Here is a 140926-nt window from a genome sequence, read left to right as displayed (position 1 = left end):
CTCAAGAGCTAGCTGCTTCCTGACTTCACATTTCACCATCAAAACGAGGGCCAGGGCAGGGCTGGGGGAGCAATCTTTCAGCAACATACCTGGCTGAGCAACAGCGTTCCACCTGGAGAAGCAATTCTGGGATGGCAGCTTTGAACCCCATCAGCCCATCCCAGCAGCTAACAGAGGAGGGAGATTCTGAAATATTTCCCCACCTGTCCCATCCTGTGGGCCGACACAGCCAGTTGTAACAGTGGACAGAAGCCCTAAGAGAACCAAAATGAGACAAAGCCAAAGTATCTGTACAGATGAGGGAAGCAGGGCCCAGAGAGGGTAGCGATATGGCTGTGGTCACACACAAAGTGTCCTCACTCTGCCTTGAGCACTTCACCTCTGCAGCCTGCACTGTTTCAGGCCACTTGATGTACAGATGTTTCTACTCATTTCCCCAAGGTGGGGGCCGAGGGGTCACATCAGGGGCTCAAGCAACCCCAGAACCAGATTGGAACAAGGTGGTGCTCTGCTATGGGCAGATGGGCCTGATGCAGGAGGAGACGCACCTCCACAGAGCAGGGAGGAGGGACAAGGACTGTGGACTCCAGGTCCTTGCCAGAGGTTTTCATGAATAACTACTTGGTCCCTGATAGACAATCCCAGCATGACTGAGAGGCAATCCACAAATGTGATGAGCACACCATGGCTCGAATCCAGCCCAGGGGAACTTGACCAATGGTTCATTCATTCATCGGACAAACTGTATGGCAAAGCTTATGCCAGGCTCTGTGGCTACAACGCTGGAAAAGACATGACATCTACATCTTCATGTTGCTTAGAGTAACATCATGAACACTGAACAGATGCAGTATTCCTACAATGGGATCCAACATAGCAATTAAAAAGTACAGACCAGGCTTCCCTGGTGGTGCAGTGGTTGGGAGTCCGCCTGCCGAGGCAGGGGACACGGGTTCGTGCCCCGGTCCGGGAGGATCCCACATGCCGCGGAGCGGCTGCGCCCGTGAGCCATGGCCGCTGAGCCTGCGCGTCCGGAGCCTGTGCTCCGCGGCGGGAGAGGCCACAGCAGTGAGAGGCCCGCGTACCGCAAAAAAAAAAAAAAAAAAAAAAGCAGGGATGAACTTCACAGGCGTAACGTTGAGTGAAAGAAGCCACACGGCAGAGAGCACATCCTCTGAGATTCCATTTATATGAAGCCCAAGAAGACGCAAAACTGATGGATCATGATGGAGTCAGAAAGGGGCTTAGCTCGTGGTGGGAGGAGGGGAGGTATGGATGGGTAGAGACACTAGGGAGCCTTCTGGGGGGGAGGAAATGTTCTATATCTTGAGGTGTTCTACATCTTGTGGTTCTGTGTGTGCGTGTGTGTGCTGCAACTCAAAAAAAGTTTGTGTGTGTGTTTTTTGAAGTCATTAACACTGTCTATTTATACATGTTTCACAGCCAACCAAGGAAAAGGCTCAAAGACAGTTTTGCCTGAGCCTGAATCCTTCCTGTGAAGTGTGAGACTGGGGACTCTGCAAACCCATTTGTATTTCCTGCTGGTCACCGCGGGCAGCCCTCCCGGCCAGCCTGGGCAACAGTGTCGGCAGAAATGCCCCTTCCCACCGCCCGTGCTTGGAGCCCGCGAAGGAGTTGGCTGCTCCACATTCTGAGCTCGAACGGAGGACCAGCGGGGCGACCAGGGCCTGGGGGGCCCAGATGGTACCCGCTGGGTGCAGGGACACACGAGTCTCGTACGGATGACAGGCCGGAGCCGGCCGTGGAGGCTCCAGGCTCCAGACTGACCTAGTTTCAAGCGAGCTGGGGCTGGCACCACGCTTCCGAAACTCTTTCCTCTGCTCAGTGTGGGATGGAGGGAGCCCAGAATAGCAACCCCCCTCTCACCACCCCCACAGAGACAACAGGTGGCTGGAAAAGGAGGGGTGGGGGAGGGGAATGGCTGACAGGTGGAGGCGGGATGCTCTGGATGGAACCGTCTGGCCCTTCTCTGGGGCACAACCAAGGGGCAGAGAAAGGCAGGGCAGTGACTTCACAGGACTCTGCTGCCACCGCCCACCATCACTCCCACGTCCACAGTGATGACTCCAGTATGTCCCCAGCCTGGACCTCTCTCCTGGGCCCAGACTCACATCTCCCACTGCCCATGGCCCCCTCGGCATCCCCACTGGAATGTTCAATGGCATCTCAAGGGTGATACAGCCAAAAGCAAACAGCTGATTGGCTCCATCTCAGGACAAGGCCCCTCCACCCTTCCAAGTGCTCTGGCCAAAAACCCCGACCCCTCTTTCTTTCACGTCCCACCTGCAATCCATGCCATGCAAACCTTGCTGGTTCCACCTTCAACTTGTAGCCAGACTCTGACCACAAGCACCTCTGGCCACTTCCACCACCTCCATAGCAGCCACGTGGTCTGAGCCACCATCATTTCTCACCTCCTGGCTGGTCTCCCTGCTTTCTGCCCTTGCTCCGTCCAGTGCATTCTCTGCACTGCACACAGAGCGAGAGCCTGTAAAAATGACCTGGAGCCCCTCCAATTTCATGTTACTGCTCTCCCCTGCTTGCACTGCTTCTACCACATTGGTCTTCCCGCCATCAAACACGCTGCACAGCTCCTGCCTCAGGGTCTTTGCACTGCCTGATCCGCTGCCCGGAAAGCCCTTCTCCCAGATATCCACACGGCTCCTTCCTCACCTTAGGTGGAAACCTTACCTGACAATCCTATTTAAAATCGCCATTCCTAAGGACAGGGAACTCTCCTCAATATTCTGTAATAACCTATATGGGTAGAGAATCTGAAAAAGAATGAATATATGTATACGTATAACTGAATCGCTTTGCTGTACACCTGAAACTAACACAACATTGTAAATCAACTCTACTCCAACAAAATTTTTAAAAATAAAAAGACAAAATCGCCATTCCTCATTCCCCTCCTTAGCATTTCTCACCATCTGACACACAATACGCTTTTACTTATTTATTTTGTTTGTTGTCTATCTCCCCAAATTAGAATGTTAGAAGCATGAGGGCAGGGGTGTTTGGCATCTGTTTTGTTCACTGCTGTATCCCCAACACCAAGAACAGTGTCTAGCTCATAGCAGGCATTTAATAAGTTGTTGAGGGCTTCCCTGGTGGCGCAGTGGTTGGGAGTCCGCCTGCCGATGCAGGGGACATGGGTTCGTGCCCCGGTCCGGGAAGATCCCACATGCCGCGGAGTGGCTGGACCTGTGAGCCATGGCCGCTGAGCCTGCGCGTCCGGAGCCTGTGCTCCGCAATGGGAGAGGCCACAGCAGTGAGAGGCCCGCGTACCACAAAAAAAAAAAAAAAAAAAAGTTGTTGAATAAATGAATGAGTCCAGGCCCAGCGACCTCCCTCTGGGGCCACATCCTCGGCAGCAAAGCTCTTCCCCTTCCTCCTGGCCCCTTAGTGCCCACACGCAGGGCAGGTGTGTCTCCAGCAGGTCCCTGTGTCACCTCAGGTGGGGACAAGGAACCCCCTCCTCGGGGCGCATGGCTTTCCCCTCCCCACCCCACCCCCGTTCAACCTCCACGACGCCCTTTGCCTCCTTGTGCCCCCTCATACCTATCCTGCCTTTTACAGTTTACAAAGAGGTTTGCCATCATGGTCTCAGTTTAGCCTTCACGCAAGCCCCAAGCAAGGTTTCAGCATCCTTGTCACCCAGGCTAAGGCCCAACGACACGTGTCAGAGGGAGGAGAACCCCCCCAACCGGACCCCAGTCTTGGCCTATGCTGGGTTTTGCCATGTCTCTACCACCCGATCCCCCCAGAGCAGCACGGGGATGACGTTGACCATGCTGGACAGAGGACGGGCAAACCAACAAGGCTCTTGCCGCAGGGAAAGCGGGTCAACCAGAAACCAGCAGACTGGGGCTGGGAGGAGGATGAAGGGATTAGGGGCTCAAGTGAACCTGGGAAGACACCAGGGAATTTTTTTTCCCCTCAACCTAAAGCCGATACTGATCAAAACACAGGAAGCAACACCCTTGGTCGCTTAAATGTACATCCCTGTGACCACATAATCCCCCGCCTAGAGATTCCTTGCAAGGCAATCACAGAAGGCGTGCCCACGGTGACTGTCCAGAGATGTCCATCCCAGCAGTGCTGGCAAGAGGAGAAAAACGAGTGTCCAGCAGCAGGGGAATGGGATGAATAATCGTGACTTCCTCGAGAACAGTGAATGGGACCTACATCTCCTAACTCGGAGAGACAGCCATGACGCTAAGCACAAAAGCATATGTTGCATGAGCCCATTCTTGTTTTTTTTTAAAGGTGTGTATATTTGCACAGGAAAGTGTCTAGAACGATTCCCATCAGAAACGTCAGCAGTGGTTGTCTCCAGTTAGACAGCCTAGAGGTAAACCCTCTTTTTTATTCTTTTCTGTCTTCTACAAATAATTTGACCATTAGTATATATTGATATTCTTAGTTCATAAAACAGAAGGATTCACCCATTTTAGAAAAATGCATTAAAAACTCCAAAGGCTTCCCCAAGGGCCCAGCCCGCAGGCCCATCTCTGCAGCCAGACCTTGGCACTGTCCGAAGAGAGCCGTCTAAGCTGAGGCCCTGGCCCTCCGGCCCGGCCTCTCCTTTTTAGTGGCATCAGGTGTCTATGTGTGACTGAAGAGGGGGAAACAGAGAAAAGAACCACTTCCTGCAGAGCTGGTAGTGGTGGCTGCTCTGGGGTGGGGAGGAGGGTCGTCCACCCGAAGTGAGAACACTGAATGCAGCTCTGGGGGCCACCCTGATTCATGGGCCAGTGGGGCCCTCCGTGCGGCCCTCTGTGTGGCCTCGGTTGACCACAGGCAGACCAGGCCCTAGGGGAGATACACCCAGCAGCACTCGGGGCCCTGCAGGGAGGCTCAGCCTCCCTCTGCACGGTCTGAATATGGGAGTGTGGTCTGAAGCAAGATTGAGCACAAGGCCACAGGAAATGGAACCCCCTGCTGGTCTCCACAGACACCCGCATGTCAGAGTATGTGATGGGACCCCCGTCCCTCTCCAAGGAACATGTGGGCTCGTCCCCAGCAGCCTGGGGGAAGCTTACCACATCCCCCACTGCCCCCATTCGTGCAGGGAGGATTAGAATCACCGAAGTGACTGCCTTCTATCCATCTCTGTATGCAGGTGCCCAGCACAGGCCCGGTGTTTTGTGCATCCTCAGTCAATGAAGGTATGAATGAATGAATGAACGGTCCATCCGCAAAGATGACTCACACCACTGCTTTGAAAATAAGCATCTCAGTTCATGAGTGTCTCAGGAGCTGGAAGTGTGTCTATGACCTGAAGACAGAAGCTGGTTTTATTTTTATTTATTTATTTATGTATTTATTTATTGGCCGCACTGCGCAGCATACGGGATCTTAGCTCCCAGACCGGGGATCGAACGTGCGCCCCCTGCCTTGGAAGCACGGAGTCTTAACCACAGGATGGCCAGGGAAGTCCCAGAAGCTGTTTTTAAAGAGAGAGAAGAAGGAAACAGCCAGACCTGGAGAGCACGGGCCCAGTTACAGGAACCGGCCAGAGGACCCCACCTACCCGCACACAGTGGGAGGGGGAGTCGGCTTCTGGGAAGACGTGGGGCCTCACCTGGGGCAGTCCCAGAGGAGGGAGGTGATGGTGATGGGGCTAGGCCTCAGTTTCCTGCCTTCAGAGGGTGAGGGCCTGGCCGCATGGGTTCGGGATAATTAGGCCCAAGTCTAATTCTCCTTAGGCGTCCACGTAACAGATGAAGACATGAGTAGGGGCTCCTCTGCTTAGCCTGAGTGACTTGGGGGTGTTCAAGCTGTGGCCTTTGCCTCGGGCAGAAGGGGACATGGACTGACCACTGCTGGGATTGCCCTGCACCGGGAATCAAAGAGGCAGATTCCAGAGGGCTTGGTGCTGGCAGGGAGATGGGCCACTTAGTGAACCAAAGCAGCTTCCCAGTGTGAGCATGAGGCTTCCCCAGCCTGACCTTCCGCCGCCACACGGGGGCCTGATTGGGCCACTGCCCACCGTCACCCCTCAGCACACACACACCCTGACTGTGGTGACACTCAGGCCGGCAGGATGGACACACAAGAGCCATGTACCTGAACTACGGCCGAGATGCTAAGAACACGGACAAGCCAGTTCTGGCGGCTCCAGTCCCAGTGGGGGACTTAGATATCATTTGCTTGGCCCACCCTTTCTTCAGGCCCAGAGGGAGGAGACCTGCTCAAGTCAGAATCCGATCCGGGATCAAAAGCCAGGGCCTCAGACCCCCTGTGTACCGTACCATGGGGAGTTTTCTAGATAAAAGTCAGGGCTTCCCAAGAGGCCTGAATCAGCAGGATGTGGTATCGGCTCGCCCCATGGGGGCAGTCACCACGCCCCACTGCTCCATAGGCCCTCCAACCCAGCCTGGAGCTGGGGTGGGCAGGGTTGCAACTGACACCCCCGAGGAGAGTTTTCCCTCCAGAAACCCGAGGGAAATAGGATAAACCAAAAGGCACCCTCAGAGCCTTCTGAAGTTCTTCTAGCTCCAATTTACTGTGTGACTTCGGGCAAGTTCCTTTCCCTCTCTGGGACTCATTTTCCTGGTCCACACGATAAAGAGTTTGGTCTCTGAGGTTCCATCTGACCCTAAGAGGCTGTGAATGTCTAAGCCTGGACTCATTCTTACTGTGTCAGAGGGAATCAACCTGTCACAAACTAGCTGGTTACTAAAAACAGAAAGGTACTCCAAAGGGTGGCGTGTTGTCTAAAAATTTAGATCCAGGTACCAATGGTCATTTTTTTCACCTGATATTTCACTGAAGAAAGTGAACAGTTGTGCCACCTGCAAAGCATTCCCAAAGATGTTGTTGGCCGGTTGACAGCTGCAGCTCCCTCCATCTATTTATTTTTTTCTTATTCTTTTTTTTTTTTTTCTTTTGCCATGTAGAGCGGCTTGCGGCATCTCAGCTACCCAGCCAGGGATTGAACCAGGCCACGGTAGTGAAAGCCCAGAATCCTAACCACTAGGCCACCAGGGAACTCCCTTTCTTTTTCTCTTTTATCTACTTTTGCCCATGAATCTGAAACACATCAATTGGACGTTTGGCCATAATGTCTTGCACGTGCTGAATCTCCCCTTAGATGAGAAGCTCCTGGCGGATAGGGATTTTGCCTTCTATATTTTTGTGCCCTAGTGCCCAGCGTGGTGCTTTAGGCCCTACAATGACTATTACTGTTGTTGTTGTTGTAATTTTCAATTAGAGAGCCTGATAGGAATTTCACATCAAATCCAACCCCCTCTCTTTACAATTGGGGATACCGAGGCCCAAAGCAAATTTTATTTAGTCTAACACCAGATTGTAATCTTGTTAATTTTACTTCAAATCAATCCATATAAGTCATTGAAATTTAAATCTAATAGGATTTTTCAGGGGTGGGAGATTTGACAAATTTACTTGAAAATGAGTGAGAATAACTAAGAAATGTTTGAGAAAGAAGAATAATGTCCTTCCACTGAAAATGAGTGAGAATAACTAAGAAATGTTTGAGAAAGAATAATGTCCTTCCACATATCGAGAATACAGTTAGGTCTACAGATTTACAGAAATTAAAACTGACTAGATTAACTAAGGGAAAAGAAGAGAGAATCCAGAGAAAGACCCAGATTTTTAACAAAATTCAATAATGTGGTGGTGTTTCTGATCCATGGTGGGGACGTGGAGTTTTCAGATAGTGGTGTTGAAGTAACTGCTCTCCTTTTGGAGAAAAAAGTTAAGAAATAAAAACTGTAAAGAAGATTTTAAATAACTGAAACAAGTCACATCTCACACCAGACTTAAAAACATACAGGTGGGTTAAAGAAGCCTGTTATAAAATAAAACAACAAAAATACTAGAAGAAAGTATAAGGGAAAATTTCTGTAACCTCAATTTGGAAAAGGTCTAAGTATGATGTAAAACTAGTATCCATAAAGAGAAAGAAACAGAATTTTGACTACATAAAAATTTTAAACTTACGAATAGTGAAAGATGCCATAAAAATAAATGGTTGCAAACAAAATGGCAGGCCGAGGCAAAACATTTGCAACGCATGTAATAAACAAAGAATTAATATCCGTGATATATAAAGAGTTTCTATAAGTCAACCAGGAAAAGAAAGACAACCTAAAATAAAAACAGGCAAAAAATATGAATGGATAATTAACCAATGAAGAAATAGAAATATTCACAAAACATATGAAAAAAATGTCAACTTCCATGACAATTAAAGAAATAAAAATTTAAAACACAATTAGATATTTGATACCTATCATATTGGTAAAAGTTAAAACTATTGGTAACATCCAGCTTTGAGGAGGTGGGGGACAATCAAAGCATTCCTACCATGACAGTAATCACGTCCACTGGTTCAACTGTCTTAAAAGAACCACTTTGGCATCAGCAATATCTTTCAAACTTTTAAATGTTCATACACGCAAAGCAACGCTACACCTGGAAAACCATCCTAAAAGACAGTAAACACACATGCCTAAAGACGTGTTTGCTGTGCTGTCCTTACTACAGAGGGAGCAGATTAAACATTGATGAAGAGAAGGATAAATCGTGGCACACACATATTTTAGACAATTGGGCAGACATTAAAGACAATGACATAATCCACATATACTATCATGGAAAGTCACTCACAATTTGTTGGGAGGTGAAAAAAGGGAAGCAATTATATGGTATATATGTATACAAGTATAATATCCCATTTTGTAAATAAATAAGTAAATACAGATTCAGACCAGTTCTGGAGAGGGACATCCAATGGGTGACCCACTGCAAGTCCCAGGATGTCTTCCACCAGAGCAGCTCCAGAATAGCCCAGGTCAGAGGCAGTACCAGTCTCGACACCTAGGTATACGTCCTGGCTCTGCAACCTGATGGCCAACAGACCTTAGTCAAGTCACTAATCTCTCTGTGCCTCGCATTTTGTGACCTGTAAAATACAGGCACTCATAGTACCTATACTTCATATGACTGATACAAGCATTAAGTGAGTTAATACCTATAAATATTTAAAATTGTTCCTGGCACACAGCAAGCCCTCAATAAATGTTACCCTCCCTTAAAAAAAAAAAAAAAAAGATTAAGACCAAACTTTTAGCCATGATTACGTCTGGTGGAGGATGATAGAGATGAAGGAACGTTGCTTTTTAAAAGTTTATGTTGGTGTTCTTTGAATATGTTTCAATGTATAATATTGCACATATATACTGTGTTTGTGTGTGTAATTAACAACAAAACAATGTATCCCCACAGGCCCACACACAAAGTCATTATTATTTTTATTTTAGAGATGAGAAAACTGCCCCAGGTTATATCACTTGAGACAGTCAAATGCTGTGAGCTGAGAAGGAAGTCTAGTCTCAGCTTGCCCGAACCGAAAGGCAGGTAGGACCCTTCCCCACCAGGGCCCACCTGCCCTCAACCCAGAACTTGGCCATGTGAATTGCTGACTTGGCCAATGATGGCTTGGGAAGCTAGAAGTATCAAGTGATCGTGCATTGTTTCTTCAAGTGCTGTATTTAACATTTCTGATCATCAAAGTACTGTAGGCAACTGGGGAAGTATAGAAATGTTAAGAAGCAGGAAAAAAAAAAAAGCCAACCACCCAGAGACAATTACTATTAATATTTTGGAATATTTCTTCCAACATTTTCACTGCATTTTTAAAACATAGTTGATATTACATTGTAGGTATGATTTTGTATCTTTCCTTGAAAATAACATTGTATCGGAGTCCTTTTCTTACGTTATTAAAATCTTTGTAAACATCACAATTTTAAAATATATCAATGTTTTAAGTAGCGGCATTTTATGCTCTATTTAATTTCATCTGACTTACCCACTCTTCCCCACCCACCCAATCTGCAGGCGCCAAAGTGTCTCATCTGAGATAAAATGTATTGAGTACATATTCTACGCCAGGCACAGAGATGACTAAGACATGCTGTACCTCATACCACACAGCAAAATTAATTCTGGGCGGATTAAAGGGCTAAAGAAAAAAAATCACAGAAAGACTTGCATAAAGTTGATAAGCATATTTATCAAACCTTGGTGAGGGGGAAGACTTTCTAAGCCTAAAGCTATGGGAGAAACCACAAAAGTAAAGATTATGAGATCTGGCGACTGAACATTTTGTTGCTCTGTAAACAATGAGAACAAAAAAGTAAAGGTCAAATTGCAACCTGGGGAAAATATCTGCAACAAATATGACAAAAGATTAATAGCCGTAATATATAAAGAGCTCATAGAAATCAATACAAAACACCCACTGAGACTCCAATACATAATCAGGGAAACGCTTAGACTTGTGTTTTCCAATATGGTGGCCACCAGACACGTGTGGCTATTTAAATTTAGATTTGAATGAATTTAGATTTAAAGACAAATAAATACATTCAATCTAAATTTAAATCAAGCCAAAAATTCTGTTTCTCACTCAAACTAGCCACATTTCAAGGGCTCAAGAGCCACATTTGGCTGATTGGAATCCCATTAAACAGTGTAGATACAGACCATTTCTATCATCACAAAAAGTTTGATTGGAGGGCTTCCCTGGTGGCGCAGTGGTTGAGAGTCCGCCTGCCGATGCAGGGGACGCGGGTTCGTGCCCCGGTCCGGGAAGATCCCACGTGCCGCGGAGCGGCTGGGCCCGTGAGCCATGGCCGCTGAGCCTGCGCGTCCGGAGCCTGTGCTCCACAACGGGAGAGGCCACAACGGTGAGAGGCCCGCGTACCGCAAAAAAAAAAAAAAAAAAAGTTTGATTGGAAAGCGCTTAGACCCTCCACCAAAGAAGACATACAAGTGACTAACCAACACATTTTTAAAAATTCAGCTTCATTAGGAATAAAGAGAATGCAGATTAAACCAGGGTAGCGTTTTATATTCATCTAATTAGAAGGAAAGCAGAAGCTGCGCATTGAAGAGTACAGAGTGACTGACCGATTGTAAAATAATTTGGCAACAGGAATTAAGAGCTGTAAAAACCCTTGGCCCAGTAATTCAGTTTTGGGAACAGACCCTAAAGAAATCATCAGAAATACAGAAAGAGCTTTACACAGAAAGTTATCTATCCCTGAGTGATTTATATATTCAGAAAGAGAACCCAGCCTCCGGGAAGTGATTACACCCACTCTAACTGATAAACTATCAATAAAAATTATGTTTTTCCAAAAAGGTCTACTTGGGAAATACCTATAAGATTAGATTTTTTTTTTTAAATCTTTCAAAACTGACCGGTGAGGATGACATCAACTATAAAAATACAGGGCCTATACATGCACAGAGTGCTGTCAAATGTCTGAAATAAATATCACGGGATTCTTCATATTTTTTATGCTGTTCGGCATTTCTGAATATTTAACAATGGTCGTTTGCTGTTTTTATACAGAACTATAGAACTAGAAAAGTGATTAAAATTTCAGAGGAAGAGAGATAACCTAGTGATTAAGAGCACGGACCTTGGAGCCAAAGCGGGGCTATAGCTCTCCGACCGCAGACAAGGTCGTCTCAGTGTCCTCACATGTGAAGTTAACACCAGCCGTGCCTCATAAGGTGGTGAGAAGATTAAGCGAGATGTCACCTGCAAAGAACTGGGCAAAGCCTGAGCACACGCAGACCATACACAAGAGCTACTGCTTTGACTAACATGGGAAATGCCTATTCACACTATCGCGGGGCAGACCACGACCTAGAGTCCTCTGTTTAATATGCTCTCAACTGTGGAAACATATGCTTTCAATATAGGCTCTTTTAGAAGTCCGAACAGATAAAAAGAAGCTATTCCAAACTACAAGTGGTCACCTCGGGGAGATGGGATTACGAGTTTCCTTTCTTTGTTTAAAGAAGCAAGAAAATGACTTTCTGTGCTTTCCAAATTTTCTCCAGGGAGCACGCAGTCTTTACAATAATAAAAATGCTTTAAAAACAAAAAACAAAGCTGAAATAAATAAGCTTAACTGGGCGTGCTAAAGAGGTCAGGTTTAAGCCAGGCGGTCAGGGACACATAAGTGAAGAATTTAGCAGGGTGGCCACAGCCAGGTGGTACCACGGGGATCTCAGGGTGATGAGATTATGTGGTGATTTAAATGTTTTCTATATATTTTAGGTATCTTCCGATTTTTGTACAAAAGGTAGTAAACGACTATTATTTTTTTCTAATCTAAAAGAGGGTAGTTAGGAAAAGAAAACTGAGCTCTCTGACCTTGGGTTGGGGAGGGAAACTGGGTCAGACAGAGACAAATACTAAGGGGTAGGGGCTGAGGGTTAGGTGCCCCAGCGAGGGGCACCGCACTGGGCCTGCGGCTGGGGGCTGGATGAAGAAGGCCTCCTTTCCCCTCACCCACCCGGGGACTCAGGCCAAGCACAGCTGCAAACACACCGGGGTAACAGCAGCAGGTTACCGGGACTGGAAAGCGGTCCCTTTTTGTTTTCTAAGTTTCCCATGAAATGCCTGTGAATTTTTTCACTATCACAGCAAATAGGAGAGGAGCTTGTGTTTCACAGTTCACCTAGCTGATAACCAATCTATCACATTTCTGTCACTTAGAGATTTTTTTCCTCTGAAAACCTGGGAGTGGCCTTCCCCACCCTGTCCCCATGAGTCCCCCCAAAGTGGGGCCTCGTCATTTCAAGAGCTCCCAAACCCACAGGTCCCAGGCCACACACCTGCTGAACGAAAGAGAAACATTTAACATCGAAAAAGGGCCAGGATGTAAGGGGAAACAAACCCCTTCTCCTCACGTGAGGTTGGGCCATTCCTCTCTCCCAGGTCCAGCTCTGTTGTGTCTGATTCCCTCCCCTGATTTCCAAGCTCCCCGAATTCCCCAGGACCTCAGACAAAGCCTGAGAAGGCTCTTTGTCAACCAAAAGCGGGGACCGCTGGGGCTCGGTGTCAGATCTGCTCAGGCCAGCACGTTTCTGAGGCTCTGCGTTTAGAATTTTGCTTGAAATGAGTGGGCTGTCGACTAGAGTGTGAGAAGCCCGTGGTGAGGCAGAGCGAAGCTGTGAAAATGCAGGGGCTCTGGGGTCTGCCAGCTTATCCGCCCCCGGGCAGCAGCCACAGAGCGGGGACAAGATCCTGGGCTTGCCATTTGTGGCAACGGGGATGGACCTCAAGACGATCACACTAAGTAAAGTCAGACGGAGAAGGACCAATATCATATGATATCCCTTATATGTGGAATCTAAAATAGGATACAAGTGAACTTATTTACAACACAGAAGCAGACTCAGACATAGAAAACAAATTTACAGTTACCAAATGGGAAAGTGGGGGGAAGGAACACATTAGGAGTTTGGGATTAGCAGATACACAGTACTATATATAAAATAGATAAACAACAGGGTCCTACTGTATAGCACAGGGAACTATATTCAATATCTCGTAATAAACTATAATGAAAAAGAATATGAAGAACATATATATGTATGTTTGTATAACAGAATCTCTTTGCTGTACACCAGAAACTAACACAACCTTGTAAATTAACTGTACTTCAATTAAAAAAAAAAAAGATCCAGGGCTTGAAGGGTTGCAGAGCAATCGATGAAACGGCTGATGATGCATGGAAAGTACTAGTAAATAGGAACTCCCTCCAGCCCCGGTCTGTCGTTGCCATGGCAACAGGGAAGGCTGCGAGCTAGGGGGATAATGGGATGAAAAGGCCAGGGACCCGGAATGGAAGTCTCAGACGCCTTTCCGCACTGGCCTTGGGCCTGTTCCAGTCACTTGACCTGGGGGCCTCAGCCCACTTTTCTGTACAGTGGGGTCCATGTCACCTCCAGCCCTGGCAGCCAGCGCCATGCCAGAGGCTCCTCATGGAAGGACTCGGGTGCCCTGGGAAATGCAGGCAGGCTGTAATCTCTGGCAGAACAATTGATCACACACAGAACCCAAACAAAAAGCACAAAGCCCGGGTCCCCAGGCAGCGGTTTCCTGGTTTCCTCCGAGGGGAGAAGGTGCATTCTCTGCAGCAAAGCCCAGCAAACCAACAAAACACGAGACCACGTTGCACGGCCTCGTCCTGCATCAGAGGTTCTGGGGCCTTCTGAGGTGCCGGTGAGGCACGGAGACTCAGACTAAAGGTATGTGCCTTCTCCCCCAAAAAATGCACAAACACGCACTCGTGACATCGGGCAGCTCGTGGAACCCTGAAGCAGAAACTGGACCCCAAGTTTGGACTGGGTCCCACCCCAGGCTCAGGGTGCACCTAGACGGCAGCCCTGGCCATGGGCAGCCCCTGGGGAAGTAGAAACCAGGCTGGAGGCCTAGCAGCCCCGGGGATTTGCCAGGCAGGTCCTCAGTTAGGCCCCAAAGGTGCCCCTTTCAGAATCTCTCACGACTGGGGTGTCAGTGGATAACAGGATCCCCCAAAAGCAGCTCTCTGAGCGCTGTGCAGTGTCCTCAGGCTGAAAGATCCCACCTCTGTGGGATGGCTCTGTGTCCTTACCATTGTGGACCTCAAATAGGCAGGGGAAGTCCCTCTGCTCCCTGACATCCCGACCCCAGCATCAGTCTCCAGCCCCAGTACGCAGCCACCCTCTTCAGGGATCCAGGCACTGGAGGGACACCCCGTTGAGCAGAGGACCCCTCATGAGAAATCCTCATTCATGTTTTAAATCTCCTGTGCCCTCTCCAAATCTGTTACCAGGATCTGACCTGGAACCTCTCAGTTCAACCTGTGGCCATGGTAGCCATACCTTTAACAGAGCCTGCAGAGGAACGAGCTCTCAGGATTACCGAAGTTTAGACTTTTAGCTTTTCTGTCCCACCTCCTTGTCAGAGAAGGGAAGTCGGAAGAGAGCTCAGAGGAGAAAAGAAGGTGGAGGGAGATGGGGCAGCTCACACCTCACTGCAGAGTGGAAACCAAGGAGGGCTTCCTGGGGGAGGAAGCCTTGGGCCAGGGCCTGGCTGAGGGTGAGAATGGGGGCAAGACCAGCTCCAGCTTCCTTCTGGTCCCCACACTCCTTCCCAAGCCCCACCCAGCCCTCACCCTGGGTGCATTGCCCCAGCATCACGTGGGCATCTGCCTCCCTAGTGTCTGTCTCATCAAGGGCCGGGGCCAGCCCTGCAGACTGAGCAGACCAACCTCACAGGGACACCAAGGGCAGGCCCTGAGCGCAGTCCCCCTGAGGCAGGACCCGGCCCCCACAGACACACACAGCCCAGGCCAGCTGCTTCCCCACGGCCCCCTCCCTCTACCTGCACAAGTAGGGCATGGCTTACAGTCCTACTTTCCTGCTTGTAAAACCCGGCAGAGCAGCCCGGTCACAGACTCAATGGAACATCGCAGTTTACATGCTGGTTCTGACAGCTGGATCCAGTGTCTCACAAACACCTTCCCTTCTGGAACACTGGGGAGGGGAGTGTGTTGCTTGACCCTTCCCCAGGGCCACAGGCATCCTGTTCCTCCCCTTCATCGGCAGAGCTGGGGGTAGGGGTCCTCCATGCCGGGCACTGTTCTCAGATCTGCCTGCTTTGCCTCATTTAATTCCCAGTCTCATGAGGCAGGAGCTGTTATCATTCCCATTTTACAGAGGTCGCTCAGCTGGTGAGTGGCAGAATGGCCGAGCTTTCCAGATGATAAGAAGGGGCTCTGGAAGCCCCTCTCCCCACCATGTCCCCGCCAGGGAGGCTGCCCTAGAAGCAGTCTGTCTTGAGGTTCTCGGTGACCCTCGTCCCCCAGCCTCCCCACCCAGACCTGTCCTGCAGACAGTGGATGCAGAGGCCATGGGCTCCCACCCGGCCTCACCTTTCTTGCTGTTGTTCCTGGCAAAGCCCCCTAACATCTCTGGGCCTTCATGTTCCTGTGTTTCAGGCCCCAAGGGCCCAGTGCACGCTCTAGGCCTACAGGCAGGCCTCCCCTGGTGGACAGGCCCAGTGTAGCAAGGAGGGGGCTATACTCTTGGGCTGAGAGTCAGGAACCCTGGGTCCCTGTTGGTTCCTTAACCCGCCAAGTGACTATGGGCACGTCACTTCACCTCCCTGAAAGATGGGGCAAATGTCACCTGTGCTGCCTTGCTCCTTGGGGTGGTTATGAGATCGTCTGCAACAATGGATGTAAAAGTTCAACTCTGTGAGGAGTGACAGTCAGAAACCGTTATTGATCATCGCTCGGCGACCACAGTCCTCCCGTGGGGTGGGGCAGGGACCCTCCCCCTGTTTTTCAAATGAAATAAAGTTGAGGCTCAAAGGAAGGCAGTTTCTCACTCCAGAAAGCCAGGGACTTGTTTTGGCTTTAACTCTTTCTCAGAAGGCAGCTGGAATCCCCAGGCTACTGAGGGTCTCCACGGCCTGGCTAGCTTCCTGGATTTACTAGGCAACTGGAAGGAGGTACAGATAGCCAAGGATTTAGTATCAGAAGAGCCGAGTTCAGATCCTGATCCTGTTTCTTTTTCACCCTGTGGTGTTGGAGTCACTTCCCTTAGCATTGGTTTCCTCATTTATAGCATGGGGACAAGCCCCCGGCCACCCAATGGGGCTGTGAGATGCTGCAGGAAAAAGTGCTTTATCAAGTGCAATGCTGCAGGAGAAGCGGTAAGATTGTCCAAACCACTGACCACCAGGCCACCTCAAGGCTGCTCTGCGATTAGGAAAGCACCTGCCTCTGTAACTGTGGGTTTGTGTGTTTCACACCCCTCCTTGGTCTCTAGCTCTTTAGAGAAAGTCCTGTCTACTCTTTTATGTGCAGGTATCTGTGGGTGGCAGCAGAGCTTCAGGGTAAAAAAAAGTGGACTTTGTACATTTTTTCACAGTAGAATGGATGAATAGATTGCGTTACCATCACACGATGGAACCCTATACGGCAACAAAGAACAAACTCCTGCTGTACGTGGCAACATGGATGGATCCCCCAAGCATAATGTTGAGTGAAAAAGGCCAGACACAGAAAAGTACAAACTGTGTGACACCGTTTAGATAACGTTCAAGAACAGACAAAACCAGTCTATGATGACAGCAGTCAGGATGGTGGACGCCTGGGTGGGGAGGGGTGGGTGACAACGGAAGCACAGGAGGGGGCCTTCTGGGTGCTGGTCAGGTTGTGTTTCTTGATCTGGGTGCTGGTGACATGGGTGTGTTCAGTTTGTGAAGTCGCTGAAGCTATGCGTGTATATCTGCACTATTCTAGGCGTGTCCTATATTTAAATAGAACGTTTTGTAAATTAGGCATCTGAGTTCAAGTCCGAGCTCCACCACTTGTGTATCGTGATCTCAGGCTCATGAAACTCTCAGCTTCCGCTCTCTCCACTGAAAAATAGGGATTATAATGGTCTCTGTCTCTAATGGTCCCAAATGTCAACTATTTAAATTCCACCTTCTTGGGACTTCCCTGGTGGTCCAGTGGTTAAGACTCCATGCTTCCACTGCAGGGGGCACAGGTTCGATCCCTAGTTGGGGAACTAAGATCCCGCCTGCCTCATGGTGTGGCCAAAATAATAATAATAATAGATACATTAAATTCCACCTTCCTGATATTTACCTTATCAAAGTGCTAACTATTCATATTTTTCCCTTAAATCAACTCAGCAGTTTAAATAATCTAAAAATAACATTTGACATCAGTCTCATAAGTCATGGGTTTGGTATGCTAATTATTTGCTTCCTAGAATATTAAATTAATATAAATTAAAACAAACACATAGCTATTGAGAGAAAGATGCTCATGGGTAAGCCACCTCAAGTCATCCTCCACATCAGTGATGGTGGCGTACGCAAGTTAAAAAAAAAACAAAATAATGAGTACTCAGAACCCTTAGCACTGTGCAGGCCTTTGGTAAGTGGAAATCATTAACACCATTATCATCACCAACATCATCTTCGTCATCTTCAAACCATCATCATCACCATCACCATTAGCACCACATACAGAGCCAATAAATACCTGCTTCCAGACCATCTCATAGGGTCAAACCAAGATGGCCCTGCCCTCAACAGAGCTTAAAGAATTAAGGACATGGAACACATTCTGAAGTTTGGGGACTTGCTGGGATGCACATCCAGGTGAGGGCTCCATGTGGGTCTGGACCAGGTGGAGGCTCTGGGCTACACCTTCCTACCCTCCACCCCAGGCCAGAGCTGATCTCTCTCCAGATGCCTCTGCTAACCTGCCTCTTCCACCCTTCGGAGGCTAACTGCACCTGGGCCCATCCCCACATCTCTCAGGATTTGTTTCCTCATCTCTAAAACAGGACCAGTGGCCTCAGCTCTTCAGAACCTCCCACCAATGGGTCCAGATCACTAGACAAATGGAAGTCATCATAGGACAGTCCTGGACACTCAGTCAATCATCAAAAAGGGCATCTGCTGTCTTAGGGGCTTCCCTGGTGGCGCAGTGGTTGAGAGTCCGCCTGCCGATACAGGGGACACGGGTGCGTGCCCCGGTCCGGGAAGATCCCACATGCCGCGGAGCGGCTGGGCCCGTGAGCCATGGCCGCTGAGCCTGCACGTCCGGACCCTGTGCTCCACGACGGGAGAGGCCACAACAGTGAGAGGCCCGCGTACCAAAAAAAAAAAAAATGTGTCTTAGTATTATCTCGAATTTGCCCTCCGAGGTGTGCCTGGGCCCCTCCCTCACTGACCCGGAGTGCCCACTCACAGGATAAAAAAAAACCCGATCGTGAAAGTGGTTATAAACCATTTGGGTTGTGTTCCTTTTTAAGTAAATTCAGCCAGTCAGCACTCAGATTTACTAAAACTAGGCTGGGGTGGAGAGAACTAACTCCATGTTCTAAAAGGGCTTTTGGTATTTAGAATGGCCATAACCATTGATTCGAATAATTCTACTTAAAGGAAATAAAGATATGAAAAAAGGTGTGTGTGCAAAAATACTTATCACAGAGTTTTTTTGTTTGTTTTTTGCGGTACGCGGGCCTCTCACTGTTGTGGCCTCTCCCGTTGCAGAGCACAGGCTCCGGACGCGCAGGCTCGGCGGCCATGGCTCACGGGCCCAGCCGCTCCGGGGCATATGGGATCTTCCCGGTCCGGGGCATGAACCCGTGTCCCCTGCATCGGCAGGCGGACTCTCAACCACTGTGCCACCAGGGAAGCCCCAGAGTTATTTTTAATAACAAAAAAAGGAGAGAGAAAGTAAACAACACAAATGTCCACTAATAGGAATGAGTTAAACAAACATCAGGACTTTTAGATATTAGCTATGGCACACAGCCGTTTAAAAACCATGTTATATAAAGTCTATGACCTGGGAAGACACCCAAGATATATTTTAAGAGAAAAAGCAGGTTACAAATATATGTATATATATATATATATATATATTTCTGTGTATATATGTATATGTATATATCTTTATATATCTTATATATAGACATACATATCTTTAACATATATATAAAATATATATCGGGCTTCCCTGGTGGCGCAGTTGTTGAGAGTCCGCCTGCTGATGCAGGGGACGTGGGTTCGTGCCCCGGTCCGGGAAGATCCCACATGCCGCGGAGCGGCTGGGCCCGCGAGCCGTGGCCGCTGAGTCTGCGCGTCCGGAGCCTGCGCGTCCGGAGCCTGTGCTCCGCAACGGGAGAGGCCGCAGTGGTGAGAGGCCCACATACCGTTAAAAAAAAAAAATATATATATATATATATATATATATATATATATATCATATATGATACTAATTTTGAAAGTATAATTATTATAATTATAAATAGAAAATGAAAAATATATGCCCTAATATGTTAATGGTGGTCACGCTCTATGGTAAGATTGTGGGTGGTCTCACTTTTCTTTATACTCTATTAGATTTGATTTTCTCAATAAACATGCTTTTTTTATTATTAAGGAAAGTCATATAATAAAAATATGTCATCTATAATTATACAAATAAATACATGGGACGTTTTTCTTTAAAAGATCTTCTGCAGATCCCTTTTATGCTATTTTTAAATTTATCATAACTTCATAATATACATTCTTTGCAAAAATAAACTAAACAATACAGAGGTGCATAAAAGAAAAACAAAAGCCCAACCCAACCTCACTCTTCCACCTCAACCAAAACTTGTCCCCCATAATTCATCTCTCTTATCATTATTTTGATGAATATTCAGCAAAACCTCCTTCTGTGAATGTAGAAACATTTTATCTGGCTATTCAATTCACTCATATTTTTATTTTATGAAAAAAAGATTGCAAGATACAAACTGTCCTGAAGTGGTGTTTTTCACTAAGCGGAACAGGCATCTCTCCGAGCCTGTGCACCGTGATCTGTATCCTCTCTCTTGACTGTATCATATACCAGAGTAGAGTTGGGGTGAAACTGATCTGCCTTTTGCCCTGTCTTTCCATTTTTCATTATCCCTCAGTGGCCTAACACCCTTACATATATTGACTTGCACCCTGGGGAATATAGGAGAGCTCTCTAAAAGTAACACTGAGTAGGAGCTGTTTTAAAAACAATGTGACTTTTGCCATTTTGTCCTAAACAAGGCTATGTCGATTTTTCAGGTTCTGGTGAATGGTATTCTTTAAGTAAGATCCTAAGCCAGCATGAGGAATCTCAGGGACCATCTCAGTGAGGAGACACTCAACCCCAGGCACAGAGCCAGTAAAGGGCTGAGACAGGACTGACGCCCAGCTCCCCCAACTTCTAGACCCTTCTCACCTATAGTAACATGGTTATTGTGCAAACAGGATCCAGAAGCCTTTGCCCTCAGCCTGGAAAACCAATCCTATCACCAAAGCGGCAAACTCCTACTCATTCTTCAGGTCTCAACCTGTCACCCCCTCCAGGAAGACTTCCTTGACTTTCTCAGGGGTTGGATTGGACACATCTCCTCCTGCAAGCTTAGCCCTTCTTATGCACTGTCCCAGCTGCCTGTCGGATGGGGGGTGCTGGTCAGTCCATTTCATGTGCCCATGCTCAAAGCCTCCCTGTCATTCATTCATTCATTTGTTCAAGAAAGAGCTGTGTGCCGGTGCTGGGAGAGAAGCCTTGGGTTGGAGAACAAATGAAAGAAACAGAAGCACTTCCAACAAGTGCTAGGACTTTAGAAATGCTGAATGTTGTCCTATCGGGCTGCAGACCCTGGCACCAGGAAGCTTACTACGCTGACAACCCACTATGTGCCTTTCCCACAGGGGTACTCGGCCAGCAACATCCCTCCAGAGAGATTCTGTTCTGCCCATTTTACAGAAGGGATCTGAGGCTCTGAGAGAGGAGGCTGCGGCTGAGGACACACAGCTGGGTCTATCCACCTCCTAGGTCCCCATCATCTCTATTATAACACAGCAAAAATCCTCAAAGGGTAGGGGAAGCACCAGCCTGATATAAGAGAGAGAGGCCATGCTGGGAAAGGGTCGCCCACAGGCCAGGAGACCTGGGGGCTCAGTCCAGACCTCACTGTTGGTTAGCTGTGCGTCTTGGGAAATTCACCTAACCTCTCTGATCCTCAGTTACTTCATCTGAAAAATGGGCTCGGTTAACACTTGTTCTACTCTGTCTACTAGGTGGCCCCATTTTCTCAATCAAAACTTATGCCCTGTGGTCGAACAAGTCCAATCTTACTTATAGGAGCAACAGAAGAGAAACTGTGAAGGCTGAGTCCTCGAGATGTGTGATTTGCACACGAGCCACGGGCTGTGGGATATTTCTTGCACACGCACCATGGGGAGGCTGGCAGCAGGCCCGGTGGGGGTGGGAGTGAAAAGGGCAGTTCAGTTCATTCAAGGGCATCTGCTGGGCCTCCAGGCACATGGTCCCCATGAGGAAATATGAATAGGCCCCGGGAGGCTTAAGTGAACGGGGCCTGAGCTAACCAGCCTCACACTTACCCAAGGGAGCAAGTGCACTAGGGTTTACAAGCCCTTCATGTCATTATAATGGAACCTTCCAGAAGCCCTGCGATGCAGGGCTCATTCTCTACCCCTATCTTAGAGAAAGAAGATAATCAGTCTCAGAAAGGGGAAATGACTTGCCCAAGGTCACCCAACTAGTCAGAATGGAAAGTCGGCATCCGGGCCCCCAAACCCTATACTCTCCACCCTGAAATGATCATCATAACAACTCTGGTTCCCAGAGCCCTGACCAGGAGCCAGGACTGTGCTCTGCTCTTTACACAGGTTAACATGCTTCACCTTCAAACCGTCCCATTTCACAGATGAGTTTAGGTAACTTGCTTGAGTCCTTGACTCAAGGTTTCACCACGGGGATGTGAGACCAGTGTCATCAGATAGCAAAACCCGGCTCCTGGGAGGGGCTGGGAAAGGTGGGGGGAGGGTGCCCGGACCTGTCCCTGCAGGCTGTACGGCCACCCGGGGTTCCAGGAAAGTGCACACACTGAGCCACCTTACAGAGCCAGCATGCCCCTACCCAGGGCAACCTCTGATTCTCTGCGCTCGGCCCTTCCCCCAAAGCCCTGGCACTTGACATCTACTCGCTCAAGAGAAAGAGTCAAACCCTCCAGGTCCCAGAACAGACAAATCCCCCACCTCCAACTCAGATGGCGATGGCGCAGCCTCGGAAGGGGGTGTCCTAGAACAAGAGAACTGGTCTTGGGATCATCCAGCCCCATGGTTTGCAGATAAGTCAGCTGAGGCTCTGAGCGGCCATATAGGGCAGAGGTGGGCCCCCTCCACCACATCTGCATGCCCCTTAGCTGCCCACCCAGATCCAGAATCAAATCTTACGCCCCTCCTTTTCCCCCCTCCCGGCCCCCCACTAATGTCTGATTGAGCTGGAGCAAAGCTGGGGGAGGGGTGCACCTCCTGAGGTGGGAGGTAGAAGAGAGCTGCTGCCAAGCCTGCTCCCCACCCACGTGCCCCAACCCCCTCCAGGCTTCCAGGTACAGGTTTGCGAGGATTTAGGTCACTGAGTCATTCAACAAACAAACATGTGCAGGGCTCTTCCCGCCCACTGCAGAGCAGAGACACCTCCTCTGGCCACCGGGCCATCCCGGGTCTTTGGGAACCACCCCACGGATTCATCCATTCATTCAACAAACACTGAGGACCTACTAGGCACCAGTCACATTTCACCGCATCCTTCATCTCCTCCCGCTGCCCCTCCCTCCTTCCCAACCCTCAGCTCCTCCCCCTTCTCCACGTGTCCCCTGTGGCCCCTTTGCCCTGGCAGAGAGGGCAAATCCTGTGGGCGCTGGGGAGTCAGGGAGCCCAGAGGGGCCGAGGCAGCGCTGGACGACTGAGTGGCAGACACACGCAACCCCCGTGGTTACCTGGTGTGGGCCCGGGCAGCGCAGGCAGGCGCCTCTCCCGCGGAGGCCGACGAGGTACTGACACGGCCCTGGGTGGGGTGCTAACCCCCTCCCCACCCCCACCCTTGGCCTCCACCCCGGCCAGGCAGCCTGGAAAACCCAACCCCGGCTCAGCCGACTTCCTCTTGTGTCATGGAAAGTACGGGCGCTGGGGACAGGAAACTCCCGCCAGGGATCTGGGGTCTGAGTGGGAACAGTGGGCCTGGAGGCCTGGGAGGGGTGGAAGGAAGGCTCACCGGTGGTGGTGGTGGGGGCGGCAGGGGGCGGGGCTTGAGGAGGCAGAGGGGGGCGCCAACAGGACAGCGGCTGGGGAGGGAATGGACGCTTTAGGAGTGTCGGGATCCCTTCCACCCGAGGTCCTGAGCTGCTTTCAATTTTCCAAAAACGAACAGAAAAGAGTAAAAACCATCCCCTTGTCTGTAACAAAGACTCTGAGATCAAATAAAAAGCCAAATTTTTTGTTTGCTTTCTTTGCTTTTAGTAAGTGAGGTTGGAGGGTAGTGGCAAGGGTTATGGAGTGAGAGACATGTGGGTTCAAATCTTAGTTTTAACCTCCTGAGGCCAAGTACCTTACTTTCTGAGCCTCAGTTTCCTCGTCTGTGAAATGGAAAACTCCACCCACTTCCCATGGTGGTTGGGAAGAGGCCACGCCCCCCAGCTTGGGTAGGTGCTCAATAAAAACCCCTTCTCCCTTCCCGGCTGCAGTTATGTAAACTGAGTGTGGTAACAGGGTCACGAAGGGCCACTTAATAGACACCACTAGTGTGACCAATAAAAGCTTCCTAAACACAGGGTCTTTTTTTTTTTTTGGCTATGCCACGCGGTGTGTGGGATCTTAGTTCCCTGACCAGGGATCGAACAGTGAAAGCACAGAGTCCTAACCACTGGACGGCCAGGGAATTCCCAACACCGAGTCTTTAAGAGAAAAATTATCCAGAGGGTCCTCGGAGTGTAAGCAGAGTGGGGACCACGTGTCTCCATCTCTGCATCTCTGGTGCTTAGCATGGGGCAAAGATTTGCTGGATGAACAACTGAAGGAAGGAATGAAAAGTCTGGGATTTCCAGTCACAGGATGGGAAGGATGGATGTGAGAGTGGGTGGGTTGGGAGGGTAAGGGGAGTGGGGGGAGTGGGAAGGCGCGGGGCCAGGAAGGGCAGGCTGAAGCCTCCATGTCACCTCTGGGGAGGGGAGGAAGCACCTCCGAATCCTGTATGAGGTGGTGGGTGTGCCTCCCCGATCACACCTATGACAGGGCTTGACCCCAGGCCTTGATCCTTTCCTTAGGGAATGGATTCAAGCACCCCAACACCCTCCCGGCCCCGTATTAGAGGAGACTGGGGAGTGTTGGATGCTGGGAGCTGAGTGGATGCTATTGGGTAGCTGCTGAGACAACTTCACGGGCCCAGGGAGGGAGACCCCCACCCCCCAGCCCTAGAGACCCCCCAGCCCTAGAGACCCCCCACCCCCCAGCCCTAGCTGCTGGCGGAGGGGATGTGGAGATGGGGGGCGTGCAGCTGGGAGGCCTGGCTCAGACCCTTACCCTCCAACTCTTCATATTCGGCTACTGTCATGTCCCTGAGCCACTTGACCCCTGGCATGGCCCGGATTGCGAGAAGCCCCAAGGAGCCTGGGTCTGGGCTCCGTCCACCCTGGAGTGAGGGACCTGAGCCCAGGCCCCAGAGAGGCTGAACCTTTCCCTGGTCAGTCGCTGGCCTACCCCATCTGCTTTGCAAAATGCCCAGCACCCCTCCTCTTCCTCAGCAGCCCGGGGTTTATTTCAGCAACATCGACACAGAGATCACGCCATCCACACTGAGCTCTCACATACACACCCTGATGCAAGCCCAGGGTCCACGGAGGAGCCCTCTCCTGTGTTTGCTCGTAAAATGCCACCTGCGGGGATTCACCTCCAACTCCTACCTCATCCCGGTAGCAGAGATGGAGGGTTTGGTTTGGTTTATCATCACTGAGTCTCTGCTGCAAGGACGGGGGCGGTGCCCACCACCTCCCACCTCTCACTCATCACCCCAGCACAGCTCAGAGACGTGTCCCCCGTCTCTCCCAACCCCCTCCCCCAGGCCTCCCTCCCCTCGGCCCGGCTCAGGGCTCCCCCAGGCCGCAGCCCTGTCCCAGCATGGCGGGGTCAGGGCACTGGCCCAGGCCTAGGCACCCCGGGCAGGAAGCTGGCAGAGATCAGGGCCGCCATTCGAACTGGGGCAGATGGTTTTACCCAGGAGGAAGTTGACAGTTTCAACTTCAAACACGATGACACAGGCCCCACACTGCCTGCTCCCCTGTCCCACCCCTGCATGAGCCTGCCCGCCCCTCCCCCTTCTCCCGGAGAGGCAGACACAGGGCCAGACACCCTCACCTACAGGGGCCGAGCTCGCTGAGGTGGAGGCAGAGGAGGCCGCGCCCATGGGGTCTCGACATCCGCCGCTGGCCGCCCTGTACCTGCTAGGGTTGCTGGGTGAGTACCCCTTCTGGGGTATCTTCTGGGGTACCTGGGCTCAGGGTACAGAGGAGAAGATGCCGGAGTCAGATCCCCTCAGTCTGACTCAGGCCCACATGTCTGGAGCAGCACGGAGGGCTGGGGCCACCAGGATCCCTGTCTTCTCCCCCAGCCCCAGCTCGGCTCTTGGCCCTGCCTGTCCCACCCCCAGGGCCCCACCTCTGCTTCTCTCTTGCACTGTTGGGGACCTTACTGTCCCCTTCGGGGTGGAATCCATGCCAAGATCAGACCCTCAGCCTAGAAATCAAGTTGTCCAGCCCTCATTCAATGCCGGCTTCCCTCTGCTGCTACCCCCCCCACCCCATGAGTGTCCAGCCGTTACTTGGATGCCTCCAGGGACAGGAAACTGCCATCTCCTGGGCAGTTCTGATGATGCTCTGGGCAGAGCGGGCCAGGGCAGGGTGGGGACCGGATCACCGTCGAGCAGATGTCAAAGACGTACACCTTAGTCCCTAGTTACTGGTTTCATCCCAGAGGGGGTCTCAGCCAGGCCTGCCAGCCAGGTGTGGGCCTACTGTCACTCCAGACCCGGAGGAGGGGCTTCTGAACACTTCCCCGGGGGCCACTGTAGAATTGACTTGGGGCCTCTGGAGAAGCTGTCTGGGGATAAGGTTGGGGTGGGTGAGTCTGGGGCCTACTGTTTGCCGGAGGGGAGACGGTGGAAAGGGCAGTCCTCCATCCCTGAGGCCTTGGGACGCTAGTTCAGGACCGGAGCCCTGCTGCTGGGGTGTCACCGACACTGGCCAGTGGGGAGGGTCCTGAGCAAGCGGGAGGGGCGGGGGGTGGGTACTTTGTGACCTGAGCCCTGGGGTCCAAGCCTGGCCGGGTATGACCTCAGATAGGTCCGAGCCTCTCGGGGCCTCCATCTCCTTATTTATAAAATGCAGGGGGGGTGAACTGGGTAAGATCTGACCACTTCTCAAGGGTTTGGAAGGTGTGGCAGGGTGAGAGAGGTGACTGACTCGGGACGGGAACAGGTGAGAACAGGCGGCAGCTTGCAGTTTCCCAGTTTGGAGGGAAAGGACTTGGGGACATTGCCTGCCTAGTGGGGGGCCTCAGTCCCTCCTAGAAAACGGGTGTGTAGGTGTATGTGTGTGTGAGAGGTGTGTGTGTTTTCATGGGTAAAACATGGCCTCCAAATGTAGACTTGCCTTCTCCCAGGCATGTGGCAATGGCACACGTGCACACGTGTTCTCATGGCTACCCTTCCATGGAGCTGCAGGAGGTACAAAGTGCCTTCTGTCCCCAGGGCAGAGGCTGACGGATGGACCCCGCTGCTTACGGGACCCTCCTTGGCCCTGGAGACTCCAAGGACCAGGCCCCTAAGCTCCCCACCGACCCCTCACCTGTGGCCTCTGACCCCAGCAGGGCAGGAGTCTAGCCAAGCCCCCTGGGAGTGGGGGTGGAGTCCTGCTCTGCTGGCCTCCCCCTGAACCCCATCAGGGGCGAGGCTCCTGGTAGGACTAGGCCTAATGGAGCCCAGAGTCAGGAAGCCTTGGAGGCAGTGCCTTCACCAGAGTGTGGGAACCATCTGGAAGCCCAGGAGCACAGGATTCCCAGTGTGTGTGTGTGTGTGTGTGTGTGTGTGTGTGTGTGTGTGTGTGTGTGTGTGTGTGTGTGTGTGTGTGTGTAACTGGTGGATAAAAAACATTCCCATTGTTCAGCGGGTCACAGCTTAAGAAATACTTTTTTTTTTGCGGTACGCGGGCCTCTCACCGTTGTGGCCTCTCCCATTGCGGAGCACAGGCTCCGGACGCGCAGGCTCAGCGGCCATGGCTCACGGGTCCAGCCGCTCCGCGGCATGTGGGATCCTCCCAGACCAGGGCATGAACCCGTGTCCCCTGCATCGGCAGGCAGACTCTCAACCACTGCGCCACCAGGGAAGCCCAAGAAATACTTTTAAAGCCATTTTCTTCTGAAAGCTTCACAACAGCCTAGGAAGCAGGTGGGCCCATTGTCCCCATTTTACAGTGCGGAAAACTGAGGTCCAGGGGGAGCAGCTAGTGAGCTGCAGAGCCCACCCCAGTGCAGTGCTTCTGCTCTCGTGGGGGCTCCTCTGTACCCCTAGCCAAGAGCAAAGGCACACCAAAGCCACTCCCACGAGTAGGAAAATGGCTGCAGGACACAACCGCCACCAGCAGACAGGCAGCCACCGAGGGCTGGGGACACCGAGGGTCAGGGCTGTGGCTGGGGGCAAACAGCACAGGCGCCCTTCAAGACATTCCAAGTAGAGATGCTTCACCGCCAGAGCCCTGGGAACACTGCGGCCTCTTGGCTGGCCATCAAGTTTGTGCCCGTGGCTGGGGGACCTTTGGTACATGAAGATGCTCACAGCCTGCTTCCCTCTGCAGCTGCCCTGAGCTCCAACCTGCCCAGGGCTCACCTGCTGAAGGTGGGGCATGGAGGCAGCCCTGATCACTGCCCAGAGGCTCAGGCCCGGCCACCGGGACTCCGGAAGCTGGCACTAAGGCTTGGGAAAGTCACGGACTTGGTAGTTTGAATTCTGGTCCCCCCTTGCCAGCTGGGTGACCATGGACCCGTTCTGTAAGCTTCAGTTTCCTCTTCTGCAAAATTGGAATAATAATAGGACCTGCCTCATAGCGATTTATAAGGATTAAGTGAATCAATGAATACAGAGCTTTAATAGGAATGTCGGTTTGTGTAAGTGCTCAGTAAGCATTAATAATAATAATAAATTCATTTATTATATAAATTTATTTATTATATAAATTTATTATTATTATTATCAGAGTCAGCAAGAAACAAGGTGTCAGGACCTGGTGGGGAGGCCTCGAGCCTAGCCATCAGTCTTTCTCTCCCCCAGTCCTCCTGCACAGGCTAGTTATTCATTCATTTATTCATCCACATACATTTATTGAGCATCTACTAGGTGTCCAGCTCTGTGTAAAACTCTGGGGATACGGCCGTGATCCACACAGGGGTCCACCCTCATGGAGGGCGCACCCGAAATATTTACAAATTTCTAAATATTGTGATCAGTGCAACGAAGGAAACCGCAATGTTTGAGACTCATTAACCAAGTTCACGTTCGAAGGGGCTCCCAGTCTGAGGGGCTCCTCTCTGAGGAGGTGATGTCTCGTCTGAGACCCGAATGATGGAAGGAAGCAGCCAGGCAGAGAAAAGTGGGAGGAGTGTCCCAGGCAGAGAGGACATCAAGGGTGAAGGCAACGGGCAGGACAGGCCGAGGGGGGCTGGGCATCTACAGTAGAGGAGAGGAGAGGGGACGCCCAGTGTGAGCCCGCCATCCGGCCCGCGGCCCCAGCTGCAGAGCTGAGGCCCTTGCTGGCTCTGGGTGCAAAGAATCAGGCCCCCAGCAACCCCGAGCTCCCCACCCCCAGCGGGTAGCAGAGGGACCTGGGGGCTCAGGGGCTGGCACTGTCCCCTCTGGTCACTCCGACCAGCGCCTGCCTACAGTTCAGAGGGGTTTCCCTGCAGTGACCAGGGGACCAGGGAGGGACTTCAACTCCACCCAACAAAATTGATTGAGCACCTGTTCTGTGTGCATGCATGTGGGTGCCTGTGGGTGCCTGGTGAGCATGTGTGTGTGTGCTGTGTGTGTACCTGCTATATGTGTGCCTGTGTTGCGTGCAGACATGTGTGAAGGCCTGTGGGGCTTTGGAGCAACGCAGATCCGGGTTCGATTTCTGCTTGGCCACTCACAAATGACAAGAACACCCCTCTGAGACTCAGCTTTCTCATCTATAAAATGGGGATAACCACTGTGCCCATCTGAAAGGATAATTGCTATCGTTAAATCTGGTTCATTCATTCAGACAGCAAGTATTTACTGAGCACCTACTGTGTGCCAGGTACTGTTCTAAGTGCTGGGGACACAGCAATGAACAATCAAAATTCCTGTCCAGGTGCATCCAACGTCGTAGTTGGGGTGTGATGGGGAGACAGACAGACAGAAGCTAAATCAATGATCATATGGATGTTAGGAGGTCACGAAGTGACGTGAGGTTGGGGATTGGGAGCTCGGGGGCCATGCTGTATCCCAGGAAGTTGCAGTGGGTCTCACGAGAAGATAATATTTTAGTAAATACATGTAGGAAATGAGCGATTGCACCATGCTATGTGGACCCGGGGACGACGGCTGCAGGCAGACGGGCCGTCACACACAGGCTGGTGGCGCGGCAGCTGTGGAAGCCTCCATGAGCACAGAGCGTTTTCTCCAATGAACTCAAGGCACCCAGGGGCCAAGCAGAGGAGAAAGGGGGCAGAGTGCCCTGGAGAGAAACTGGAACTCTCGCCTCTCCAGGTCCACAAGCCGTTACCTGGAGCCTCCGGCCAGATGCATTTGGGAACCCAGAATTTTCCAGACTGGGCAACATGCCATAATGAAACACATTCCCATTTCTGCAGTGAAACCGAATTCGCACACTGAAGGCACAAATGCCTTCCTGCCAAATGCATCAGAAAAGACTCTTGGTTTTAGACTTTGAATTGCAGATAGGGAATCGTGGCCCTGTATCACTTCCTCTATAACTACTACTGTCACCACCCCTGCCCTCATCATTGGTATGTACCCCTGGGGGGCTTGACCCATACGGCTCCCACAGGGACCCTGATACTCCCTTGTCCCTGGGGCACAGCTGGGAGAGATGTGGTAGAAACAGGATAGGAGATTGGTGGCAACTGGCAGAGGCAGCACGGGTCCCCTGTACTGCCACAGACTCCCCTCCGGAGTGAGCCCCTCCCTCTCCCTGGCCTCAGTTTCCCCCTTCTGTACCATGGGCGAGCGGGCTCTGGGGTCTCCCAGTGGTAGAGTCCCATGGGGCCCTGTCAAGTGATGGTGACGGAGTTTCTTCACCGACCCTACCACCCGCGAGCTGTGTGACCTTGGGCAAGTCACTGAGCCTCTCTGAACCTCGGTTTCTTGATCTGAAAATAGGGGTGAGCTCGGTCCCTTCTTCACAGGGCTGTGCATGGAAAGGACGAGCCCCTGTGCGGGCTTTGGGATATGTGAAGCTCTGAACAGAAAGGAGGCCTTGTCCTTGTGACAGTGGAGTCACATACGGTGGCGTGAAACTCATGCAAATTCAATCAAACACACGAGGCCACCAGGGAGAGCGTGGAATTGCAATTCAGATACGAAGGCCACCGTGCCCACAAGCTGCGCACCGTCGCTCATCGGCGCAGACCCTGGGTGAGCGAGATTAGAGACCTGAATCCGCTGTTCCTTCTGCAGGCTCCAGCCCCCAGGCTCCTCCTGGCATAAGCCCAGTGTGATTTTCTACAAGTGTTGCACATAAAAAGGCTCCTGATCAAAAACCAACCACTTCGTCTGGTGCGCAACCCGACAAACAGAATTTCGGCCCTTTGAGATCTTTGTTTCCCTGAAGCCCTGATACAGACTCAGGTTAACACAGCCCCACTGATGAGAGTCGTTTCAGAAAAGCGGAGTTCCTGGCCTTCCGAGTCAGCCTCTCAGCAGAGGAGGAGGGAAGGAAAATCCGGAATGCCCCCAAAAGGCAGCTGACAAATTGTGTTTGCTGTAAATTGATGAGAATGTTATGGACTATTAAAGGGAATCACTGTTAACGGAAGAAATGGAACATCAGACTTCCAAACCGCACTAAATGAGTCTGTCAGTTTCCTTATCCGGAAAACAGAGTGATGACAGCCCCCCCTGATTGAGGCAGTCAGGAAGAAATGGGGTCTCCTGTGAAAAACCCTTGGGGTCTGCACGGGGTCAGAGGTCGCTGTGACTATTATTATCATCCGTAAAGTCCCAGCTCCTCCCTGGGATCCCGGGGCCCCCTGGACCCTCGGCAGGCCACACCCTTGTCTCCATTTCTCAGTGTGTAGGGCTGCAAGCATAGGTGCTCACGGGTCCAGGCAGGCCCATGAGTGGGTCAGAGGTGGCATCAAGTGTACCAGCTCTGAAGCCAGCAGCCTGGGCCAAGTTCTGGCTCTGCTGTAAAGTGGGACTGATAATACAGGTCCACCAACGTTCATTTGCAATTCCAACCCCACCCCAAATTTGCAAATTTCTGGCAAACGTTTACAGTGCAAATCCTGACCTGAATGAATAGGAGACTATTTATAATCTTGACACATCCCACTTACTGTGAAAATTCATATGTTTCGCTGCAGAAGCCATCATGTGTTTGAAGCTGAGGCTCTCCAGATGCAGGGTGGCAGTAGGGTGCCCCGAGGGTGCTGGCAAACCAGGACAGAACAGGCTGCCCTGGGATGCAGCCCCACGTGGCCCAAGCATATTGCTTTTCAAAAATATCTGGACCTTGGGATTTTTTTACAAAAAAGAAAAGTAAGGGACTTCCCTGGAGGTCCCGTGGTTAAGACTCTGTGCTTCCACTGCAGGGGGCTCAGGTTTGATCCCTGGTCGGGGAACTAAGATCCCGCATGCGGCACGGTACGGCCCAAAAAAGAAAAAGAGAAACAAAACAGAAAGAAACCTTGCAAAACAATGGGCTCCAGAAAAAAAATTATAACACTGTGCTGAGCAAATAAAACTCATCTGTGGCCTGACGTGGCCCAGAGTATTGCTGTACACGGAACCAAAGAGAGAACCATCCAGAATGTGGGGGGATGCAAGAGGAGAGGGGAGGGAGGGGGTGAGCTCGTAAATGTCTAGAGCCTCTTTCAGGAATTCATTTACTCCTCACTGAGACCTCATCAGGGCAGGCAGAGTCAAAATGGTTAAATCTCTGCAAAGGCAGACATGAGAGGGGGGAGGGGAGAGTGGAAAAGCCTTCCTACTGTCTCTCTGGATTTTTGGCCCTGATCGTTCCCTGGCTTGGCCAGTCTAAGCCCTAAATAGTGGGGCCTCCAAGGAAAGGTTGGCAGGGGAGGGAAGGGGCCTGGCCCCAGCTGCTCGGGGTGTGGTGTTGGATGAGAGACTGGGGAATGGCAGGATGCTTCTGTGCCTCCTGTCCCTCTTGGTATCATGGGTCCCCAGGCTTCTGTTTGCAGGTTCTGCAGCAGCAAAGCCCTGGGCCTCGGGCTGCACGCAGGGGCTGGGCTAAGCTGTAGCCAGGGAGGGGGTCAAAGGGACCCCGAGCACAGCCAGCAGGGTTCGGGGGAAGGAGGATGTTGGTCTGATCCCTGTGAGAAGCAGCTGAAAGAATGAAAATAAGTTGTGGACAATCAAAACCTGAACGGATCCCTGGACAGACAGGAAGAAGCAGCACCCAGGAAGGCTCCCAGTCAGTCACACATCTCACCTGCCCACGCCTGCCTGCCTGCCTGCCTGCCGCTGAGCTACATCAGGAGCTGAAGATTATAGATCATGGAAGTTTGAACTGAAAGGAAGGTGAGGGAGGGTGGACTCTAACTTCCTGAGTTTACAGACGAGGAGACCAAGCCCAGAGAGGTTGAGTGACTTGCCAAGATCACACAGCAAGTTCATGGAAAGTCTTCCCACAGTATGTTTCACTGATTGAAGGGAATCACAAGTTCACTCTCTTTCATCAGGTTTGCACGCCGGGAACATGCAGGAATTGGTGAAACACACAGCAGGCCGTGGCAGCCTTCCCTCTGAAGGGAAGGGAGGCAGCTAGGCCCAGCGGTCAAAAGCACAGACTGTGTGCCAGATGGCCTGGCTTGGAGTCCTGGGCCCACTCTTCATCAGTTGCTTAGCAAGTTAGTTAATCTCTCTGTTCCCTCATCTATAAAATGGAGATCAAAATAATAGTGCCAACTCCACAGAGCTGTGGTGAGGTTTGAGAGAGTTAATGTATAAAAGTGTCTAGGAGAAAGTACAACTATAAAAGTGTTGAGGGCTTCCCTGGTGGCGCAGTGGTTGAGAGTCCGCCTGCTGATGCAGGGGACACGGGTTCGTGCCCCGGTCCGGGAGGATCCCACATGCCACGGAGCGGCTGGGCCCGTGAGCCATGGCCGCTGAGCCTGTGCGTCCGGAGGCTGTGCTCCGCAACGGGAGAGGCCACAACGGTGAGAAGCCCGCATACTGCAAAAAAAAACAGTGTTGAGGATGGTGGTGGTGATGGTGATGATGGTGATGGTGACAGTGATGGCGATCGTGACAGTGATGGTGACGGTACCGGTGTTGGTGATGGTGTTGATGATGGTGACGGTGACTGTGTTGATGATGGTGGTGGTGACGGTGACTGTGTTGATGGTGATGATGATGTGACAGTGATGGTGATGGTGATGATGGTGGTAGTGGTGATGGTGACGGTGACTGTGTTGATGGTTGTGATGGTGATGGTGGTGATGGCGATGGTGGTGGTGACAGTGACGGTGATGGAGGGACAAGACAAGAAATGCTGCTCACCTGAGGCCAGTCAGGCTCCCAGAAGGAGGCGAAGCCCTGGAATGCATGGATGCCTTTTCTCCACAGAGCATTTTCTTTTTTAGAATTTTTCTTGGTTCTCAGGTTGTTCAGTCTTTCCTGAGAATGTTCTCTGGCTGTTCTGTGTGAGATCCGCAGGGATGGTCAGGCCCAGTCCCTGTCCCCAGGGGCTTCAGTGTCTGGGGACTCCAGCACCAGGGTCAGGGTCAAGGTCATGTTCATTTCTGCTCATTTGTTCATTCTCTGAACTTGACACTTTGGAGGCCCAGCTGGATGGCAGAAGGCAGAGAGATGGGTTTGGAAGGCATACTCGTGGTTCAAATCCAGGCCCTGCCTGTTGCTGGCGGTGTTACCCGGGACAGGGCACTTGCCTCTCCCGACAGCTGTATTGTGAACATATTCAACTCATATTGTGGGGCCGTGTGGAAGATGAACGATACCCGTAAGGACCCCTCGCCCAGGGCTGAGTATACAGTAGGTGTTCAATAATTGGTAGCTGCTGTTAACGGACGTTGACTGTGGTGACTTTGGGACTGTGAAGGCCCCAGGTGGGAAAGGGAGGTGGCGAGCCCTGGGATCTGGCTCTCCAAGCGTCCAGACAAGGACCCCTGCCCCTGGGAAAACTCCCCAGCAGGCCTGCAGTCCCACCCACCCCTGCCCCGGGCCCAGCCAGCTCCACAACCAGCAACACCAGCTCTGGTGTTGAACTGAACGCCAGCCAGGAAGGCACGGGCTGTCTTTTGCATAGATTATTTCATCTCATCCTCACAACATTGCTATGAAGCTGGTCCCTTTCTTGCTCCCATACTGAGCCTCAGACCATGAAACTGAGGCTCACAGGGGCTAAGGAAGTGGCAGAGCTGGTACTCAGACCCAGAGAAAGGCATCAGTGCCAGAAAACCTATCCTGCAACATTCAGCACCAAAGAATGGATCTTTGGGTCCCCTATCCCCATAAGTGCCCTCAGGGTTTAGCCAAAGAAATGAATCCCTAAAGGTGTACAGCCCCATTCATGGTGGGAACTGGGATGGAGGGAGGTAGGAGTGGAAGGTCAGGGGTGAGAGGTGAGGGCTGGACAAAGGCCCCCTGCCTCCTCTCTCATCAAGCTAGCTGGGCATCTCCGCCATGTCCTCCTGAGGCTGCCCTGCCCATTGCTATAGATCAGATGATGGACAGCTGGCCAGCCCCCTCCCAACCCAGGCCAGAGCTCTGGCCTCTGCTCTGGACCCGACATGCCCTCTGTGTGAGAAATACCTTCCCCTTCCAAGGCCCAGGACTCCCGGGGCAACCATGGCGGGCTCTTGCCAAGATGGAAGAAACTTACCATAGGCCACAACTTAGTTACAAGGAGTCTTGGTTGGAGGGAGAGGGCAGGCTGGTGGGGCATGACTCCCCTTAAAATTCTACCACCAGCTTCAGAACACTCAGGCAAAAACGGGACTTTTTACACCCAGCAACAATTTCTCAAAAGAAACTTAAACACAGCCCTTTACTATATAAAGTACTCACCCTGACCGATGCCGTGCCCAGCTCCCAAGTGAGAAGCAAGCCTGGGGCAGATGGAAACCAAACACTTGCTCCACGACTGATAAAGCCGGGCAGCCCACGTGGAGGGTGGGCTCTGAGGCCATACAGGCGTGCCACCCGACCCGTCCCCACCCAGATCAAACCTCCGCCCCAGCCACACGTGAGCCGGACACATGGCCACGGACAACGAGCCACTTTGACACCCCTGCTCCACAGTCAGACGAGGCTCGAGGAGGAGGGACTGCCCAATGGCCCACATTCCTATTGAAGGGGCCCAGGCAGGAGCCAGGACAGAGGGGAGGCCAGTTCCCCCCAGACCCAAGTCCACTGGGCTCCTTCACCAACTGACCATGTGATCTTGGGCAAGCCCCTTTGCCTCTCTGAGCTCTGATTTCCTCCTCTAGAACTGGGAGCTGTTAAAGAGGAATTGCTATCATGCTTATCCTGCCTTGGGAATTCTAGAAAGTAACAAATGTCCTGGGTTCCCATTCCGGCTCAGTTCTCAGCTCTCTAGAACTATGACATTCAAACATTTTTTGACGGAAAGCAACACTCAGGATGTTTTTATATTGCCACCCAACACACACAAAGTGAGCCGTATCCTCACAAAACACGATGCGTTCTGACATTTCTATTCTAGTCCGTTTCAGTTTTTTAAAAATCGATGGTTGTGTTACTACACGATTTTTTAAAAATTGATGGTAGCAATGCTGCATATTACTACAGAGAGACAGCATGAGGAGATTTTGGGGGGTGATGGGACTGTTGTATGGCCTTGATGGTTACAGTGATTATGCAGATCTGTGTATGTGTTCATATTCATAGAATTGTGCACTAAAAGAAATGGAATTTACTGCATGTTCTTTTAAAAAGTAAAGTTTTGGGCTTCCCTGGTGGTGCAGTGGTTGAGAGTCCGCCTGCCGATGCAGGGGACAGGGGTTCGTGCCCCGGTCCGGGAAGATCCCACATGCCGCAGAGCAGCTGGACCCGTGAGCCATGGCCGCTGAGCCTGCGCGTCCGGAGCCTGTGCTCCACAACGGGAGAGGCCACAGCAGTGAGAGGCCCACGTACCACAAAAAAAATTTTTTTAATTAAAAAATAATAATAAAAAATAAAGTTTTAAAACAAGAAGGAAAATTGATGGTTGCAACCCACTAAACTGGTTTCATGACCCACCTAAGGGTTGCCATCTGTAGTATGAAAATCCCTGCCCCTGAAGCCCACGACAGTGGCTGGAGGCAAAAATGCCATTGATCAGGCTGTGACTAGAGGTGAGGCGAAGCAGGAGAGAGACTTCCCTTCCTGACCCTCTTCTCTCCTTTCTGCAGTCACTTCCTGCCTCAGAGGCCTCAGAGGGCTCAACTTAGAGGACCAAGGTAAGGAAGAGCCACGTGGAGAGGGGGGCGTGGAACGATCCCACCAGGCTGTAGGCGGACCTGCCATCCCTCCATCGGAGCGAATCGCACTTTACAGAGAGAGAGAGAGAGAGAGAGAGAGAGAGTGCAGCCCACACCCCCTACACACGCACACATGCGTGCACGCACACTTGAGGCCCATTTGCAGATAGATGCCCTGGATGGCTGTAAAGCACCCCACAAATGCTGGGTGTCGTGCTAATTATTATTATGACCCACTCACCAGGCACAGAAAAGATACTGGCCATAACTGCACCTTGCAAAGTCCTTTTCCTGCCCAGTCCTGCCAGATGCTCCCTGGCCAGAGACATTCGCCGCTGGGGCTGCAGAGAGAGGCTGCACCAGATTGTAAACTGTGTGAAGTGTCTTGCCTTAGAGGTTGGACTTTAAGCCTAGAGGCTAGTGTTTCCCAAACAGGGTTCCACAGAACTCGTTGGACGAAGGGTAGGCAACACTACATCACCCACTGCAGACTCCCGACAGGGGACACTGGCCTAGTAAAGGCTCCGAGAAGTCCTGCAATGAGGAACTCAGTTAAGCATTTTCAGATTCAGCAGTTCCCAGACTCACTTCACCACAGACCTCTCTTTTTCACATTTCCTGAGATAACATCATGCTGAATGTATTTGGTGACAAATGTGGCGAGAGGATCTCATGAAGCTACCCGGCAACCAAAAGGGGCCACAGAGGGCTTGGTAGGCCCTGGGCCGGGACCTGGAAGCCTGCAATGGCATCCTAGCTCCAAACTCGAGCAAGATGGTTCCTGCTGTACAGTCCCACTTATATAACGTTTGAGAACAGGCAGAGCTCATCTCTAGTGACAGAAGGCAGATCACTGGCTGCCTGAGGCTGGATTCAGGGCAATCGACTGTGAAGAGGCATGAGGCAGCTTCCAGGTGATGGGCGTGTTCTCTTCTAGAGCACGGCGGGGGCTATAGGTGTGCATGCATTTGTCAAATTCCATTGAACAAGCGTCCTTAAAATGAGTGCATGTCCCTGTATGTAAATTGTACCTCGATAAAACTGATTTTAAAAGTTAGAGACAAGGGGCAAAGGGGGAGGGAGAGGGATGGACTGGGAGTTTAGGGTTGGTAGATGCAAACTGTTACATTTAGAATGAATAAAGAACAAGGTCCTACTGTATAGCACAGGGAACTGTATCCAATCTCCTGGGATAAACCATCATGGAAAAGAATATTAAATAAAGAATGTCTGTATGTGTATAGCTGAGTCACTTTGCTGTACAGCTGAGATTGGCACAGCAATGGTAAGTCAACTAGACTTCAATTAAAAAAATGAACAGAAAAAAAATAGAATAAAAGTTAGAGAGAGAGAAAAAGATCAGGCTCCGGGCCCTATCTGGGGTCTATTGAAACAGAATTTCCAGGAAGGGGCGATTCTGCAGGACGGTGGGCGCTGAGAGCCCCTCGTTCACTGCCCCGAGTTCCCTGGGCTCTGAGGTCTCAAGCCCCGTCCTCCTGGCCTAGTTTCAAGGGGCTGCCCAGATCAGGGGCAGCATCAGCCTGAGTTTCTGGAAAGTCCCTGCAAGGTCCCAGAGGACGACGCTCACAGGAGGAGCAAAGCAGGCAGCCCGTGGGCAACGGGAGCCTTGCTAGGGGTGGGGTCCAGATGGGGAAGGTGCAGGGAGGGGCCCCCACGGAGGGCCCTTTCCAGCCCGACTGCCCCCTCCCACCTCTTTGACCCCTAGGGTTCACAGTGAGACTAAGCGGCTCCGGCTCGCGGTGCCAGGGCCATCTGGAGGTCAACTACAAGGACGAGTGGTACACGGTGCACAGCCAGAGCTGGGGCCTGCGCCCGTTCCACCGGGAGGACCCCGGTCAGGCCTGGAAGCTCTGCCAGAAGCTGCGATGCAGGGAGCCCTTGCTCCTCTCCCACTTCCGTCACTTCAAAGGGAAGCGACCCCAGAGCCAGATCACCTGCCGCGGACAACTGGGGTCCTTCTCCAACTGCAGCGACAGCAAGGCAAATCAGGGGGACCCTCTGGCCCTGATCTGCTTAGGTGGGTAACTAGCTGGCCCCGTGGGTTCCCTGGGCCTGGGCACCAGCCCCGAGGAGGCTGCCCACGCCTGTGATCTGGGGCTTGAGCAGGCAGGTGGAAGGGGTCCCCGATTTACAACTACCCTCTCAGAAACATACACTGCTGGGGAACTGGAGGAGGAGTACTGAGGGCGTGCTGGCACCTGTCTGGGGAAGGAAAAGGTCGAGAGCTGGTTCTGCCAACAGTTAACTTCATTGTCTCCTCTTAACCTCTGTTTTCCCAACTGTAAAACGGGCCGGTACTGCCTGCCTCGCAGGAGGCCTAGACACAACGTGTGGGTCAAGTGGACTTAATGGGGCCCGTGGTACTTACATCATGAGTTCCAGGTCTTTCTCAACATGGCCAGTTGTTGACCCCAACTCTCCCCACACCCCCTACTCTTCCCTCCTCCCTCCCAGGGTCCCGGCCCCCTCCCTAACCAGAGCATCTCTTTTCAGAGCCACTGAGGACAACACCTCTTCCCACGAGCCCCCCGCCCATAACCACTCCGGAGCCCACAGGTAAAAGGATTCTGAGGGCCCTGGGGGTAGGGTGTCGGATTTAGCAAACAAGAACACAGGATATTCAGTTACATTTAAATTTCAGATAAGCATGAAAAGTTGTAGCGCATGTTCCATGCAATATTTGGGACCTCACCACCTCCCGGGGCCGTCGGCCAGTCATTCACCCGTCTGTGTGTTAGAACCACAGAGCAAGAGAGGCCCTGCTGCTGGTCGTCAGCACTCAGGTCCCTCCCCACCTCCCAGCTCCTCCCAGGCTGCAGCTGGTGGCACGACCCGGGGGCCTGCGGTGTGCAGGCCTGGTGGAGTTCTACAGCGGCAGCCTGGGTGGCACCGTCGGCATCGAGTCCCAGGACGGGATCCAGGACCTGGGGAACCTCATCTGTGCAGCCCTCCAGTGTGGCTCTTTCCTGAGGCCTCTGCCAGAGACCGAGGCAGCCAGGAAACTAGAGCCAGGAGAGAGCGGTCCCTTGCCAATCCGGTGGAGGATCCAGAACAGGAGATGTGCCACCCTGGAGCAGTGCTTCAGAAAAGTTCAGCCCCAGGCGGGAGGCCAAGCTCTTGGCCTCATCTGTTCTGGTGAGTGGGACCGGGCCAAGACTCACGGGCGCCCCCATGTGGTCAGTCACCACACGTTCCTGAAAGCCCTCCGTGCAGCACAGGGCACTAGCGCTACGGAGAACACAAGGGACATGGAGGGCTGATCGTTGGCCTCTAAGAGGTAGGGCGGCCGTGGGGTGGGGAGGCCACACTCACACCCAACGCCCCGGGCATCTCTGCAAAGTAACGCAGAACAAGCCCAAATGTACCGCTGGCTCGGCTGCCACACGGGGAAGTGGCAGGACTTACAGGAGGAGGCACGGTCCGCTGGTGAGTTTGGTGGACTGTGGCTTGTGTCAAGGGCCCAAGCAGGATGGAGCGCTTGGAGGGGACCAGGCTTGCAGGAGGGGAGTTTATAAATCCCGGGAACAGATGATGTTGGAGCGATGGTGAGACCTAGGAGGTCCCTGAGGCACAGTAGGTAGAGAAAAACCAGAGCAGGGCCCCAGGGGACTTCCTGCAGAGGCTCCCGAGTCACAGGCCACCAACCAGAAGAGACTGGCGATGCCGGTGTGGTCGAGGCCAGGAGCCCAGAGGCCGGTCTGGGGGATCCCAAAACGAGGATCAATGGGGAAACTGCGGGGAAAGGGACCACAGGTCAAAATAAGGATAATCACAGCATGCCTCGGGACGTAGTGGGCTCCTATCACCAGATGGTCTAGTGAAGCCCAGACTTTAAGAAGTCATACTTCCTGAGTGCTTACATCACGTTGGGGACTAGTCAGGGCATTCCTTCATTTTCACAACAAGCTTAGAAGGCGGGTGCTATTATTATCCCCACCTTGCAGATGAGGAAGCTGAGGCTCAGAGGGGTTAAATTTCTTCCTCAGTATCATGGAGCACTAGCTGGGGTTTCCCCTCAAGCAGCATCACTCCAGAGCCTGTTGTGTAAGCCTTGGCTACTCCAGGTGTGGTCCCAGACCAGCAGCATTGGCTTCACCTGGCTGGTTAGAACTACAGAGTCCCAGGCCCCACCCTCCACCTACCAATCAGGATCTGCCTTTCAGCAAAGTCTCAGGGACCCATGTGCACCCATCTGGGAAGCATCTGCTCTGGACCACTGGGCTATCCTGCAGGCAGGGATGCCCCCAAACCGCTGGACACATGGTGTGAATTAGTAAGATGCTGCCCCCTCCAGGCAGAAGCAGCCCCCAAGGATCTCTTGGCCTGATGCAAAAACCTGGCTGGCTCTCAGGCCCACCCACCCCTCTGCTAGGAGCCCTCCTGTAGGCTACAACTTGCAAAACCATACCCAGAAGGCTTGCCTTTGGATTTTTTTTTTCTAAATAGAAGATTTACTAGAGCTTTGAAGATGGATGTTGCTATAGAAACTGGCCAAAGCTGCTGCGATCACAACTCGCTCTAACTCGAGCACATGTGGGCCTCCAGGCCCAACCCTGATAAGCAGAAATGAATCCGTTTCTGCTGGACCAGGCCCTGTTATGAAAGCTGGTCCCTCCAGGCTTGAGGCCTGGGCAGCAGGATTCCTGGATTCCATCCCACCTGCGAATCTCCAGTTCTCAGAGCAGGAGGTATTTCCCATCCCTGGGCCTCGGTTTCCCCTCTCTGAAAAGCCCTCCCAGCTCTCAAGGAGCAGCAAGAGAATGAGAGGACGTTTCAAAGAGGGAAGCGGACCCAGGTGGGGCCTATTTCCCCACTTCTCTTACTGCCACCTGGGTGGGGGACGACTCCCCGCTGGTGGCTGCTGACGGGCACTGCCAGCCTCTTCACCGAACGTGCCTGAGCTGCTGCAGCTGCCCAGAGGCGCCAGGGACAGGGCTTGACGGGGAAAATGCCAGAGAGGATGCCAGAAGAAGGGAAAGGCAGAAAGGAAGGCAGTCCCACGTGGTACCCAGACCCCCGAGCGCCGGGCCCTGCCAGGGCCCCCACTCTGCCAGTGTCACGGGGTCCCAGTGACCAGGCATGCAAGCTCGGGGCCCAGGGAGCTCCCGCCGAGCCCGCCACCTCACCTCCCGTTGCTCTTCCCCCAGATTTCCAGCCCAAGGTGCAGAGCCGCCTGGTGGGGGGCAGCGGCACGTGTGAAGGCTCCGTGGAGGTGCGCCAGGGCAAGCAGTGGGACGCCCTGTGCGACAGTTCCTCGGCCAAGGGCATGGCGAGGTGGGAGGACGTGTGCCGGGAGCAGCAGTGCGGCAACGTCAGCTCCTACCAGCTGCTGGACACCGGCGAGAAGACCTCCGGGGGGTTCTTCTGTCCCCCGGGGAAGCTGTCCCAGTGCCACCAGCTTCTGCAGAAAAAATCCCACTGCAAGAGAGTGTTTGTCACCTGTGAGTTGGGCCCAGCCCGTGGTGGGTGGAGGGTAGTTCTGGATTTTCCTTCTAAGACTCAGTCGATGAGCACATTTCTGAAGAACAGGCCCCAGGAACTAAAGAGAGAGCCCTGGGGAAGGATGGAGGGATGACAAACGAGGGGAGAGGGGACAAGAGTGCTCAGGCAGCAGTGAGCACGAACCGTCAATAGGAGACTGGCCGCCATTGTCAGGCAGCTAATGAATGATAGAACTCTCCTTCCGTCTTCTGCTCTTCCAGATGGAAAGCAGAAAAGCAAGGGAGGGGGGTACATATTTGCTGCACTAATGGTAATTGACTCACACAGAAAAGAGAGCGATGAATGGCTGGCTGGCTATTTGTATGTGATGGCAAGGTGATCACTCATAGTAACTGGAAAAGGGTGGAAACTTAAAAGAGTTGATCACAGGAGGGGCAAATGATAGCCGATGATCAACTGTTACATAGTAAATGGTGGATAAATGAACGGGTAGCAGAGAATTTCAGAGACGGGTGGAGAGACAGCAGATAGAAAACTGCCTTCCGCACATGCTGGTGAGTTACTGGGGGAAGCCAGCCAGCCAGCCAGGAGCTTCCCTCTGAACGGTCAGTTTTGATGCCTCCCAGGCTGGGGCTGACCTAACTCTGCCTCCTGCAGGCCAGAACACACGCCCAGCGGGCCTGGGTGCAGGCACAGTGGCAAGCGTCATCCTGGCCCTCGTGCTTGCGGTAATGCTGCTGGTGGTGTGTGGCCCTCTCGCCTACAAGAAGCTGGTGAAGAAATGTAGGTGTAGGTGCCCCGAACCTCCTCCCTTTCAAGCCCCTGCGTGGGGAGACTGGACGGGTTGCCCACGAGCCCCACAGAGGAGGGTTCCCGCCTCCAGAAAGCCGGCCGGGAGCACCTCCGCTTCACCACCCAGCCCTGCCCCTCTCCTGCCCACCGGCCTTTCTCCGCACCAAGTAACAAACAGAAAGTCAGGAAAATCACTGATTCGCCCACATCCAGGGGCCCAGCTGGGACCCACTCCAGCCCAAAGGGAGGGTATGGGCGTTCTTTAGACTGTGGTGGGTCCAGACGGTCTGACCCCAGAAGACACGTGCCCCAGGCCGGCCACCACTTAGCAGCTAATCGAACCACTTCCTCCCTGAGCTCTGGTTTCCTCATACCACAAATGGGCGACCCCAGACCTTGTGAAGGTAGCGGGTATCACCCTGGCCTTGCAGAACTCGGGAGGAAATCATTCGGAGACAAGGGTGTGAGATTAGAGAGGCTGCCCACTGCCAGAGGTGGGCAGTGATGGCTGGGTCCCTGCTGCCCTCCCAGGTCTTAATGCTGGTTCTAAGCACCCCGCGGTGGTTTCTCCTGGAGAACTGGCCCCTCAGCATGCACCTGCCGCCTCCTCCCTCCTTCCCTGGCTCCCGCCCCCCTTGCCTACGCCTGTCTCAACCCCCCTCCCCCCCACCATGTGCCTTTCCTGTCTGTCACCCAGTCCGGCAGAAGAAGCAGCGCCAGTGGATTGGCCCGACGGGATTGAACCAGAACAGTAAGTAGCCCCGGAGGCAGGATCCTCCCTCGGCCCAGGTCAGTAGCCACGAGACACAGGAAGGAGGCCGTGAAGCAGGGTCACGGGTCACTGCCGACCATGGACAGAGCCAGTGGCTCCTTGAGGCCTCTGAGCTCCACTGTGCTCATCTAAGGTGTGACTGTAGCCACAGGTGTTAATGGGTGGTACTCAGAGAAGAGGGCCCCGTGATCAAAGAGACTCGGAAATCAGTGAGTTAAGCAAAGCCAGACACGGTTCTTTACTTCAGGACTTGTCAGAACCTTCATGGGCATTTTTGCGTGGTTCATCTCCAAAGCGGACATATGTTAAGAAGGGTTGTCCAAGCTAGATTTATCATGGAACGTCTTTATCGTGGAACAACGTTACAAGGCCAGTTTTAAGACGTTTGGATGCAGCCGGCCCTGTCCCCACCCCTGGTCTCCATCCTCTCTCCTTCTGGCCACAGCCAGAGCCCCCTTTGTGGGTAGAACCACAGCCCTCCTCCTGCCTCTACTCCACCTTCTCCCCCACTTTGTGTGTCAAGGGCCAGTTCCTTCAAGAAGGCGCTGTGTTGTCAAGTCTTTCTTACAATATAAAGCCCCCCCGTTCCAGGAGGGCAGGGACCATATCTGCCCTATCACTTGTGCTCCAATTCCAGGCTTGATAAATGTTTGATGACTGACTGACTGTCTGACTGATGGCCTCCCTGCCCGTCAGCTTGCCAGCCGACCCAAAGCTGCTCTAAAAGCCCGAGCGCTGCTAGAATGAGCCTCCCGGGGAAGAAAGGGAAAAAGGGTTGCACTGAAGGAGCTCAGGGGGCCCTTGCACCACCACCCCCACGTTACACAGTGGGAATAGGAAATTCGAGTTGGGGCCCTGTTGGAGAGGAGGACAGAGCATCACGTCTAATGTTACTATCTCCCACATCCGCTCAGTGTCTTTCCATCGCAACCACACGGTGACTGTCCGGTCCCAGGCTGAGAACCCCACGGCCTCCCACCTGGAGAACGAATACAGTCAGCCTCCCAGGAACTCCCAAATCTCAGCTTTTCCAGGTAAGCACCAGCTGGCGCTCCTAGGAATGACGGCAGGGCCGAGCAGAGGGTCACATGATCGCCTGGAGAAAGAAGGGAGGCCGAGCAGGGGGCAGAAGGATCAAACGGCCCCCCTCTGACAGCCGGTCACGGCAGGGTATGGAAGGGATACAGCTAGAGAGAATGTGCCGGGATGTCATTAACCCCAGCACCGCTGTGGCCTGAAGGACCTGTTTCTCAATAAATGAGGCCCCTCGGATCCCTTGGAGGCAGAACAGAGCATCCGTCAGTGGCCCGCAGAGCCCTGTATCGAGGGCTCCCTGACTGGCTCTGACAATTAAGCCGCAGGGAGCCTGGCGTTCAGCATCGTTAGAGGACACCAGCTGATTTGATCACAACAAGTTTCAGGGCCGTTGAGCCACCAGCTCAGAAAGTCTCTGTGATCTTCCAGCCCCCGCAGGGCTCTTGGCTCTGAAGGGCTCTCTCTGTGTAGCCTGGAGGGATAACCCTGCTCAAAGGGCCTCCTTTCTTTCCACAGCTCTGGAAGGGGCCCTGCGTCGTGTCTCCACCCAGCCCGATAACTCATCTGACAGTGACTATGATCTGCACGGGGCTCAGAGGCTGTAAAAGGTGAGCCTGGCCCCCGGCAGAGCCCTGGGGATAAATAAGCACCAGCCACCTGGTTCCTCACCTCTGCTCACCCTGCCCGGCCACGACCTGGGTGGGGGGCTGGGGGACGAGCACCTGGACTCCTATAAAGGAAAAGAGTAAGCGTCAGCAATTTAGGTGACGGGAGCCGCTCTGGCCATTTGAGCAGAGGGGTCATGGACCTTAAACTCCATCTCAGGGCTTCCCTGGTGGCGCCGTGGTTGAGAGTCCGCCTGCCGATGCGGGGGACGCGGGTTCGTGCCCGGGTCCGGGAGGATCCCACATGCCGCGGAGCGGCTGGGCCCGTGAGCCATGGCCGCTGGGCCTGCGCGTCCGGAGCCCATGCTCCGCAACGGGAGAGGCCACAGCGGTGAGAGGCCCGCGTACCACAAAAAAAAAAAAAAAAAAAAACCCTCCATCTCAGAAGACTACATAAAAGAGCCTCTAAGGGTAGGGGAAGTTTAAGAGGTACAAACTACTATGTATAAAAGAAATAAGCTAGGAGGATGTATTGTACAGCACAGGGAAGATAGCCAGTATTTTATAATAACTATAAATGGAGTATAATCTATAAACATTTTGAATCACTATGTTGTACACCTGAAACTAACATAATATTGTAAATCAACTATACCTCGACTTTTTTTAAGAAACCACCCCTGAGAGTATCCTGATGGACTTACACCAGCAGGAAGGAGAAGCTGCTATCCCTGACATTGGGCTGGGGGCTTTGGGCCTGTCCCCCACCTCCCTGAACCATCTCCAGAGTATGAGGCTTCCTCCGCCGACACACTTCCTTCTCACCACACAGAACCGGGACCCAGGAACAAACATCAAGAGAAAGACCTTCTGTCCTGAGAATACTCTGCAGTCACTGCTTGGAAAACAGTGTCCAGGACCTTGCCCGGCAGGACCATGGACGTGACTTTCCAACATGTCCTACTGCCCAGCAGAGGCAGGCCAGCTCAGACATCTCTCCACATCTTCACCAGCCCAGGCGAAGACCCCAACGCAGCTCAGCTGGTCCCCCTCCAGGTGTGGCAGCTGCGAAAGGGCAGAGCCTGGAAGCAGGCATCCCTCCCAAGCAGAGACACACGGGGTCCAGACCCGGGCAGCTCCCTCTCCCGTCTGGGGGACTCAGTTCTCTTCTCCAGCTCTGACCCATGAGGCTCCACAGGGATGCTCACACCTTGCGGGTGGTGGGAGGCAAGGGCTGATTTCTCTCGTGCATTTTTAATACGTTCTTTGTAAATAATGATTTTTCTGCTTCCTGAGAACCAGAGTGCCCGGCCTCCTCAATCCAGGGTCCACCCCTGTGGATCCCTCTGGGGGTGCCAGTGGGAAGGGGCACCTACCAGGGGGCGAGGGCTCTGCAGCCTCATGGTCAGAGGGTGCAACACTGACACAGGACCTAACACAGCACAGCAGCCACCAGCCAGCACATGTGGCTTTCTGACCCAGAGCCTCATCACCGGCCCTCGACCTGTGCCCCCTCCCCTCGCAGCCCCTCACTTGACCGAGAGCAGGGACCACTGGCTGTCAAGTCCAAAGGGCACCAGTGCCACCTCAGGGCCCTGCACAAAGTGGGTACCTAGTAAATCCTAGCCGATTTGGGATTTGGGTTCACACAGCTGTTGAAAGTCCAAAGTTCAAGTCGTTTCAGCCAATCCGTTAACCTTCTAACCTGAGAGTGAGAGACCAGGACTGAACATTCCTGTGGGTTAAGTAATTCCCTTAACTGAAATAGTCCCCTCAACTCCCCGGCAAGCCTAGACACATACCTAGTCCTGCAGTGCCTGGGTTTCCTGAACGACGAGCCAGAGGAGGGCATCTGCCTCGGAACTTAAGGGTCTAGTGAAGGGAGAGGACTGGCCGGGCCTCCCTGGGCCCTGAGAAGACATCTCGGGGCTGGGGCCTTGCTCCACTAGATTTGGCCCCATATCCACCAGGAGATATCAATGGTCCAAGCCACAGAAGCAACTCTGGAAGAGCAAAAGGAAGTTCCTAGAAGGATATGGTGGGGATGAGGGGGGGTGCTCACAGAATCGGGGAGCTGGAGTGGCACAAGCATGCCAGAAGAGCCTGGCCAGCCCTCTGGCCCCACTGACACCCTCCAACCGAACTCTCACCCACCCCCTGCTCAGGACTCTGTCCCGAGAGAGCCCAGGGTGTGGCTCTGCCCCTGACCACGCAGGGAATCTGGAAACAGGGACACCTAGTCACCTGGGTACCAGGAGTCACCTGGCAGAGATTCCTATACTGAAGGGGCTCCTCAAAAGGGAACTGGGAGGCGGCCCTCAGGGAGGGGCAAAGGGCCCGAGGCACCAAATGTCTCTCACCAGTCCCTTTCCGGATAAAAGCTCTTTAATCTCTAGTCTGGCCACCATTCAGTGGCCTCACAGCCACCATGACCTACTTAAAAACACACCACCCCAAAAAAAGAGCTGCGTTGAGCAGAAATTCTCTCTACAAAACTGTTTTGTAAGTGGTGGTGGGCTTGGGTGATGCATTTCCAAAAAGATGTTTGGTTAAGCAACTGAATAGGAACTACCTCAGCCTCGGAAGCACCTCTGCCAAGTTCCAGCCTCGGTGGGCAGACACAGCCCACAGGCCACTGGTCGGCGCCGCTCCTCTGATGAGCAACTGCCCGGTCTCGCTCAGCCGCAGAGGATGCCCTACTGTGACCTGGGCTCACCCCGGGGGCCACGTGCCAGCCTGCGGCCCCCAACCCCTCCACCCCCAGCCCAGAGCAGAGCGGAGGATACACCCTCTACCTCAGCCAGAGAGGGCAGCACTCATCTGCCCGGCCCACTCCCCTAAATCGTTGCCTACCTGACCCTCACGGGCAACCTGATTCTAGCACGTTCTCCGCATGTTAAGGAAACTGGGGACCCCAAAAGGAAAGCTCACTCGCACTACCAAGGACCGGGTCTAGCTTCAAACCTGTCACGCCGCTAGGGTCTGGGAGTACCGAGTGGCATTGAAAGGGCATTTCAAACGGCCTCGCCGCAGCTAAGTGTCCTTCTCACCGCGCTAGGAATCTCTGTGAGGCTCTGAACTTGACACTTAGGGTCTGTCCCCGTGCAGCCCCCACGGCAGCAAGAAGCCCACCGCGGGGGCTTCTCTGGTGGCGCAGTGGTTGATGGTCCGCCTGCCGATGCAGGGGACGCGGGTTCGTGCCCCGGTCCGGGAAGATCCCACATGCCGCGGAGCAGCTGGTCCCGTGAGCCATGGCTGCTGAGCCTGCGCGTCTGGAGCCTGTGCTCCGCGGCGGGAGAGGCCACGGCGGTGAGAGGCCCGCGCACCGCAAAAAAAAAAAAAAAATAGTAGCCCACGGCGATCTGGCAGAGGACGCCCCGTGATTTCATGTGGCGGGTGCAGGGCAGGGAGGAAGGGGTGGGGAGGGCCTGGGGAGAGAGAGGCCAGAGCAGCAGGGGTGGCACGCCCTGAGTGACCAGCTAGAGCAGCTCTCCGCCGAGCTGCTTAGAAAGGGCTGCTTCCTCTCTTCGGCCCCTGGTACCCCCGGCCACCACTCTGGGACCAACGCAAAGCACCGACTTGATTGTGCCCCCTCCCCCAGCCCTGAGATTTTCAGCTTCTTCCTACAAAGCCCAGGGGTCTCCTAGCTGTCCCTGGTGTCCTGCATTCTCAGTCCCTGATACGCTTGCAAGGCAAGGTCAGAGTTCAGGAGGGGGCAGAGGGCAGTAACCCTTTGACCAGAGTCCAGGGGGATTCGCAGCACAGATTACCCAAGCTTTTCTCAGGACTGTGGCCTCCTGAATCCTGACGATTTCTGGTACCACAGTGGCATCTCAGAGGGTCCCCTGCAGCCAGATCACAGCAGGTGCAAGGGTTGTCCCCCCCTCCCCAGGCTGAGTGACCCGCTGAACTACCCACCTGCAGTCTCCTCCCCTTGTTTAAACTTGGGGGTTGAAGGGCTGCTGAGAGGATGCACATCGAAGGTTAATACAAGGTGCAGCCCCGCTGAGTATTCAACGCTGGAGATTCTCAGCATCTCTGGGCATCCTCCACAGGCAGCCTGCCCTCGTCACCTTGCTGGGAAGGAAACAGAAGGGCTGACTCAGGGGTCCATTAGAAACCTGGTCTCCTGACTCCCCTGAAGCTGCCCTTCCTGCTGAAAGAACAAGACGCCCTCCCAGGCCTCACGATGAGCAGCTGAGCTCAGGGGGAGCTGGAGAGGGAGGCAGGCTGGGTAAGGCAGAAAACCGCTTGCACAGCCAGTTTAGCAGCCTGCTGCCCCTCCATCCGCCTTTAGAAACCGGATGCGAAGATTCGAACCCAAGCTAGGGGTCCTTCATGGACAAGCTGACAGTCCCGGTCAGCCCAGCAGGTGGCAAGAATGGGACCCCATCTGTGCTCCGCTGAGGCTCGCATGCCCGCCAGTGGGGCGCTGTGGCCTCGCACCGCCCAAGCTCTCCACCCAGGACAAGGCGAATGTGCAGGCTCCAGCGCGAAAATGCCTCGGATGGAAAAAAAAACGGGGCACAAGTGGAAAGGGAAATGCGGTAAGAGCCACGCCCTGGGGGTGAAGGGGCAGGGGAGGGCAGCAGCTCCGGAAACAATATTCAGAAAGATGGGGCTTTGTGAACATGAACCAAAGAGGTCTGAAGGCTACAGAAGAAATCGCAAAACAAAGAACGCTGCCCACCACCCAGTTCTACGAGGATTAAGTCATTAGCCAGTGCAGTCGCTGAGCGACAGTGCACCCTGAAATGCAGTCAGGATGAAAAAACAAAAAGGCACTTGTGCTTTGGAAAACCAAGCTCCTGAGATAGAGAGACCTCCGGAAAAAGGTTAGTGCACCCAGATTCTTGCACCTTCCCATGCACACGCAGAAAAGCACTAACATCATTAACCGAGATGTCTGACCCTCGCGACTAGCACAGTCACTTTTAACCAAGATGTGTGCCTGACTGCATACACTCCCCAGCCAAAATCATATCTATGCTGGCTTCTCAGAGCTGCTGAGTGGCTGTTTCCTGGGCAATAGTCCATATATAGTAAGGCCCCTCAATAAAACTGAAACCCACAGCTCTTGCACTGTGCGTTTTTCTTTCAGTTGACAGTTTTGGTGACCACAGAGGGACCCAGAGCAGACTTCTCTCCACCTGAACTCTCCAAACCTCTGGAGCCCTGGTACCAACGAAGGCCCCTTGTGCCTTCTGCCTCCTCAGTGAGTCCGGACGACTGGGTGAGTCCCTCCTGAGTCTCAGAGCTCCCATCTTGGTTGGCAATCCTGAGCTCCATTCGGTAGTAGATAAAAAAGGTACCTGGAATAAACCTACCTAAGGAGACAAAAGATCTGTATGCAGAAAATTATAAGACACTGATGAAAGAAATTAAAGATGATACAAATAGATGGAGAGATAGACCATGTTCTTGGATTGGAAGAATCAACATTGTGAAAATGACTCTACTACCGAAAGCAATCTATAGATTCAATGCAATCCCTATCAAACTACCACTGGCATTTTTCACAGAACTAGAACAAAAAATTTTGCAATTTGTATGGAAACACAAAAGACCCCGAATAGCCAAAGCAATCTTGAGAACAAAAGAAGGAACTGGAGGAATCAGGCTCCCAGACTTCAGACTATACTACAAAGCTACAGTTATCAAGACGGTATGGTACTGGCACAAAAACAGAAAGATAGATCAATGGAACAGGATAGAAAGCCCAGAGATAAACCCACGCACATATGGTCACCTTATCTTTGACAAAGGAGGCAGAAATGTACAGTGGAGAAAGGACAGCCTATTCAATAAGTGGTGCTGGGAAAACTGGACAGCTACATGTAAAAGTATGAAATTAGATCACTCCCTAACACCATATACAAAAATAAGCTCAAAATGGATTAAAGACCTAAATGTAAGGCCAGAAACTATCAAACTCTTAGAGGAAAACATAGGCAGAACACTCTATGACATAAATCACAGCAAGGTCCTTTTTGACCCACCTCCTAGAGAAATGGAAATAAAAACAAGAGTAAACAAATGGGACCTAATGAAACTTAAAAGCTTTTGCGCAGCAAAGGAAACCATAAAGAAGACCAAAAGACAACCCTCAGAATGGGAGAAAATATTTGCAAATGAAGCAACTGACAAAGGATTGATCTCCAAAATTTATAAGCAGCTCATGCAGCTTAATAACAAAAAAACAAACAACCCAATCCAAAAATGGGCAGAAGACCTACATAGACATTTCTCCAAAGAAGATATACAGAGTGCCAACAAACACATGAAAGAATGCTCAACATCACTAATCATGAGAGAAATGCAAATCAAAACTACAATGAGATATCATCTCACACCAGTCAGAATGGCCATCATCAAAAAATCTAGAAACAATAAATGCTGGAGAGGGTGTGGAGAAAAGGGAACCCTCTTACACTGTTGGTGGGAATGTAAATGGATACAGCCACTGTGGAGAACAGTATGGAGGTTCCTTAAAAAGCTACAAATAGAACTACCATATGACCCAGCAATCCCACTACTGAGCATATACCCTGAGAAAACCATAATTCAAAAAGAGTCATGTACCAAAATGTTCATTGCAGCTCTATTTACAATAGCCCAGAGATGGAAACAACCTAAGTGTCCATCATCGGATGAATGGATAAAGAAGATGTGGCACATATATACAATGGAATATTACTCAGCCATAAAAAGAGACGAAATTGAGCTATTTGTAATGAGGTGGATAGACCTAGAGTCTGTCATACAGAGTGAAGTAAGTCAGAAAGAGAGAGACAAATACCGTATGCTAACACATATATATGGAATTTAAAAAAAAAATGTCAAGAAAAACCTAGGGGTGAAACAGGAATAAAGACACAGACTTACTAGAGAATGGACTTGAGGCTATGGGGAGGGGGAAGGGTAAACGGTGACAAAGCGATAAAGAGGCATGGACATATATACACTACCAAACGTAAGGTAGATAGCTAGTGGGAAGCAGCCGCATAGCACAGGGAGATCAGCTCGGTGCTTTGTGACCGCCTGGAGGGGTGGGAGGGAGGGAGATGCAAGCGGGAAGAGATATGGGAACATATGTATATATATAACTGATTCATTTTGTTGTGAAGCTGAAACTAACATACCATTGTAAAGCAATTATACTCCAATAAAGATGTTAAAAAAAAAAAAAAAAAAAGGTACCTGACTTCTCAGTTGAAAGATACAGAAGATACAGAGAAAGTGCTCGGTTGAAAGACACTCAGAATAACTATCCGGTTGAAAGACACCGGGAAGGCTCTGACTTGGTGATTAGGTAGGAGGCCAGCCTGACGTCTTTCATCAAATTGGCAATTTAACAGGGTTTGTCAGGACAAAAGCGAAGATACCAGATGAGAGCTTTCGGCTCCAAAAACGGACACGGCTCTTACCGGCCAGTTACGACTTTCTCAGGCAACTGAGAAATTTACGGAAGCGATGAAAGCGAATCCTCATACCGTGCAGCAGTCCCATAGGGAAACCCACTCATTAATTTTAAAAACTAGCTCATCCAGGGACCCACACATAGGGACTGGCCATCCAGGGCTCTCTCTGTGTGCCCACAGTGGTTTTAGACTGCCAGAGGGAGAAACGGGGACACATAGAAGAGCTGAAACGACTCTAGGGTGACACCTAGAGGTGCCGGATTGCACCTATTCCTTAGCCGAAATCATGTATGTACTGGCTTCTCCCCCTAACTCCCTGGAGCAGTTTCTCAGAGCTACCGAGAGGTTGTTCCCCAGGCGGTAGTCTGCAGTAAGGTCTCCAAATAAAACTGAAATCCACGAGTCTTACGTTGTGCATTTTTCTTTCAGTTGACAAAATCAATGCCCCCCACTGGCAGCCACGTCTTCACTTCTCAAATTCACTGGAACCACAACACTTTTAACTCATCAAAGTTTATTATGGCAACTAATTATATAATACAAACATACCAGCGATCGTTCATCCAGTTCAGAAGCACTCGAACCAACAGAGTCCCTTAGTGATTTCTCTGTATAAATAACTTATGAGAAGCAAGCACAGCTGGTCAGGGACCGACAGGGCTAATCGAGCATCTCGTCACACGCACCCACTGATGGCACGCAGGCCGGGGAGGGGGGCAGGCACCAGAAGGTCGAGTTTCCTCGTTGGCCCCCAGCACCCCAGGCCCACCAGATGCTGGGTACTTGAGTAGTGGACAAGTCAAGGCACATATGACTTCCTAACAGATAGCAGCTCCAGAGTCCGCCCTTGAGACCTGGTTCACGTCTGCAGCAACCAAGGTAATGCTTTGCTCATCACACCCCCCTTTGGTCTACTGTCGTTTTTATTACTCAATGCACTGAAAATCCCCAACGTGCTGGGGGCTGCATGTGGCTCAGAGTCACAATCCCTGCCCTATACGTTCTGAAGACGAGGGAGATGCAAAGAAACGACTCTGATGCAGTGATGGAGTTTTACAAAGCACCACGTGGGAAGAAACTGTTAGGGTATCTTTTGATGTCTCTCTCAGGAGGGCTTTTGGGGGTGGGGAAGAGTTACATCAGGCAGCCAAAGGAAGGGGATGAAGTGAGGGCTGCTGTGAACGAGACTCAAGGCACTAAGGGAGCAGACGGACGGGGTGGGCCTCAGAAGTCAACCGGAAGCAGGGGACGCCAGACAAGAGAGGTGGCCGGGGAGGTGACTCGGCCCTCCACTCCTAAATGAGCTCCCGAAGTGGCTGCAGTCTCCTGGGCCTCCTCCAGCCAGACGGTCCGAGGCAGCCCCCGGATCCTCCAACCAGGGAGAGCAAGGGCTGGGGTCCGCCTCCACAATCCCCGGCCCGCTCACTGCACTGGCTCTGCTGCTGTCGTTCAAACCAGCACACAGGACAGGCTCAACTGACATCAGCCTGTCGGAGTTCAATTATGGTTTTGCGTGACTTAGAAATCATTAAGTGTTTTTCCTAACTCTGTTCTCTCTCCCTGATCCAACCCTGCCATGGTGCGTGGGGCAGGCCATCCTTGAATGGACCCAAGACGCACAGAGAGCTGCATCCCTTAGCGTGGGTACCTCGGTCGAACGTGCCAAATCCCAGAGGAGAGGGAGGGGGTGAGCAGCCCACAGAGAGGACCGAACGCCCTGCCTGGTGAGAACCAGGAAAGCCAAAGGCAGCCACCGAAAGCAGGCACGCCCTTCCCCCAGGAGGCCAGCAAGCACTGGGGCCGTCCGGCACAGCCAAGCCAGTCACACTGCCCGGGGCCTTGCCAGGCCTGTGTGCTCCCAGCCAGGTCCCTCCAGGCCCCCACGCATGACACAAGTCCACGGGGAGCCAACTCCACTTCCAGTTGACCCTCGAATCTCGGCGGGGGGCGGCCAAAGGTTGTGGTACAGGTGGAAGTAGGGAAGGGCCAAGGGCCAGGACCGCGCCTAATACCCAGGCCAGGCAGGACCCTGAGGCAGTGGAAACCCATAGGGAGGGGCAGGCCCAGGGGGATAGGGCGACTGAAGGGGGCCTGAGGGCTGGGGCTGCGTGGGGTACGGAGGTTTTCCTCCTGTTGAGAGGTAGGGGGGCTGTTGAGGATAACCAGGACCGGGAACCCGGCCCCCCGCCATGGGGTACCCAGGGCCGGAGGCACAAGTGGGGGCCACGGGATAGGCCGGCCGGGGCGGCGTGCTCCTCTGTGGGGACCAGGAGTAGCCCGCGGCAGCCCTGGGTCCTGGCTGGGCTGATGAGTACGGGGGACCCAAAGGCCCGCTGTAGGAAAAAGAGGGCTGGGACATCACAGGGAACGGGGCCGGCGGGAGCGCCCCTTGGGCGGTGGGGCCCACAGGCAAGCCTGGAGAGGGGCTGTAGGGCAATGGGTAGGGAGGGGCCTCCGGAGCCTGCTGATCTTCGGTGACTGGGGGCGTCGCCTGGGGGCCTGGGAGAGATGGGGGAGGCGGGCGGGGAGGAGGGGCATCCCCAGCCAGCTCCAGGGAGGCCGTGGGCTTCCTCATCACATCCTGGAGCTTCTCCACACGAACCCGGCGCAGATGGGACAGCATCCTCATGGAGGAGAAGTCCTCCAGAAACGTGTCCAAGGGCACCTCGCCCTCCAGGAACTTCTCAGCCATGGCCTGGAAGACATAAGCTCCAGTGGCAACAGGGGTCTGCCGGGATTGAGGCCACCTGAATACCCCCGGGTCAGAGGTCAGCTGCGGCCCTCCCACCCCAGCCAGGCTCAGGAGCTGCCTGTCTTCTCTGGCCCGCCCCCCGCTTTGGGAATTTCTCTCTATGGCCCTTCTCACTGCTGATATATTATACAAGCGTGTGTTTATTTATTCTGTCTCCCTCACCAGGACATCAGCCCCCAGAGGGCGGGGACCACCTGTCATGGCCACCGCCATCCCCACCCCGGCATCGTGCCAGGCTCACAGCAGCTGCTACACGGTGTGTCGACTGGCCACATGGACACTGGCCCCCTGGTCACTAGCACAGCCCAGCCCAGGGGCTGTGGGACCTGGGAGCATCCTCCACCCAGAGCACAGACAGGTGGAGAGAGCCAGTCTGCCCACAGAGAGTGAAGAGAGGCCCAGAGGGAAGCAGAGGAGAGAGACCCGGCAGCCCCAGGAGTGGGGAGGGGCTGGGGGCCTGGCTTCAGCCCTGGAGGGCTCCTACTGCACTGCCCTCCCACCCAGGCCTGCCAGCTGCCCCGCAGCTGTGCTGTCTGTCGCCCATTTCTGCTTCAGCCAGTGATGTTGGGATCCTGTTCTCTGCACCCAAAAGGGCCTCCACTGGGACTCCGGTGGAGGGGCCATGCACCGCTGCCGTGACTAAAGCCCTGGCCCCACGCCCTGCGGACACTGGTGCTCAGGACGAGGGCTCCTGCTGCAGGGGCAACTGTTCAAGGAAGAGGGGGTGTCAACGGCCAGCTCACCTCAGACTCTTCTTCAATCTTCATGCTTTCTACCTGCAGAAGGTCCAGCAAGGCCCCTAGCTGCAGTGCTGAAGAAAATTTCTCTGGAAGGAAGGGCAGAAAGGTTGACATTTCAAAAGTGCCTCTGGATTCCGTGGTGGCGGCCAAGGTTTCTGCAAGGCTCTCTGAGGGTCCTGTGTGCTGGGGGCCCAGCCAACGCCCTGGGGTCCACGGCAGAGCCACTTTCAGTCGGTTCCCTTCCTGAGCAGAGAGGAGCTCAGCTGAGCCCCTCCACGCCAGCCCAGGAAGCAAGAGACCTCAGGCTTTGGAGCCCACCCCCCCCCACCCCCCAATCCTGTTCTTCCTCTCAGGGAGTTACTTCATCTGCCTGAGCGTGAAGTCCCCCACCTTCAGGAACAGGACAGCCCCTCACCTTCACAGACAGCAGGTTGGGACACAGAGAGCCCGGACCAGCTCCACAAATCACCAGAGCGGGGCTGGCTGAGTGGCCAGCAGCAGCCCAGGACGCATGCTCTCTGGATTCAAATCCCAACTCCGCCTCTACGTAGCTGTGGAGCCCTGGCCACGTTCCTGCATCTCCCTGAGCCTCACTCCTCTCATCTGACATGAGAATGATGACAGTACCTACCCTTAGATGGCTGTTAAAGCTCTTAGCCAGGGCTGGGGACATGGTGACCCACCGTAACTGCCGGCCCCTTCCTGTCCTGGGGAGGGAGAGGGAATCTGTCCTGCCACGTGACTCCAGCAGCTCCCCCAGCCCCACCAGGAACGGGGACCCTGAGTGGACAGAGGCGCCCCAGTGCACACCCCCGGGGCCGGTCGCTCACCCAGCTTTGCCCTCTGCTCCTGGCACCGCTCCACCAGCTTCCGGAGCTCCTGGTACTTGTCCGAGAGGTTCGAGCGGCTGATCTCCAGGGGACCCTGGAACTCCAGGTTCTGCTCGGCCAGGCTCCGGTTGGTGGCCAGTGCCATTTCCCGCTCCAGCTGCAGGTCCTGGACCTACAGAGCAGGACACTTGACCGTGAGACCCGCCACACCACCACTCAGCTCGCAGGGGGCTGGACCTGGGGCTTCCGGGACCCGTCACTCACCATGGCGGGGCCGGGCAACACTCCGCCCCCAACTAGAGTCAGACGGACCCAGGTTCCAACTCTGAGCAAAGCACTCCAAACCAGACACCTCACCGAATCCTTAACCCCACAGCCTACGTGGTGGATGCATGCGAAGGGCCACAAGACGAGCGGGAGGAGACTCCCCCGTAGGCTGTGCAGAGCTCCAGGGAGGGGGGCGGAGAAAGTCAGAGCCTTCCTATGAGGGAAGGGACCAAGTCCCAACCACCTGCCCCCGGGATTCAGAGTCAAGAGACCTCCTCTGAGGTGCACTGATGTGGCCCAGACCTGACCACAGGCCAGACACGCAACGAAGCCCCCAAATAAAGTTAGTGTGAGGAGTGAGAACGCCAGGGCCAGCCCGTGACACCGACTCCAGAGGGACCTGTCCCTGCCTCCTCCACAGGTGTGTCCTACAGAGAAGCTGCTCAGATGAGCTAACACAGAGGCCCCCAAGAACCGCAGGGGAGTCCCCAGGACCACCTGAGGACTCCCACCAGCACAGGCGACCCGTGGCCCCCGAGGCTCTGATGCCAACCTTTGCACCTGGATGTGCCCCACTGAAAGCACGCCCCCAAGCTGAGCAGCACTCTCTCCTCGTCCAGGTCTTTGCTGTCACCAGCCGGTGAGGCGGCAGCCTCGGGAACCCTTCCCAGACCTGCTCTCACCTGAAGCCCTGTCCATTTGTCAGGGGGTCCTCCTTACTGACAGGAGGGCAGAGAGTCAGACCCACACCCCTGAGGGAACGGGGACGCCAGCAGCACCAGTGGCACCAGCACCCACAGCAGGGCTCAGGGCACAGCTTGGCAAGACCAGCTTCCACGCGGGAGCCACTGGGCAGCTTCTCCACCACGGTCGGCACATGGCGAGCCAAGCCTGACTGGCTCGTCCCCAGTCAGACGCAGGAAGGCCATGGGCGTCCTGGAGGAGGGGGCTTCCGGGGGCTGCCATCCTGCCGGTCCCCAGCCACAGGGCCTCGAGCGCTGCGCTCTGTGGTGGGCCTGGAGCCTGCTCACCCACTCCAGACTGGAAAGAGAGACGCCACGGCTACCAGAAGTCATGGGGCCTGGCCACGGCCTCTCAGGTCTGCCCTCACTCCTGGGCTGTCTGCCTTGCTGCCACCAATACCCTCTGGAACCACTGAGCGAGCACCCTGACTCAGGGACGCCCGCACTGCGGAGTTCCAGTCTCACTTTCATCAGCCAGGAGAGCTTTTCTTTTCTTATGTGTCTGACACAGAGCGGGGGGCCTGAAGCCCTCTGCTCAGCTGCCCCTTACGGGGCCCCAGATCCTCAGTGGACATGTCCTCTGTATATCTCCACTGCCTTTTCCCTGGATCTTAACCAGTAAATCTATGCCATGTCATCTTCCCCTAAACCTGGTCCTACCCGTTTCTGCCCCCTTTCCCCAGAGCCTCCCCCAAATCTTTCTCCATTAGGGGTTCACTAGGAAGCCCCTGATCGGTCAATAAGACAGTTCAAGCACCCCACCAGAAGACCCCGATATTCACACTCTTCCACATGGAGAGAGGTCCCCTACTCTTTTCTCTGAGCAAAGTCCACACTCCAAACTCAAAGAGCTCCCATCTCCCCTCACAATCCCATGGTGACTCAATTACCATCTTATAGCCCGTGCTAGGAACCTAGTCCAAGGGGTTTTGAAAGTCTAGGGAGCTTGCCCTCCTTCATCTTTCCCTTGTCATCAGCAAAAATGGAAACACATTCCAAAGGCCAACCAACGAGCTTGGCATTATTTGTGTCCGTGCCTCCCAAGCATCGGGGGCGGAGGCGGCAGCGTGCAGAGCCGCGGACAGGCTGGACCGTGGGCACGTCCAGCTCTGTGGCCACATCTGGTCACCCGACCTTTCCGACCTCGCAGGGGAGTCACGGGGTCAAGGCGCCGGAAAAGGCGGGGAGAGCCCTTTATAAAGTGTAAAGCTCTGCACGTTCAGAAGGGTTGTTTTATTCCCGTGAGGACCACGATTAGGAGCTGAGACGGTTTGGTGTCTGTTATGATAGGGAAGGGATTAAACAGGAGATGAGCCTAATCCCAGCCCCAGAACAGCTCCTCCTGCAGACGCAGGGCCAGGCCAGGCGGCTGGGGAAAGGCGGTTACAAAACGGTACCAGTGCTTTTAGAACCACCTCCAAATCCAGGCTGGAGCCACAGTGTGGGGGCTCCTGGGGCATGCGGGTCCCGGAAGGCACCAGGTGCCAGAGTTGGCGCGGGGGCCCTGGACTTCCTGGCACTGCGCCCCCAGAACTCCCAGAGGGCCCAGGAACTAGACTGAGACCCCAGGGGCTCCTCTGCCTGGCCAGGGTGAAGGCCACAGAACAGGCAGATAAACTTGGCCCAAACCCCCAACAAGCCAGTGTCCTTAAGAAGGGCCTCAGGGCTGGGACGAATTGGGACACTGGGACTGACATATACACACCACTATGTATAAAATAGATAACTAGGGGCTTTCCTGGTGGCGCAGTGGTTGAGAGTCCGCCTGCCGATGCAGGGGACACGGGTTCGTGCCCCGGTCCGGGAAGATCCCACATGCCGTGGAGCGGCTGGGCCCGTGAGCCATGGCCGCTGAGCCTGCGCGTCCAGAGCCTGTGCTCCGCAACGGGAGAGGCCACAATGGTGAGAGGCCCGCGTACCGCAAAAAAAAAAAGAAAAAAAAAAAAAGATAACTAATGAGAACCTACTGTATATCTCAGGGAATTCTACTCAATGCTTTGTGGTGACCTAAACGGGAAGGAAATCCAAAAAAGATGGGATATATGTCTATGTATAGCTGATTCACTTTGCTGTATAGCAGAAACTAACACAACATTGTAAAGCATTGTAAAAACTATACTCCAATAAAAATTAATAAAATTAAATTAAAAAAGAAGGGCCTCAGTCCCGTCTGCTATCCTTGGCCCCGTGACAGCCCTCCTCTACCTCAGGGAAGTCTTGGGCCAGCCGCTCGATGGCCGCCGGGTCATTCTGCATCTCCTCCAGCTCCTCCAGGGTCTTGTCTTTCAGGGTATCCATCTTTCCCTGGGAGCACAGAACGACACTGAAGTGAGGAAGGGACTGCTCAGGGGGAAGGGACCCCCAAGCCCATATTCATCGTCTGTCAAAGGACCAACTGGAGTTTCCCAACGATGCCTCCAGTCCACAGGGAGGACCAAGGAGGGTCAGAGTCCGGCCCCCCAACCACCCCCGTCCCCAGGGAGACTGAGAAGCTGCTCCTCCACCCAGACCATGAACAGCAGGCTACACGGAGGCACTGGGCGGTCAGAGGCAAAACTATGATTCCTGGCAGTGCCAGATGAAGCTCCCCAAGGAGCAGACAGGAGAGGCAGGAGGAGGGAGGCTGACAGCCAGGGACAGAGACTAAACTTGGCCCAAGGCCGCCTGTGAGCCCTGAGGCCAACACACACTCTGGGAGGTGTCCACTCCTGCCTGAACCCTAAATACACCCACCCTCCACATGGGGGCTTTGCTGGCTTTAACATCACAGGCTCAGAAGCCTCCCTGCCGGTTATGTTTAGCGTGCACCAACCACCTTGGGTTTCCCTCAAGCATTCTCTGCAACAGCCATCCACTCCACGTGCCACAAAAACAGACTGTCAGAACTTCCCTGTTGGCGCAGTGGTTAAGAATCCGCCTGCCAACGCAGGGGACACGGGTTCGAACCCTGGTCCGGGAAGATCCCACATGCCGCGGAGCAACTAAGCCCGCGCACCACAACTACTGAGCCTGCGCTCCTAGAGCCCGTGCTCCGCGACAAGAGAAGCCACGGCAATGAGAAGCCCGTGCACCACAACAAAGAGTAGCCCCCGCTCGCCACAACTAGAGAAAGGCCCGCGTGCAGCAATGAAGACCCAATGCAGCCAAAAATAAATAAATAAATTTATTTTTAAAAAACCAGACTGTCACATGCGTGCCCTTGTCAGAGAAGGACAAAAAAATCACCACCAAGTTGGCCCTACAGCCACCAGAAGGAAAAGAAATCGACCGACCTGAATGGGACGCCTGCTTTGACAGAAGACCTGGTTTCAGCGGTCCTCTCCCTGTCGCTCTGCCCAGAGGAACATCGATTGATGTCTGTGTGACACAGGGGTCACAAGCAGGCCCCAGCGAGAAGAGGAAGCACCAGGACTCACTTCCCTTCTACTGACAGGATCTTCTCCTTTCATGCTTTTATCTTTTCTAGATGTGTGTCTTATAGTCCTCATTTCTCATCACAGAGGCTCTGTCAATCTTCCGAAGATGCCAACACTACAGAAACCCAGAGCCCCCACCCCTGGCGCCAGGGCTCAGCGGGAGTGACGACTGGGCCGAGGGGCCACCGTGGAATCGAGGCCCAGGGTTATGACTGTGCAGCCAGAGGTGAGCTCCAGGCCTGCTTCCTCGTCTGGACTAGTAAGGGAAGGCATCTCCCAGGGCGGCAGAAAGATAAAGGAGAAACCAATAAACAGAGACCACACGACCCCATTTGTCAGGAAGGTCCGGGTTTACCCCTCATGTCCCGGTGTAGCTATAAAAGGTGCCCCTTTTCACGCTCAAAAGAGTCCCAGGACTTCCCTGGTGGTCCAGTGGTTAAGACTCCTCGCTTCCACTGCTGGGGGTGTGAGTTCAATCTCTGGTTGGGGTACAAAGATCCCACCTACTGCACGGCATGGCCAAAAAAAATAAAAAGTGTCCCGGTTTAGACAACAAATTCCATGGTCACCCTACTGATAAAGAGCTACCCAAACAGGGTCACCCCCACTTTCTTTTACCTACTGAGGGCTGAATGTCGCCCCCCAACCTCCAAGACAAGGAATGCCAAGCTTCGATGGGCACCTAAACCTGGGGGGACACTTGCTGAGAATGCAGGTGCCCCAGCCCCACCCTCAGAGCCCTGTGTCGTAGGCCAGAGTCGGGCCCAGAAATCCAGAAGCTCTCCCAGAGACGCCGATGCAGCTGATCCGGGGCCAGATTCTGAGAAAGACGACAGCTCGTTGCTTGTCGTGTGAAACAGAGGCCACTGGTTACTGAGCATCGCAGCGTGAGTTTTACACGCGCTGTCTCTCCTACTCCTGCGAGGGGGCAGCAACGTCCCACTGGCAGGTGGGGATCAGAAAGGTTACAAATGGCAGAGTCAAAATTCTGCACTCTGTCTACACCTCACTCTGCTGCTCCCAAAACCCTTGGGCTAAAGGTTGGGTCAGAGGCACGGCAGACTGCAGGGGCCTGGGGAAGGAGCAGAAATGGGGAGGCCCACCCTATTACACTGCAAACCCAGTGAGTCCACCACGAGTTGGACACGCAGGAGGAACGGAGAAACATTCTGAAGACCTGGAACATCAGGGGCCTGGACTCGATCAGACTCACCTCATCTGAGTCCTGGGCCCTGCCACTTGCCATTGTGGGGCCCTGCACGGTGGACCCACCCTGAGCCTCAGCCTCCTCATCTGTAAAATGGGTTCGTGCCACAGTCGACACAGGCAAAGCTCTGGCCAGCGTGAGGCCTGGCCTAGAACAATGCTGGCAAAAGGCTCCAACACCACAGAAGTCACTGATTTGTTACTGAGGCCTCCAACACAGCCCAAACTTGCTGGGCCTCAACGGCACCCATCCTGGCTCCACCCAGAGCGGGATCTGCCACAGAAGGGTGTCTGCTCCTTCCCACAGTCAGGGCTGAGCACAGAGACACCCCTGGACTGAGGATGGAAGCTCCACGGCGGGCAGCTGGCTGGCCGCACACAAACGGCACCGTCAGCAGTGCCATCTGCGAGGGCCCCGGGAGGTCCAGACGTGCCCACCACACACCCAGTGGGAGAGCCCCACATAGAGCCGCAGTTCCCCAGGACGGGCCCCAACTCTCCCCAACCATTTACCACATCCACGCTGGATGAGACCACCTTTAAGGCAGCGCAACCTCGAGAGCCAAAGGCACACCTTTTGGTCTCAGGACACCTGTCACTCCTAACATTACGGAGGACCCCAGAGAGTTTTCATTTCTGTGGATTTTAGCTATTGATATATGTATCGAAATTAAAAGTGAGAGATTTTTAAAACACAATATGAAAGCACACACACTAGCCGTCAGAAGGATGTCGTGTTGTGAACCCTCTGAAAACTCCCCTTGTACTCATTTGAGAAAGAGAGTAAAAAGGAAAATAACGTCTTAGGTTGTGGAAACTGTTCTGACCTCATAGGTGGCCAGACAGGGTCTCAGAGATACACCCCCAGGGGTCCCTGGAACACACTTTGAGAACCACTGGCCTAGATGTTAGGAGAATGGACTCTGGAGCCAGACTGCCTGGATTTGAAGCCTGGTTCTGCCACTTACTAGCTGTGTTATTTAATCTGTTTGTGCCTCAGTTTCTCTACCTGTAAAATGGCAGTACCTGGAACGCAGTGAGCACTATGTAGGTCTTTGCCATTACCAGGACCCTCAAACCCACGTTACACAGTGAGTCTCGCTATTATCCAACCTCACAGACGAGGCCCCGAGAGGTGCCCAAGGTCACCAGGCCAGGAATTGGCAGTGCCTTAACTAGTCCAGGAAGCTTCTCACCTTCCTTCCTTTCTTTCCAGTTTTATTGATATAATTGACACACGGCACTGTATGAGTTTAAGGTGTACAGCATAATGATTTGACTTACATACATCATGAAATGACCATCCATCACCTCCTACAGATATAAAATTTTAAAAAGAGGAAAAAAATTTGTGTGTGTGATGAGAACTCTTAGGATTTTCTCTCAACAACTTTCATATATAACATACAGTGCTAATTATACTTATGTTGCCTCTATTATAAATTACATTTTTATAAGTAAAAATCTATAAAATTGTTATAAATTATATTTATCATGATCTATTTATCATCCCTAGTACTTACTTATCTTACAATGGGAAGTCTGTGCTTTGTGTCTGCCTTCATTCAATTCCCCCTCCCCCACCCCCTGCCTCTAGTAACCACGAATCTCTTTTTCTATGAGTTTATTTGTATGTTTGTTTGTTTTTGAATATAACTGACCTACAACACTGTTAGTCCTATTACACAACATAGTAATTCATTTCCGTGCATTTCAAAAAGATCAACAGGGTAAGTGTAGTTACACTCAGTCACCATACAAAGATATTACTTAGTTATTGACTATATTTCCCACACTGTACATTTGATACTCGTTGACTCATTTATTTTGCAACTGCAAGTCTGTACCTCTTAGTCCCTCACCTATTTCTCTCCTCCCCGCAACACACCCCTGCCTCTGGTAACCACCTGTTTGTCCTCCGTATCTATGTCTCTGTTTCTGTTTTGCTATGCCTGTTCATTTGTTTTGTAGATTCCACACATAAGTGAAATCATACAGTACTTGTCTTTCTCTGCCTTATTTCACTCCGCATAATAATTTAACTAATTTAATTTTTAATGAAGTTTTCCTTTTTACTGAGCTACCTGTGTCCAGCTAGCTTAGCATCTGTCGTCCTCTTGCCCCTTCCTCTCTGAGGGCACTCAGGCGGGTGTAGCCTCATCTGACAGAGGAAAAGCAGAGACCCCGGAGAGGAAGGGATTTGTCAACGAGTCCCTGCGAGGCAGGATGAGAATCGGGGGCTCAATCCCCCTGTGCCATTTCTACCAAGTCTCCGCCAGGACCCCACATGCACTACCGTTCAGATGCCTACGGCCTGACATTGAGCGCCACCACGTGAGGCCACCACAGTGTCCAGACTGACCAGCAGAACGTGGGGGCTACGGTCTGGAGAGGACAGCCCAAGCTCTGCCCCCTGCACAGGGAGATCCACACGACGAGCACACCCGCCACGTCAGGCTTCGAGCAGACCAGGAGAGCCGCGCTGCACGCCGGCCGTGGCAGGGAGAGGCCGAGGCAGGGAGAGGCCGAGGGGGCCTACGCTGGGCCTCTCAGCCCAGAAGGCCCAGGGAGCTCATCTGACTGCACAGGAGGTGCTGACGTAGGACCCACCCTGCAGCCCCGAGGGGCCTGGCTTCCCAGACGGGCTTGCCTTCACAAGCCACTTCCCCCCCGCCCCCACAAAAGGGAAATGTTCTGATTAAAGTCACCAAAAAAAAATCTTCATAAAACTTTCAAGTATTTTACAACACACTGAATTGTTGTACTAATGGGGCTGACCAAAGGGTAGTACTGATGCCTCTATGTGTCCCGTGTGCACGTCCATCCCTCTTGAACTTGTAGTGCATGTGGGCGTCCGCAGGTGAGTCTGAGAAGACAAAGCCGCCCAGCCTTCCCCCTGGGCCTGAGAGTCCCAGGTCACACAAAGTCCCTGATGCTGCTGAAACCTGTGTGAGGCTGCTGCTTCCACAAGGACAGGAGCAGAGGCAAGGATGTAACTCATCAAAGTCTGGTACTAAGTCACTGTAGACATTTAGCAAGAAAGGAGACTTCCCTGTGTTCAATAAAGAATGGTGACCAATCAAGAAATAAATAAGCAAGGGAGCACCCCAGGCGATTCCAGGGTGTCCTGAAGTGTGTGACCCCCTGTACCCCTACACACGGCCCCCTGAGATGCCTTCCCCTCCAACCACCGGCCCGAATGATAACATTCCTCTGCCAGCCGAAGCCCCACACCTGGTTCTGTTTGATGGCTTTAAACTTCTCGTGGTGGGACTTCCCTGGTGGTCCAGTGGTTAAGAATCGGTCTTGCAATGCAGGGGATGACAGTTTGATCCCTGGTCCGGAAACTAAGATCCCACATGCTGCGGGGCAACTAAGCCCGTGCACCACAATGAAAGATCTCACAAGCCGCAACGAAGACCAGACACAGCCAAAAAATAAATAAATACATAAATATTTTTTTTTAAAAAAGAAAGAAAAGAAACAAACTGTTGCTTAGAAAAAAATAAACTCCTCGCGGCAAAAATCCCTGAAACATCTATCTACCTGGTGATCTGGACAATCATGTGTCTTTTAGACAGCAAGAACTCACCCCAAAAGGGCAAGGAATGAAACCCACAGCTCCCCTAATTAGACCACGATCTCCCTGGATCAGGCCCCCTGGCCAGGGAAGAGGATTCCATTCTGCTGGTATGCGCCAAAGCCTTGAACCTGGCATTCCTCACCCTTCGGGGATGACTATCTCTGCCATTCCCTGATTGGGAAAGAGCGCTACTCTCAAATACAGAAAGAAGAAAGACCATCTCAGCCCTGTGATCATAAAAAGCCTCTCTCCTGTGTCAATTCCCTTTCATTGCAGACTTCAAAGCAGGCCATGCATGTTTGAAATGCCTCAAGAACTTCAGGTATGAAATACCTTCATTTCATGCAGGTCATTAGAATGAACTCTCGAGGTCAGCCTGCATATTCCGAAGTCCTCGATACTACTGGAAGCGGACCTCTTTCCATATAGCGAGTTTTCAGGTGAAATGTACTCGGCCATAGTGGGCTGTGGGCTGTAGTGCTTTTCTTCTTATTCCACCTTTTCTGGTTTCTAACTCAACATCCCTCTCAATTCTACGATGCCCATTTCACAGTTGGTGAAATTAAGGTAGAGTGGCACGTAACTTGCCTATGGAGACAAGAGAGGGAACACCAGAGCTAGGAGCCCTGACCCGGCCACTGCTCCTTCCACCAGGCTCTGCCCACCCAGCCACCTCCACTCACACCGCTCCACGAGAGGCTGCTGGCATGTGGAAGAGCCACCCGTCCCCATTTCTTCTGGAATAGGTGTGCTCAGGATCCCGCACCCAAATGGGCCCCACTCAATTTTCCTTACTTGTCAAATGGGACCCTGATGGTCCCACAGCTCAAAGCCCTCTTTGCAAACTCTCCCATTAATTTATATAATCAGCCTAGTAAGTAAAGTGAACACAGGGCATAATCACCCCTACTTCAGCGATGAAATGAAAGCCAGAGAGAAACAGTAAGGGTATTGCCCAAGGTCCTATAAACAGCTGTATTGCCCAAGGTCGTACAAACTGCTGGGGTCGAACGACCGGAGGCCAGCGTCCCTTCCCATCTCCGGTATTTTGATTTCACAAACGACACAGGGGAGCGATGAGGGTAGAATTTAGTTATAAGGTCATCCAAGATGCAGAGATTACAAACCCGTGCAAGTCACGGATCGCCTGGGCCCTCCTCGGTGCCTGCCTCCCGGGTGGAGGTGGCTCACATCTGTGCCCGCTGACAACATCTCAGGCCCGAGCAGCGGGCAAGTTCCATCTTACAAGATTTATCTCAGCACTGTCCACCCCTGGACGTTACCGGTGCCTTTCTTTCAGAAGTTCACAGACATCACCTGATCCTGCGTCACCCAAGGATGAGGCCCGAGGCTGAGAGCAACCAGCACTTCTCATAATTTGAAAAACAGGTTGGGGGGCTGGGGGCGGTGAGAACAGGACAATATTCTGCCCAAGGCCCATAAAGGAGGTGCCCCCAAAGTCTGGGCATCTGTTGCCGTCAGTGTTCTGCTTCTGGATCATCCAAGGTGGCAGAAAAAATCCAAACCAGAGCTTCTAAAAGTGGCCACGACCACCAGGGATGCCACCAAGTATAGAGAATTGGGGGGTTACTGCAAAGCTATTTAGGGACGCAGAGTCCAGACACTTTTGTTTCTGGAGGCCTGACAAGTCCAACGACCTCAGCCCTGGGCACTCAGGCCCTGAGCTAGATCCCCTCCCAGTTACCACGGTGCCCAGGAGGATGATGGGTACTTCTCGGGTGGTACCCGAGGTCTGCCCCAGGGGAGAAGAGTTGAAGTGAGGAGAGGCAAGCCCCTTGAAGGCAAGGAGAATTCTCGTTCACCTTTGTATTTCCAGGGCCCGGCAGAGGCCGGCACACAGACAGCGCAGGGTAATGCTTGCAGAAAAACAGCCAGAGGCAGGGAGAGAACGAGGCAGTCAGCTGGTGGGCAAGACACAGGGACTTGAGGACGGGGCTGCTTCTACTGTTTCAGCCTTCATTCATTTCTTCCTGCTTCACTGAATAAACATTTAATGAGCAATTACTATATACCAAGAACAGGACAAGGCCCCAGATAAAGGGAGGAAGGATAAATAGGAGCAGAGGGATGGAAATAAATATTTACTGACTTCTGACTATGTGCCAGACACAGCCTTATGTAAAAACTGATGCTGGCTCTCTAGGAACGCAGTTTGGTTTCAAAAAATGGAACACTTCACAACAAATCATGGTGAATCCAGGTGAGAGCAGAGTGAGAAGTGGGAAGGGGGTCAGCTCGGAGGGCTGGGGGCGTGAGAAGCCCACAGGTCCTCATCGCTGGAGCCATTCGTGCTGGGACAGGAATCAGAAGGTCGGGGGCAGGTGACAGCCGGGCCGTCGTGGGAGCTACTGCAGATGCTCAAGGCCGGAGACGGGGTGAGGATGGCTGAGAAGGGGAGGCAGCTGCACGGCATGCACAGGTATAGCGACGACAGCTCTTTGCGGGGCGACACCACCCACTCTAAGGAGATGAGACCAGGACGAGGTGGGAAACGAGCAGGTGTTAATCTGCGTTCCCTCCACGAAGAAGAGAAAATGCATCACCATTTCCTAACAACCCCTGGGAAAAAAACTTGCTTTTCTTTTTTTTTTATTTATTAATTTTTACTGGCGTATAGTTGCTTTACAATGTTGTTAGTTTCTGCTGTACAGCAAAGCGAATCAGTTATACGTAGACACATATCCCCTCTTTTTGAGATTTCCTTCCCATTTCTTTTTCTTTTCCTTTCCTTCTTTCTTTCCTTCTTTCTCTTCTTCTTTCTTTTTTCCTTCCTTCCTTCCTACCTTTCTTTTGTCTCCTCTGCAGCTTTCACCTCCACAGAGGTCACAAACCCAGATGCCCACACAGGCCAGAGAGGCATGTCAGACACCGTGTCTCCTGAAAGCACGGGCTCCAGCCCAGCTCAGGCACCTCCTGCAGGTAGGAGGGGGCGTCCAGCATTGCCAGACCTGCCGGGTCTCCAAGGGAGGCTAGAAATCCACATCACTGCGACATCGCCCCACCTTTAAATTTCCGTAACCAATTCAAAGTTGTAACAAACACAGGGTGGGCTGTGGTTCCTCACCTGAAATCAACACCATATCCTCCATGAGAGACACATGCGGGGAGGAGAGATTCTACAGGAGCGGTGGGGGAAGGGGAGGGGGGAGGTGACAGACATTTCTCAGGTGTCCTGGAGCCCACCTTCTGTCACAGAGCACTGTGCGGGGCCTGACATAGCTAGAGCAGCGCCAGCCAGAACCAAGGAGGCAGCTTCCAGGTGCAGCCCCTGGGCCTTGGGAAGCCACACGCCGCTGGGAGGGGACGCGAAGTCTCCAGCCACCGGCCCCTGCTGCTTGCGTCTCTTGGCCTCGACTTCTTTCCACTACCCTATCTTGACGAAATCGAGCTCCACATACCTCGGACACGGCGAACACGATCTAGTGGAAGATAGTGAGGCCCAGAGGCGACTACACTACCCCTAGTGGATCCAGGCCAGAGCCGTGCCATTCCTCACCACTCCCCGAGGGGGAGGCTGCAGAATGTCCCGGTGGGGAGAGGATGCTGGCGAGCGCTCACCTCAGGACAGCCCCCCAGATCTGACCTCAACAGGTGGAAAAGACAGCAAGGTACTGACGGCTCTTGCTCAACAGGCATCTATCCCGGGACTGTTCAGCTCAACAACAAATAGTTTCAACTGATATCAGATCCTATGCAAGGATAAACTCAGAAAAAAAAAAAAAAAAAGAAAGTAAAGACTGAAAGCAAAACGCAGCATTTTCTAAGTGTGAGGGTGCTCAGATCAGAGTTAAGGTGTGCCAGTCCTAGAGATGCCTTGCAGCGCCCCTTGTCCCTTGCTTCTGCCTAAACAATTAGTGCCAGCTCTCTCCTGGCTGGGTGCAGAGTAGAAACGCACAGAATTTGAGGACTGACGCCCTGGGTTTGCGTTTTGGCTCCTCAGCTTTTTAGCTGTGTGACCTTGATCAAGTCCCTTAACTTCAGTTTCCTCATCGGGAAAATGGGCACCATGATGATAATCCCACCTTGGGGATCGCATGTGCCTGGGACGAGCAAACGGCCCTGAGAGAGCTTTGCAAGCTCCTGCGCCCTAAACAAGTATTAATTATTCTGCCTCCTGGGGGGGGGGGCAATCCGATGATTAGAGGCGACTCCTGACACCCCCGGGGCTCAATATTGAGTCGAGCAAAATGACCGCTACCTCTGAACCATGACACAGAACTGTGACTGAGCCAGGCGCTTCCATTTTCCTGACTCCACCAGGAGCTAAAGCACTGGCTCCAATTACTCCCTTCCTCTCAGTTACCAGCCAACCTTTCCTTGCCGGCTACTTCAAGCCTGAAATCACACTGCAAGGAGAGTTGCAAAGGCCTTTGGTTTCTTGTAAGTTTCCCACGTCTCCCTATGGTAGCATAAGAAGCTGTTACCATAGCAACCTGCACAGTTCAATCTGCACATGTTATAGGGAACTGGCCCCATCCCACCCCTCTTGTCAGAAACACCTGTGGTTGCCTCAGAAACCTTTCTAAGCCTGCTGCGTAATGAGGAAATACGTGTTGACCTGATCTATTTTTCTTTTCCCAGGATGATTCCAGCCACGCGATCAAGTAACCAGGCCTTCAGTCACCTAACTTCCCACAGGAGTTGATAAAAGCAAACCAACCATCATGCGCTTCTCACCTGGCCCAAAACACCGTCGAATTAACCTGCCCCAACAATCTGAAAAGTTGGTGTGTATGCTCCAGGAGGGAGACTTCTTTAGTTTTCATTCTTTCTAAGGAATTTCTGGGGTTGGGAGTCAGAGCTCCCTCCATAGCCCCCAATGCTGAACAGTTAAGACAGTGTGAAAAGCAGTGGAAAGAGTTCAGGGCTTGAGAGTCCAATATTCTGGATTCAAACCCCAGCTTGACCTTTTACTAGCTACATGACCTTGGGCAAGTTATTCAGCCTCCTAATTCTGCTTCTGATTGGTAGAATGGGACTATCTCTACCAACTTCATGGGCTGGTTATGAGGACTTAACAAGAAATAAACATGAAACCTTCTGGAGGTGCTAGGAAAACCACCAAGCAAGCGCTAGGTGGCATCAATTCATACATTCTCACACCTTTATAAAACTTATTGTTGTAAAATGCTGCCTGACAACCCTGCCAGGCACCCAGTTAGGCTCGTGGGGGAGGACTCTGAAAGAACAGGTCCCAGAGGGAAGCAGAGGGTGTGGCTTTCTGAAACGGGCTCCAGACCCATCTGAACAAAGGTCCACAAATATAAAGGGGGCCCACCTACAGGAGGGATGTACAATCTCTCAGGACAAGGTTTTTGGAAGGAAAGTATCATCTTTACATTGATATTTACATGAGCAAATCCTCCTTGCGTTCACTGAATAACTCCATCTGACACCTCTTTTCCCAGAGGCAGGCCCCCAAGTGAGAAGACCCAGGAATGATGAGCTGTATACTGGGCCAAGGGCAGGGGGCACTCCCATCAAACTAGACTTTTTTCTCCTCAAACTAGACTCCCCTCCCAACCTCCACTTCCATCAGCATCCTCCAGCTTCTCACTCTAACTTCCAACTCTCCAGGCTGTCTTCCTCACCTCTGATGTCCACCACCAGGTTTCATCTAGTCGTTGTTCCAATGTCTTTTAGGTGCCTCCATCCCGGCCCTTCCACAAACTCCAAGTGGGTCTCCCCACCTCTAATATGCCAGGCACCTCTGGAGTCATTTTTTTTAAAACACTGCTTCCACCTCCCTCCAACCTTCCCTGAAGCTAGCCACCTCTTCCCTCCTTCCCTCCCTCCCTCTTCTGCTTACCTCCCCCCACCCTGACCCTCCAGCTGGGAGCCATCCATACACAGCCTGCCATGCTGTCAGGACGTGCCGCCACCATCCTCTTTTCCCACTTGCCTGGTGTGCCCACTCCTGTTGTTTTCCGAAACTTTTTCAAACCCCCAGCGCACGGAACAGATCACAGAGACCATGCCCTGGGCGAAGGGGGAGGGGGAGAGCCCTACTCTCCCAGCTCAGTCTTCCCCTTGACCTCAAGGGGGCCCCCGAGGCACCTTGCCAGAAGGCAGCTGGAAAATCACTGCCCTAACCCCTCACCCCTGCTAATCCCAACACTCCCCGCCCCACACCCTGCCCAAGCCCCCCTCCTCCAGCAGTGATGCCTCACCAGCAGGGCAAAGGGGGAGGGAAGGAGGGCTCTGCGTAGTAAATGCTACGTGTACTCACAGAGCACAGGGCAGGACGAGTCTTTGGGAGACGAAGCAAGAAAGGGCAGAGGCAGCTTACTTAATCTCTCCATACGTCGGTCTCGTCAGTAACAGAGGACTTTTATAAGGATGAAATGAGTTAGTGCCCAGGAAGTCTAATGCCCGGCTCTCAGGCTGGGCTCAATAAAGGGTCATGATTCTCATCACCATGGCTAAGCTCACACACTCAGCCCATTCCTACCTCTGCAACTCAAGCCCCTCCCACGTGGACACTAAGGAGAGAAAACTTAAGATTCCTCCAGAGACCACATCAGTCAACAGAGCGACGGAACTCAGATGGCTGGATGTAACTCTGATCAATAGCATTCAGCTTCAATCAAGACGATGGCCAAGAAACAGGTCATCTAACAAGCAGCCTGTTCCTGAAACTTCCTGACAGTAAAGCACAACCCGGCCACTTAGAGAAGCGTCCTCGTTGTCTGGTCCCTGGCTCTGACTTGAGAAGAAAACCATCCTCAGCTTCTTCTCACTGAACTTCCATCTGTTTCTCCTCCATCCCAACTGTTGAGGTGACTCAGAAGGGATCTCACGCTGCAGCTGTCAGTCCTCCACCCCACCCCACACTTTCTAATCTGCAGATCAAGCTGACCACATAGGTTCAACCATCCTTAAGGAAGGATCAAGATTAAGGTCAAGCCAAAGACACACTCAGGACAAGTAACAGGAGTCTGTACGGGGTCACTCAAGCATGTCTGTTCAAAGTCCGAGATGATGAGACTATTTTCTCGCTGATCTGGGGCCATCCTAGGCTAGTATAAAGTGGGGCAGCTCTGGACCCTACCCCTGCCAGCGATGCCTGACCCTACGAACTTCTGGCTCCAGCAGAGGCAGGCAGGTGTGTTGGGGGCAACAGTGTAGCCACAGAAAAAGAGAAACCAGGCCTGAGCCTCCTCAGATCTACTCTGGACTCAGGCAGGAATCTATACAAAGGCTATCGTCAAACAGGCTAGAGGTGGCAATGCCGTACCAGCGGCCGCACTCAGCTCTGGACTCATTTCCATCCTGGTGCAGAACGTCCACCACAAGCCAGCCTCCCCAGCAGCTGCCTGCCTGGTTCTAGCAGACTCAGCCCTCTCCAGCCCTCTTCCACATCCCCCAGTAACCTCCAGAGAACGCAGTCAATCAGAGCTCTTGCACCCTGCTGAAAACTTTTTTGAAAAAACCCAGTGTTTGGGACTTCACTGGCGGTCCAGTGGTTAAGAATCCACCTTCCAATGCAGGGGACACGGGTCCAATTCCTGGTCGGGGAACTAAGATCCCACATGCCACTGGGCAACCAACCCCACGCACCGCAACTGAGCTCACATGCCTCAACTACAGAGCCTATGTGCTCTGGAGCCCACACACCACAACTAAAGAGGAGCCCGCGCGCCCCAACGAAGAGCCCATGCCGCAACGAAAGATCCCGCGTGCTGCAACTAAGACCTGGTGAAGCCAAAAAACAAAAACAAACAAACAAACAAAAACAAACCAGTGTTTAGGATCATGTTCAAAATCTTGTGCTCCTTGGCTTGGCCCACAAGGCCCTGCACCAGCAGACCCCGAGCCTCTCCTTCCAGCTAGACCTCCCTCCTCTCCCCCACAGGCTGCAGACTTCAACCTGACTCTCTGTTCTACCTATTCCCAGAACGAACAACATGCTTCCAATCACCTGACAAGTATTCCACATCTATAAAGATAAATACAAGGATCCTGCCCTCTGGGAGTTCCCAGCTCTGCTGCCCTGCCTTTGCTCTTACAATTCCCTCTGCCTAAAATTTCTTTCCTACACCTTCCCTAATTTGAAAATGCCTGCTGATCCTTCACCATCAGCTCTCTGGGAAGCATTCCTTGCTCCTTCTCCCAAAGACTTCGTCCTGCCCTCCCATTGTGCCCTGTAAGTACCACACAGCAATTACTACCTAGGAATCAGCATGTTCTCCAGCAAGACTGGGAGCTCCCCAAGGGCCCAGTGCACGTCTCACTCATGTCTGCATCCCAGCACCGAGGTCAATGCCTAGCACACACAAGGTGCTCAGCAAGTGCTGATTGCACAGGAACCTCCACTTTTTGGCAAACTTAGAGGAACAGGGACCAGATTTACTCTCCTGCCTCAAACAACTACAAACGAGAAAAGATAAATGAAACAACAGTTTTCAGACATTGGACATCTGGCAGCAGAGGATGGATTCCTGGGTGGGAGCGGGGGACGGGAGCAGGGAGCAAATGAGGTGAGCTCTACAATTGCCCCAACTTACTGTCTAGAGAGAGTTTTCAGGCCATGGCACAAAGAGGGGGTACCCAAGGCAGAGCCTGACAGTCTCCCCAAGTTGGGAAGAGAGAGTTGGGAATCTAGGGAGGCCAAGGTAGCCAGAGTTCACAGGGTCAAATACCAGAGAGGAGAGAGCTACACCGTGAACTCTGGAAATCTGCAGGGAGTCCCCCTCCAGTTTTCTTCTGAGTGTTTACAGTACTGGTCAGGATTAGAGGGAACAATCCTTGGGCCTCAAACTGAGCCAAGACTAATCTGTGTCCCCACTCACCAGAGTGGAAATACCTCCTAACTCACAGGACATCAGTAGAGCACTGAAAAGGGTAGTGCCTTGGTAGTGGGTAAAATTAACCCTGGTCGAAAGGCTGGTCTGGTCCCAGCTAACAAAGCTTAACAGTGAGGCATCAAAGGATCAAACTGTTTCCAAGTAACTTAACAGTGTCCCAAAACAATGCCAAGAATATTTATAAAAAGGCAAAAAAATATTCAGCACCCAACAGGGTAAAATTCGCAACATCTGACATCCAATCAAAAATTACCAGACATACGATGAAGCAAGAAAATATGATCCATAATGAGGAAAAAAATCAATCAGTAAAACAAACTCAAAAATACAGATAAGAAAATTAGCAGACAAGGACACTAAAATGGTTACTACAACCATATTCCATATATTCAAGATGCTAAAGAAGATTGAGAATGTTAAGTTGAGACATAGAAAATATAAAAAAGACCCAAATCAAACTTCTAGAAATGGAAACTACAAATGTCTGAGATAAAAAGTATACCAGATGGAAATAACCACAGATTAGACACTAAAGAAGAAAAGATCAGTGAACTTAAATACAGAGCAATAGAAACTACGCAAAACAAACCACAAATTAAAAAAAAAAAAAAAAGATGGGGGAAAAAATAAATTGAGAATCAGAGAGCTGTGGAGCAACTTTAAGCATCCTAAAATACATGTAACTGGAGTCCCCAAAGAAGAGAGAGAGAAGAGAAGAGAGAAAATACCTGACAAATTACTAGCTGAAAAGTTTTCAAATTTGATGAAAGTTTTAAACCCACAGATCCAAAAACTCAATTAACCCAAGCACAAGAAATATGAAAACTACACCAGGGCACATCATAATTAAATTGTTTAAAACCAGTAATAAAAGAAAAGTAGCCATAAGGAAAAAAGACACATAAGAATAGAAGAAAAAAAAAATAAGAACAACAGCAGATTACTCATAGAACAATGTAAGACAGAAGACACTGGAACCACATCTTAGAATGCTGAAAGAAAAATAACTTAGAATTCTATATTCAGGAAAAATATCTTTCAAAAACAAAGACAAAATAAAGACTTTCTCAGACATCCAAAAGCTAAAAGAATTCATTACCAACAGACCAGCAGAATAAGAAATGTTTTTTAAAAGTCCTCAATTCAGAAGGAATGTAAAACGAAGTGGAAATCTGGATCTACAGAGAGGAATAAAGAGCACTGGAAATGATAAACTGTAATATATATTAATAAGTAAATATAAAAGAGCTTTTCCTTTCTTTTTAATCTCTTTACAAAATAATTCACTGTTTAAAGCAAAAACAGTAATAATGTATTGCAGGATTTATAACACACATAGAAGTGAAACGTGTGACAACAACAGCATAAAGGCCAGGAGGGAGGAAATGAGAGTATACTATTGTTAGTGTAAAGTGCTGTACAAGATCACTTGATGATAGACTGTGACAGGTTAAAGATGCATACTATGTGGGAGGGAGATGCAAGAGGGAAGAAATATGGGGATATATGTATACATATAGCAGATTCACTTTGTTATACAGCAGAAACTAACACACCATTGTAAAGCAATTATACTCCAATAAAGACATTAAAAGAAAAAGAATTCCTCTCCTGCCTGAAGTGATCAAGAATAGCGGCCGATACTATATAACAAATAGATAATTTTAATTAAAAATGCTTTATTGCTAAAAAAATGCTAACCATCATCTGAGCTTTCAGTGAGTCATAATCTTTTGCAGTAGTAACATCAAAAATCACTGACCACAGATCACCATGACAAATATAATAAAAATGGAAAACTTTGAAATATTGCGAGAACTACCGAAATGTGACACAGAGACATGAAGTGAGTGAGCAAATGCTGTTGGAAAAGTGGTGCCAACAGATTTGTTTGATGTGGGATTGCCACAGACCTCTAATTTATTAAAAAAAAAAAAAAAAACACAGTATCTGCAAAGCGCAATAAAGTGAAGCGCAATAAAGTGAAGGAAAAAAAAGATGTGCACTACAAATCTTAAAGCAACCACTCTTTTTCTTTTTCTTTTCTTTTTATTTATTTATTTTTTTGGCTGCACCACACATCTTGCCAGATCTTAGTTCCCCGTCCAGGGATTGAACCCGAGTCACAGCAGTGAAAGTGCCGAGTCCTAACCACTGGACCGCCAGGGAATTCCCAAGCAACCACTTAAAAAAAAAACAAACAGTTACAGCTAATAAACTAACAAAGGAAATAAAATGGAATCATAAAAACAGCTCAGTCCCAGGGAGGTCAGGAAAAAAGGGACATGGGAAGAAAGAACATGGAACAGATTGAAAACAAGCAGCAAGATGATGAAGTTAAACCCAGCTAGAGTCGTTAACCCTTCAGATGCAAACCTGGGTAGGAGACGTAACCTGGGCCCCGGATGCAAGCAGATCCCCCATACACTGCGCTCTAGAGCAGAGATGGAGCCCACCAGGGCCCAGCACCCAGCATCCCATGTGTCTCAGATTCAAGGCCTGCCCCTCAGGCACTGCACCCCACCGAGGAACCTCTGACAGGATGTCTACCCAACAAGTAGACTCAGAGCACATCTAGGACTCAGAGCACAGCTGTCAGAGGGAATTGCAAAGGAAACAGCCCAAGTGACACGCTCATGTTAAATTAAAACATATTACCTGGAGCAAGACGGTGGAGTAGAAGGACCTTGAGAGTTAAACCCAACTACACTAATAATCACATTAAATGTAAATGGTCTAAACATCCCAATTAAAAGGCAGAATTTTTAAGACTGGATTTCACAAAATGCAAAACTCATCTATATGCTGCCTACAAGAAACCCACTTTAAAAATAAAGACACAAATAGTCCAAAAGTAAATAGATGTAAAGAGATATACCGCACTAATTTTTTTAAATCCCTATCAATTTAATTGTGGTAAAACATACATAAAATTTACCATTTTAAACATTTTAAGTGTACAGTTTTGTGACATTAAATACTTTCACACTGTTGTACATTAATCACCACCATCTACCTCCAGAACTTTTTCATTATCCCAGACTGAAACTTTGTACCCATTGAACATTAACTTCCATTCCTCCCTCCCCCCAGCCTTGGGCAACCATCGCTCTTCCTGTCTCCATAAATTTAACTACTCTAGGAACCTTATATAAGAGGCATCATGCAATATTTATGCTTTTGTGACTGACTTGTTTCACTTAGCATTATTTCTTCAAGTTTCATCCATGTTGTCAAAAATTTCCTTCCTTTTTAAAGCTGAATAATATTCTATTGTATGCATGTATCACATTTTGTTTATCCATTCATCTGTCAGTGGACCCTTGGGTTGCTTCTACCTTTTGGTTATTGTGAATAATGCTGCCAGAAACATTGGTGTACAAATATATGTTTGAGTCTCTGCTTATACTTCTTTAGGGTATATACCCAGAACTGGAATTGCTAGATCATACGGTAATTCTATCTTTAATTTTTTGAGGAATTGCCATACTGTTTTCCACAGCAGCTGCACACTTTACATTCCCACCAGTAATATAAATAAGGGTTCCAATTTCTCCACATCTTTGCCAATACCTCTGGTGTTTTTTGGGTTTTTTTAACAAGAGTTATTCTAATGGCTGTGAAGTGGTATTTCATTGTCATTTTGGCTCACATTTCCCTAATGACTAGTGATGTTGAGTATCTTCATGTGCTTCCTGGCCATCTGTATACCTTCTTTGGAGAAATGTCTATTCAAGTCCTTTGCCCACTTTAATCAGGTTGTTTGTATTTTCACTGTTGTAGGAATTCTTCAAATATTCTGGATATCAATCCATTAGCACTAAATTTTTTTTAAGTTGGATTGGCTATATTAAAACAAGACAAAGTAGATTTCAGAGCAAAGAACACTATCAGGGATTAAAAGGGTCATTTCATGATAAAGGAGGCCAATTCATCAAAAGAACATAACACCCCAAAATGTTTATGTATGGAACAGTAAATTAAAACGGTTCAAAGCATACAAAGTACATCCTCTGTTTACAAAGAAATTAAATTAGAAATCAGTGTTCACTGGACAGAGGAAGAATAAAGTAACAGCATAATGCTGACTTTGCCTCTTTCACTACTTCTAATTCTGCCCAGGAGGGAGCAGATAAATTAGCAGTACTTAACATGTCTTCAAGGCTAGGCATAACTGACCTGGGTTATCCGTTTGACTTCCATGGTTCAGTGTCCCCTCTCCTCCCCTGTCTGGCCCATCCTAAGCCCCAGGGACTCCACTTGTCAGCCCCAGCTAAATCACAATAAACAAAGCTGTTTGGTATTTGCTCAAGCCTTTGACATAAACCAGTGAAGGGGAGAGAAATGCAGTGGAGGAAACACCTGCTAAATAAACATGCCTTTAAAGCTCCCAAAAGCTCACAGACCTTTGCCTTTACAGAGATCTCTCTGTCAAGGGGCAACTATCCAGGAATGAACTGGAACCTTCTGAAAACTCCAGACTCTGAGGAGAAACTAAAAGAATTTCCGAACAGAGATCCAATCGGATTAAAACAAGGTCTTTGCTGATCTGATTAGGTCAGTCTGGAAAAACCCTACTAGGACTGGCCAACAGTGTTCAAGAGATGATTCATACAGCTAGCTACCCCAATGCCCTTTTAACGGCAGATTAGCAAATTACACAGCAATAAGCAAAAAAATAACAAGAAGCCTTAGAAATAATTTCACTTCCAAGCTCAGCAAATCTACAAACTCCTTAAGGCAGTGCTTCCCAAACTTGCCTTACAGTAAGAATCACCCAGTGCAAGTGTTAAAAATACAAACTCTTGGGCTTCCCTGGTGGCGCAATGGTTGGGAGTCCGCCTGCCGATGCAGGGGACGCGGGTTCGTGCCCCGGTCCGGGAGGATCTCACGTGCCGCGGAGCAGCTGGGCCCGTGGGCCATGGCCGCTGGGCCTGTGCGTCCGGAGCCTGTGCTCCGCGGCGGGAGAGGCCACAGTGGTGAGAGGCCCGCGTACCGGAAAAAAAAAAAAAAAAAACACAAACTCCTGGGTCTCTCTCCAGAATCTAAGCAAGAATATCCAGAGGTGAGGCTCTGTATCTCTAACAAGCATCACAGATGATTCTTAACATCCAGCAAATACATTAGCTTGGAAATAAGACTGATGGGTTAAAAATCCCAACTTGGCCATTTACTGGCTGTAGCACCCTACCTAACATCTCTACTATCCACTTACTTCATCTGCAAAATGGGCTCATCACCTACCTTGAGTGTTCCCAGAATCCAGTATGTTCACAAAGCCCCCAGAACACTGCCAATAGCACATGGCAGCCAAGCAAGAAATCAGAGCTTTTGCTACCTTAAAAACAAACAAACAAACAACAACAACAAAACACAGCCATCAGAAGCTGCCCAGATGAAATCTACAAAGAAAAATTTCTACCTAACAGAAACTACAAAGGCACCAAGCCAGATTTCTCAGATAATCTAGGAAAAAAGCTTTTCTGGACATTATGACTGCCAAGAACTCTCACTTCAGGGTCCAGTATTTCACTCCAAGTCCTCACTCCCATCCAGAACCAGAGTTCAGGCCTGTCCAGGGTCGCAGCTTTGGACAAAAGTCTTTCCTTTCCAAATCCCTTGGTCACCACCACTTCCAGCTCTAGGGCTGCCAGTCACAGCCTGACAGTCAGGTGGCAGCATCTTGGGTACAGCAGTAGGAAATGGGACTCCTGGGTAAGAGGCAGGGAGCCAATGAAGAGGGTGGAAAAGGCCTGAGTCAGCAACAGTACTACTGGGATGTTGCTGAAGTGAAGGGAAGTGAGTTTTTGAAGTTTCCAGAGCTAAGAGTGGACATTCCCAAGGGTGAGTGAGCCCAGACATTGTGTGTAACACACACACACACACACACACACACACACACCCCACTGCTCTCTAAATTCAGGAGGAACCAGGCACACACTGGAGATTCACAAACACCAATGACCTTTGTACCCAGCAGGCCCATAAACAGGGAGTGGTCAGTGATGCTGGGCAGCCCAAGTCCGGGTCCGGAATAAAGGATGAGAACAGAATCTAGGCTGAAAAGCCACAACCTCACTGCCCCGGAGAAGGGGCATAGCCCTGAGAGTTAAAAGACCAGAGCGCCCCTCAGACCCCGTTCTGCCGCTGGACTCCCTCTGGCAAGTCAAACCCCATTCTTAGGCTTCTTTTCCCCGCCTATACAATGGGCAAACTGGCTCTAACGTCACCAAATGTGTGACCGGCAGGACGCTCAAGTAGGGGGTGGAGGGTGAAAGGTGGCGGTGAGGGGGTGGGGTGCTGGAGGCGCGACCTGCGCAGGGAGCTCGAGCGATGCCTCCCTCCTTCCCGCCCTCCCACTGCGAGGTGCAGGGGCGCCGGCCCTCCGCTGGAGTCACGCGCCCCTCGCGCCCAATCACCAGCCTCTGCCAAGGTGAGGCGGGCAGGCGGAGGCGCGCCGGGAGCAACTGCCAGCGCCGCCCCCATCCCCGTCCTTGCCCCTCCCCGGGCCCCTCTCACCTACCCCTGCCGCCGCAGTCGCCGCCACAGCCGTCGCGGGTTAAATCGGAGCCGGAGCCCACACTTCCGGGGTCCACGAGGCCCGCCCCCTCCCGCCGGATGTGACCCCCCCTCCAACGTCCGGGCGCTGGGAGCTGGGGCCCACGCCACTCGTCCCGCAGCACGTTGTGCGCGCCGGGGGCCTCTGATTCACCCCGACACCGTCCTCCCGTCCCCGCCACACACACTCTAGCTGCCACCCGGGACCACACCCACGGGAAGGCCCACGAGATCCCTCTAGCGCATGGTGGAGCCCGCCCCCGCAGGCCATTGCCCCGCCCCCAGAAGGGACACCGCCCATTGGGCGGAACCCAAGCCGTCCTGTGCGAGTGCGCCTGCGCAAGCGTCTGCTGATCCTCTGGAAGGCGGGAGCGGGTCACCTTTCTTAACAGAGCTCGGCCTTGTGGGGGTCTGCTCAAAGTGACCCAAAGGAGACCCGAAAGGAAACAAATGGAATCTCAGCACCGAGGGACTCCCTACATGGTCTGAGCTCAGACTGCGGAACCCCCACGCCGGGACTGGAGTGATTACAATCCTAAGTGTCCCCTGGCAAACAGCAGTGGCTGTCAGTCTGGAACTGACTGGCGGGCTCCTCAAAACAACACTTGAGTAGCTTCCCGAAAAGTAAGCCGTTTCCCGAGGCCCTAGGTTACATTTAGTCCATTCTGTATGGGTAGTGCCTTAAAAATAACAGATGGCCTTAAACATCCTCACTTGCGCAGAATCATGAGGGTGGCGCCTTGAAGCAAGGCCCTGATGCTAGCGCTCTCTTCTCTAGGCAGTTTGTACTGGACAACCAGGCCTGGAGATGAAGCCCATTCCCTGTTTGCCTCTCAGCAGCGTCCATAAATTGCAGCTTTGTAAAAATGGGACCCCAGAACGAGAGCTTCTTAGACCAAGGAAACCGTGCCACCCAAATTCAAAACCTTATTTGGATGTTGAATTAAGACCATCGTCTCTAGTAACAGAAACCCAACTCAAACAGCTTCTGCAACATGAAAATTATTGGGTCACATAACAATAAAATCCACGGGTGGTGATAGTGCCAGGAACAGCAATATTCTAGGTCTCATTCATATTTGACTCTGTTCTTTATTCTTTGTGTTAACACTCTTTCAGTAGTCTCAAATTTCTATTTCAAATTCTAGAGAGAGTGGATCTGATTGGCTAAGATAATCACCGTTGCCCCTATTGGGCAGAGTTTACTCTTTCTTGCCTCCTCATAGGCTGCCAGGCCTCCTAAGAATTAACGGCCATTGGGTCAGGTGATCACCCTTCTCCAACGAGAGGTCACCTGTTAGACCACGGAAGGGATCAGTGGGGAAAGCAGTCTCAAGGTACTAACCCTTCTGAGACACCAATAACTCTTTTGAGGGATGCCATGGCTGGTTTTCCAAACATTTCACTTTGAACATAATGTCAGAGTGGCTCCCATTGAGAGCAGCTGCCAGAAAGCTGGGCTGAAACTGTTTCTAGAGGATGGGGAGGTCCAGGGCAGATGACCTTAACCTTTTGTTATAAACCCTTTTGTGCTATATAATTTTTAATCCTGTATTTGTATTACTTTGTGGGTAAAAAATTAGAAGACCCTACTGATGGATTAGCTTGAGTTTATATTCAGCAGTCCTTTCACTTACTGGTACTATGTTGGACCATGGAATGTGGGTGCAATGGCTGGAGCTAGAGTAGTCATCTTGAACCATGAGGCAACCATGAGACGAGAGGCCATACCTGACCACACAACAAAATAGAAGGAGCTTGAGTCCTGACACCATGGAACCCCATGCCCCATGACACTGCTGGATGCCCACCTCTGGATTTGTATAGGAAAGGGAAATAAACCACCTTTGTAAGCCACTGTTGTTTTAGGTTTCCTATCACTCACATCCTTTAGGTCTTAGACTCCACTTTTGGAAAGCCTCTCTTGTACCCCCGAGACTGGGTAAGTGTCCGCCCTTGTATGTTCTTCAAACACCCAAAATTTTTTTCCTTTCTTAGTATTTACTACATTTTTCTGTAATTGAACATTCACTCCCTCTAGATAGCAACTTCTATAAGGACAGGCAAAGACTATTTTATACACCTCTTTATGCAGATCCTAGAAACTCCTAAAACAATGACAATAATAACTTGTGAATGTGATAGACACAGTGATTCCACTGAGGGTGTTGAGAGGAAATGACAAACTGCTCTCTGAATCAACTGGGTCACTGCCAAGTCATCTTAGGGTGGGGCAGGGGGAGGGTGTTGCTGGCCCTTCTGAATAACTAAAGATAGAGAATTAGGGCAAAGGAGGGGGATGGGGGGAATGTGCCAGGAGATTCAAGTCATCTGAGGCAGGTGGCATTAGAAAAAGTTGCTTTTCCTACCTTGTTTCTTCCTATTTTCCACTTCTGGCTCTTTTCAGCTTCCCATGGCTCTAGCCCCACCCCCTTTGATCCTGGTCCCCTATCACTTGCACCTATGTCCCCATATACCATGCCTCGATTATACCCAATGTCATTCATAATTCAGAGTGGCCCTCATACATGCAATAAACGAGAGAGAGAGAAAGAGAAGGCAGCTCCTTACTCTCTTCTCTTGTTCATTCATTCCACATACATTCACTGAATACCTGTACTGCTAAGACCTGTGGATACAAAAGTAAACACACCACCTCCAGCATCAAGGAAGTTACATTCTTGGTTGGGATTTTAGAGGTAACAAGGGATCTCACTATTCCAAGGCATCTCAGTCCTTCAGATGACCTTGATCAGGAACAAAAAATGTTAAAGTAGAAATGGTCATTGTGTTTCTACCCACTTCTAAAAAGTGTTTGTTTAGCTCCACAGTACTGGATTTTGTTATGCTGGTGGACTGGATGGAGAAGTGATGTGAACAAAAGTAAGGATGGCAGACAGGTAGGTCAGAATGTGAGGTAACAAAAACAAGATATTTAAGAAGCTAAAATATTGAGAGAGATTTGGGAACTGAGTTGGAAAAGCAGTTTTCGAAAGAAGTTTGGCCATGTGGTATGTATAACCCCCAATTCAGTCTTCAGGAGATCTCCAGTGAAGACTTTCTTTTTTTTTTTTTTTTTTTGACTCACAAGTCAGATCCATCTGGCTGGCTTCTCACTCCTACTCCTTCCTCCTGGCTCCCATACTATGCCCAGTAGTTTGGCCTGATCAATCCAGAAAGGTTTTGTGTCTCTGAGGCAGAGGCTGGTAGCTGCTTACAGAATTAGCCATTTTTTGGTTTTCCTTAAGAGTCGAATGTATTTTGTTATATAGCAATGTGTCCAGTAGCTTAAAGACTGCACTTCCCAATCTCCTTTGCTGTTAGTCATGACTAGTGACTTTGTGATATTAGCAGATGTATAAGAGGGATTTCTTGGAAGTCTGCTTTAAAGGAGCTGATTCAGCTGGGAGATGAGTCTCTTTGACTTCCCCGCCTTCTTCTTAAACAGCTGTCTGGATTTCAGATGCGATGGCTGGAACCCCTGCAGTTGTGTTGGACCATGAAGTGACCTTGGAGGTGGAAACCAGTCAAGTTCTGGATGGCCCACCTCCAGATTTGTTTAAGTGGGAGAAAAAAAAAATCAAGTTTTATCTTGTTAAAGTTATGGTTCTTTTAGGTTTTTTGTAACGTGCATCCAAACTTAAACCTGATACTACTATGTGGTTACTCTGGTACAGTTTTATTATGATTATTTTGTTGGGTTTGATAAATGAATTTATATTTTAAATTTTTCTTTCCTTTATTATTTTATTAAATTTATGCATAAACCACACATACACCTAATCTTGTATAAATGGAGAATTGTGATTACAAACATGCTTTCTTATAGTTTTTGGACTTTTTTCTTTCTTTCTTTCTTGGCTTGGTTTTCCCACTAATTAACAGCCTAGTATATGTCCTCTCATATAATCTCATCCAAATCCATATCTACAGACCAAAAGAGGCTGAGGAGCAGGGTGGGGAGAAGCAAAGAAGAACAAAATATAGGCACAAGAATGAAGGGTGGTGGCCATTGTTACTTATCATAAATATCCTGATCACACTGCCCCTGCCCTTCTATGTACCCACCACCCCCAGCTTTACCATGACCATGGAATTTACTTTGGCCAATGGAATGTGAGTAGAGGTGATATGTCACTTCCAAGTGGAAGCCTTTAAGAACCAGAGTCCAATTTGCCACACACTCCCTTCCCCTGCATCCAGAGGGAGCCTCCTTCTGCTTTCCTCCCCAAGAGACTGCGATGAGCAGGGTTCTCTGCCCACCCACCCGAGATGTGAGTGAGAAACAAACCTTAGTTATGTTGAGCCATTGAGATTTGGGGTTTTATGTCTTCATAGTGTAACTCAGCTTATCTTCACTGAAACGGGAGGGTATAACAGGCACTCCTAATTGTCTCCTTCTTCATTTGGTAATTAAACCCCTAGTCTAGGGCCACCCAGCTAAAAAGTCCATTTACTAGCCTCTCTTTCACCTAAAAGTGCCACTGTGACTTCATTGTAGCCAATGACAAATGAGCGGAAGTAATTTTATAACCTCTGGTTATGCCGTTTAAGGAAAGGGGCACATCCTGCTTCCCCTTCTCTGTCCTGCTAGCTGGAATGCAGATGTAATGACAGGAGTCGGAGCAGCCATATTAGACCAGAGGTGAACATCACATGTTGAAGATGGCAAAGCAACAGGAAAGAACCGGGTCGCCATCACTGTGGAGCTACCTGTACTATTATTGCATGAAGGAGAAATGAAATTATATTTAAGACAGTGTTATTTAGACTTTGATTACAGCAGTTGAACCTGTAACCTAACACCCATAACCTAATAACTAACCTGTGTGTTAGCCTTGTTTTGACAATTGGAGTCTGGTGGATAGAGACAAGATCTACTTACATGGACTTACAAGTGAGTCAAGTGAGATTCCTGCCCTCTGAAACACGTGGTCCAGTGTGGGTTTCAGAAAATCAAGCAAGGGCAAAGCCACATGGTAGGGACAGCTTCACGATGCTCTAGGAACAGTTGGGCGGGGAACCTATATCAGTCGGGGTCTCAGTGGGTTGCCTGAAGAAGGGACCATCTTAGGTCAGCCTCCCCAGAAGTAGCACAGGATATGAGGTTTCATGTACAAGTGATTTATTTCAAAGTTGCTCCCAGAGAAACCAGTGAGGGCACAGAGGAGGCAAGAATAGGAAAAGGGATGAAACCAAGCCTGGATATGATTTCATGCAAGTCTTGGAGAGGGAAGCTCCAGCCTGCTCCCCCAGCAAACTCTAGAATGTAAGCTGTGCCTTCAAAATGCCCTAACCCAAGGCTCTCCCACTCCCACAAGCCTCTACCTCTCAGCCTTCAACTAATGGCCACGCAGTGTCTAGCGGCCCTTGTATTAGATCCTCCAAAGACAAGTCAAAGGGGCCACTAGAAGCAAAAGCACACCAAAGCTGGGGAAAACGCAATCTCAGATAATGTCAAGGTGCTCTGCACCCGCTCTGCCCTCTCCAGCATCACATCAGGAATCCCTCGAGGGGAAAGAGCCCCTTCTGGTCGCTAGAGGAAATCTTTACTTTTTTATTTTTTTTAATTAATTAATTAATTTTATTTATTTTTGGCTGCGTTGGGTCTTCGTTGCTGCACACAGGCTTTCTCTAGTTGCAGTGAGCGGGGACTACTCTTTGTTGCAGTGCGTGGGCTTCTCATTGCGGTGGCTTCTCTTGTTGTAGAGCACGGGCTCTAGGGCGCGCGGGCTGCAGTAGTTGTGGCATGTGGGCTCAGTAGTTGTGGCTCGTGGGCTCCAGAGCGCAGGCTCAGTAGTTGTGGCGCACGGGGTTAGTTGCTCCGCGGCATGTGGGATCTTCCCGGACCAGGGCTTGAACCCATGTCCCCTGCATTGGCAGGCGGATTCTTAACCACTGCGCCACCAGGGAAGCCTTTTCTTTTTCTTAAATTGAATTTTTATTTTATATTGGAGTATAGTTGAGTTACAATATTGTGTTAGTTTCAGATGTACAGCAAAGTGATTCAGTTATACATATACATGTACCCATTCTTTTTTAGATTCTTTTCCTGTATAGGTTATTACAGAATATTGAGTAGAGTTCCCTGTGCTATACAGTAGGTCATTGTTGATTATCTATTTTATATATAGTCGTGTGTATATGTTAATCCCAAACTCTCAATTTATCCCCCCCCCCCCCCCCGCCACCACCTTTCCTCTTTGGTAACCATAAATTTGTTTTCGAAGACTGTGAATCTGTTTCTGTTTCGAGGAAACCATTTCTGATGAACCAGCGTGAGCCACCAGCTGGAGCAGTGGTGCATTTCACCCCAGTGGAGAGCATCTCACCATGGCATTTAAATCCCTGCCCGCCCCACCCCATCCCAACACACACACGCGCACAAGGTTTTTAAGAGCGAGATGCAGGAACTGGTGTGATCGTTGATAAAGCGCTGAGTCAAGACAGGCCAGGCTCCATCTCTAGTTTGGGTCCCCTTTCGTGCCACACCACAGCTGCCCCCCGCTTTCATCCCCACTGACCTTGGCATCAGCTGTGATAAGCCTCCAGGAGGACAGACAAAGCTCCCCAACCCCTCAGGCCAGCTAGACGTCAGAAGGAAAAAACGGCCTTTCCTCCAAGCAGCCTCCAGACCAGATGGAGGTCAGACAGCCTCCGCCGGCTCCCACTCAGGCCTGGAGGCCCACAGAGCAGCCCATTCATCCCATAGCTGGACAGCCCCGCACAGCGATCCCACAGCCGGCAAGAGGCTGACTCACGACTCCAACTTGCCTGAGTTCCAGTCCCTGTTTTGTCACTACATTCCTTGGCCCAGAGTGACTTTGGCCAAGTTCCTTCTGCTCTCTAGGCCTTGATTCCTCATCTGCAAAGCCAGAGATGGAACCAGATGTTCCAAATCATTACATGAAATCATTACATGACACTGAGGCAGCTGCTAACTCCCGGACAAGCTCCCCACATAAAGCAGGTGTAACAGGTACGAATTTGAGTCCAAAATACATGCTTACCTTTGCCAACTAAAGACTGTCACTCGCCATCTGGCACTACAAGGATGGCGTCACTAGCCACTGAAGTCGCTGACCTTCAACACACCCTGAAAGGAGTTCAGGGTGGAGCTCAGGAATGAGGCACTCTGTGCTCTGGGAAAATTGACAGAACAAGCCTTCAGATAAATATTTTTCGGGAAAGATTTTATGAGCCCTATTTCTTGCATCTTCTCATGTCTAGAAAAGCACTAAAATCATTCACGGAGACACCTGCTCCTCGTGACAAGCAGCAAGTCTCTGCCAAAATGTGTGCTTGACTGCACGTACCCCCTTCACCAAAATCACGTATATGTTGACCTCCTCCCCCCACACGCCTCTTCGGCAAAATTCCTCAGAGCTCTCTGAGAGGCTGTCTCCCAGGCTGTAGCCCTCACTTCGCCCCCAATAAAACTTAACTCACAGCTCTCACATCGTGCTTTTCTTCAGTCGACAACTTTATATAAAACTCATATAGCACTTACCATGAACCGAAGCACCCTACACATATTAACTCATTTGGTTCTGTTATTATCCCCTATTTAAATATGGAGAAAGTAAGGCACAGACAGAGTAAGTAACTTGTCAAGGTCACACAGCTAGTAGATGGCCAAGATGGGGCTTAAACCCAGGCCATCGGGCTCCAGCGCTGCATTCTTAAGTGCTATGTTCTGCTCATTTTCATTTTGTAAGCCATGTCATATACCTTTATCTTTAACTCAAGTTCAATTTTCTCTCCCCTCCAGGCCAGAGAGAACTTATATCCCACTCTTTTCACTCCTCCATAGAATCCTTTGAGATTTCCAGACTATTGTGGTGTCAGAAGAAAAAATGAAGGGGGGGTGTGTTTGTGCAGGCACTGTGGTGTCACCATCAGATCCCCCAGCCGCAAGATGACACACCAGTGCCCTCTGTCTCTGGGCAGGTCACAGAGGTGCCCCTCCCAAGGCCTGGGCCGGAGCAAGGACCAGTCCTAGGGGATCACACCAGCTCCTCTGAAGGCCACATGCTCAGTGATCAGACTACAGTATCCACCGACCTCTGGTCAGAAGTTCTGCCCCATCCTGCAGACGTGACAGGAGGAGAACGAGCCTCAGGGTGGACCACCCCTCTTTCCCCACAGAGAGCTTCCTCCTCCCTTCCACCCTGCTACTTACTCTTTCTGCCTATCTCCCCTTTTAACTTCATTTAACTTCGCCTTCCAAACACCAGCAGGGGTGGGAGCTTCCTTCAGTGTAGTTCTAGAACACCACAAAGCTTTTAACCAGCACCCTCCTCCTGGCCTAGAGTATTACCTTTCCATTCCTTCTTTCCTGCCCTGTGAGAACAGGAAGGAAATTAACATTTCCAAACCACACACACACACACACACACACACACACACACACACACACACACACACACACACACACACGCCTATCTCTGCAAGGTGCTTGGCAAACCGTTGGAATAACAATGGTAACTTAAAGACAGAAGTTGTTATCAAATTAAAGTTAAATCTGCCTTCTTCCCATTTAACCTTTGTCCTTGTTCTACTCTGAAAGTTCACCATAGAGTGAGTCTAGTCCTTTGTTTTCATGAAAAACTAAAGAGTCTTGAGGTGGTTCCTTATGCCCCCACCAAAGTCTTGACTCTCCAGCGCAAACAACCCTCCAAAATATCTGTCTGCGCCCCTTCTTCCCACCAAAATGGAGGGTTGGAAGCTAGCAGCCATGACCTTCACTCAGTGTCCAAATGCTCCCCCACCCCATTTCTACAGCTTCTGGGGTTTTTTTTAAATGTACTTTCTTCCTCTTACCATCTTTCATCTCTTGTATCCTTCTGATGTTTTAGCCTCTCTTTCCTTTTTTCTCCTCCATTCTCCGCAGTCTAATGTTTCACCCACCTACTCAAAGATCCCCGTCGTCCACAGGATAAATCCCATGCTCTCGACAATGGTATTCAAGCCCCCACCCGACCCTGGGACCGGCTCTTTGTTCTCCTTTTCTGGGCATTATTAGTGCATTACTAGTGCCGTTGTCCAGATTTTCAAGTCTTTGTCCTAAACTCATGCTGGATTACACTTCCATCCTCCCTCAAAATTCAGTGTGGCCATGTGGCTTGTTCACACCGGTGAAATGTAGGTAGCAGTGACACAGGTCACTCCTGGCAAATGCTTTGCTTATGTCAACTGAAAAAAAAAAATGCACAGCCTAAAAGTTGAGAATTCTGTTTTATTTGGCAGACTTTCTGAGGACTTCACACCCAGGAGGCAGCCTCTCAGATGGCTCAGGGGGACCACTCTGGAGAGGTACAGGAGGAGCCAGGACATACAGGAGTTTTTGCAACAAAAGCCAGGTAGTTGGAACATCAAAGGATTACTGTTAATGAAAGGAAGCCAAACATCTCAAGTTAAGGAATTTTGTGCTTTTTGATGTCCGGGAAGATGCAAGAGTCTGGACTCATTGAATTCATTCCTTTGATCTGCATCTTAGCTATCTAGGGCAAGTATGCTGTTTTTTCACCTCCTGAGTCCCCTCTAGGTGCACCACTGGGGGCTGGCTGCAGTAGCTGAGGGCTCTATGGTGGCAACCTATTTCCATCCTGAGTTCCCTCAAGACTCACCACTGGGGGCAGCTGGAATGTGATGGCTGGATGGCTGCAGCATCCTTTGTTTACTGATATGGCAGGCAACACTTTTCATTCGTGATAGTCAGCACATGAATTGGCACACGCCCTTCCTCCTGCCACAGCAAACAGTGACCTGGCAGACGGTGACGTCTCCATCGGTCTGCATCCCCGAGAGAAGATGTCTCCAATCAGAGCCCCAGACAACTTATGATGGACAGACAGAGAGAGTAAGAGAAGAAAGTTATTATTTTTAAACTGGGCATTGCTTGTTACTGCCCATATTGCCCAGACTAATATAATGTATCCCATAGGGCTAAGCTTGCCAGGTGACTGACAATCCCTGGAGTCCAGTACAATGCCAGTGCCGCCCTCTTTGATGGGCATTCCCTCCTCCCCACACTCACTCAGCAAAGTCCTTTTATCCATCGAGACACAGCTCAGTTGCCACCTCCACCAGGAAGCCTTCCTAACTTTCCACCCAAGGCAACATTAGGCATCTGCTTCCCAGGACGCCAGGAGCATGTCTCCGTTACAGCCTGGTCACATTTCTTTTCTGAAGTTTTGTTTCCTAAACCACAAGGCCCCTGCGAGCCCATTCAGAAAAAGCTGGCCCTCCAGATGGACAAGCTCCCAAGGGGACTGGCTCGTGGCAAAAGATCACGAACTAGGCTTCAGGCTACCTTCCCCCTGGGCCCAGCATCTGTGCTCTCGGCACAGTCCACACGCTGTCCCTGCCCTCCAGGCTCCACCTACGCAGCGAGGATTTTCTGGATTTGGCTCAGAGCACTGTGAAGAAGGGTTCACTGAAAGAATGAATATTTCCCAGTAGATGAGATCCTTTCCCAGTTACCCCCTCCATCCCCAACACTCTCGTCTCCTCTGCATCGCTTCCTGGTCCCCCAAGCCCAGGACTAAAGAGCGGCTGGAATTTGCAGTCAGACAGACCTGGATTCAAATGTTGGCTCTACCACTCACAGGCCCTGTGTGCCCCAGGGAGATGCTTAACCGCTCTCAACCTCAGTTTCCTCATCTGTAAATTGGGGACACTATCAAGCTCTCAGGTGCCCACGTAAAGCACACGGGAAATGCAGTCAGTGTCTATGGGCTCCTTGAACGGATCAGGCTCTGTGCCTGGGAGAATGGAGTGGCCAGGGAAGGCCTCTCTGCGGGAGGGGGTGGTGGGGGGACATATGAAATGACACTAGATGTTGAGAAGGAGCCAGCCATGAAAAGAGCTGGGAGAAGAACATTCCAGATGGGGGAAATAGTCACTGCAAAGGCCCAAGGTAACCAAGCTTAATTAATGGTTACTTTTCCACCTTCAATCTTCCTTCACGGTTGGACCTAGGCCACAGGTCACCAACCATGACCTCATCACACACTTCACTTGTGAGTTACCAGCAGCAAGCCTTCTCTCTCCTCTCCAGAAGGGGAACCCTAGAGCTGTCGTGGGGCTGAGTCGGCTCTGGGACCGGGGGCTGTGTAGACGAGACGGTTATCACCAGGGGCATCAGGTGCCAGGGGTACCAGCAGTGACTCTGACCCCCTCCGTTTGCTCATCCTCCTTGGTGGAATCCCCAGGGCACTGAGAGAGCCAAGAGGCAAGTAAACGCTCTTGTCTAGGCTTCCCCTGTGTGATCACGGTGTCCCCAGACCACACTGCTCTCTGGGCAAAATCTGTTTCCTCCATTCCTTCTCGAGAGGTGGCCACGGGGAGCAGAATCAGCACCTGACCCTGAAGCCTGGTGGCTGGAACTCAACTCACAGTCAGTTGGTACCCAGGGATGCCTAGCCTTGCCCCGTGCATCTGTCCTTTTTCTCCAACCAGATCCATATAGCAAAGTCCGCATAGAACAGGAGCGGTTTCATCCCCTGTCAAGGCCTTCGAAGCTCCAAGGTCTTCCTGAGCATCAAAGAGGGAACAAATCCCTTGAATCCGAGCTTGCCTGAGCACGCCCAGCCTTGCTCAGCCAGGTGTTCCCTGAAGAAAGAGTAAGACATGGCATCTAAGTTGCCAAAGGGCTGAGCAGAAAATGCTCCTCGCTGTGAACGCAGTTCAATATTATCCAGTCTCACAAGGGTCTGTGTTGTGTGAACGAGAAGCGGGAGCCCTAGGGCCGCTGAGCTGGGCGTGAGTTGGGCGTTATTTGTACGACTGCCTGCCGGTGCCACTCCAGCTGGGAGCGCCCCCACTCTGCCCGGCACCCAGCAGAGCCAGCTCCCAGCATTGCTTTCCTCCTGCTGCCATGGCAGGTCTGGTGATAGAAGTGGAGCCAGACTTGAGGAAGCAGGGGAAAGGGCTTCCTCTCTGGCACCTGCAGACTTCTGAGAGCTTCCCAGCAGTGGATTGCAGCTGAGCTGTCTCTGATCTTTCCCTGCTCGGAGCTCTCCCAGCCTGAGAACCAGAGGCCCTGGGTCCCAGCAATTCACTAACTTGCCTGCAGCCTTTGGGTAAGTCATACACCCCTGGCTTCAGTTTCCTCATCTCTGGGATTGGGGAGACTAGACTTGCTCTAGAGCAGCTGTCCCAGACTGAAGGTCAATGCCAAGTAGTGGACGAGTGACTGAGAGGTGCCCATTGCCGAGGATGCTGAGGCCACAGCTGGTAGTCAGGGTGCCGCGATTGCCTGACGATGTCCGGCAATGCTGGACTCAGAACGGGGAGTGGCAGACCAGTTGGCACACAGCTGCTGTGAGCCAGAGGACCTTAGGGGCCGTGCCCACTGGAACATTCTGCCACTCAGGTTCTGTGGGATGAGAAGGTTGTAGACTTCAGTAGAAACCCAAGTTAGGCTGATGAATCGCCTCTCCTAAAGGAACTCTGGATACAAGACATGCCAGGAAGGTTAGATAAATTAGACATTATTTTAAATGCTTTGCATGAGCTTCCGTTTTGCTGTCCAGCCAACAGCTAGAGTGTAATCAAAGGGCCCCTGGGTGTGGCTGTCCCTCTTCCCGGGGCTCACCAGCAGGGAGTATGGCTCTATCACCTCCATGTCCACAGCAGGAATTCCAGCAGGAAGATCGTGACCTCCAACAAGTTTTACCGGAAGACCCAGGTGGATCTGGACCTCTGCTAGGTACCATTCTTTTCTCAGTGCTTCTTCCTTCCTGGGTCCTAAGCAAGCTGTCTTCCTCTTGGTTACTTGGTTGTGAATCCCTCCTTCCTTCCCTTCCAAATAACCCCACAGCCTCGCTCCTTGCCTCCCTCCTTACCTAAGCCCTATCCTTCACCTGCAGATGGCAGCCCCCGCCCCGGGGAGGGAGATGACCAGTCCATTTTTTCTAAAAATGTCTTCATTCCTTCTACCTCCAGGTCCTGACCTGGCTCATCAAAGTGTCCAGCTGGATGACCAAGCAGCCCAGAGCGTGGGGCGGGGGGCTGGCGATGGTCAGATCACACGAGAAGAGCTAGAGTAATGAGCAGGTGGGACTCCCACCACTCAGCCAGTGGGGGCCTGTCCAAGTCTGCTTTTCTTGGGCCCCTCAGGGTATCACTAAAGACAGAAACTTCCAAATGGAAGTTTTTTAAACTTATTACAAAAAGATTTCAAACATAAAAATAAAAAAGAATAGTATCATGAACCCTGTGTTTCATCACCGGCATCAAGAATTACATTACTGTCTTAGTAGGCCCAGGCTGTCATGGACTGGAGGCTAGAAGTCCAGATCAAGGTGCCAGCCAATTGGGTTCCTGGTGACGACCCTCTTCTTGGCTAGCAGACAGCTCTCTTCTTGCTGTGTCCTCACATGTGGTAGGGGAGGGGGAGGAAGAATGAGAGAGAGAAAGAGAGAGAGGAAGCTCTCTGGTGTCTCTTCTTTTTTTTTTTACATCTTTATTGGGGTATAATTGCTTTCCAATGGTGTGTTAGTTTCTGCTTTATAACAAAGTGAATCTGTTATACATATACATATGTTCCCATATCTCTTCCCTCTTGCGTCTCCCCCCCTCCCACCCTCCCTATCCCACCCCTCCAGGCGGTCACAAAGCACCCAGCTGATCTCCCTGTGCTATGTGGCTGCTTCCCACTAGCTATCTACCTAATGTTCTTCTTATAAAGGCGCTAATCCCATCATGAGGGCTGAACTCTCAAGACCCCATCTCAACCTAAGTACCTCCCAAAGGCCCTACCTTCTAATTCCATCACATTGGGAGTTAGGGATTCAACTTATGAATTTGGGGGTGGACACAATTCAATCCATAGCAACTACACAAATCTTTTTTTTTTTTTTATCTAAACCTTCACTTTAACATTTTTTTTTTACTATTTATTCATTTTTGCTGAAGTATTTTAAGGAAGAGATTACCGTGTCACAAAATATATATAACCACAATGCTATTTTGTTCCAAACAAAAGTAAAGTCTAATAATCAGTCCATATTAAAATTTCCCCGATCCTCTCAAAAAAATGCCTTTTAACAGTTTATTTATCAAATCAGGATCTAGAGAATGTACACACATGTTGCATTTGGTTGTTGTCTTTTAATAAATAACAGTCTCTCCCCCCCATTTTTATGCCATTTATTTGTTTAAAAAGCAGGAGGAAGTGGGGTTGTTTGTCCTATAGAACTCCCAAGTATTGGGTTTAGAGCATTGCTTCTCTGTTCCTTTATCTATGTATTTCCCTGAAAACTGGTAGTTAAATCTAGACTTGAGTTCAAAACTTTTTATTCGAATATTTCATATGTAATTCCATATATTTCTTATGGCATCACATCAAGAGGCTCATAATTTCTAGTTGCCCCACTTTGATAGACGTTGAGATTGATCAGTGGGTCCTGATGTTGCCAAACTCATCTGTTATAAACTTCCCCTTCGACCTTTCACCTTATGGTTTTAGCATCCATTGATGGTCTTTGCCTAGATCCATTTTTTCATTAGGATGTTGCAAAACAGTGGTTTCCCGGTTCTACCATTTCTTCTGAATTTAATTACTGGAATTCTTCGATTAAAATGAATAGTCCTTCATCGACTATTTGTAGTTACATACAAAAATAGCATACATATTGATGATTATTTCCCCCTTTCAGTGTTCAGAATAGTGAGTTGGTGCATTGGCAATCTATCACAGTGACAAATTAGGTGTTGTATATTACCACTTGGAACTCATGGCTATTTTTTTTTTAATCTTTATTATTTATTTATTTGGTGGCACAGGGTCTTAGTTGTGCGAGGCAGGATCCTCAGTTGTGGCATGTGGGCTCCTTAGTTGTGACATGCATGTGGGCTCCAGTTCCCTGATCAGGAATCGAACCCAGGGCCCCTGCATTGGGAGCACGGAGTCTTATCCACTGCGCCACTAGTCATGGCTTTTTATATATTTAATTTGTTTCAATCAATTTGATGTGATGTTAAAATTATCCCACTTTTGGCCTCTTCATATGGATTCCTAAACTTTTGCCCGGGCCCTGGTGGTCTTTGAAGGCCCTCAACTTTCTGGTCCTTCAAGATTCCGAGGCGTACCTTGTGCATTTCTTGGCCCAGTTCTGAAATCAACCAACTCTTTAAGAATCTCTGTATCTTCTGGTGGGAAATGGTGTTCAGAGGCCACAGGCTAGGCCTCAGGATAGTCACTAAGTCACTGTTATCAAGTTGCCATTGCTTCTAGGCTTTTCAGTGGTCAGACCCAGAAAGTAGAGATTTTCTTTAAAAAAAGAAAGGAAAATAATTGGTACAAACTTATACTTCCAATTCAAGTTTTCAGACCGCAGGGTTTTACTTAAGCTTTTTGTTTTATACGTAAACATCTTTTCTCTCTTCCACTGGAAGTCATGCTTCATGACAACATTAGCATTAGTTACTTACTTGCGTTAACCTGTAACATACATAAGATACTCTCAAAATAACAGTAGCAACATCACCAACAATAAGGTGCTGGATATAGTTTCAGATTTCTTTGGTTTTTGGTTTTGGGTTTGGTTTTGGAGGGAGGATGTGTTTGTGTGTTTGTCTTTGTTCTTAGAAGATATCCCACTCTGAATGTAGGTCAAAGTTCTGCATTTTAAAGCCACTTAAGTAATGTTTTGTTGTGTGCGGCTGGGTCACCAACTTGGTAGAATTAGGCTCATTTGTCTTAGTTCTCAATTTCGACAGATGTGTTTATTTATGTATTTTTAAATTCTGGAACACATTTACATGGTTGCAAAGTCAAATTATAAAACAAGAAAAATCTCACTTCCGTCCCTGCCCCGCCCCCATAAATTACAGGTGTTTTTAGTTTTATTGAAAACAGACATATATGTGTATGTAAAAGTAACGAACTACAAGCACATTTGTGGTCCCTCTTTTTTAAAAACTAAACAGTACACCCTGAAGACCTCACGCATTTCACGCCTCTCTCTAGTTGTTCGGATGCCCTGTGCCTTATTGAACACTCCCTCGTGGATGGTCACTACAGGTAAGTTTCTAATCTTTTCATTTTACAAACAGTGTTGCAGTGAATGGCTTGTACATATGTCTTTTTGTATTTTTGCCAGTGTATCTTTTTTTTTTTTTTTTGCGGTTCGCGGGCCTCTCACTGCTGTGGCCTCTCCCATTGTGGAGCACAGGCTCCAGACGTGCAGGCTCAGCGGCCATGGCTCACGGGCCCAGCCGCTCCGCGGCATGTGGGATCTTCCCGGACCGGGGCAGAACCTGTGTCCCCTGCATCAGCAGGTGGACTCTCAACCGCTGCGTGACCAGGGAAGCCCACCAGTGTATCTTTGGGATAGTTCCCTAGAAGTAGAATTGCTGAGCTAAATGGTATAGTGTGTGTCACTTGCTAGTTGCCGTCAGATACCCTGCGTAGGGACTGAAACACCAAAACTGAATTTTAACAACATTCAAAAATGAGTAGGAAGACGCAGCTCCCAATCTATCACCCGCCTGGTGACCAGGCCAGCCTCCCGTTGTTCTACCCAAGGGACAGGCCTGGATAGATCTCACGCAGGAACACCCACGTCCTGGGAAGCCTGGAAGGAACCATAAAACTCCATCATCTTTACTTTGGCTGGAATAACAGTTTAACAGGTAGCCCTGTTCACCTCAGGCTGAGCAGGAGCTCTGAGTGGTCTCTTTTGTCTTCTTTGACTGATAAGACACTTAGAAGTTATTTCTTCGCATGCTTGGTTTGGTAGAGAAAATGTTTCAAGGCATGGACCCTAGTGGGGAATTATACCAGATGCTCAGCAAGTGGACATTATTAAATTCATTGGTTTATATGACCCTGGTAATCTTTCTTTACATAAGGAAGGAAAATTAACATGGTTAAGATGCATTCGGTCTCTTACTCATTCGACCAACATGAATTGAACCCCCTCTCTGTCCCCTCTCTGCTCCCACCTCCAGACCAGAAATAAAAACCTGCACAGCCTGCAGGCTGAATCCAGCACACAGTTAGTTGTTTGAGGTTTGGCTCACACTATGTTTTTTGAAAACAACAAACAAAATTGGTCGCTAACATTTAAAATCAGGGGATTTTACATAAATATCCAGACTTCTAACTTCTCTTGAAAACTTGCCAACCAGCCGCTGGTGGGAGCTGAGGAGCGACTGCCCCCAGTGGTAGGGCATGTGCTGCCCTGTGTCCCTGATGCCCGCCCAGCCCTTCCATTCATTTCTCTTGCCTCCTGGGTCATGAGTTTGTGAGAACTGCCCTAGACTGCTAGCTCCCTGAAGATAAGGACCTCCTGTGTCTTACTTGACTTTGACTTTACAGCATCTACCCTGGACCCTAGCACACAGGGGCCTCCGTGTATGTTTGTTGGACGATATAAAGTATCTAGTGGATGCATGCATCACATTTCTCCCAATAGTGAAGCTGTGTAATTGTAATACTACTCTAGCCCTGACCTTTGATGCATATTGGCATCACAGGTGCCCCTGAACTGTGCCATCTGTCCCACTACGTAAAGCCACTCGCATGTCACTGGGCTGCCCCTAAAGTCTTCACTTTGCCATTTGAACTCTTTTCCTCCGAGCGATCTCCTCTCCAGCTGAGGACAAAAACACACGCTTCATGAGCACGTTAGATCACGAATGTCAAGCATTTCTCTAGTAGTATTTACTTTTATCACGTTGTTAGCAGTGTTTTATCTCCAAGTTGGCAACAGTCTCCCCACTCTTAGTCCATGCGGTTCAGTTTCGTTTTTCAGCCAAGCCCCAAGGAAGAGATTACAGTAGAAATCTCTGTATTCTGAGAATTTTCCAAGTCCACTCCCCACAGACACTGATGGAGGTAAAGATTGTATCGAGAGGTTCGTATTTCTGATCAGATCCATTAATGGCCTAAGGGGGACAATTAGGGCATGTCAGAGCATATATAACTAGGAGCTCTTGGCCAGCACTGCATGCTCAGAACTCACTCTTTCCTGAGTACTTGGACCCAGGAAAGAAGCATGAAGTGGCTTGGGATCCTTGGGATGGTGGCCCTCTCAGAGTGCCTAGTCATGTAAGTGCGGGGACTGTAAGTGGCATCATCTCTCTTTCTGGGGTCTTCCTTGTCCTCTTATTCTTCCACCCATCAGGCTCAGAAGGGAATGTAATCATTCCCTGACAGTCTTAAAGTTCAACTCTCACTTATTGATGAGTACCTTGCCATGGGCAACATGGGGCCCAAGGGTCTTGGGGTAGGCCTGCAGGGCTGCACAACTCTTGGGGTACCGTCACATCATGACCTATGTGAAAATGGCACTCCTTGGGATTGCTCAGTGCACAACCTGTGCAACTGTAAGTGTGGTCCTATGAACAGCATTTCTCCTGTGATTGCTTCTAGGTATTCTCTCTGCTCTCTCTGCATTTCTGTGTATGTGTCTGTGTCTTCATCTCTGTATTTCTCTCCTTTATCTCTCCATCCCCTTTGGATGTCTCTGTGCATGCAGAACTCTCTGAGTTTTCGTTTTTGTTTTCGTTTTGTTTTTCTATTTTGACTCTTCCTTGCTTCTCTAGCTTCTTAATTTCCCTAATTTATTCCCCATCTCCTGGCTTCCTCTCTCACCCCTCTCTTCTGCTGGAGCCCTGGAGAAAGATCTGGAAGGCTACTTCTAGGCTGATTTACCTCTAACAAGCAGTGTGACCACAGCCAAGTCACAAACTCCCTGCATTTCAAATTCCTCCCCTGTAAAAAGAGGGTAATGATCCCCCTTCGGACTCCTTCCCAGAACTTCTTAGAAAAAGATACAGTGGGATGGCAATAGCAATGGGAAGGGCTGTCATTGTGGACACTTCTTACATATCAGGTACATTATATACATCATCTCACTTAATACCCAGAACATTCTATACGGACGATAGGAGTTATATTCTACCTTTTACCTACCGAGGGGGAAACTGAGACTCCAAATGGTCATATGGCTTACCCAAATTAAACAACAGAACCTGTATTCAAACCTAGGCATTTGCCATCGCCTTTTCATGGCATCCTGATATGAGAGGACACTCATAAAAATGCTTGGAATATACACAGTGCCATTACAATGCAAGGTATGACAGTCGTACTATAACACAGACAGCTGGTTGCTGACCCTTCTTTGTTTCCTTTTCCCAATGCTCGGTGAAAGAATCCCTCTAACAAAGATGAAGACCATGCGAGAAACCCTCAGGGAAAAAAACTTGCTGACAAACTTCCTGTTGAAGAACAATGGCAACTGGTCCCAGAGTGTTGGCAACAGGTCCCAGAATGTTGCCTATTACCCGAAAATGACTCTTCATCCCCTGAGGAACTACCTGGATGTGAGTGTGTTGGGTGGATGGCACTCTACAGCGCCCCCTGGTGCTCTGGCCTGGCACTGGGGTTCATCTGGAGGCGCCAGGCGGTGTGGTGGGGCTAGGGCTCCTGCAGGAAGCAGAAACACTGGGGAATACGGACCCCATTCCCAGAGAAGAGGGCACTCTCATCCTCAACTCTTGGTCGGTGGTAACTGGGCTCGGCAATGACCAGGTGGCAGGTAAACACCTATTTCTTGCCAAAGATATGTCATTAGTTTGAGGGAGATTGTTCCTCCTGAACTAAGTGAGCCACTGAGTTACAGATGAAAGGTGAGCCGTGTCTGATCAAAAGATAAAGCCAACTGCAAATCAAGATTGAAACCCCAGGCGGACAAAGTTCAGCCTCCGCAGATCCAAGGACACCAGTAAAAAGTTACTGAGCCCCTATGGCCTGTGACGCCATAAAAATCTAACACTATGGTTATTGTTATTGATTTTAAAAAAGGACTCGTCTCTTCCTCAAGAATGCATAGGACAGCCTGAGCGATAGGCAAAGAGTAAATACATGTCAAATAAAAGGGCCAGCAGCGTGGTGGTGATAGGACATGGTCTGAGTTCAGAGGAGGTGGCCTGGGGTGACCTAGGAGGGCCAACTGGAGAAAGAAACAGGCTGGGCCTTAAAGGGGGGACTGGAGAGCTTCTCAAATGAACGCACCAGGACTCGCCTGCAGGCCAGTGCTTAAGACTCTGCGCTCCCACTGCAGGGGGACCGGGTTTGATTCCTGGTCAGGGAACTAAGAGCCCGCATGGAGCAAAAGAAAAAAAAAATCAAATGAAGGCACCGGTGTGAGCAGAGGCTGTGAGGTGGGGCGGTTGGAAAGTGATCTCAGGAGACACGGGACACCTCGAGGGAAGCAGTACCCTGGGAATCGAGGGCGGCCAGGGCAGCCAGGTCTGACCACACCACCCCTCCCCGGCCCCTGTAGCTAGCCTATGTCGGCAACATCACCATTGGAACGCCCCCTCAGCAGTTCAGGGTCGTCTTTGACACCGGCTCAGCTGACCTGTGGGTGCCCTCCATCTACTGCTACAGTCGCCCCTGCCGTGAGTACCTGCCCCCCCGCCCATCTTGTACTCCCCCTCCCACCCCCTTCTCCGTCCTTAGCACCTGACGGACACACATCTCTTGTGTTCGCAGGTACACACAAGCTCTTCAACCCTCACGCATCCACCACCTTCCGGCTCTGGGGCCGGTCCATCGACCTCACCTACGGCTCCGGGAGGATGGTTGGATTTCTTGGCTACGACACTGTTCGGGTAACTGGAAACCAGAAGCTGAGTCAGGGCTGGCCCTGGGAGCAACCGCAGCTTACAAAACAGATGCAGGCCCAACTGGGAGGGCCCGTCTTTCCCAAAGTCCCCTAGTGGCTGGCCGCCCACCCCACAGTGTTGTGTCCCTGGGGAGACAGTGTCCCTGCTGACACACAAACTCCCAGAATGGCTGACCCAGAGAGTGGCTTGAGGTGTGGGTTTGCAGCTCCTTTGCCCATGAGCAGCTCAAGGTTCCTTTTGCTGGGAGCAGGGAGAGAGGGGAAAAAAGCACCCACTCTTATATCCTCAGGCTGTGCCAGGTACTTTCACGGTAATAACTCGTTTACTCCTGCAGCAACCCCACATAGCAAGTGCTATGATTAGCTCCACTAGACAGATGAGGGAACCGAGGTGCAGAAAGCCAGGGCCTTGCCAAGGTCAGGCATCAGGTAAACGGTGGAGCTGGGCTGGCCAGTCAGGATTCATCAGGTGTGCGGTACCTGGGGAGAGGATAAAACTGATCTTGGGCGGTTGCGGGGAACTGAGGGCTTCGGGAATCCAGACAGGGAAAGCAGGGGGCCACAGATGTGGGAAGGGCCTGATAAATGGGGGTCCACGAGAGGGGGCCTTTGAGAGCCTAGTGAAAACTATAGCCTGCATCCCCCAAAGGGCCTGAGCTCTCTCTCTCTCTCTCTCTCTCTCTCACACACACACATGCACATGCACACACACATCCCCAAAGCGTGTTTCCCAGGCAGAATTTTCATAAGCACCCTGGCAGCGACATTGTAAAATGGGCTTCTGTCTTTCTGGCCGGATGCAAATTCCACGATGCACTGCGATGAATTCAGTCCATTTCTGTCATCAGATCACAGTGATGGCAAAGAGAAGACTATCCTGCTCTCTACTCATTCTGTCCTCCAGTGGGAACCATTTGGTCCTGTTGAGTCCCTGTTTTTCCACCTGCACAGGAAGCATGAGGCCAATTTCGCTCACTTCACATGGTGTTTGCAGGATGGGCAGGTGTTGGTTCAAAGCCACAGCCCAGCACAAATGGAACCCAAATTCCAGTCGCAGCTTGGTCTAACTATCTGAGGTCAACACAGGGCACAGCCAGGCCGCAGTTCTTCTCTGCGGTGCTCATGGCATCTCCATCCCAGCCCAGTCCCAGCCCCCCTTCCCAAACCTTTATGTGGGAACACTCCCCTCTCCCACAGATCGGGAAACTTATTGACATGGGCCAGCCATTTGGCCTGAGCAAGTTACAGTTTGGGATGGAAGATGCACCCTTTGATGGCATCCTGGGCTTGGGCTACCCCAGCCTCGCCATCCAAGGGACCACCCCCATCTTCGACACCCTGAAGAAACGAAGCCTCATTCCTCAGTCTGTCTTTGCCTTCTACTTGAGCAGGTAAGTCCGAACCGCACAAGCCCTCTCTCTAAGTCAGCTGTAAGATGCTTTCAGTTGCATGAAAAGTTGTAGCCCACCTGATTCAGAAGTTTCCTGAGAGACAGTCTAGCCCGAGATAACTATAGCCCCAGGGCCACATCTGGCCCTGCCACTGGTTTTTGTAAATAAAGTTTTATGAGAACACAAGCATGCTCATGGGCTCAGGGGCAGCAGCTTGGTCCAGGGGGTGTGAAGGGAAGAGGGAGAGCAGTGGAAGATATCAGGATACAGGTTGGAGGAAAAGGCAACAGGATGTGCTGATGGATTTCATATGGGAGGAAGGATAGGGATGGTGGGAATGTTTCCTCCTCACTAACATTTTACCCGGATCTCAGAAGCAGCTACACAATTCGCAGGTGCCAGCGCGAAATGAAAACGTGGGACCTCTTGTTCAAAAAGTATTAGGAGGGGCTTCCCTGGTGGCGCAGTGGCTGGGAGTCCGCCTGCCGATGCAGGGGACGCGGGTTCGTGCCCCGGTCCGGGAGGATCCCACATGCCACGGAGCGGCTGGGCCCGTGAGCCATGGCCGCTGAGCCTGCGCGTCCAGAGCCTGTGCTCCGCAACGGGAGAGGCCACAGCAGTGAGAGGCCCGCGTACCGCAAAAAAAAAAAAAGTATTAGGAATTTCAAGACAGGGATAGCAGAGGCTCAGGGCCCTGCTGAGTGTGAGGCCCCATGGATGGCACAGGTCACACACGCTGGTGAAGCCAACCCTGGGTGAGCCTGAGCCCACACCCTTGGCGCCCTCGAGCCTCGGCTTTTCTGAACAATGACAGGCAAGGCGAGGGGGCAGCCAGACCCCTCCGGCACGGTGTCCTCTGAGGGTATCTCTGAGCACTCTGGTTGCTGGAGGGGACCGGGCCCTCTTCAGAAGGGTGGGTGGTCGGAGCCCAGCCAGGCTGCCCAGCTTCGAACCCCTTCTGTGCCACTCACTAGTCGGTGACCCACCTCGGACAGGTCCTCAATCCCTCCGGGCCTCAATTTCCGTCTCTGTAAAATGGGGACCCTAATAGTGCCAAGGATGGGTGGAGAAGCACAGCCCTCAGACAGTGCCTGCCGTTATTCTGCTACAACGAGCCCTCCCTCTTCCTTCTCTCCTCAGCCAGAAGGAGAATGGCAGCATTGTGATGTTAGGCGGGGTGGACCACAGATACCATAAAGGAAAGCTCCAGTGGATACCAGTGTCCCGACCTCACTACTGGCAGATAACCATGAACCGGTAAGCCCCTCCCTCTGAGGGCCCCCCCAAGTGATGCTCCCACACGTGCACACGGACACATGCAGACACACAAATAAACGCACAGACGCACAGTCACACACACAGACATATGCTCCACCCCCAAAGACACACGTGTAAGCACACGCACAAGCACACAGATACACACAAAAACACAAACATACGCTCCACCCCCCAAAGACACACGTGTAAACACACGCACAGGCACACAGATACACACAAAAACACACACAAATACACACACCACCCATGGGTTCATAATCACCCCAGGCCCCTGACCAGGGCTCTGACCAGGGTCCTGAACAGGGTTCAGAGAGACGTGTGCAGCCCAAGAGGGCTGCACCCAACACGCTGGAAGGCAGGGAGCACCGTTTGAAGACCCTGAAGTGCAGTGAAAAGAGGATCAGGGAGGATTTCACCAGCCTGAACAGGGTTGTGATAAGTTGACCAACTGTCTAGGGCTACCCAGGACCCAGGGAGCTGTCACTACACAAAACTACCAGTTTCAAAACAGGGAAAGTCCTGGACAAACCAGGAAAACTGGTTTCCTGAGGGAGAAACTCCCCAGCAGTGGAGAGAGGTTGGCTGCATTCTTGAGACCTGAAAGCAACTCATACAAAGAGACACTCGCCCCACCCATAGCCACCCCCCATCCCGGGCACACAGTGGGGCAGGGGCTGTGATAGAGAGAATCAGGAAGCCGGGATCCACGAGTGGCCTGAGAACAAGGGGCAATAATTGACGGGATTCTCAGTGATACCCTCAGACAGAAGCTTACGTGTCCTTTGGAGGCCCCTGGGCTAGCTCAGGCATCGCCTGGCCGGGGGCCTCAGTGTCTGAGCTGTGTGAGTGGGCCATGCTGGGAGACAACCTCTCCCAGGGCAGCCTGTGTCTCCGACACCCCTACTCTCAGCATCTGCTGCCCCGGAGAACCTCCATCTTCACTGTGTGGGTTGACCCGTTATCGGTCACACAGCACATACAGGGCTCTGGTTGTTCCTCATCCACTTTTTCATTCATTCATTCATTCAACAAACATACATTGTGCATCCGCTGTGTGCTAGGCACTTGAGAGAAGCACTGAGGCTACAACTTGCCCTTACATCTAGTAAGGCAGACGTACATGAAACGAGTCACACACATAATAATGAATTTCCACTTCGGTACATGCTAGAAATGAGGAAGAGACTACAGAGAGTGACCAAGACAGGAGCCTGATCTAGTCTGGGGGGGAGGACTTTCCTGAAAAAGAGACAAGTAAGCTGGAACCTGGAAGATGAGGAGAAATTAGCTAGACAAAGGGGATGGGGGTCTTCTAGGAAGGGCGAGCAGCACATGCCAAGGCCCTGAGGCACCAAAGAGCCTGATGCACTCAGGAGCTGAAAGGAAGTCAGCGAAGGTTAGGCGACCAGAGCAAAGGCAAACAGAGTCAGGGCGTGAGCTGAAGGGAGACAGTCAGGGAGGGGGGCGGTCATGGGGGGAGACTTCACAGTGATCCTGGTGTCCACTCTGTCCCACTGTCTCTCAGCATCACCATAAACGGTGTGGCTTTTGGTTGTTGCCGCGGCTGCCAGGCCATTGTGGATACCGGGACGTCGTTCCTATTTGGCCCAAGTAGAGTGATCACCGCCATCCGAAGGCTCATCGGCGCCCGCCTTGTCGATAACGAGGTGAAGGGTCACGCCACAGGGTCACTCCGGGGCTCTCCACGCACCAGGGATCACCTGGGCCAACCTCTCTCCCTCTTTCTCTAACAGTATGCGGTTTCATGTAGCTATGTGGCTCGCCTGCCTACAATCATCTTCAGCATCAACGGCAACGACTACCCAGTGCCCCCTCAAGCCTACATCAGAAAGGTGAAGGGCCAACCCTGGTGGAATTGCAGAAACCCTTGGGCTCCTGCTTGCAGGAGGGGGCCCTCTGCAGGGCAAGCCACACCATTGCAGATGCCACGGAGCCCCTGTGGCTGGGCCAGTGCCTCCCACAAAACCAACCACTTGAGAGTAAGGGGCAGTCTGGGACTTCCATCATCCTGAAATAAATGGAACACTGCCCCGTGCTGGCCTGGTGCGAGGCACAAGGAGAAGGGAACACTAAGGGCCTCGGCCCTCAAGGAGCTTCAGTTCAACCTGAGCCCTCAGATAGATGAACACGGAAAGTCAGCTCTAGCAATCCCTGCAATAGGCCAAGGGACAAGTGGGGTGGGTGGCCACAGTCTCAGTGTGTTGTCCCACCATAATGGTTAACGGTCTCCCTCCCACCTCGAAGGTGTCCTGCTTTGGATGACAAATTACATGGCGACCCTCGTCCTCGCCTGCGACTTCCCCTTGCTAAGCCCCAGTTCCCACTCTGTGAGTTGGGGTACCAGACCCCTCTGTGGGGAGGCTGCATGCTCCCGTGAATTAAGGGTGCACAGTGACCGCACGGCCCTTGCACAGGGTTGAGGCTTAATGTCAGCTCCCTATGGGAGTTCAGAGGAGGCTGATGGCCTCAAAGAAGGCTTTGAGGAAGAAAGGGAATTTCAGTCATTCTAAACCCCCAGGCTCATGGAGGCATGAGGAGGCCTGCATGGGTCCAGGAGAATCTACACTGGACCCCATGCAAATGGCACCCCCGGGGGCTGAGCCGAGGGGTGCCGGGCGCACATTAGAGTGATGAGGGCTGCACACAAGGGGAGCACCAGGGTGAGTCACCCAACCCGGCCTGGAGTGGCCAGGGAGGGCGAGCGTGGGGCCAGGAAGCCTTCCTAGAGGGGCTGAGCGCAGTCTCTAAGAACGGGTCGTGGGGAAGAGGGAGAAGCAAAGGCATTCCCTGCAGAGGAAACGGCGAGCAGGGTCAGAAGGAATGAGGGGAATTACAGGCCATCCTTGCTCTTTTTAACATTTTATTCAAGTATAGTTGATATACAGTGTTTTGTTAATTTCTGCTGTACAACAAACTGACTCTGTTATACGTGTATTTGTATCCTTTTTCTTCTTCTTTTCCACTAGTTGATCACGGGAGCTTGAATAGAGCTCCCTGGGCTCTACAGCAGGGCCTTGTCGTTCACCCATCCTCTCTATAGTGCTTTGCATCTGCTCATCCCAAACTCCCGTCCTCCCCTCCCCCAGCCCCTCTCCCTCATGGCAACCACATGCCTTGGCCGTTCTTGGTCTTGGATGGGCACGCCACTTCCGCAGCTGCTGAGAGAGCCACTTGGTTCTTACCAAAGGAGGGAGATAAAACCGAGAAGCTGCCGGCTCCGGATGCCGAGAGGGTGGCAGGTAAGGGCTCAGGCTGACTGCTGTGCATTTCCGTCTCCCCCAGAGCCTTCGGGGCAAATGCCTCAGCACCTTGGCAGGGGGCACAGAGAACATCAGCCGCTCGGAGACCTGGATCCTGGGCGACGTCTTCCTGAGGCTGTATTTCTCGGTTTACGATCGGGGAAACAACAGGGTTGGCCTGGCTCCCGCAGTGTAAAGGCTGGGGCCGCTTCAGCAGTCAGGCCCCCTCCAAACACACACTCACTCACACGTAGGGCACTCCTACCCAGGGATGGCGGTGGACTGTGGTGCTCTGCAAAGCCCCATTCTCAGCAAAGAATAAAAGTTTCCATTCTCAACGGTGCTAATACAAATGAGTGCCTCTCTTTGGGTCGGGGAGGTGCATCATGACTGGGCAGGATCTGAACCACAAGTGAGAGGAGCCCAACTCCAAGTGGCTTCAAGGAAAGGGGAGACTTACTGGAAGGACACTGGGGGTCCGGGACACAGGAACCACAGCAGATGCGAAGATCTCAGTGACTGGACCCAAGGAATCAGAAGCCATCAGCTCCCTCTTTCCCTCCCTCACTCTTTCCCGTCTCTCATCTTTGATTCTCTTAGCCTGACAACTTTCTTCCCTCACACTTCTACACATTTATCCCTATCGCGTCTAATCCCTAAGGAATGAAGCTCAGAAAAACCTCAGGATACCAAGGAGGGCTCTGATTGGGCCACCTCAGATCACGTGTCCAGCCCTGGAGCAACCATCCTGGCGGGGGGCTTGGGGGTACTATGATTGGCTTTACTTGATCACGTGGCCCTGCCCAACGTGATTGACAGTCTCCTCCAGCACCACGTGACTGCAGCTGGGGCGAGGCAGGCCCCAAGGAAGTGGCCGCGAGTGTTCTAGACAGTGGAAGAGTTTGTGATGGCCCCCACCAACTCCGCCCCCTCCTCTTTCAGAGGGATGGTAACGGGTAATAAAAATACTTTCTACCCTTCCCATCTCACAGGACCTTTGGCAGTGGCCTGCTCCAGGGGGGTTCTGGGTGAGGCCCTTCAAGCTGAGATGGTTCCCGTTTGTCCCCCCACCCCAGTCACCAGCTCTCTGCCACCCACACCTGCAGTGTCCTTTCTAGTCCCACTTCCCAAGTGATGGGCCGTGTGGATCCCAAGTGATGGATCCCTGAGCCATGCCCACCCCTCCAGGGCCCAGCATGCTCCTTCCCTTGGCCTCCAAGGCTGCTGGCGAGGATGCCACGCATGCAAAGGGGCCCCAGGGCGCACTAAGCCTTCAGCGTTTCTGAGCTTCCTCCAGGGGCAGAGCTACAAACCACTGGTTCGAGCTGCCATGGTTTGGCACATTTGGAGTGGAAGCATCACTTCTTCCCACCTGGAAGCAGAGGTCCAGGCTGGGGACAGCAGGGGTCAGAGGTGGAGGGAGACCCACATGAGAGAAGGAGCAGGGAAGAATAAACAAGGTGGAAAACACACCCCACGCAATGCACGGTATGGGCCTTTACTCGGGCAAGACAAATCAGCGAAAGGGACAATGCCCTTCCTTCCTCATCTCTCCATTCAGGACAAATTTACTGAGCACCTACTATGTGCCAGGTGCTGGGGTGGACCCCAGCGATAGAGGGCTGGGTTAGGAACCCACCACCGATTCATGGAGACACATGAAGAGACAACCCCCAATGGGAAGGACCAGATGGAGAAAGCAACACAGGTGTGGGTAGGGGGCCAGAGGAGTGAGGGGCTTCCTCTTCAGGGACCAGGGAAAGGCTGCAGTCGGGCGAGAGGGGGGCATTCACTTCAGTCTTGTCACCCCACCCTGAAACACACCCCTAAGCCTTGCAGTTACCTTCTCTGTGCACACCTGCCGTATGTCCACGGTTCCGTGTGTCTGGTCCCTCTGGGGTGGCCCTGGATTACGATCGGCTTGTGGGGGTGAAAGAGGACTGGTTGCAGAGCTGACAAAGGGGGAAAAGGTGAGAGCAGAAATGGCATTTTTTTTAAAACAGCAAATGTCATGCATGGGCTTAATGGAGACTCAAGTGAACAGTTTGTCAAACTCATTTTCCAAGTGGTCTTCATGGAACCATAAGCAATGTCTCTGTTGGGGAGAAACTACCAATAAGAGTAAGAATAATAGCTCTGGTTAATTACATATGCATTTCACTGTCTCCCCATGAGCCCCTGCAGGGCATGACCCCCATTGTACAGATGAAGGAAGTCTCCTCCAATCTTGTGGCTCCAGTAGTGGTTACAGGCACATCATAGGCCCTCAGTAAATACATGTTGAGTAAATGAATGGATGAATTAGTAGATGCTTCCACTAGAACGCACTGCTGCATCATGTCGGGACACATACGGTGTCAGCGTGGCTTACTGCCGTAATATCAAGCAGAAAGAGTCAGGCTTTGCCTCCCTAGATGAGCCTAAGGCCAGGGCTGGAGCTGTGTGGGTTAATGAGCCCACTGTTCCTGAGGCTCTATATTTGTAGCCTGTGCTACCAACATGAGGAGAAATTCTGATCTTCATCAACTTTTTTTTTTTTTTTTGACCAAGCTGCATGGCACATGGCATCTTAGTTCCCTGACAATGGATCAAACCCACATTGCCTGCCTTGGAAGTGTGGACTCTTAACCACTGAACCGCCAAGGGAAGTCCCAAAGTCTGATCTTCGAAGCAACAATCTTCCCCCACCTTCCACTTTTATCCTTTACCCAATGCAGACCAAAGAGATTTATAGCCACCGGTGAGAGAAAAGGTAGAAAAAACAGGGAAAGATAGATCCTAAACACTTCTTGAAAGACTGTAAGTTGGTACAATCTTTTTGGAATGACTTGTTCTTAAAATATGTATAGTCTTGTCCCAGTAATTTTGCTTCTAAGGTTTATGCTAAAGCGATGATCAGAAGGACCCGCAGACATAAATAAGCAGGAAGTAGTCCTCAGAGTCTCCTACAAAAGGGAAAATCTGGGATGTCCCAGGCCCAGTAAACATAAAGTGTCCACAGCATAGATAGGTCATCATGCAACCAACTGCCTTAAAATTGTGTTTCAGCAGAACATTTAATGTTATGAGAAATCATTCCAATATGACATTGAGAGAAAAGAACAGAATACAAAACAGCATGATCCCAGGTTTGCTAAGCACATGGAAGACAGTGCGACGTACTCGCCAGGCACGTACATCCTGGAGCTTTTCTCCTGGGTTCAAATCCCACCTCTGACCCTTACCAGTCATGTGACCTTGGTAAGTTCATCTCTGGACATCAGTTTCCTATTCTGTAAATTTGGGATAAGCTTAGTTCCTCCCTCACTAATCATCAAGAAAATGCAAATCAAATGACAATGAGATACCATCTCCCACCAGTTAGGATGGTCATTATCAAAAAACAAAAGATAACAAGTGTTGAAGAGGATGTGGAACCCTGTACACTGTTGGTGGGGATGTAAAATGGTGTAGCCACTGGAAAACAGAATGGAGGTTCCTCAAAAACTTAAAAAGAGAATTACTATTTGATCCAGCAATCCCACTTCTGGGTATGTATTCCAAAAAATTCACACCATGATCTCAAAGGGGTATTTGTCCTGTCTTGTACGTTGCAACATCATTCACAATAGCCAAGATGCAGAAACAACTTAGCTCCATCAACAGTTGAATGGATAAAGGAAATGTGGTAGAGACATAGAATGGAATATTATTCGGCCTTTCAAAATATATATTTATTATTTATTTGGCTGTGCCGGGTCTTTGTTGCGGCACTCGGGATTCTCAGTTGCGGCATGCAGGATCTTTAGCTGCATCATGCGAACTCTTAGTTGTGGCATGTGGGACCTAGTTCCCTGACCAGGGATCAAACAGAGGCCCCCTGCATTGGGAGCCCGGAGTCTTATGCACTGCGCCACCAGGGAAGTCCCGGTTATGGTTTTTTATATATTTAATTTTGTTTCAGTCGATTTGATGTGATGCTAAAATTGTCCCACTTTGGCCTTTTTATATGGATTCCTAAACTTTTTGTCCAGCCCCCGGTGATCTTTGAAGGCCCTCACCTTTCTGGTCCTTCAAGATTCCCAGGCTTATCTTGTGCATTTCTTGGCCCAGCCCTGAAATCAACCATCTCTTCAAGAATCTCTGTATCTTCTGGTGGGAAATGGTGTTCAGAGGCCACAGGCTAGGCCTCAGGATTGTCACTAAGTCCCTGTTATCAAGTTGCAATTGCTTCTAGGCTTTTCAGTGGTCAGACCCAGAAAGTAGAGATTTTCTTTAAAAAAAAGAAGAAAATAATTAATTGGTACAAACTTATACTTCCAATTCAAGTTTTCAGACCGCAGGGTTTTACTGAAGCTTTTTGTTTCATACGTAAACATCTTTTCTCTCTTCCACTGGAAGTCGTGCTTCATGACAACATTAGCATTAGTTACTTACTTGCTTTAACCTGTAACATACATAAGATACTCTCAAAATAACAGTAGCAACATCACCAACAATAAGGTGCTGGATATAGTTTCAGATTTCTTTGGCTTTTGGTTTTGGGTTTGGTTTTGGAGGGAGGATGTGTTTGTGTGTTTGTCTTTGTTCTTAGAAGATATCCCACTCTGAATGTAGGTCAAAGTTCTGCATTTTAAAGCCACTTAAGTAATGTTTTGTTGTGTGCGGCTGGGTCACCAACTTGGTAGAATTAGGCTCATTTGTCTTAGTTCTCAATTTCGACAGATGTGTTTATCTCTTCTTTGATTCTGGAACACATTTACATGGTTGCAAAGTCAAACTATAAGACGAAAAATCACACTTCTGTCCCTGCCCCTCCCCCATAAATTACAATTTTTTTCCTTTAGTCTTTGGCTTATTCTTCCACTCTTTCTTATTGAAAATAGACATATACACGTATGTAAAAGTAACAAACTAGAAGCACTTCTCCGGTTCCCCTTTTTTAAAAACTAAACAGTACACCCTGAAGATCTCACCCTCCACGTCTCCCTCCATCTGCATCATGCCCAGTTGTTCGGATGCCCTGTGCCTTATTCAACACTCCCCCATGGATGGTCACTACAGGTAAGTTTCTAACTTCTGCTTTTACAAACAGTGTTGCAGTGAATGGCTTGTACATATGTCTTTTTGTATTTTTGCCAGTGTATCTTTGGGATAGATCCCTAGAAGTAGAATTGCTGAGCTAAATGGTATAGTGTGTGTCACTTGCTAGTTGCCGTCAGATACCCTGCGTAGGGACTGAAACGCCAAAACTGAATTTTAACAACATTCAAAAATGAGTAGGAAGACGCAGCACCCAATCTATCACCCGCCTGGTGGCCAGGCCAGCCTCCCGTTGTTCTACCCGAGGGACAGGCCTGGATAGATCTCACGCAGGAACACCCACGTCCTGGGAAGCCTGGAAGGAACCATAAAACTCCATCATCTTCACTTTGGCTGGAATAACAGTTTAACAGGTAGCCCTGTTCACCTCAGGCTGAGCAGGAGCTCTGAGTGGTCTCTTTTGTCTTCTTTGACTGATAAGACACTTAGAAGTTATTTCTTTGCATGCTTGGTTTGGTAGAGAAAATGTTTCAAGGCATGGACCCTAGTGGGGAATTATACCAGATGCTCAGCAAGTGGACATTATTAAATTCATTGGTTTATATGACCCTGGTAATCTTTCTTTACATAAGGAAGGAAAATTAACATGGTTAAGATGCATTCGTTCTCTTACTCATTCGACCAACATGAATTGAACCCCCTCTCTGTCCCCTCTCTACTCCCACCTCTAGGCCAGAAACAAAAACCTGCACAGCCTGCAGGCTGAATCCAGCACACAGTTAGTTGTTTGAGGTTTGGCTCACACTATGTTTTTTGAAAAAAACAAACAAAATTGGTCGCTAACATTTAAAATCAGGGGATTTTACATAAATATCCAGACTTCTAACTTCTCTTGAAAACTTGCCAACCAGCCGCTGTGGGAGCTGAGGAGCGGCTGCCCCCAGTGGTAGGGCATGTGCTGCCCTGTGTCCCTGGTGCCCGCCCAGCCCTTCCATTCATTTCTCTTGCCTCCTGAGTCATGCGTTTGTGAGAGCTTCCCTAGACTGCTAGCTCCCTGAAGATAAGAACCTCCTGTGTCTTACTTGACTTTGACTTTACAGCATCTACCCCGGACCCTAGCACACAGGGTCCTCCGTGTATGTTTGTTGGACGATATAAAGTATCTTGTGGATGCATGCATCACATTTCTCTCAATAGTGAAGCTGTGCAATTGTAATACTACTCTAGCCCAGATCTTTGATGCAGATTGACATCCTAGGTGCCCCTGAACTGTGCCATCTGTCCCACTACATAAAGCCACTCGCATGTCACTGGGCTGCCCCTAAAGTCTTCACTTTGCCATTTGAACTCTTTTCCTCCGAGCGATCTCCTCTCCAGCTGAGGACAACAACGCACGCTTCATGATCATATGAGATCACGAATGTCAAGCATGGCCCCTAGCATTGACTTTTATCACGTTGTTAGCAGTGTTTTATCTCCAAGTTGGCGACAGTCTCCCCACTCTTAGTTAATCCGTGCAGTTCAGTTTGGTTTTTCAGCCAAGCCCCAAGGAAGAGATTACAGTAGAAGTCTCTGTATTCTGAGAATTTTCCAAGTCCACTCCCCACAGACACTGATGGAGGTAAAGATTGTATCGAGAGGTTCGTATTTCTGATCAGATCCATTAATGGCCTAAGGGGGACAATTAGGGCATGTCAGAGCATATATAACTAGGAGCTCTTGGCCAGCACTGCATGCTCAGAACTCACTCTTTCCTGAGTACTTGGACCCAGAAAAGAAGCATGAAGTGGCTTGGGATCCTTGGGCTGGTGGCCCTCTCAGAGTGCCTAGTCATGTAAGTGCGGGGACTGTAAGTGGCATCATCTCTCTTTCTGGGGTCTTCCTTGTCCTCTTATTCTTCCACCCATCAGGGTTAGAAGGGAATGTAATCATTCCCTGACACTCTTGAAGTTCAACTCTCACTTATTGATGAGTACCGTGCCATGGGCAACATGGGGCCCAAGGGTCTTGGGGTAGGCCTGCAGGGCTGCACAACTCTTGGGGTACCGTCACATCATGACCTATGTGAAAATGGCACTCCTTGGGATTGCTCAGTGCACAGCCTGTGCAACTGTAAGTGTGGTCCTATGAACAGCATTTCTCCTGTGATTGCTTCTAGGTATTCTCTCTGCTCTCTCTGCATTTCTGTGTATGTGTCTGTGTCTTCATCTCTGTATCTCTCTCCTTTATCTCTCCATCCCCTTTGGATGTCTCTGTGCATGCAGAACTCTCTGAGTTTTCAGTTTTTTTGTTTTGTTTTGTTTTTCTATTTTGACTCTTCCTTGCTTCTCTAGCTTCTTAATTTCCCTAATTTATTCCCCATCTCCTGGCTTCCTCTCTCACCCCTCTCTTCTGCTGGAGCCCTGGAGAAAGATCTGGAAGGCTACTTCTAGGCTGATTTACCTCTAACAAGCAGTGTGACCACAGCCAAGTCACAAACTCCCTGCATTTCAAATTCCTCCCCTGTAAAAAGAGGGTAATGATCCCCCTTCGGACTCCTTCCCAGAACTTCTTAGAAAAAGATACAGTGGGATGGCAATAGCAATGGGAAGGGCTGTCATTGTTGACACTTCTTACATATCAGGCACATTATATACATCATCTCACTTAATACCCAGAGCATTCTATACGGACGATAGGAGTTATATTCTACCTTTTACCTACCGAGGGGGAAACTGAGACTCCAAATGGTCATATGGCTTATCCAAATTAAACAACAGAACCTGTATTCAAACCTAGGCATTTGCCATCGCCTTTGCATAGCGTCCTGATATGAGAGGACACTCATAAAAATGCTTGGAATATACACAGTGCCATTACAATGCAAGGTATGACAGTCGTACTATAACACAGACAGCTGGTTGCTGACCCTTCTTTGTTTCCTTTTCCCAATGCTCGGTGAAAGAATCCCTCTAACAAAGATGAAGACCATGCGAGAAACCCTCAGGGAAAAAAACTTGCTGACAAACTTCCTGTTGAGGAACAATGACGACAGGTCCCAGAATGTCGCCCATGACCCAAAATTGTCTCTTCATCCCCTGAGGAACTACCTGGATGTGAGTGTGTTGGGTGGATGGCACTCTACAGCGCCCCCTGGTGCTCTGGCCTGGCACTGGGGTTCATCTGGAGGCGCCAGGCGGTGTGGTGGGGCTAGGGCTCCTGCAGGAAGCAGAAACACTGGGGAATACGGACCCCATTCCCAGAGAAGAGGGCACTCTCATCCTCAACTCTTGGTCGGTGGTAACTGGGCTCGGCAATGACCAGGTGGCAGGTAAACACCCATTTCTTGCCAAAGATATGTCATTAGTTTGAGGGAGATTGTTCCTCCTGAACTAAGTGAACCACTGAGTTACAGATGAAAGGTGAGCCGTGTCTGATCGAAAGATAAAGCCAACTGCAAATCAAGATTGAAACCCCAGGCGGACAAAGTTCAGCCTCCGCAGATCCAAGGACACCAGTAAAAAGTTACTGAGCCCCTATGGCCTGTGACGCCATAAAAATCTAACACTATGGTTATTGTTACTGATTTTTAAAAAGGTCTCGTCTCTTCCTCAAGAATGCATAGGACAGCCTGAGCGATAGGCAAAGAGTAAATACATGTCAAATAAAAGCGTGGTGGTGATAGGACATGGTCTGAGTTCAGAGGAGGTGGCCTGGGGTGACCTAGGAGGGCCAACTGGAGAAAGAAACAGGCTGGGCCTTAAAGGGGGGACTGGAGAGCTTCTCAAATGAACGCACCAGGACTCGCCTGCAGGCCAGTGCTTAAGACTCTTCCTCCATGCGGGCTCTTAGTTCCCTGACCAGGGATCGAACCCGGTCCCCCTGCAGTGGGAGTGCAAAGAAAGAAAAAAAATCAAATGAAGGCACCGGTGTGAGCAGAGGCTGTGAGGTGGGGCGGTTGGAAAGTGATCTCAGGAGACACGGGACACCTCGAGGGAAGCAGTACTCTGGGAATCGAGGGCGGCCAGGGCAGCCAGGTCTGACCACACCACCCCTCCCCGGCCCCTGTAGCTAGCCTATGTCGGCAACATCAGCATTGGAACGCCCCCTCAGCAGTTCAAGGTCGTCTTTGACACCGGCTCAGCTGACTTGTGGGTGCCTTCCACCTACTGCGACAGTGTCCCCTGCTGTGAGTACCTGCCCCCCCCCCAGCCCATTTGTACTCCCCCTCCCACCCCCTTCTCCGTCCTTGGCACCTGACGGACACACATCTCTTGTGTCCGCAGATACACACAATGTCTTCAACCCTCACGTGTCCACCACCTTCCGGCTCTCGGGCTTCCCCGTCGACCTCACCTACGGCTCCGGGAGGATGGTTGGATTTCTTGGCTACGACACTGTTCGGGTAACTGGAAACCAGAAGCTGAGTCAGGGCTGGCCCTGGGAGCAACCGCAGCTTACAAAACAGATGCAGGCCCAACTGGGAGGGCCCGTCTTTCCCAAAGTCCCCTAGTGGCTGGCCGCCCACCCCACAGTGTTGTGTCCCTGGGGAGACAGTGTCCCTGCTGACACACAAACTCCCAGAATGGCTGACCCAGAGAGTGGCTTGAGGTGTGGATTTGCAGCTCCTTTGCCCATGAGCAGCTCAAGGTTCCTTTTGCTGGGAGCAGGGAGAGAGGGGAAAAAAGCACCCACTCTTATATCCTCAGGCTGTGCCAGGTACTTTCACGGTAATAACTCGTTTACTCCTGCAGCAACCCCACATAGCAAGTGCTATGATTAGCTCCACTAGACAGATGAGGGAACCGAGGTGCAGAAAGCCAGGGCCTTGCCAAGGTCAGGCATCAGGTAAACGGTGGAGCTGGGCTGGCCAGTCAGGATTCATCAGGTGTGCGGTACCTGGGGAGAGGATAAAAATGATCTTGGGCGGTTGCGGGGAACTGAGGGCTTCGGAAATCCAGACAGGGAAAGCAGGGGGCCACAGACGTGGGAAGGGCCTGATAAATGGGGGTCCACAAGAGGGGGCCTTTGAGAGCCTAGTGAAAACTATAGCCTGCATCCCCCAAAGGGCCTGAGTATTCTCTCTCTCTCTCACACACACAGACGCACATCCCCAAAGCGTGTTTCCCAGGCAGAATTTTCATAAGCACCCTGGCAGCGACATTGTAAAATGGGCTTCTGTCTGCCTAGGCAGATGCAGAATCCACAATGCATTGCGATGAATTCAGTCCATTTCTGTCATCAGATCATAGTGACGCCGAAGAGAAGACTATCCTGCTCTCTACTCATTCTGTCCTCCAGTCGGAACCATTTGGTCCTGTTGAGTCCCTGTTTTTCCGCCTGCACAGGAAGCATGTGGCCAATTTCGCTCACTTCACATGGTGTTTGCAGGATGGGCAGGTGTTGGTTAAAAGCCACAGCCAGCACAAATGGAACCCAAATTCCAGTCGCAGCTTGGTCTAACTATCTGAGGTCAACACAGGGCACAGCCAGGCCACAGTTCTTCTCTGCGGTGCTCGTGGCATCTCCATCCCAGCCCAGTCCCAGCCCCACTTCCCAAACCTTTATGTGGGAACACTCTCCTCTCCCACAGATCGGGAAACTTGTCGATGTGGTCCAGCCGTTTGCCCTGAGCAAGGCGCAGTTTGGGTTGGAGCATGCACCCTTTGATGGCATCCTGGGCTTGGGCTACCGCAGCCTCGCCATCCAAGGGACCACCCCTGTCTTCGACAACCTGAAGAAACGAGGCGTCATTTCTCAGTCTGTCTTTGCCTTCTACTTGAGCACGTAAGTCTGAACTGCACAAGCCCTCTCTCTAAGTCAGCTGTAAGATGCTTTCAGTTGCATGAAAAGTTGTAGCCCAGCTGATCCAGAAGTTTCCTGAGAGACAGTCTAGCCCGGGATAACTATGGCCCCAGGGCCACATCTGGCCCTGCCACTGGTTTTTGTAAATAAAGTTTTATGAGAACACAAGCATGCTCATGGGCTCAGGGGCAGCAGCTTGGTCCAGGGGGGTGTGAAGGGAAGAGGGAGAGCAGTGGAAGATATCAGGATACAGGTTGGAGGAAAAGGCAACAGGATGTGCTGATGGATTTCATATGGGAGGAAGGATAGGGATGGTGGGAATGTTTCCTCCTCACTAACATTTTACCAGGAGCCCAGAAGCAGCTACACAATTCGCAGGTGCCAGCACGAAATGAAAACGTGGGACCTCTTGTTCAAAAAGTATTAGGAGGGGCTTCCCTGGTGGCGCAGTGGTTGGGAGTCCGCCTGCCGATGCAGGGGACGGGGGTTCGTGCCCCGGTCCGGGAAGATCCCACATGCCGCGGAGCAGCTGGGCCCGTGAGCCATGGCCGCTGAGCCTGCGCGTCCGGAGCCTGTGCTCCGCAACGGGAGAGGCCACAACAGTGAGAGGCCCGCGTACCGAAAAAAAATAAAAAATAAAAAAAGTATTAGGGGGCTTCCCTGGTGGCGCAGTGGTTGAGAGTCCGCCTGCCAATGCGGGGGACGCGGGTTCGTACCCCGGTCCGGGAGGATCCCACATGCCGTGGAGCGGCTGGGCCCATGAGCCATGGCCGCTGAGCCTGCGCGTCCAGAGCCTGTGCTCCTCAACGGGAGAGGCCACAGCAGTGAGAGGCCCGCGTACCGCAAAAAAAAAAAAAAAAAAAAGTATTGGGAATTTCAAGACAGGGATAGCAGAGGCTCAGGGCCCTGCTGCGTGTGAGGCCCCATGGGTGGCACAGGTCACACACGCTGGTGAAGCCAACCCTGGGTGAGCCTGAGCCCACACCCTTGGCGCCCTCGGGCCTCGGCTTTTCTGAACAATGACAGGCTAGGCGAGGGGACAGCCAGACCCCTCCGGCACGGTGTCCTCTGAGGGTATCTCTGAGCACTCTGGTTGCTGGAGGGGACCGAGCCCTCTTCAGAAGGGTGGGTGGTCGGAGCCCAGCCAGGCTGCCCAGCTTCGAACCCCTTCTGTGCCACTCACTAGTCGGTGACCCACCTCGGACAGGTCCTCAATCCCTCCGGGCCTCAATTTCCGTCTCTGTAAAATGGGGACCCTAATAGTGCCAAGGATGGGTGGAGAAGCACAGCCCTCAGACAGTGCCTGCCGTTATTCTCCTACAACGAGCCCTCCCTCTTTCTTTTCTCCTCAGCCAGAAGGAGAATGGCAGCATTGTGATGTTAGGCGGGGTGGACAACAGCTACCACAAAGGAAAGCTCCAGTGGATACCAGTGTCCCGACCTCACTACTGGCAGATAACCATGAACCGGTAAGACCCTCCCTCTGAGGGCCACCCCAAGTGATGCTCCCACACGTGCACACGGACACATGCAGACACACAAAGAAACGCACAGACGCACAGTCACACACACACAGACATACGCTCCACCCCCAAAGACACACGTGTAAGCACACGCACAGGCACACAGATACACACAAAAACACACACAGATACACACACCACCCATGGGTTCATAATCACCCCAGGCCCCTGACCAGGGCTCTGACCAGGGTCCTGAACAGGGTTCAGAGAGACGTGTGCAGCCCAAGAGGGCTGCACCCACCACGCTGGAAGGCAGGGAGCACCGTTTGAAGACCCTGAAGTGCAGTGAAAGAGGATGAGGGAGGATTTCACCAGCCTGAACAGGGTTGTGATAAGTTGACCAACTGTCTAGGGCTACCCGGGACCCAGGGAGCTGTCACTACACAAAACTACCAGTTTCAAAACAGGGAAAGTCCTGGACAAACCAGGAAAACTGGTTTCCTGAGGGAGAAACACCCCAGCAGTGGAGAGAGGTTGGCTGCATTCTTGAGACCTGAAAGCAACTCATACAAAGAGACACTCGCCCCACCCATAGCCACCCCCCATCCCGGGCACACAGTGGGGCAGGGGCTGTGACAGAGAGAATCAGGAAGCCGGGATCCAGGAGTGGCCTGAGAACAAGGGGCAATAATTGACGGGATTCTCAGTGATACCCTCAGACAGAAGCTTCCGTGTCCTTTGGAGGCCCCCTGGGCTAGCTCAGGCATCTCCTGGCCACGGGCCTCAGTGTCTGAGCTGTGTGAGTGGGCCATGCTGGGAGACAACCTCTCCCAGGGCAGCCTGTGTCTCCGACACCCCTACTCTCAGCATCTGCTGCCCCGGAGAACCTCCATCTTCACTGTGTGGGTTGACCCGTTATCGGTCACACAGCACATACAGGGCTCTGGTTGTTCCTCATCCACTTTTTCATTCATTCATTCATTCAACAAACATACATTGTGCATCCGCTGTGTGCTAGGCACTTGAGAGAGGCACTGAGGCTACAACTTGCCCTTACATCTAGTAAGGCAGACGTACATGAAACGAGTCACACACATAATAATGAATTTCCACTTCGGTACATGCTAGAAATGAGGAAGAGACTACAGAGAGTGACCAGGACAGGAGCCTGATCTACTCTGGGGGGGAGGACTTTCCTGAAAAAGAGACAAGTAAGCTGGAACCTGGAAGATGACGAGAAATTAGCTAGACAAAGGGGATGGGGGTCTTCTAGGAAGGGCGAGCAGCACATGCCAAGGCCCTGAGGCACCAAAGAGCCTGATGCACTCAGGAGCTGAAAGGCAGTCAGCGAAGGTTAGGCGACCAGAGCAAAGGCAAACAGAGTCAGGGCGTGAGCTGAAGGGAGACAGTCAGGGAGGGGGGCGGTCATGGGGGGAGACTTCACAGTGATCCTGGTGTCCACTCTGTCCCACTGTCTCTCAGCATCACCATAAACGGTGTGGCTTTTGGTTGTTGCCGCGGCTGCCAGGCCATTTTGGATACCGGGACGTCGTTCCTAGTTGGCCCAAGTAGAGTGATCACCGCCGTCCGAAGGCTCATCGGCGCCCGCCTTGTCGATAACGAGGTGAAGGGTCACGCCACAGGGTCACTCCGGGGCTCTCCACGCACCAGGGATCACCTGGGCCAACCTCTCTCCCTCTTTCTCTAACAGTATGCGGTTTCATGTAGCTATGTGGCTCGCCTGCCTACAATCATCTTCAGCATCAACGGCAACGACTACCCACTGCCCCCTCAAGCCTACATCAGAAAGGTGAAGGGCCAACCCTGGTGGAATTGCAGAAACCCTTGGGCTCCTGCTTGCAGGAGGGGGCCCTCTGCAGGGCAAGCCACACCATTGCAGATGCCACGGAGCCCCTGTGGCTGGGCCAGTGCCTCCCACAAAACCAACCACTTGAGAGTAAGGGGCAGTCTGGGACTTCCATCATCCTGAAATAAATGGAACACTGCCCCGTGCTGGCCTGGTGCGAGGCACAAGGAGAAGGGAACACTAAGGGCCTCGGCCCTCAAGGAGCTTCAGTTCAACCTGAGCCCTCAGATAGATGAACACGGAAAGTCAGCTCTAGCAATCCCTGCAATAGGCCAAGGGACAAGTGGGGTGGGTGGCCACAGTCTCAGTGTGTTGTCCCACCATAATGGTTAACGGTCTCCCTCCCACCTCGAAGGTGTCCTGCTTTGGATGACAAATTACATGGCGACCCTCGTCCTTGCCTGCGACTTCCCCTTGCTAAGCCCCAGTTCCCACTCTGTGAGTTGGGGTACCAGACCCCTCTGTGGGGAGGCTGCATGCTCCCGTGAATTAAGGGTGCACAGTGACCGCACGGCCCTTGCACAGGGTTGAGGCTTAATGTCAGCTCCCTATGGGAGTTCAGAGGAGGCTGATGGCCTCAAAGAAGGCTTTGAGGAAGAAAGGGAATTTCAGTCATTCTAAACCCCCAGCCTCATGGAGGCACGAGGAGGCCTGCATGGGTCCAGGAGAATCTACACTGGACCCCATGCAAATGGCACCCCCGGGGGCTGAGCCGAGGGGTGCCGGGCGCACATTAGAGTGATGAGGGCTGTACACAAGGGGAGCACCAGGGTGAGTCACCCAACCCGGCCTGGAGTGGCCAGGGAGGGCGAGCGTGGGGCCAGGAAGCCTTCCTAGAGGGGCTGAGCGCAGTCTCTAAGAACGGGTCGTGGGGAAGAGGGAGAAGCAAAGGCATTCCCTGCAGAGGAAACGGCGAGCAGGGTCAGAAGGAATGAGGGGAATTACAGGCCATCCTTGCTCTTTTTAACATTTTATTCAAGTATAGTTGATATACAGTGTTTTGTTAATTTATGCTGTACAGCAAACTGACTCTGTTATACGTGTATTTGTATCCTTTTTCTTCTTCTTTTCCACTAGTTGATCACGGGAGCTTGAATAGAGCTCCCTGGGCTCTACAGCAGGGCCTTGTCGTTCACCCATCCTCTCTATAGTGCTTTGCATCTGCTCATCCCAAACTCCCGTCCTCCCCTCCCCCAGCCCCTCTCCCTCATGGCAACCACATGCCTTGGCCGTTCTTGGTCTTGGATGGGCACCCCACTTCCGCAGCTGCTGAGAGAGCCACTTGGTTCTTACCAAAGGAGGGAGATAAAACCGAGAAGCTGCCGGCTCCGGATGCCGAGAGGGTGGCAGGTAAGGGCTCAGGCTGACTGCTGTGCATTTCGTCTCCCCCAGAGCCTTCGGGGCAAATGCCTCAGCACCTTGGCAGGGGGCACAGAGAACATCAGCCGCTCGGAGACCTGGATCCTGGGCGACGTCTTCCTGAGGCTGTATTTCTCGGTTTACGATCGGGGAAACAACAGGGTTGGCCTGGCTCCCGCAGTGTAAAGGCTGGGGCCGCTTCAGCAGTCAGGCCCCCTCCAAACACACACTCACTCACACGTAGGGCACTCCTACCCAGGGATGGCGGTGGACTGTGGTGCTCTGCAAAGCCCCATTCTCAGCAAAGAATAAAAGTTTCCATTCTCAACGGTGCTAATACAAATGGGTGCCTCTCTTTGGGTCGGGGAGGTGCATCATGACCGGGCAGGATCTGAACCACAAGTGAGAGGAGCCCAACTCCAAGTGGCTTTAAGGAAAGGGGAGACTTACTGGAAGGACACTGGGGATCCGGGACACAGGAACCACAGCAGATGCGAAGATCTCAGTGACTGGACCCAAGGAATCAGAAGCCATCAGCTCCCTCTGTCTCTCCCTCACTCTTTCCCGTCTCTCATCTTTGATTCTCTTAGCCTGACAACTTTCTTCCCTCACACTTCTACACATATATCCCTAACGCGTCTAATCCCTAAGGAAAGAAGCTCAGAAAAACCTCAGGATACCAAGGAGGGCTCTGATTGGGCCACCTCAGATCACGTGTCCAGCCCTGGAGCAACCATCCTGGCGGGGGGCTTGGGGGTACTATGATTGGCTTTACTTGATCACGTGGCCCTGCCCAACGTGATTGACAGTCTCCTCCAGCACCACGTGACTGCAGCTGGGGCGAGGCAGGCCCCAAGGAAGTGGCCGCGAGTGTTCTAGACAGTGGAAGAGTTTGTGATGGCCCCCACCAACTCCGCCCCCTCCTCTTTCAGAGGGATGGTAACGGGTAATAAAAATACCTTCTACCCTTCCCATCTCACAGGACCTTTGGCAGTGGCCTGCTCCAGGGGGGTTCTGGGTGAGGCCCTTCAAGCTGAGATGGTTCCCGTTTGTCCCCCCACCCCAGTCACCAGCTCTCTTCCAGTGTCACACCTGCAGTGTCCTTTCCAGTCCCACTTCCCAAGTGATGGGCCGTGTGGATCCCTGAGCCATGCCCACCCCTCCAGGGCCCAGCATGCTCCTTCCCTTGGCCTCCAAGGCTGCTGGCGAGGATGCCACGCATGCAAAGGGGCCCCAGGGCGCACTAAGCCTTCAGCGTTTCTGAGCTTCCTCCAGGGGCAGAGCTACAAACCACTGGTTCGAGCTGCCATGGTTTGGCACATTTGGAGTGGAAGCATCACTTCTTCCCACCTGGAAGCAGAGGTCCAGGCTGGGGACAGCAGGGGTCAGAGGTGGAGGGAGACCCACGTGAGAGAAGGAGCAGGGAAGAATAAACAAGGTGGAAAACACACCCCACGCAATGCACGGTATGGGCCTTTACTCGGGCAAGACAAATCAGCGAAAGTGACGACGCCCTTCCTTCCTCATCTCTCCATTCAGGACAAATTTACTGAGCACCTACTATGTGCCAGGTGCTGGGGTGGACCCCAGGGATAGAGGGCTGGGTTAGGAACCCACCACCGATTCATGGAGACACATAAAGAGACAACCCCCAATGTGGAGGGCCAGATGGAGAAAGCAACACAGGTGTGGGTAGGGGGCCAGAGGAGTGAGGGGCTTCCTCTTCAGGGACCAGGGAAAGGCTGCAGTCGGGCGAGAGGGGGGCATTCACTTCAGTCTTGTCACCCCACCCTGAAACACACCCCTAAGCCTTGCAGTTACCTTCTCTGTGCACACCTGCCGTACGTCCACGGTTACGTGTGCCTGGTCCCTCTGGGGTGGCCCTGGATTATGATCGGTTTGGGGGGGGTGAAAGAGGACTGGTTGCAGAGCTGACAAAGGGGGAAAAGGTGAGAGCAGAAATGGCATTTTTTTTAAAACAGCAAATGTCATGCATGGGCTTAATGGAGACTCAAGTGAACAGTTTGTCAAACTCATTTTCCAAGTGGTCTTCATGGAACCATAAGCAATGTCTCTGTTGGGGAGAAACTACCAATAAGAGTAAGAATAATAGCTCTGGTTAATTACATATGCATTTCACTGTCTCCCCATGAGCCCCTGCAGGGCATGACCCCCATTGTACAGATGAAGGAAGTCTCCTCCAATCTTGTGGCTCCAGTAGTGGTTACAGGCACATGGTAGGCCCTCAGTAAATACATGTTGAGTAAATGAATGGATGAATTAGTAGATGCTTCCACTAGAACGCACTGCTGCATCATGTCGGGACACATACGGTGTCAGCGTGGCTTACTGCCGTAATATCAAGCAGAAAGAGTCAGGCTTTGCCTCCCTAGATGAGCCTAAGGCCAGGGCTGGAGCTGTGTGGGTTAATGAGCCCACTGTTCCTGAGGCTCTATATTTGTAGCCTGTGCTACCAACATGAGGAGAAATTCTGATCTTCATCAACTTTTTAATTTTATTTCTATTTTTTTGTCTGCGCTGCATAGCATGTGGGATCTTAATTCCCCAACCAGGGTCAAACCCATGTCCTCTGCCTTGGAAGTGTGGACTCTTAACCACTGAACCGCCAAGGGAAGTCCCAAAGTCTGATCTTCGAAGCAACAATCTTCCCCCACCTTCCACTTTTATCCTTTACCCAATGCAGACCAAAGAGATTTATAGCCACCGGTGAGAGAAAAGGTAGAAAAAACAGGGAAAGATAGATCCTAAACACTTCTTGAAAGACTGTAAGTTGGTACAATCTTTTTGGAATGACTTGTTCTTAAAATATGTATAGTCTTGTCCCAGTAATTTTGCTTCTAAGGTTTATGCTAAAGCGATGATCAGAAGGACCCGCAGACATAAATAAGCAGGAAGTAGTCCTCAGAGTCTCCTACAAAAGGGAAAATCTGGGATGTCCCAGGCCCAGTAAACATAAAGTGTCCACAGCATAGATAGGTCATCATGCAACCAACTGCCTTAAAATTGTGTTTCAGCAGAACATTTAATGTTATGAGAAATCATTCCAATATGACATTGAGAGAAAAGAACAGAATACAAAACAGCATGATCCCAGGTTTGCTAAGCACATGGAAGACAGTGCGACGTACTCGCCAGGCACGTACATCCTGGAGCTTTTCTGCCTGGGTTCAAATCCCACCTCTGACCCTTACCAGTCATGTGACCTTGGTAAGTTCATCTCTGGACATCAGTTTCCTATTCTGTAAATTTGGGATAAACTTAGTTCCTCCCTCACTAATCATCAAGAAAATGCAAATCAAATGACAATGAGATACCATCTCCCACCAGTTAGGATGGTCATTATCAAAAAACAAAAGATAACAAGTGTTGAAGAGGATGTGGAACCCTGTACACTGTTGGTGGGGATGTAAAATGGTGTAGCCACTGGAAAACAGAATGGAGGTTCCTCAAAAACTTAAAAAGAGAATTACTATTTGATCCAGCAATCCCACTTCTGGGTATGTATTCCAAAAAATTCACACCATGATCTCAAAGGGGTATTTGTCCTGTCTTGTACGTTGCAACATCATTCACAATAGCCAAGATGCAGAAACAACTTAGCTCCATCAACAGTTGAATGGATAAAGGAAATGTGGTAGAGACATAGAATGGAATATTATTCGGCCTTTCAAAATATATATTTATTATTTATTTGGCTGTGCCGGGTCTTTGTTGCGGCACTCGGGATTCTCAGTTGCGGCATGCAGGATCTTTAGCTGCATCATGTGAACTCTTAGTTGTGGCATGTGGGACCTAGTTCCCTGACCAGGGATCAAACCCAGGCCCCCTGCACTGGGAGCCCGGAGTCTTATACACTGCGCCACCAGGGAAGTCCCGGTCATGGTTTTTTATATATTTAATTTTGTTTCAGTCGATTTGATGTGATGCTAAAATTGTCCCACTTTGGCCTTTTTATATGGATTCCTAAACTTTTTGTCCAGCCCCCGGTGATCTTTGAAGGCCCTCACCTTTCTGGTCCTTCAAGATTCCCAGGCTTATCTTGTGCATTTCTTGGCCCAGCCCTGAAATCAACCATCTCTTCAAGAATCTCTGTATCTTCTGGTGGGAAAGGGTGTTCAGAGGCCACAGGCTAGGCCTCAGGATAGTCACTAAGTCCCTGATATCAAGTTGCCATTGCTTCTAGGCTTTTCAGTGGTCAGACCCAGAAAGTAGAGATTTTATTTAAAAAGAAAAAGAAAATAATTAATTGGTACAAACTTATACTTCCAATTCAAGTTTTCAGACCGCAGGGTTTTACTTAAGCTTTTTGTTTCATACGTAAACATCTTTTCTCTCTTCCACTGGAAGTCGTGCTTCATGACAACATTAGCATTAGTTACTTACTTGCTTTAACCTGTAACATACATAAGATACTCTCAAAATAACAGTAGCAACATCACCAACAATAAGGTGCTGGATATAGTTTCAGATTTCTTTGGCTTTTGGTTTTGGGTTTGGTTTTGGAGGGAGGATGTGTTTGTGTGTTTGTCTTTGTTCTTAGAAGATATCCCACTCTGAATGTAGGTCAAAGTTCTGCATTTTAAAGCCACTTAAGTAATGTTTTGTTGTGTGCGGCTGGGTCACCAACTTGGTAGAATTAGGCTCATTTGTCTTAGTTCTCAATTTCGACAGATGTGTTTATCTCTTCTTTGATTCTGGAACACATGTACATGGTTGCAAAGTCAAACTATAAGACGAAAAATCACACTTCTGTCCCTGCCCCTCCCCCATAAATTACAATTTTTTTCCTTTAGTCTTTGGCTTATTCTTCCACTCTTTCTTATTGAAAATAGACATATACACGTATGTAAAAGTAACAAACTAGAAGCACTTCTCCGGTTCCCCTTTTTTAAAAACTAAACAGTACACCCTGAAGATCTCACCCTCCACGTCTCCCTCCATCTGCATCATGCCCAGTTGTTCGGATGCCCTGTGCCTTATTCAACACTCCCCCATGGATGGTCACTACAGGTAAGTTTCTAACTTCTGCTTTTACAAACAGTGTTGCAGTGAATGGCTTGTACATATGTCTTTTTGTATTTTTGCCAGTGTATCTTTGGGATAGATCCCTAGAAGTAGAATTGCTGAGCTAAATGGTATAGTGTGTGTCACTTGCTAGTTGCCGTCAGATACCCTGCGTAGGGACTGAAACGCCAAAACTGAATTTTAACAACATTCAAAAATGAGTAGGAAGACGCAGCACCCAATCTATCACCCGCCTGGTGGCCAGGCCAGCCTCCCGTTGTTCTACCCGAGGGACAGGCCTGGATAGATCTCACGCAGGAACACCCACGTCCTGGGAAGCCTGGAAGGAACCATAAAACTCCATCATCTTCACTTTGGCTGGAATAACAGTTTAACAGGTAGCCCTGTTCACCTCAGGCTGAGCAGGAGCTCTGAGTGGTCTCTTTTGTCTTCTTTGACTGATAAGACACTTAGAAGTTATTTCTTTGCATGCTTGGTTTGGTAGAGAAAATGTTTCAAGGCATGGACCCTAGTGGGGAATTATACCAGATGCTCAGCAAGTGGACATTATTAAATTCATTGGTTTATATGACCCTGGTAATCTTTCTTTACATAAGGAAGGAAAATTAACATGGTTAAGATGCATTCGTTCTCTTACTCATTCGACCAACATGAATTGAACCCCCTCTCTGTCCCCTCTCTACTCCCACCTCTAGGCCAGAAACAAAAACCTGCACAGCCTGCAGGCTGAATCCAGCACACAGTTAGTTGTTTGAGGTTTGGCTCACACTATGTTTTTTGAAAAAAACAAAATTGGTCGCTAACATTTAAAATCAGGGGATTTTACATAAATATCCAGACTTCTAACTTCTCTTGAAAACTTGCCAACCAGCCGCTGTGGGAGCTGAGGAGCGGCTGCCCCCAGTGGTAGGGCATGTGCTGCCCTGTGTCCCTGGTGCCCGCCCAGCCCTTCCATTCATTTCTCTTGCCTCCTGAGTCATGCGTTTGTGAGAGCTTCCCTAGACTGCTAGCTCCCTGAAGATAAGAACCTCCTGTGTCTTACTTGACTTTGACTTTACAGCATCTACCCCGGACCCTAGCACACAGGGTCCTCCGTGTATGTTTGTTGGACGATATAAAGTATCTTGTGGATGCATGCATCACATTTCTCTCAATAGTGAAGCTGTGCAATTGTAATACTACTCTAGCCCAGATCTTTGATGCAGATTGACATCCTAGGTGCCCCTGAACTGTGCCATCTGTCCCACTACATAAAGCCACTCGCATGTCACTGGGCTGCCCCTAAAGTCTTCACTTTGCCATTTGAACTCTTTTCCTCCGAGCGATCTCCTCTCCAGCTGAGGACAACAACGCACGCTTCATGACCACATGAGATCACGAATGTCAAGCATGGCCCCTAGCATTGACTTTTATCACGTTGTTAGCAGTGTTTTATCTCCAAGTTGGCGACAGTCTCCCCACTCTTAGTTAATCCGTGCAGTTCAGTTTGGTTTTTCAGCCAAGCCCCAAGGAAGAGATTACAGTAGAAGTCTCTGTATTCTGAGAATTTTCCAAGTCCACTCCCCACAGACACTGATGGAGGTAAAGATTGTATCGAGAGGTTCGTATTTCTGATCAGATCCATTAATGGCCTAAGGGGGACAATTAGGGCATGTCAGAGCATATATAACTAGGAGCTCTTGGCCAGCACTGCATGCTCAGAACTCACTCTTTCCTGAGTACTTGGACCCAGAAAAGAAGCATGAAGTGGCTTGGGATCCTTGGGCTGGTGGCCCTCTCAGAGTGCCTAGTCATGTAAGTGCGGGGACTGTAAGTGGCATCATCTCTCTTTCTGGGGTCTTCCTTGTCCTCTTATTCTTCCACCCATCAGGGTTAGAAGGGAATGTAATCATTCCCTGACACTCTTGAAGTTCAACTCTCACTTATTGATGAGTACCGTGCCATGGGCAACATGGGGCCCAAGGGTCTTGGGGTAGGCCTGCAGGGCTGCACAACTCTTGGGGTACCGTCACATCATGACCTATGTGAAAATGGCACTCCTTGGGATTGCTCAGTGCACAGCCTGTGCAACTGTAAGTGTGGTCCTATGAACAGCATTTCTCCTGTGATTGCTTCTAGGTATTCTCTCTGCTCTCTCTGCATTTCTGTGTATGTGTCTGTGTCTTCATCTCTGTATCTCTCTCCTTTATCTCTCCATCCCCTTTGGATGTCTCTGTGCATGCAGAACTCTCTGAGTTTTCAGTTTTTTTGTTTTGTTTTGTTTTTTCTATTTTGATTCTTCCTTGCTTCTCTAGCTTCTTAATTTCCCTAATTTATTCCCCATCTCCTGGCTTCCTCTCTCACCCTTCTCTTCTGCTGGAGCCCCGGAGAAAGATCTGGAAGGCTACTTCTAGGCTGATTTACCTCTAACAAGCAGTGTGACCACAGCCAAGTCACAAACTCCCTGCATTTCAAATTCCTCCCCTGTAAAAAGAGGGTAATGATCCCCCTTCGGACTCCTTCCCAGAACTTCTTAGAAAAAGATACAGTGGGATGGCAATAGCAATGGGAAGGGCTGTCATTGTTGACACTTCTTACATATCAGGCACATTATATACATCATCTCACTTAATACCCAGAGCATTCTATACGGACGATAGGAGTTATATTCTACCTTTTTCCCTACCGAGGGGGAAACTGAGACTCCAAATGGTCATATGGCTTACCCAAATTAAACAACAGAACCTGTATTCAAACCTAGGCATTTGCCATCGCCTTTGCATAGCGTCCTGATATGAGAGGACACTCATAAAAATGCTTGGAATATACACAGTGCCATTACAATGCAAGGTATGACAGTCGTACTATAACACAGACAGCTGGTTGCTGACCCTTCTTTGTTTCCTTTTCCCAATGCTCGGTGAAAGAATCCCTCTAACAAAGATGAAGACCATGCGAGAAACCCTCAGGGAAAAAAACTTGCTGACAAACTTCCTGTTGAGGAACAATGACGACAGGTCCCAGAATGTCGCCCATGACCCAAAATTGTCTCTTCATCCCCTGAGGAACTACCTGGATGTGAGTGTGTTGGGTGGATGGCACTCTACAGCGCCCCCTGGTGCTCTGGCCTGGCACTGGGGTTCATCTGGAGGCGCCAGGCGGTGTGGTGGGGCTAGGGCTCCTGCAGGAAGCAGAAACACTGGGGAATACGGACCCCATTCCCAGAGAAGAGGGCACTCTCATCCTCAACTCTTGGTCGGTGGTAACTGGGCTCGGCAATGACCAGGTGGCAGGTAAACACCTATTTCTTGCCAAAGATATGTCATTAGTTTGAGGGAGATTGTTCCTCCTGAACTAAGTGAACCACTGAGTTACAGATGAAAGGTGAGCCGTGTCTGATCGAAAGATAAAGCCAACTGCAAATCAAGATTGAAACCCCAGGCGGACAAAGTTCAGCCTCCGCAGATCCAAGGACACCAGTAAAAAGTTACTGAGCCCCTATGGCCTGTGACGCCATAAAAATCTAACACTATGGTTATTGTCATTGATTTTTAAAAAGGTCTCGTCTCTTCCTCAAGAATGCATAGGACAGCCTGAGCGATAGGCAAAGAGTAAATACATGTCAAATAAAAGCGTGGTGGTGATAGGACATGGTCTGAGTTCAGAGGAGGTGGCCTGGGGTGACCTAGGAGGGCCAACTGGAGAAAGAAACAGGCTGGGCCTTAAAGGGGGGACTGGAGAGCTTCTCAAATGAACGCACCAGGACTCGCCTGCAGGCCAGTGCTTAAGACTCTGCGCTCCCACTGCAGGGGGACCGGGTTCGATCCCTGGTCAGGGAACTAAGAGCCCGCATGGAGGAAAAGAAAGAAAAAAATCAAATGAAGGCACCGGTGTGAGCAGAGGCTGTGAGGTGGGGCGGTTGGAAAGTGATCTCAGGAGACACGGGACACCTCGAGGGAAGCAGTACTCTGGGAACCGAGGGCGGCCAGGGCAGCCAGGTCTGACCACACCACCCCTCCCCGGCCCCTGTAGCTAGCCTATGTCGGCAACATCAGCATTGGAACGCCCCCTCAGCAGTTCAAGGTCGTCTTTGACACCGGCTCAGCTGACTTGTGGGTGCCTTCCACCTACTGCGACAGTGTCCCCTGCTGTGAGTACCTGCCCCCCCCCCGCCCATCTTGTACTCCCCCTCCCACCCCCTTCTCCGTCCTTGGCACCTGACGGACACACATCTCTTGTGTCCGCAGATACACACAATGTCTTCAACCCTCACGTGTCCACCACCTTCCGGCTCTCGGGCTTCCCCGTCGACCTCACCTACGGCTCCGGGAGGATGGTTGGATTTCTTGGCTACGACACTGTTCGGGTAACTGGAAACCAGAAGCTGAGTCAGGGCTGGCCCTGGGAGCAACCGCAGCTTACAAAACAGATGCAGGCCCAACTGGGAGGGCCCGTCTTTCCCAAAGTCCCCTAGTGGCTGGCCGCCCACCCCACAGTGTTGTGTCCCTGGGGAGACAGTGTCCCTGCTGACACACAAACTCCCAGAATGGCTGACCCAGAGAGTGGCTTGAGGTGTGGATTTGCAGCTCCTTTGCCCATGAGCAGCTCAAGGTTCCTTTTGCTGGGGGCAGGGAGAGAGGGGAAAAAAGCACCCACTCTTATATCCTCAGGCTGTGCCAGGTACTTTCACGGTAATAACTCGTTTACTCCTGCAGCAACCCCACATAGCAAGTGCTATGATTAGCTCCACTAGACAGATGAGGGAACCGAGGTGCAGAAAGCCAGGGCCTTGCCAAGGTCAGGCATCAGGTAAACGGTGGAGCTGGGCTGGCCAGTCAGGATTCATCAGGTGTGCGGTACCTGGGGAGAGGATAAAAATGATCTTGGGCGGTTGCGGGGAACTGAGGGCTTCGGAAATCCAGACAGGGAAAGCAGGGGGCCACAGACGTGGGAAGGGCCTGATAAATGGGGGTCCACAAGAGGGGGCCTTTGAGAGCCTAGTGAAAACTATAGCCTGCATCCCCCAAAGGGCCTGAGTATTCTCTCTCTCTCTCACACACGCAGACGCACATCCCCAAAGCGTGTTTCCCAGGCAGAATTTTCATAAGCACCCTGGCAGCGACATTGTAAAATGGGCTTCTGTCTGCCTAGGCAGATGCAGAATCCACAATGCATTGCGATGAATTCAGTCCATTTCTGTCATCAGATCATAGTGACGCCGAAGAGAAGACTATCCTGCTCTCTACTCATTCTGTCCTCCAGTCGGAACCATTTGGTCCTGTTGAGTCCCTGTTTTTCCACCTGCACAGGAAGCATGTGGCCAATTTCGCTCACTTCACATGGTGTTTGCAGGATGGGCAGGTGTTGGTTAAAAGCCACAGCCAGAACAAATGGAACCCAAATTCCAGTCGCAGCTTGGTCTAACTATCTGAGGTCAACACAGGGCACAGCCAGGCCACAGTTCTTCTCTGCGGTGCTCGTGGCATCTCCATCCCAGCCCAGTCCCAGCCCCACTTCCCAAACCTTTATGTGGGAACACTCTCCTCTCCCACAGATCGGGAAACTTGTCGATGTGGTCCAGCCGTTTGCCCTGAGCAAGGCGCAGTTTGGGTTGGAGCATGCACCCTTTGATGGCATCCTGGGCTTGGGCTACCGCAGCCTCGCCATCCAAGGGACCACCCCTGTCTTCGACAACCTGAAGAGACGAGGCGTCATTTCTCAGTCTGTCTTTGCCTTCTACTTGAGCACGTAAGTCTGAACTGCACAAGCCCTCTCTCTAAGTCAGCTGTAAGATGCTTTCAGTTGCATGAAAAGTTATAGCCCAGCTGATCCAGAAGTTTCCTGAGAGACAGTCTAGCCCGGGATAACTATGGCCCCAGGGCCACATCTGGCCCTGCCACTGGTTTTTGTAAATAAAGTTTTATGAGAACACAAGCATGCTCATGGGCTCAGGGGCAGCAGCTTGGTCCAGGGGGGTGTGAAGGGAAGAGGGAGAGCAGTGGAAGATATCAGGATACAGGTTGGAGGAAAAGGCAACAGGATGTGCTGATGGATTTCATATGGGAGGAAGGATAGGGATGGTGGGAATGTTTCCTCCTCACTAACATTTTACCAGGAGCCCAGAAGCAGCTACACAATTCGCAGGTGCCAGCGCGAAATGAAAACGTGGGACCTCTTGTTCAAAAAGTATTAGGAGGGGCTTCCCTGGTGGCGCAGTTGTTGGGAGTCCGCCTGCCGATGCAGGGGACGTGGGTTCATGCCCCGGTCCGGGAAGATCCCACATGCCGCGGAGCAGCTGGGCCCGTGAGCCATGGCCGCTGAGCCTGCGCGTCCGGAGCCTGTGCTCCGCAACGGGAGAGGCCACAACAGTGAGAGGCCCGCGTACCGAAAAAAAATAAAAAATAAAAAAAGTATTAGGGGGCTTCCCTGGTGGCGCAGTGGTTGAGAGTCCGCCTGCCAATGCGGGGGACGCGGGTTCGTACCCCGGTCCGGGAGGATCCCACATGCCGTGGAGCGGCTGGGCCCGTGAGCCATGGCCGCTGAGCCTGCGCGTCCAGAGCCTGTGCTCCTCAACGGGAGAGGCCACAGCAGTGAGAGGCCCGCGTACCGCAAAAAAAAAAAAAAAAAAAAAAGTATTGGGAATTTCAAGACAGGGATAGCAGAGGCTCAGGGCCCTGCTGCGTGTGAGGCCCCATGGGTGGCACAGGTCACACACGCTGGTGAAGCCAACCCTGGGTGAGCCTGAGCCCACACCCTTGGCGCCCTCGGGCCTCGGCTTTTCTGAACAATGACAGGCTAGGCGAGGGGGCAGCCAGACCCCTCCGGCACGGTGTCCTCTGAGGGTATCTCTGAGCACTCTGGTTGCTGGAGGGGACCGGGCCCTCTTCAGAAGGGTGGGTGGTCGGAGCCCAGCCAGGCTGCCCAGCTTCGAACCCCTTCTGTGCCACTCACTAGTCGGTGACCCACCTCGGACAGGTCCTCAATCCCTCCGGGCCTCAATTTCCGTCTCTGTAAAATGGGGACCCTAATAGTGCCAAGGATGGGTGGAGAAACACAGCCCTCAGACAGTGCCTGCCGTTATTCTCCTACAACGAGCCCTCCCTCTTTCTTTTCTCCTCAGCCAGAAGGAGAATGGCAGCATTGTGATGTTAGGCGGGGTGGACAACAGCTACCACAAAGGAAAGCTCCAGTGGATACCAGTGTCCCGACCTCACTACTGGCAGATAACCATGAACCGGTAAGACCCTCCCTCTGAGGGCCACCCCAAGTGATGCTCCCACACGTGCACACGGACACATGCAGACACACAAAGAAACGCACAGACGCACAGTCACACACACACAGACATACGCTCCACCCCCAAAGACACACGTGTAAGCACACGCACAGGCACACAGATACACACAAAAACACACACAGATACACACACCACCCATGGGTTCATAATCACCCCAGGCCCCTGACCAGGGCTCTGACCAGGGTCCTGAACAGGGTTCAGAGAGACGTGTGTAGCCCAAGAGGGCTCCACCCACCACGCTGGAAGGCAGGGAGCACGGTTTGAAGACCCTGAAGTGCAGTGAAAGAGGATGAGGGAGGATTTCACCAGCCTGAACAGGGTTGTGATAAGTTGACCAACTGTCTAGGGCTACCCGGGACCCAGGGAGCTGTCACTACACAAAACTACCAGTTTCAAAACAGGGAAAGTCCTGGACAAACCAGGAAAACTGGTTTCCTGAGGGAGAAACTCCCCAGCAGTGGAGAGAGGTTGGCTGCATTCTTGAGACCTGAAAGCAACTCATACAAAGAGACACTCGCCCCACCCATAGCCACCCCCCATCCCGGGCACACAGTGGGGCAGGGGCTGTGACAGAGAGAATCAGGAAGCCGGGATCCAGGAGTGGCCTGAGAACAAGGGGCAATAATTGACGGGATTCTCAGTGATACCCTCAGACAGAAGCTTCCGTGTCCTTTGGAGGCCCCCTGGGCTAGCTCAGGCATCGCCTGGCCGGGGGCCTCAGTGTCTGAGCTGTGTGAGTGGGCCATGCTGGGAGACAACCTCTCCCAGGGCAGCCTGTGTCTCCGACACCCCTACTCTCAGCATCTGCTGCCCCGGAGAACCTCCATCTTCACTGTGTGGGTTGACCCGTTATCGGTCACACAGCACATACAGGGCTCTGGTTGTTCCTCATCCACTTTTTCATTCATTCATTCATTCAACAAACATACATTGTGCATCCGCTGTGTGCTAGGCACTTGAGAGAGGCACTGAGGCTACAACTTGCCCTTACATCTAGTAAGGCAGACGTACATGAAACGAGTCACACACATAATAATGAATTTCCACTTCGGTACATGCTAGTAATGAGGAACTCTACAGAGTGACCAGGACAGGAGGCTGATCTAGTCTGGGGGGGAGGACTTCCCTGAAAAATAGACAAGTAAGCTGGAACCTGGAAGATGAGGAGAAATTAGCTAGACAAAGGGGATGGGGGTCTTCTAGGAAGGGCGAGCAGCACATGCCAAGGCCCTGAGGCACCAAAGAGCCTGATGCACTCAGGAGCTGAAAGGAAGTCAGCGAAGGTTAGGCGACCAGAGCAAAGGCAAACAGAGGCAGGGCGTGAGCTGAAGGGAGACAGTCAGGGAGGGGGGCGGTCATGGGGGGAGACGTCACAGTGATCCTGGTGTCCACTCTGTCCCACTGTCTCCCAGCATCACCATGAACGGTGTGGTTTTTGGTTGTGTCCGCGGCTGCCAGGCCATTTTGGATACCGGGACCTCGTTTGTGCTCGGCCCGAGCCGACTGGTCACCGCCATCCAGATGCTCATCAGCGCCAGCCCTGTCGGTCACGAGGTGACGGGTCACGCCACGGGGTCACGAGGTGAAGGGTCACGCCACAGGGTCACGCACCAGGGATCACCTGGGCCAACCTCTCTCCCTCTTTCTCTAACAGTATGCGGTTTCGTGTAGCTATGTGGCTCGCCTGCCTACAATCATCTTCAGCATCAACGGCAACGACTACCCACTGCCCCCTCAAGCCTACATCAGAAAGGTGAAGGGCCAACCCTGGTGGAATTGCAGGAACCCTTGGGCTCCTGCTTGCAGGAGGGGGCCCTCTGCAGGGCAAGCCACACCATTGCAGATGCCACGGAGCCCCTGTGGCTGGGCCAGTGCCTCCCACAAAACCAACCACTTGAGAGTAAGGGGCAGTCTGGGACTTCCATCATCCTGAAATAAATGGAACACTGCCCCGTGCTGGCCTGGTGCGAGGCACAAGGAGAAGGGAACACTAAGGGCCTCGGCCCTCAAGGAGCTTCAGTTCAACCTGAGCCCTCAGATAGATGAACACGGAAAGTCAGCTCTAGCAATCCCTGCAATAGGCCAAGGGACAAGTGGGGTGGGTGGCCACAGTCTCAGTGTGTTGTCCCACCATAATGGTTAACGGTCTCCCTCCCACCTCGAAGGTGTCCTGCTTTGGATGACAAATTACATGGCGACCCTCGTCCTCGCCTGCGACTTCCCCTTGCTAAGCCCCACTTCCCACTCTGTGAGTTGGGGTACCAGACCCCTCTGTGGGGAGGCTGCATGCTCCCGTGAATTAAGGGTGCACAGTGACCGCACGGCCCTTGCACAGGGTTGAGGCTTAATGTCAGATCCCTGTGTGAGTTCAGAGGAGGCTGATGGCCTCAAGGAGGCTTTGAGGAAGAAAGGGAATTTCAGTCATTCTAAACCCCCAGCCTCATGGAGGCACGAGGAGGCCTGCATGGGTCCAGGCGAATCTGCACTGGACCCCGTGCAAATGGCACCCCCGGGGGCTGAGCCGAGGGGTGCCGGGCGCAGATTAGAGTGATGAGGGCTGTACACAAGGGGAGCACCAGGGTGAGTCACCCAACCCGGCCTGGAGTGGCCAGGGAGGGTGAGCGTGGGGCCAGGAAGCCTTCCTAGAGGGGCTGAGCGCAGTCTCTAAGAACGGGTCGGGTCGTGGGGAAGAGGGAGAAGCAAAGGCATTCCCTGCAGAGGAAACGGCGAGCAGGGTCAGAAGGAATGAGGGGAATTACAGGCCATCCTTGCTCTTGTTTAACATTTTATTCAAGTATAGTTGATATACAGTGTTTTGTTGATTTCTGCTGTACAGCAAACTGACTCAGTTATACATGTGTTTGTATCCTTTTTCTTCTTCTTTTCCACTAGTTGATCACGGGAGCTTGAATAGAGCTCCCTGGGCTCTACAGCAGGGCCTTGTCGTTCACCCATCCTCTCTATAGTGCTTTGCATCTGCTCATCCCAAACTCCCGTCCTCCCCTCCCCCAGCCCCTCTCCCTCATGGCAACCACATGCCTTGGCCGTTCTTGGTCTTGGATGGGCACCCCACTTCCGCAGCTGCTGAGAGAGCCACTTGGTTCTTACCAAAGGAGGGAGATAAAACCGAGAAGCTGCCGGCTCCGGATGCCGAGAGGGTGGCAGGTAAGGGCTCAGGCTGACTGCTGTGCATTTCCGTCTCCCCCAGAACCTTCAGGGCCAATGCCTCAGCAACTTTGGAGGGGGCACAGAGAACATGAGCCACTCGGAGACCTGGATCCTGGGCGACGTCTTCCTGAGGCTGTATTTCTCGGTTTACGATCGGGGAAACAACAGGGTTGGCCTGGCTCCCGCAGTGTAAAGGCTGGGGCCGCTTCAGCAGTCAGGCCCCCTCCAAACACACACTCACACGTAGGGCACTCCCACCCAGGGATGGCGGTGGACTGTGATGCTCTGCAAAGCCCCATTCTCAGCAAAGAATAAAAGTTTCCATTCTCAACGGTGCTAAGACAAATGGGTGCCTCTCTTTGGGTCGGGGAGGTGCATCATGATCGGGCAGGATCTGAACCACAAGTGAGAGGAGCCCAACTCCAAGTGGCTTCAAGGAAAGGGGAGACTTACTGGAAGGACACTGGGGGTCCGGGACACAGGAACCACAGCAGATGCGAAGATCTCAGTGACTGGACCCAAGGAATCAGAAGCCATCAGCTCCCTCTTTCCCTCCCTCACTCTTTCCCGTCTCTCATCTTTGATTCTCTTAGCCTGACAACTTTCTTCCCTCACACTTCTACACATTTATCCCTATCGCGTCTAATCCCTAAGGAATGAAGCTCAGAAAAACCTCAGGATACCAAGGAGGGCTCTGATTGGGCCACCTCAGATCACGTGTCCAGCCCTGGAGCAACCATCCTGGCGGGGGGCTTGGGGGTACTATGATTGGCTTTACTTGATCACGTGGCCCTGCCCAACGTGATTGACAGTCTCCTCCAGCACCACGTGACTGCAGCTGGGGCGAGGCAGGCCCCAAGGAAGTGGCCGCGAGTGTTCCAGACAGTGGAAGAGTTTGTGATGGCCCCCACCAACTCCGCCCCCTCCTCTTTCAGAGGGATGGTAACGGGTAATAAAAATACCTTCTACCCTTCCCATCTCACAGGACCTTTGGCAGTGGCCTGCTCCAGGGGGGTTCTGGGTGAGGCCCTTCAAGCTGAGATGGTTCCCGTTTGTCCCCCCACCCCAGTCACCAGCTCTCTGCCACCCACACCTGCAGTGTCCTTTCTAGTCCCACGTCCCAACTGATGGGCCGTGTGGATCCCAAGTGATGGATCCCTGAGCCATGCCCACCCCTCCAGGGCCCAGCATGCTCCTTCCCTTGGCCTCCAAGGCTGCTGGCGAGGATGCCACGCATGTAAAGGGGCCCCAGGGTGCACTAAGCCTTCAGCGTTTCTGAGCTTCCTCCAGGGGCAGAGCTACAAACCACTGGTTCGAGCTGCCATGGTTTGGCACATTTGGAGTGGAAGCATCACT

General features: G+C 51.3%; 5 protein-coding genes and 1 long non-coding RNA gene across 13 annotated transcripts; 4 read left to right on the top strand and 2 right to left on the bottom strand.

Moving 5' to 3' along the window:
- Positions 1-25594: 25594 nt before the first annotated feature.
- On the top strand, positions 25595-46959 carry CD5 (CD5 molecule). Of its 5 annotated transcripts, none has more exons than XM_049713133.1 (11): positions 25595-25729; positions 36926-36973; positions 38721-39032; positions 39509-39571; positions 39818-40150; positions 42163-42456; positions 43115-43240; positions 43947-44000; positions 44936-45055; positions 45573-45664; positions 46374-46959. In XM_049713133.1, the coding sequence occupies exons 1-10, from the start codon at positions 25678-25680 to the stop codon at positions 45659-45661; spliced, it is 1491 nt and encodes a 496-aa protein (XP_049569090.1). In that variant the 5' UTR covers positions 25595-25677; the 3' UTR covers positions 45662-45664; positions 46374-46959. The 5 variants fall into 5 exon arrangements, with proteins under 5 accessions (XP_049569090.1, XP_033269721.2, XP_004264222.2 ...); XM_033413830.2 differs by having other exon boundaries at positions 46371-46959; XM_004264174.4 differs by having other exon boundaries at positions 46337-46959.
- Positions 46960-54888: 7929 nt separating this feature from the next.
- On the bottom strand, positions 54889-82246 carry VPS37C (VPS37C subunit of ESCRT-I). Of its 4 annotated transcripts, XM_033413859.2 has the most exons (6): positions 81971-82246; positions 80692-80785; positions 60620-60718; positions 57405-57576; positions 56578-56660; positions 54889-55810 (listed from the first exon to the last, which is right to left on the bottom strand). In XM_033413859.2, exons 3-6 carry the CDS (start codon positions 60710-60712, stop codon positions 55088-55090), a joined length of 1071 nt encoding a protein of 356 aa, XP_033269750.1. In that variant the 5' UTR covers positions 60713-60718; positions 80692-80785; positions 81971-82246; the 3' UTR covers positions 54889-55087. The 4 variants fall into 4 exon arrangements, with proteins under 4 accessions (XP_033269750.1, XP_033269742.1, XP_004264223.1 ...); XM_033413851.2 differs by lacking the exon at positions 80692-80785; XM_004264175.4 differs by lacking the exon at positions 80692-80785 and having other exon boundaries at positions 54889-55777; positions 81971-82241.
- Positions 82247-91225: 8979 nt separating this feature from the next.
- On the bottom strand, positions 91226-93577 carry LOC125965131 (uncharacterized). Its single transcript, XR_007478670.1, has 2 exons — positions 93406-93577; positions 91226-91844 (listed from the first exon to the last, which is right to left on the bottom strand). It is a non-coding gene; the product is annotated as an uncharacterized LOC125965131 (long non-coding RNA).
- A 4-nt stretch (positions 93578-93581) lies between these two features.
- On the top strand, positions 93582-108915 carry LOC117197331 (pregnancy-associated glycoprotein 2-like). Its single transcript, XM_049713134.1, is given in 11 exon segments — positions 93582-94091; positions 94645-94720; positions 94957-95067; positions 97985-98038; positions 101178-101349; positions 102312-102429; positions 102524-102642; positions 103854-104047; positions 105188-105304; positions 106851-107178; positions 108629-108915. Coding segments are annotated over 9 exon segments (1263 nt in total). The 5' UTR covers positions 93582-94091; positions 94645-94720; positions 94957-95059; the 3' UTR covers positions 108782-108915.
- Positions 108916-115215: 6300 nt separating this feature from the next.
- LOC125965130 (pregnancy-associated glycoprotein 2-like) lies at positions 115216-124398 on the top strand. The gene is made up of 9 exons (XM_049713136.1): positions 115216-115441; positions 116552-116702; positions 117658-117775; positions 117873-117991; positions 119180-119373; positions 120744-120860; positions 122337-122478; positions 122566-122664; positions 124114-124398. Exons 1-9 carry the CDS (start codon positions 115341-115343, stop codon positions 124264-124266), a joined length of 1194 nt encoding a protein of 397 aa, XP_049569093.1. The 5' UTR covers positions 115216-115340; the 3' UTR covers positions 124267-124398.
- Positions 124399-130694: 6296 nt separating this feature from the next.
- On the top strand, positions 130695-139869 carry LOC101270677 (pregnancy-associated glycoprotein 2-like). Its single transcript, XM_049714416.1, has 9 exons — positions 130695-130920; positions 132033-132183; positions 133138-133255; positions 133353-133471; positions 134660-134853; positions 136226-136342; positions 137815-137956; positions 138057-138155; positions 139611-139869. The coding sequence occupies exons 1-9, from the start codon at positions 130820-130822 to the stop codon at positions 139761-139763; spliced, it is 1194 nt and encodes a 397-aa protein (XP_049570373.1). The 5' UTR covers positions 130695-130819; the 3' UTR covers positions 139764-139869.
- The last annotated feature ends 1057 nt before the right edge of the window (positions 139870-140926 follow it).

This window comes from Orcinus orca, chromosome 8 (assembly GCF_937001465.1).
Source record: "Orcinus orca chromosome 8, mOrcOrc1.1, whole genome shotgun sequence".
NCBI lineage: Eukaryota > Metazoa > Chordata > Mammalia > Artiodactyla > Delphinidae > Orcinus > Orcinus orca.
The sequence above is the reverse complement of the archived record's forward strand: the minus strand, read 5'-3'. Positions and strand labels throughout refer to the sequence as shown.

What these genes read in the sequence shown, in the direction of transcription:
- LOC125965130 (XM_049713136.1), top strand. Translation starts at nt 115,341, where the DNA reads ATGCTCAGAACTCACTCTTTCCTGAGTACTTGGACCCAGAAAAGAAGC. An exon ending in TTGGCTACGACACTGTTCGG is followed by an intron (nt 117,992 to 119,179) that starts GTAACTGGAAAC and finishes CCTCTCCCACAG; the next exon opens with ATCGGGAAACTTGTCGATGT. An exon ending in CTCAAGCCTACATCAGAAAG is followed by an intron (nt 122,665 to 124,113) that starts GTGAAGGGCCAA and finishes CGTCTCCCCCAG; the next exon opens with AGCCTTCGGGGCAAATGCCT.
- VPS37C (XM_033413859.2), bottom strand. Translation starts at nt 60,712, where the DNA reads ATGGATACCCTGAAAGACAAGACCCTGGAGGAGCTGGAGGAGATGCAG. An exon ending in TGGCCCAAGACTTCCCTGAG is followed by an intron (nt 57,577 to 60,619) that starts GTAGAGGAGGGC and finishes CCTGCTCTGTAG; the next exon opens with GTCCAGGACCTGCAGCTGGA. An exon ending in GGAGCAGAGGGCAAAGCTGG is followed by an intron (nt 56,661 to 57,404) that starts GTGAGCGACCGG and finishes CCTTCCTTCCAG; the next exon opens with AGAAATTTTCTTCAGCACTG.
- LOC101270677 (XM_049714416.1), top strand. Translation starts at nt 130,820, where the DNA reads ATGCTCAGAACTCACTCTTTCCTGAGTACTTGGACCCAGAAAAGAAGC. An exon ending in CCAGCCCTGTCGGTCACGAG is followed by an intron (nt 137,957 to 138,056) that starts GTGACGGGTCAC and finishes TTTCTCTAACAG; the next exon opens with TATGCGGTTTCGTGTAGCTA. An exon ending in CTCAAGCCTACATCAGAAAG is followed by an intron (nt 138,156 to 139,610) that starts GTGAAGGGCCAA and finishes CGTCTCCCCCAG; the next exon opens with AACCTTCAGGGCCAATGCCT.
- CD5 (XM_049713133.1), top strand. Translation starts at nt 25,678, where the DNA reads ATGGGGTCTCGACATCCGCCGCTGGCCGCCCTGTACCTGCTAGGGTTG. An exon ending in TCTGGCCCTGATCTGCTTAG is followed by an intron (nt 39,033 to 39,508) that starts GTGGGTAACTAG and finishes ATCTCTTTTCAG; the next exon opens with AGCCACTGAGGACAACACCT. An exon ending in AACCACTCCGGAGCCCACAG is followed by an intron (nt 39,572 to 39,817) that starts GTAAAAGGATTC and finishes CCCACCTCCCAG; the next exon opens with CTCCTCCCAGGCTGCAGCTG.